This window comes from Netta rufina, assembly GCF_964035555.1.
Source record: "Netta rufina genome assembly, chromosome: 23".
Taxonomy (NCBI): Eukaryota; Metazoa; Chordata; class Aves; order Anseriformes; family Anatidae; genus Netta; species Netta rufina.
Genome location: NC_140147.1, coordinates 6,021,775 through 6,165,953, shown reverse-complemented (window position 1 = coordinate 6,165,953; position 144,179 = coordinate 6,021,775). Strand labels below are relative to the sequence as shown.

Below are 144,179 nucleotides of genomic sequence, written 5' to 3'. Positions count from 1 at the left end.
AGAGGTACATAGTGTGGAATGATCTAAAGAAGTCACCTTCCTGATGCTGGCCTCATGTAGCTCCCTCCAGGCCAGGAGAGCAGAGGACACCAGGACCAATAGGGTCTATCTTGCACCCTTTTCTTAGTAGAGGTTACCTTGGGGTAGGTTCAAAGCGCATATCAGAGTACATGAGATGATGTTTTGTGCTACCACCATTATCAAGCAGTTCTGCCAAAAGAAGAACTACAGAATTATCAATGCTGTTATTTAAGTACTACAAGCAGGACATCAGGGAGTACAGGACACCTCTGTTGGTAGCAAACACCTACCCTGCATTGCCAGGTCTCTGGGCCCTGCTGTTTGTTCTCCTTTCTGAGGTTGTTCCCAGCCTGCAGGCAAGCTGCAAACATTGAAACGTGCGCTCTACATGAACAACAGAAACAATTTTTAGATCACATTCAAGTGCCTAATTGGCTAAAATTCAAAGGTGTCAGAGAGAGAGCAGCCCTTGAATAAAGCATCAGACGTAGAGCTGTTGTTCCAACTTGCCCATGCTCTCCCACTCTCTGCAACCCCTAATCCTGTGATGGCAGAGCTGACACAGCTCAGACAGCAGGGCAATGAGCTTCCAGCACATGAAGACACACATTCAAGGTTGAAGGTCCTCCCAAGGAAGTGTCTTTCTGTTTCCAAGGTGTATACAAATTGCTGCCCAATTGGACTAAGGCCCCAGGTTCCTAACGGCAAAGTGGAAGCCCTTCCCACCACCAGGATGTAGCAATCAGTGTTACAACTTGTATTTGACATCTTCCTTAAATCCCCAGCTCCTAGAGTCATGGTGTGATGTGAGACTCAGTTATTTTCACAAAGATTAAAGTATTCTCCTAGCTCCTCTGCTTGAAAGCACACTTCAGACATGACATTTGCTGGCTCAACATCAAAAAAGCAATTAAAAAAGACCCACACTGACATTCTTCTATACAGCCAGATGTTTAAGTCAGTGTTATGCTGAAGTCATTTTCATACAGATTTGTGATCTTTTACTTTTCTGAGCTTAGTGAAAACTACTCTACCAACCCCTCTAGGGATATGACCAATAAAAGAGTAGCCAAACTGTGTGCTTCTTAGTACCTGAAACTTTCTCAGTGTCCTTTATTCAAGCACTGCATTGCTTATTTTTTTTTTTTCCAATTTCCATGCCTTCCTCAAACTTTATGTCTGTGTGCATTGTAGTCACAGTCCCCAAAGCTCACAAGTTACCGCCACTGCAGCCCTCCAGCTCATGTCTCAGAAGCCAAAATGATAAAAGTTTGTAACAATGTAAGGTGCAATTGAGGAGAAAGGAGAAAAGATGATGATGCAAAGGAATGACAGCTCTGGCTGACTCTTTAGTTCCTCTTTTCACATGGAAACAGCATGGTCAGAGCACAGTGCTGTACTCACGAAGTTCTCCAAGTAAAGCAAGGTGCCTAAGAAGCAGCACACATTTCACGTTTCTGGCAGTGCCTGTCCCCACTTGTCCTGCCATGTGTGGCCTAAGAGTTGACACATATACCCGCTTCAACGAAGTGAAATTTCCTCTCTGCATTTAGGAGATTGATGAGTGGACAGTGTTTGTTTCATGCCTTTTACTTCAGGCTTTTACACGTGCTGGGAAGAAACAAGCCTTGAAGGGAAGGAATCTGAGTGTGCAGCCATTTACTTACAAAGCATGCCCCTCTATCCAAGGGATTTCAGAAGTGCCTGTCACACCCATCTCTGAGCATGCACCATCACATACTGGATATTATTCCAGCATTCATCATTTGACTGTGATCCTGCAAGATGAGCAGCTGTGACATCTCTGTTTACAGGCCTAGCAACAGCATCCAACCACACAGAAGCAACAGCAATGCAATCCTGAGGTTATTTAGGTAGAAAGAATGAAAGACAGACTAACTGTAGCGGCAGCATGCTGAACAAGGCCAGCTCCCTAACATCTCTGAGGTCTGGTGAGAGCCTTCCCCAGATTCATGTCTTGCAGCGATCCAGGGGGACTTCTGCTTCCCCTAAAGGCAATGTAAGTTGCTCAGCCCCATCTCTGAGACTCACCTTCAAGGTGCTTTTAAACTGCAGCCTCAGATGCCTCAGCTCCTTTGTACAAGGGACTTTGCACAGCTCCATGCAGTGAAGGGCAGATAAATGCCAAACTGGTTTGTTCCTTATGCTGCTTTTTGGCAAATGTCTGCAGCCTTGTTACTAGCTAGGGGTAACAAAACACGTGAAGGAGATCTCTGAGTGAACCTGAAGGCCCATTCTTGCATCTTTCTGAGTATTAGGAACTGGAAAACAGCTGCAGAAAATGATTTTCTCTATTAGGAGTGAGAATGCTACAATTCAAGTTTGGTGTGTCTGTGTTTGGAGTGCATTGGTGGAGGGAATGAGTTGTATTTGGAGTTTGGACCTGTGAGTTTTTGCATCTCTGTGTCCAACCCCTTGACCAGGTGTGTGCAAATATTCCTGTGTCCTACACATGACACATACACATGACAAACAGAAAAATGTCCCCAGTCTCTTGCAAGGCAGTGAGAACAGATGTGAAGGCAGTGGGCCTCATCCTTTTCTGAAAACTGGGCCTGGCAACAGCTCCAGGTGTGAGCTGAAAGCCCTGCTTGCAACTGTTTTCACACAAGGCCCAACTTCTCTAGTCATTGCTCCAGCAGCTAGGAAAAATTAAAACCTCTTCTCAAAATAAATCTTTCAGGCAGTGTGAAGCATCAGCTGTTCCCCCTGTAAGGCAGCAGCTTCCCCTTGAAAGTGTCTATGCGGGAAATATGTCAGCTTCATGCCTGCAGCTCCCTGTCCTCCAACACCATGAGGAAGATGATGACAGTTTTGAGGATGCAGTGATAAATCCATGCCTGTCCTCAGGCTCTACAGGATGTCAAGTGCTTTGTTGTGGTCACTTTTCCCAAGGAACCAGGATAAAACTGCATGATGACAGTCCAGGCTCTGCAGCTGCTCCTTCAATTTGCCCCCGAGCTCCTGCAGTTGCAGTGTGGTCTTCTCACTCATGCCTCTCTGTCAAGAGCAAAGAGGGTGGTTGCTTGCCAGTTCACTCTCATCTCCAAATTTCTCCTCAGTACTCAGCTGCCTTTCTGGTGATACAGGAGAGATTTCCATGGGGAAGGACTCCTCTGACCCATCTGGTTTGACATCTGGTCTGGTCTAGGTTTCTTCCATGTCACAGCTCCCTTCAGTGCCCTGTGCTGGACCCACGGCTCTCGCAGATCTTTCCCTGAAGAACACTTTGCTCCAGTCTCCTGCAGACATTTAACAAGAAATCCATGTCTACAGGGCTCCTGCCCACAGCCCAGACAGGCAGTAGCTGCGGGGTGAGGTTTCCACCACTCAGGTCCCCATGCACAGCACCACCTGTGCACCGTGCTTGGCTCCGCTCGGTGTCATCTTCCTCTGACTGCCACGACACTCCTCATCCCTCTGCTGCCATGTTCAGCTGGTTTATACCAGCCACGTCTGTGCTGTCAGATGCATCACATCACCCTCGCTGAAGCAAAACAGATGTGGTGCTGGGGACAGCTTGCTCCAGGGACGGCTCCCCGCAGGCAGCACGGATGAGGCTGTGCTCTGTCCAAATCTATCCCAGCAGACTGGGTGCCTACAAGCCCTCCCCATGCCCTCCCGCTGGGTTTCAAAACACACAGCACATGCCCTCAGCATTGTGCTACAGAAACATCATGCTGTGACAAAACCATCACTGTGACCTGAGAAACCACTACAAAAATAATAATATTTCAGAAAAACTGTGAGGAGAGCCATACTGAGAGCAGTTTGGATCCAGGCATTGTGCCCTGAAGGACTCCTACGAGCAGTGGGACGTGAGCTGCTCATCACCACTGAGCCAGGGGATGAGAATCTGCCTGTGGGGTGGGTGTCCTTAGCGATATGGACCTAGCCACTGTGACAAATCCATTTAATTGTGTACCCCATATGCATGGGCTGCCATAGAGCTGCCCTTTCATACTGCTTCTCTTTATTTTATTGCTGTTTCCTTTCTTCACATCTTTCATCCATCCCTTTTTGAGCACTGATGTTCTCTCTTTGACTTAAATCTAAAAATTATCTACAACAAAAAGCAAAGTAGAAGAGCAAAAATGGCAGGGAAATGGTGAAAGAAAATAATGGAAATAAGAAACAGAAAGCTGAAAAGACACAGAAAGGAGAAGGGGAAGCAGAGCAGAAGCACAGTTGTGGGATGAAGAGACAGGAAGATGTGCAGAGCTGGGTGGGCACAGTAGCACAGTGAGGTCTGAAAGTTTCCTACAGGTGAAACCAGCTTGGAGAGCATGTTAGCAGCCTGCCAGCCCCGGGACAGGAGTTTTTAGCAGAACATTTTCACTGTTAACTCAGACTCCTTCAGCCCCATTGACCCAGACTGGCTCGTTCCTTCTTTGTTCACAATTTCCATTTGCTTTATCAGCCACTGATTTTGCTGGTCTCCTTCACATCCTGTCCCCTCCAAGCAACTTGGCTGGGCTTCCCCTCTACTGACAAGTCAGAAGAGAGGTGCAAGGTCTCAGCCATTTCTGGTCTATCAGTCATTTCAACACCGTCTCCCAGCACACTTCCCCAGAGACACAGCGACAACATAGGCAGTGCTGAACTGCTCGGGCACAGGCAAGAGAGATGCTCAGGAACACTTCAGAGGCCAAGCACCATGTGTCCTTGCTAGATCTTGGTGGCAAGCTCATAGAAAACAGGCCCTGCAGACCCTGGCTTCTTCCCTGTGCTAGGACTGAGGCAGTGTGGCTCCCTGACCTAAACTCTGCTCAAGTTTATCATAGTATAGAGGCTGGACTGCAAACCTGGTGGTAGAGCCATTCCCACTTGACGTTATGCCACAGTGGGCAGAGAGCCCACCAATGACCGAAGAAACATTTTTTAAATTAAGCATCCAGCCCTTCGCTTAACCTATGACGCACGTGCACATCATCACACTGTCCCCTGTGGACTTGGAGCCGAAACCACTCAGGCAGCGTCACCTGGGAGCAGGGTTAACTAATTAGCCTGGTATGCACGCGGCGGCATCGCGGGAATGTTTGGAGCTGGGGTTGATCCTGGCACCAGGGTGCCGTTGGGAAGACGGGTCCCACCCTTCGGACTGGGATAATATTTTTCTAATGCCCTGCAGTGGTTGGCTTTTGTTTTGCTGAGTTGTTGCTATGCACCTGAGGCTCCGTGAGGGAAATCGGCTCTCCAGAGGAAACAACATTGGCAAAAAGTCACCAAATCATTGTTCTGGCTGCTTTCTGTGTCATGAACAAACACATGAATCTGCACTTGTTTATCGGGAGGCACAAGGGCAGGATTTTGCCGGTTATCCGCAGAGGTGATTTGTCTATTGGACCTGCTAGTCTCGGTGGCAGCAGTTAGCCCCAAAAACAAAACCAGGAAGAGACTAAGTGTTCCCATGCAACTTCCAGCACAATCAGCAGCCCTCCTCGAAAGCGCCTTTTAAACAAGAAATGAGAGAGGGAAAAAACAATTAGAACCAGAGACTTTATTAAAAAAAAGACAATTCTTCCATTAATCAGACCCTTATCAGCAGCAAGGTGATATAAAGCCAGGGTTTAATTGGAACAGAGAAAATGTGTTTTTGCTGGTGTGGAGAGCCTTGTCTATGCGAGCAGGAATGTGGCCTGCATCCTGTTTTCTTTACCGATGGGGGAGGAATCCGCTCTGTGATTCCTTGAAAGGCTGCGGCATGTTTTCCACCAGCTCCATGCTGGTTTTGTGAATTACATCCCTGCTTCTCAGCATCCTGGACAGCAGCTTTGTGCTCAAAGGCATCCCAAAACACCAGCTATGTTTTGTAGGAAAAGAGCAACCGCTCCTTCCGTTGACAGCAACAGGTGCTCCTGGCCCTCGCTGGACCTTCACATTCCACCCGATTCCACCAGTGTCTGTGGACCACTGGCTAATTCCCAAAGCAGAGAACTTTTCATACCTCAAATTTGGTTTGCTCACTCACACTGACCCCCTTATTCACCTGGGCCTTTGCAGAAGGCAGGAGAAGTGAAGTCTGGTTTGTTGTGCTCCATCCTACTGGAGACAGAGAGCTTCCCTGGGGAGCTGAGTGGCCTCAGCTCTCAGGGAGATCAAAAGCAAGCAGTAGGACCTCAGCACCATGCAGGGCAGGACCCTCCAGTCCCTGTGCTCTTATTATCCCATGAAGTACCTTTGAAGGGCACTTGCTCATTGCCTTCTTCATGGTAAAGGTTTTAAACTGAAACTGGTAAGTTGTTTTAAACTAAAAGAAGGTAGATTTAGATTAAATATTCAGAAGAAATACTTTACTATAAGGGCAATGAGGCACTGAACAGGCTGCCCAGAGGAGCTGTGGTTGCCCCATCTCTGGCAGTGCCCAAGGCCAGGCTGGACGGGGCTTTAGACAACCTGGTCTGGAGGGAGGTGTCCCTGCTCACAGCAGGGTTTTTGAAACTAGATGGGCTTTAAAGCCCTTTCCGACTCAAACCTTTCTGTGATTCTATGTTTCTAAATCCTCGAGGACAGCATTCAACCTCTGTCAGCTCCTCAGCTCCATCCGCCGTGCTAAGAAGGATCTCTGTGCCTCTCCACCTGAGATGCCTTCTGCTTCTTTACATCTGTGCCTTTTTAGCATAGGGCTCAATTGTCTTGTCCCATGGTGTTGTGTTGGGTGCTCAGTGAACCTTCACCCTGCTTCAATACCATGACTCAAAATAATAGGCTATCTTTAATATGGGGATACATAAAATCTATAAACACCTTTTCTCTGCCCAGCCCCAACCTCTCAAAAATGGAATTTCAGTCATGCTTCCATCCTGCTTTTTGTCAGTGCAGTTACTGCTGGAAAAAAACATCCTCAGCCCAAATTCAACAGCCTTTTCTGCACCAAAACTCTGGTTGGCTTGAATGGAGATATCACCTGCCCAGTCCTCCTACAACTGTCCTTGGAGCACTGGCCACACAGCTATGAAGGGTGGCTTTTATAGGCAGGAGTGGGAATGTCACCCAAAAGCAAGTTTGAAGAAGTGTGACGAATTCACCCAGAATCACAGCCCAGCATAATTAAGCAGCATTCTTATTCACGTCATCTCCTGGCTCTGGCATAGGTTTTATTATAGTCATTATGAAGACAGATATTACTTTTGGATTGACTCACTTGATGGGTTGATCAGCACTTTATTGTAGCCTCCAGTTATAGCACTTTTTATGGCATCCAGAAGAACTTAACCATTAGCACACTATTAGGAAGCACACTGGCAGCTGATTAAGTTGCTGAAGGTCAAAGACATTTTTCTTAATTGCTCCATGTGTGCTCTCTCTTCCTCCCCCTCCAACAGAGCTGGAGGGAGATCATTCTGTTTTAATAATAAAGTCACAGAGGCATACCTCGTATTTGCCATCAAATCTCCAGGGAAAGGGTTATTCACCATTTAGGATCTTGTCTAAACTGTTATGGTCTTCCTCCTGAAATGAAGTCTTGGAGATTTTCATATCACGTATTGTAAACTACCATCCACCCTCCCTCCCTTTCTCCCCCCACCAAAAAAAAAAATAAAAAAAAAAAAAATAAAAAAAAAATCAGGGTGACTTATTGAATTGGTTAACACATATTGAAAATAATGTTGTATTAGGGTCATAAAAAAAAAAAAAAATGAATGCATGGATATGCTGAAGGGAGCTAATCTTTGGGAGGGAAGGGAATATGATTTTCTAGTCTCTGGTCAACTCTCACAGCTCCCAGGTATATTGCCAGGAAATCTTGTCAAAGACAAGAGATCCTGGAGTTTGTAAAAGACTATTAGATCAGCCTTCTCATTCTTGCCTTTGGAATGCAGCACTTTGGGTGTTTTCCCACTGATTCAAAAAGGCAGGCTGCTCAGCAAGGCATTCGTATCCTGTCCTCCAGGCTGCACCAACTACACACTAAGCTGTACTTTCAGTGTGTTCCAGATGCTCTACAGGAATGACTATTTCCAGCAGAGACACTTCAAGAGAGCCAGTGGGATCCTTCTCACCCCTTCACAAACACAACTGGAGAAATGATTTGTTTTAATCAGAAAACAAGCAATTTTCTCTTCTGTGTTCATTGTCTCAGCAGTGTGTACCTGCTGGGATCTCAGCACGAGGAGAAGGAGAGGACATCCCTTCACTGTACTGCTTCCAAACCCGTTGGAGTCAGAGCAGAGCCATGAGTCCAGAAAGCAGCTGCTGGCCTCATGCTCCTGGGGAGGCTGTACCTGAAGCCTTCAGCTCCTGTCTCACACAGCCTGTTGCTGAGGTTGCTCACACCTCCCATGTTTCACCAAGCTCCTTGTGGGATTAAGGATATACTTACCTGGAGCTTATTGGCAGGGTGAGGCATGAGCTGGTATTCATTACCCGCTACAGCTAACGACTACTGTTTTAAACTATGTGATTACTTAATCTGACTGTGCCCATTTAAATTTTCTGCTTCAGCTTCTACTCTCTCCCAGGACTCCAGGTCTCACCTAAGATGAGAAACTAAAATCACCAGAAGTTATTTCTTTGCTAAACTCCACCTGCAAAACCTCAATGGACCTGGCAATCTCCCAGATTTCAGGCTCAGCCAGACATTTAGCTGCTCATGGAGCCTCATCTTTCAGCTCTGGACTTGTCTGACCTAGCTGAGGTCACTAAACCGGCAGAAACCTCTTTCCTGGCTTCTTCTGAGTTGGATTTCTCCCAGCCCAATTTGCTCTCCAAGGCTTAGTCTAGCATCAGAGCCAGTCTAGCCGAGGTGCCAACGCAGGGTGAGGTTGGAGGGGTGCTGGGTTGCCCTGCTGCAGGTTGTTAGGTTGACCTAGCAGCTTCAGGAAGACCCTCCTTCAAGGAGGGTCCGTGAAACCATCTCTCCTGTGCAGGACAGCCTGATGGAGCAGCGCTGAGCAGAGGAACACGGCTTTCTTTTGACATGGGAGTGGCTGTAAGGTTGCTTCAAAGGTCTTGAGGAAGTCGGATGGGGAGAGGCACTCAGTTACTCATCCGTGAGCGGGTGTGAGGTGGAGAAAAGGATTTCATACAGGCTCAGAGGCAGCAAAATGTACCTGCTGAGTGTCAGAGGAACGTGTGACAGATAGGAGTGTGCTTAACTCAACGGTTTCATGCTGGCACTGCCTGCCTCAGCCTCTCTGCCTCCTGCTTGCCTACCAACATCCTAGAGGATGTGATGAAGGCTTAAATTTGGGACCTAATGGGAGGGATTTCAGTGTTTTGTACTTCACTGTTGCCTGGATCAGACAAGACAGGGCAATGGAAATTTCAGCCACAGAGAGCTGGAGGTGTCAGGGGAAAAGACTTAAATATGAAAAGACAAAGGCTTGAAACCCCACCAGAGGGATCCCTTTCAGCCTTGAGCCTGAGTTAAGGTTGAACCAGAGCAAATCTGTGCTTGTGGAATCCATTAATTAACCCCTTCACCTGTAGCTTTGTACCATCTTGGAAGCTCTGACTCTTCCTGCTGCTGTTTCTGTGGTGGGAAGTCTTCATCTGGGGGCACAGAGCTAAGGTCAGTTACTATGACATCTACACCTAGGCAACACGTTCAAAAGATCACATGGCTTTCCTCATCCCATAGTGCTGGGAGACCCCCAAAGAAGCTGCAGGATATAGCTGACCACAGAGAATTCAGCAGCCTGTGGCAGAAGGCATGAATTACAGAACTGACAACCACTGTGAATCTGCTTTTTCCTCCCCCAGCCTGCTCAAGATGACCAGTAAAGTCAATAACCTTCACAACCAAGGATACTGGGGCAAGAGACAAGATCTGGAATCTTTAAACACAGAAGCATAATCAAGCCCTGCATTTGCTGGGCCACAACTGCCCAGTGCCATGTGCCATGTTTTGTCTTAGTCTGAAAGGTGCAAGCCAGATGACAGGGATGTACCATGGCCTATCCAGCTGGAGATCCTGAACACCAGTTTTGGTGGAGGAGGACGCTGAGGAGCCTGTTTCATTTAACTACCTTATTCTAAGTTCGGCATTACAGCACATTTGCTCACTGGAGGTGTTTCACAGAGAGAAGAACCTTAGCAGAATACCTGCCTCAGTGCATCTTAGCTTTGGCTTTACTCACATACAGAATTGCCTGATTAATAGAGTAAATCACTTAGATAGTGACCCGGCTGCTGGGAAGTCTATACTGCTGGGCCATACTGCAGTATCCATAGAGCCACTGGCCTTGTAGCTCAGGACAGAGATGCTGAAAACAAAGACATGGGAACCAGCCTTTGGCCCATAGGAAAGCATTACCCATCACCAATTATCATCTCTTTTGACCTCCTGTTCTACCCTGCGTCATATTTCATAAGACCAGCTCTTCTACAGGGAGATCCAAACTAAAACAGGGAAAAGTTTAAAAATGCTGGGTAGGAAAATCTTCTAGTAGAGTAGATACCTGCTACGGACAGACTCTGCTTTCCATGTATGCATCAAAGACTGGCAGAGACCTTGGACAGGCATGTATCCAAACACATTTCACCCAAAGCATCTTTTTGTTTTTATGTCAACCCATCTCCCAAACAAAACTTACCAGTTCAACAAATGTGAGATACAAATAAAAGTAAAAAAAAAAAAAAAAAGCCTAACCTGATGAGGTTCTGTGGTTCTGTTCCACAGAGCAAAAGAAAAGACAGCTGTCTGTAGGATGCTATAAAGGACTTTTCTTCAGGAACTCGTACTGCAGAAAAAAAATGCCAGTCACATGTAGGGCACAAGGATTCCTCTTTTATGGGAATTATCAAATAGATGATGAACTGATGAATTGAAAGGCTGTGTCTTAAGAAAGTTACCCAATTAATTATATTTAAAACTGGCTTTGGAAGTTGCTTGCTTTCCTGGATTTTTCTATTTGATAAAGTTTTGTGTTTTTGTTGTTGTTGTTGTTTGTGTTTTGGTTTTTTTTTTTTTAATTCTATTCTCTCCTGTATGAGAATTTATAAAATATGTCTCCTGCAACACACTTCAACTAATCTTTATCACTGAATTCAGTAACGTCAGAATAAACAGTCCTCTCTTCTCTTTTCACCCTAATTAAGATACTTTTAAATGTCTTCCCTCACTTCTGCCTTTGGGTGAAATTTAATTAGCTCTTGTAATTAAAACCATACCTGGAGGATGGGGCTCTGCACAGATGTTGGGGTTGGTACAGGCAATGCTGTGGGGTTCCTGCCAGGCTCCAATGATCCCTCGACTCTCAGTGGCACACTTGAGGGGCCTGATATAAGATCCTAGCCAGGAGCTCTTCTGAGTTTTGTGATCAGGGCCTTGGGGGACTCTTCTGGATGCTTGGCCCATGGTACTTCTGTTCTGCATTTTCAGAAATGTTGACACCCCGTATTTCCTTCTGGAAAACTCACCAGGGAGTTCAAAGCTTCCCCAGGTGAATGTGGACAGCCTGCCCTGACAGACTTTCCATCATTCAGCCCTGTGTGAATTTTTTTCTCTGTTCATTGACCTTAGGCAGGAAAACAACAATATCAAAAGCATTAAATGGATTAGTCCAAATTTTCTCACTCTTTTTTCAGATGTCTTGCTTCTAGCCCAGATGCAAGAAGGGCTGGAGAGCATCCCATGGTCACAGCTCCAGCAAATGCAACACTCCTCTGACACTGTTTCCCTGGCGGCTGTCAGGGCTCAGGCAGGGGTGGCTTTGTCCTCCACCAGCAGGGGAAGGCCAATGCTTCCAGGCCAACTAAGGTCACCAAAATAAGTGACTTAAACCTGTCTTAAGAAAGACAAACAAAAGGCTAGGCCCAAGACTGGTTCAGTAGACATTCCAGATGGTGTGGAAATATTTCCTGGGAAATGAATGAATGTCCAGCAGCCCTCACCTTCCTCATTCATATCACCTGGAATCAGCCCAAGCAGGTCACTCTGGAAATCATCCCGAACACACACCTCAGATATTATACACAGGAAATTTAGGCCTGTTGCTGTGTTTCAGGGTACCTTTTTTCCCCTTTTTGTCCCATATGTCATGGCACTTGAAGTCATCTGAAAGAATCAGATTTTTGCATGCCCTGACACCAAGTCACAGGGTGGAGACTTGGCCATGGGATGTGCAGTCCTACCAAAGAAGGTGGCCAGGAGGAAAGGACAGGAGCTGCAGCTCTCTAAACTACTATTTCCAGAAAACCATGGAAACTCCCAACAAAGTGTGTAAGTGGTAGGTATGCAGCAAGCACAGTGTTAGCTATTATGCTAATGTGTTTTGTTGCTGTTGTTGTAGGTTTTGTTGTGGTTGTTGTTGTTGTTGTTTGTTTTTTTGTTTCCTTCTCACAGCTGCACCATGAAATTCACTGAGTTAACTACACCAGAATAATCTATGATGTGGTCTTCATGCACAACTTTAACGGGATGATGGTCTTTTAACTATACTTTAAAAAAACAAACAAACACACTAAAAAGACAAGATTAAAAAAAAAAAAAAGGAAAGAAATAAAAAGAAAAAAAAATACACGCACAATTCAATTCTAAAAGTTGGTGAGACAGAGAGGCTGTGTGATCACTCTGTCCCTCTGATGCTGACAGCCACAGCCAGACCTGCTAAAGTGATTTGAGGCAAAGGATTCTACCACAAGAAAACATTTAACTAGATATTTTAGCATAAGGATTCAAGCTGCTCCCAGCACCCACAGCCCTAAGCACACCAGGCTCAGGATCATTTCACATCTATATTCCCATCTGGAAAGGAACAAGGCATTTCTTTTAAGTAAAGGAATTTTTAAGTTAGATGAAAGGACTTGCAGAGAGCAAAATTTCAGGACCATTCACAAGAATGCACAGCATCCCCTTTCTCCCCCAGCTCTGCTGTCCCATTCTCTGTAATGATGCTTTTGTCCATCTGTGATTTTTTTGTTATTGTTTATCATTCACCACCACCCAACCATCAGATAAGGAAGAAAAATCATATTGAGTTTTGTCATTATTTATTACAAATTAAACTTTGCAAATTACCATCTAAAAATCAATAGATTTAAATAAATATACAGATGTCAGGATGCTACATACGGCATGTGTGCAATCAGTCACTTAAAGATGAGACATTATGCACATAAGGAGATATACATAGTACTTTACAGCAGTAGTTTTATTTTAAATTACTAGGCTCACATTAAACCATGTGCAAAGTTTCCTTTGGAACAAACCCTTTCAGGATTTTTTAAAAGTTTTTTTTTTCCAAATGACTCAAACCTTCAGAAGGTCAAATAGAAAAAAGTTTCACTGCAGCTTTGGGGACCAAATGATTAGCTTGTTGTTTCATTTACAATACAATCAGTTGGTCTCATTTTGCCCCCCTCTCTAGGGCTTAAAGCAAAATCAAGGAAGTATTTTGTATGTCCAATGGGACTACACTTGCAACAACCACAGATTTTGGTCCATCACCAACTTCAAGCAGTCTTTTTAAATGCTCTTCTGTAATACTGGACTGGGCAGCAAGGGGGACCAAACAGTGGATCCAGGACAGCAATTATTTATCTGCACTAACCAGATGACAGTTGCAGCCACAATTTATAATAGAAGTTAATCTGCCCAGGCAAGCAAAAGTGCATTCGCAATACAGAGCATTGAGACTGTTTGCCTAGAAGATGGGTTTCTAGGTTCTGGGCTCAGTGTTAATTCCAAATTACTCCTTCCCTCCTCCGAGCCAGCATCACAGTGCTGCTCTGGGGAAGCATCCATAATTTTGGCATGGGTTTAAGTCCAACCCTTTCTTCTAAAGCTGTGCAGACATTTCTCTTCCTACTGATCCTTTTTTCCTTGTTAATCCCACCTGGCTGCCCCTTGCCTATTCTGGTTACACTTCTCATAGTGACATGCTATCCATATACTGGTTATTTGTTATATAGGGTCTAACTCAGAAACCTGATCTAAGCAAAGCAGCAAGCAAGCCTTTGCGTGCCATTTTCCCGCCACCCATCTTCTCTGCCCCTAGCCCTTCCTTTCAGGCAGAGCTGAAAGCGAGCTGGGATATGGGGTGAAGAGCTGGAGGAGCTCTGCCCCACAAAGAGTACATCCCAGTGAATGAGCCAGGTTCACAGCACTGACCCCACCCAGACCAGCAGCTCATCTCTGCCTCAGACCCTCCCTCCCCAGGGCTCCAGGGGGCTCCATGCACAGGGTTCCTTCATGGCAGGGCCAGAAGCTGCAGATGAAATTCAGCTCTGTATGAGCCTCCCCCCCAGATGCTGCTCTGCCAGTGGCAGGGGCCGTGCTTGGGTTTGGTGCAAGCTCCAGTGGAAGCAAGCTATCATTCACCTGAAGAGCCACTATAGGATGGCCCTTCAGGGAACTTCTCAGCCAAAGAATGCCACTGACCACTCAGTTGGCTTTCAGGCTTCAAGGTGATATAACTTTTTATATAAACTGGGAGCTGTTTTACCATGGGAGTCTCATTCATTTGCACATTGCACTGTCTGACAAGAGAAAAAAGTGCAAAGGTGGGCCCAGAGGCAGGCCACACTGGAGGCAGCTTACGCCCATCTACCAGACTATGTCTGAAGGGGGCCAAGCTTGAACCATGCTCAAATTTGGTCCAAAGGCAGGGCAGACCAGGCCAGTGATATGAGTGTTCAGTGCTGCCAGGTCCAGATTGCCCAGAGCTGTTTGGTTTGGAAGTGATTTGACCTCCCAGAGTGGGCTGACCACCTGCCTAGGACTCCAGTGCAGAGTTAAGCAAGTACTCTACCAGTAAGACCCTTGCCTGATCCAAAAAGGCACAATTCAGCTCCACAACACATCTAGGACTGTATAGAGAGACACTGGATTTCCCTTTATGACAGTCTCTGGAGTGCATGCAGTACTCGTTCACGCAACAGCAGCATGGAGACTTCCACTTCTTCCCCCCTCTGCTCATGGCCTTTCCTTCAGCTCTAACTACCGACAGCGGAGTTAGCGGCACCCACAGGACTCCAGATTCTTCTGGCGAACTTGGTTTGCACCTGTTCCTTATCTCTTCTTCTTCCAGATGCTTTTCTTCCAAGGCAAAACTGTTGGCTGAGCATTCCTCTGAGAATAGTGCTGCTGCTTGCTGAACTGCAGGCTGGAATCAGCAAGATCCCTGTGAACAGAAGAGACAAGAGGTTCATTCTCCAGTCCATTTTCCCAATTCTCAGCAACAGACTATATTATGCTTTTTGCCAACCAGTCAGTGTATTTTTTGTTGTTTTTTTTTTTTTTTTTTTTTTTTTTGTTGTTGTTGTTGTTTTTTGGTTTTGTGAGTCAGAAGAAGGGGGAAAGAAGAGTGGACATTTCTAGCTGCAGCTGTATTAAGCCGCAGCCCAATACCCCTTTTTCAGCTGGGATGGCCCAGCTGGTGCTTTCCCAGATCTGCCTTTCAAATATTGTTCCCATTGCATCTGATTTAACTGCCACCAATGGAACAATCCACCTTGAATTTACCAGCATCCTTTAATTCCTTTACACTTCTGGAATCCATGATCTCTTCCAGCACAGAGTTCCACAGTTCAGTGATGGGATGTAAGAAGAGCTTTGGTCTGAAGCTGCTACTCAATTAACCATTTTCCTATGGGATGACATCCCTCTCTCTCTTCTTATACATCACCCACCCCTTATCAGAGGAACTTCCCACTCCAATCAAGAATTATATTATGGAGTATTCCTCTAGTGTGGGAGGAGGCAAAAAAAATAATAATAAAAAAGGTTCCCTCAGCTGTTAGCTGTCAGTTCTACACAGCAGAAATGGTCAAGTCCACTAATTTAAAGGGAGGGGGGAAGCCAGATCTAATCCAAGTAGCAACTACTGGGGTCATAATCCCAGATTTTCAAGCACTTGTGAGATAAATTCAGAGTGGGTTTAAATGGCACACTTACCTGAGAGCTCTCAGCAGGCCATGAGGGGAAGGCTTCCTATCATCACTCTGTGGAGCCTTCATCGATGTTCCAGAGCTTGCTGGGAGCTTCAAACTCTGGCGGTACCTAAGGAGCAAGAAGAGATGCATGAGCCACGGGCATACAGCCATGCTACAGCAGGGACCAGGGGAATGCTGCTCTAATGTCACCAGTGACAGCCTAAGACAGCTCAATGCTGATTTTTGAAGGGTTAATTGCAGCTCTTTGAGTTATCTATAGCTCACTTTTACTGCTATCCTCTTTTGTCAGACCTTGCTCAATTCATCGTCATATTTAATGACTGAGGGTTTCAACTATTGCTTTAGTAAGAAATTAATGACATCTCTTCAATAACTTCGCTCCTCCCCCCCCACTCCCATAGAGGATGCACTCCTCTATACTGCTGGCTGCAATGAGACCAGTGAGAGTGTGCATGATACACAGCATGCTACAGAAGGTACTTGACTTCAAGTCCCAGCTCAGAGGAGACAGTGGCATCCCAAAGCAGCTTCACACCCCCCACTCACCCCTCTCCCAGCGTGCTGCCAGCAGCTCCCTTCGCACCAGCACACCCAGCACTTCCTCAGCTTGCTGGCACCAGGAGGGATGGAGTAACATTGCTTCATATCAGCTAGTAAAGAGACTATTGTACAACAAAAACACCCTGGTGACACTTTGCCAGGGCTTCTTGGGAGAGGAATGAAAGCCACTAGACAAGTTCCAGATGTTTGCAAAGAGCTGCAGGGAGGCAGGAGAGCTACTGTAGCTCCAAGCTTCAGCCACCTATTTGCACCCTCACCAAGCAGCCCCCAGGATCCCCTCAACTCACCCAGGTTTCGGCTGGCAGAAGTTGGTACAGATGCTGTCCCTCGAGTGCGAGCACTCGCACCTGCTGAGCGACCTCTTGCGCCGCCTTGGCGGGCTTCCCAAGCCATAGGGAGCGGTGTGTCTGTTGAAAACAAGAGAAATCAGCTATGCAACTAACTTTTTATTAACCAACAGGTTTATAACACAGTCTTGGGTGGCAGCCAAGCCAACACCATGATAATAAAAGACTCATCTATAGACATAAGGTGAAAAGGCCACTGATAATTTAAAGCCTTTAAACTCCAGCTCCTCTCCCACCTACTGTTTACCTTACCCCTCCCAAGGAGATTGCTGTGCCAGCATGTGCTGGGCTGCAAGTGGCATTTTCTCTCCTTGCTGCAGCACCCGAGTGCCTGCACAAAGGCTGCTGCACGGGCTGGGCTGGGCGAGCTGACAGATGATTAAGGTGATGAGGAGCACGAGGAGCACGGCTGCCTCAGCTCACCAGCCACTCCGGCAGCGAGTAGCCAATTTCTCAATGGAGATGTCAAGGCTATCCCTCTCCCAGAAGTTTTGTACATGCAGGACATAGTACAAATCAAGATGTCTTGAGGACATAACAGGTTCTTCTGCTCACAGCATGCTTTTGGAGCTGTTAGCATGTGTGCATTCCCACTCCATCTCTGATCGCAATCTACCCTCCCAGAGGGTTTAGGATTGGCAGTGATTGAAACTATTCACCGAGCAAGCAGTGAGTTGTAATTGCACGTTAGCAAGCATGATTATAACCACACCTGAGTACATGTGTTTTGCTACAAAGCATTGGCCATTGGTCTGAAACTGCATAGAAAGCTGCTTTAACATTCTTGAGGGCAGGACTTGGCAGCCACGGGACTTTAGTGCCAACCCACCACTGTCTCATTAACAATGCTGGCAGGCAGCAGGCAGGGTTACAGTTTGCGAGAGGGTAAAGTAACTTATCTGTCTTGCAGTTATAACATCTTGGTATTGCTTTTGCCTTGCAGAGGTACAAATCTCAAATAAAGATAAAGCCATGGGGAGGCAGCGCCCTGTGCTTTCAACCCCCTCGCCTGTGGATTATGCTGAAACTCCTGAGCAGAAGCACAGTTTTTCCCTTTCCACAAGTTGGGAAGGGCTGAACTCTCAATGCTCTGTGGTGCAGGTGCTGCAAGAACCTCACGGGGCTGGGACCCTTTCTTACCCTCCTCTAACCAAAGCCCACCCTGGATCAGAAAGCCCCGTCACTCATCCACAGAGCCACCCCCCAAAAAAAAACTATTTGCACACTTACCCAGGTGTGTTGACCCAGATAATATCCAGGTGACAGAAGTAAATGCACTCTTTATCCAGCCAGCTGTTGCAAGAACATCGCTTGGTCCTCAGGTGCGCTGTGCCAGCCGCAGCGAGGTGGGACTCCAGAGGAGGCTGGCCCGTACCTGCAGCAGAAGGAGGAAGGGATGAGTTGCAGGCTCGGTGCGGAGTGCCGGAGCACCCGTTGCAATTACACCTCTGCAATTACAACCCCAGCAAGCATTAGGGCGATTTCAATATGGAAGCAAGAAGTGCAGCCTGGCTGCTCGGGCTCACCAAGGACTTGCATAACCCAGCTGGGGCACAGCGGAGCTGCCACGTAAAGCCCCCCATGGGGCACCCTCCTGCCCCCATTCCCCAGCCCAGACTCACCATCTTCCAGGAGGATGCAGAGGGCGAGCGCCAGCAGCACGGCACCGGCGGGGTGGCTGGGCATGGCCGCGGGACTCGCAGGAATGGGCTGAGCTGGCAGGAGAGAGGCTTGGAGGATTTCTAATTTATTTTTTTCCTCCAATTTTTTTTTTTTCCCTTTCTGTTTTTCCCTCTCCTCCTGCCCTACGGTGCTTCACCCGGAGCCGCCGCGATGCGTCTGGAGGCAGCGGGCTCCCGGCAGGTGCTTTATAGCCCCGCCGCCACCGCGTCACGGCCGCGCTCCGCCCCGCCGCGTGAAACGGCCGCGGGGGAACGCAGCGGGACCCGGGCACGCGTGGGGGGCGGTGGCGGCCCCCGGGGCCGCCCTCGTCCACCTCCCACCCCGCTCCAGCCCTCTCGGCACGCCGCCAGCCCCGCCGCTCCCCCCAGCTGCCAGAAACACGCGTGGGCTCCTCCAACCCGAGGGGCAGCGTGGGGATGGGGACAGTGCGGGGCACATTCCCACGCGGGGAGACGGCGGGGGCTTCTTGATGCGTGGGTATGGTGTGTATAGGCGTCTGTGCGCAGGTTTTTCCCTCCGTGGGGGGCGCCCCGAGTGGGGTTTGCTGCTGCCCACGCTGCCGGCAGCAGTACGGGCAGGCCGTAGTGTGCAGCCGCGGCCGGCAGATGGAGCGGGAGGGGTGCAGGCAGCGCTGTGGGAGCCCGCTGCTCCCTGCCCCACGCGTGGGGCTGCCCCCGGCCATGTCCCCGCAGAGGGAGGGTCACCCTTGTTCCTGCAGCTCCGCATTGCTCCTCTGGGCATGGCAAAAAAAATGCCCCAAACTCCAAAATCTAAGTGCGAAGGCAGAAATTAGCAGGCTAAACTGCTCCACACAGGAAGGCTGATTGAACCCGGGTACAGCAAGCATAATTCAAACCAAGTAAACTTCAGGTTAAATTGTTACTCCTTTTAGCAAGGTATATCTCTTAAATGAAATTTACCGTCTCTACTTTCCTTCTCACTATTTTTTTTTTCATCAAATCAGTTTAAAGTCTTTTGCCATGTTAAGCAATTAGGATTGTCTGCAGTAAAACTGCCTGACTGCTGCCTGATTTTGCTTCAACATCAGTAACAGCATACTCAACACTACCTGCACATTTTTAGAATTCAAAGAATGTAAAATATACCGGGTAACTCCTGGAGTGCATGAGGAGCCAGGTAAAGCCGCTTTGTCTTGCCCATCAGGTGCTTCATGCGGGGGTAGGGAACTGTCCTCCAGAAGAGCGCTGGGTGCTGGCCACAGCAGGGATGGGAGCAGCTCCCAGGCACTGCACGTCCCACCACTCCAGCTCAGAGAGACAGCTCCTGGCCTCACAGATCCTGAGCACATCTTGGGAGTGGAACCATGCATAAGAGCACAAGTTGGTTAGAAAAGCCAAAAACAAAACAAAACAACAAAAAAACCTTACTACTATGCTTGACTTTCTCAAGGCTTCTTAGGAAAGGGAGTGTATTTTTATCTGTTTACTATGAACTATTTAGGTTTTTATTACACTGTTGTCATGAAAAGATACAAGCTGATGTGAATTACAGTGATTCAGTGTGAGGTCTAATGCACAGTGGAGGAGTGGAAAGAAAAATGCAGTGAGGCAGGATGTGGAAACCTGATTTCACCTGAGCAATAGCTCCTGCTCACTGTATCTCATGGCAGTAAAATGGGTTACGATTGCATTCCTGCTAGCAATGACGAGAGGTTTTAACATTCACCCTGACCAAGCAGCAGGGTGAATCCCTCTCTGTATTCATGGAAATGAACACAAAAGTTGTGTGCAGGGGAGAGTCCATAGTGGAATCAGAATAATATGCTCAGGGGAAATTATTGCTCTGTTCACCAAACAGCTCTGATCCTGATGTCACATGAGAGCATAGATACAGCAGAGAGCTCCATTTATTGAGTGGGGATGGAGTGAGGGGGCACAGGAGGCCAAGAAAGATGAAAAACATACAGCCGGAGATGCAGCTATAATAACAAGGTATAAGAAACATTAGGCAGAGAAAATCAGGAATAATGAAAACTTACAAAAAAAAAAAAAAAAAAAAAAAAACAAAACAACGTTGTAACTGATAAAATAACACTTTTGTGTGAGCAGCAAACAAGCAGAAGCAAAAGGAGGGAAGATTTTGACCTCTGTACCAATGCAACAATAATTCTAAAGACAATAGGGAAGTACAATAGCAGTGTTACCTGTTACAGCCCATATTCCAGCTGTGCCAAGTTTCAGACTTATGTCTGAGTTTAGATACTAGATGACATTCCAGATGCCAATCCAGTGATTTAATAAATCTGCCCTGGCTCCAGTTTCTGTGATCCACACTCTGGTCACTGCAGAATGAAAGAAGATATTCTCGACGTGGGGAAGGTAACGCAGCAGTAGTTACCCACACAGAGGTAACACAGAGGCTGGGTAATGAATTATATCATTTTGCTTGATGAAGGGGCACTTTCTTAGAAAGGGAGCTACCAGTCATTTGCACAAAGCATGAGGCAGAGCCACGGTTATATGCCTTTCCAGGATTCATTTACTGAAAGGATAGCAGAGGACTTCTTTGCATGAAAACTTCTCGTTCCTCTGGGAGTCCTAAATTAATCTGAGGTTTTGGAGATCTGGGTTCAAAGTATTTCTTTTATCAGACTCCTTTTGTGTCCATAGCTTTGTCAATTAGCCTACATTTCCGAGAAGCACCTGAAGGTACTTGTATCTGTAAAGCTCTTATACTGTGTTACTAGAAGAAGACAAGTGCTGGGTTATCTGCTGGGTATCTGCCTTTAATGCCAGGTACAAAAATAACTTTACAAACCAGGCCTTTCATCCAAGATCTCTCCCTTGTTTTGTTCATCTCTCATAAATCCCAAGAGTGATTTACACTGCTTCAGAAAATGGAGCAAATGTTACACCCTCTTGTTCATATATGCTTACTGACTGGAGTTTGAACTCATTTTTTTCTCCAGGAAATACCCTACTGTGTTGAGCAGGCACAAACCTGACCAGCATATGTATAGATGTTTGGCACTAGTGCTTCAAAGATCTTAAAGGATGTGAAGCTATGGACAAAGATCTCTGCTTGTGAGAGGCATGTAGGAGTCTTACAGAGGTGGGATTGGGATTGCATTGACCAGGAGAGTTTTGAACTGACTGTGCTCTGACAGCTTTGTACAGGACTAGAGAATTTCCACATGATAAACGATGACTTTTACAAAGCAATTTGCCTGTAGGCTTGCAGAGAACTCCTTCTAGGCATAAGGCAAAACAGCTGTTTCAGCATCAACCATCCCCTCAGATTATTACCCTGGTATGTAACTATCATTGTTTCAAGAGCAGCTCCTCATTTTAGGCCAAGCATTCAATTCCTCTTTGTACCATGGGCTGGGAGGTTCAGCCTGGACTGAGAGTGGTGGTTCTCCCTGGCCACAGAGAAGCTGCTCCTGTGACTGTCCCTGTTCCCCTGACAAAGAGCAGGGGACATGGTTTCCCAGGGCCAACACTCCTGGCATTAGCACCACACTAAAATTGCTAAGAAAAACAGCAGGCTGGAGCAGAGGGACGGGTCTGGGCTACACAAACAAGGCTTCCAAAGAAGGAACAAAGCTGTACACAGGGTCCTAAATGCCAAAGATGGGCTTTGCCTCCTGCAGTTATTTTTTCCCTTTTGTTTCTGACTGTAGGAATACATTGTTCACTTCATTGTGAAGAGTTCCAGGCAGACATGACGAAAGGGACAAAAACGCTTAAGAAAAGAGACGTCCCGTGCAGCATTCATGAAATGCGCTGTTTGGAAACCAGGAACGAGCAAACAGGAAAGCGCTTTAACCATTGAGAAGACGGGATCCCAGCGTGTTTTTGGCACCAGCAGGAACAATAGGGTGATGTCACAAGCCAGAATTCCCCATGGTGGGTGAAAGCCCAGCAAATAATCATAATTCGTGTCCTGGGACATTAGTAAAATTTTTTCACAATTGGTCATCCCCCACTGAGTCTTTGCTAGGAAGTATAGGAAGGCGACATTGTCAAGTGAGGTTTCCTCTGGGAGAGTCATGTCCCCTCCTCCCCCCATCAACACATGAATTCTTATAAATCGCAGCTTTCTGGTGACTACGAGGAATTTCATTAGAGCAACACTGGTGTTTGGAGGCTGAGGACTGAGCTGTCTGAACAATGCATTTCACCCTGTGAAGAAGGATGCACGTGAGGGTCTGGATACTTATAAGGGCAAAGGGGCAGAAGCACCATTTGCTACCCAGGGCTTTGACCCTACAAAGCATTGCTACAGAGCTTTGTCCTTTTAGTTTGAAAAGTGCTGACAAGGAACTTAGGTGACCCCATCCTCTCCAAACATTGGGTTTTGGAGAATTTCAGCCTAGTTTAAGGCTATCAAATGGCATGACCAATACTAGGACATCCTCCATATCCTAACCTCACTTTTTTATTTTGGCTTCAAATCCATGGAGAGTGACCTGAAATGTGCTTCAAGCACCCAGGCATTTTCTGAAGCAGCTCTTGAACTCCCCCTGGCTCCTTTCTTTGGACAGGGACTAGTCCCATGCTGAGACTGGGGTAGCCAAGCAATCCTTGCATGCACTGACAAATTTCAGTCATTGTTTGGCTATTACCGAAAATCCAGGCAGCTCCCACATGTCCAAAATCTGTTCTGCAAGAGCTTGGTCAGCTTCTGTGTGGATCACACCAACTTTAGGGTGTCACTTTTTTTTTTTTTTTTTTTTGAACTTTGGTGTGAGTACAAGGGAGAGGAAGGACTGCCTGGCTGAGCTGGAGATGGGATTACTTTTTCAACAGCAAAAAGGACTTGAATGAGTTTAAATCAGTCATGAAATGGCAACCTTAAAGAAAAGAAGCTTTAAGACTGGAGTGCCTGCATGGTTTACTAACAGATTTGTCCCTGTTCTATGTCAGTGGTTTACATTATCAACGGCTGAATAGAACATGAGGGGATGTTTACCACAGTCCCATTTTCTAGATATTTGTGTGTTTTCCCCATCCTTGGACTTTCCAGAGAAATCCTTTGTCCCTCACAAACATGGAGAGGGGCAGCCTGTTTTTGAAAGGTCTGTTTTGAGAGGGTCTGTTTTTGAAAACCACGAGATCTTTCCTGCTGCCCCCAACTCTGCACACCACAAGGTAGGCAGAAATCCCCCCAGGAAGGTGAAGGGCGGAGGAGAGGTCAGCCAGGAGGATGGAAGATGCTGCCTCCATCCTTCCCAGTGGGGTGCGAAGCGGGCAAGGAGCAGCAGCTGGACAGGGTTTGCATGGACTAGGAGAAGAGTAGCATCACCCAGAAAGTCTGTCCCTGTGGCAGTACTGATCCCCAGGCATGAAGAAACTATCGCAGGCATGTCATGCATGTAGAGGAGACAAAGCCACTAGCTTTGCTCTGCAGGGAGCACTTTCCTGATACTTTTTTTTTTTTTTTTTTCTGCCACTTTTCCTACCACTTTTCCAGCTGAGTTTAAATTTACAGCTGTTATGACTACTTATGAGATAGCAAAGGGAGGGGGCAGGCATCAAATTAAAACATGCTGCCTTTCCTCAGTACTTCTCCACTCTAACTAGAGGTCTCAGGAGTCATTTGAAGAGGGCAAATCTGATATCACTGGGGTTATGGCCATGATGGGTCTGCCTTGGCAAGTCTGTTGGGCAAGAGGAGGCCCCTGAGGCACTGCAATTCAGGAAGCTGCTAATGAAAATGTAACGGCAAGATTGCCTCTAGGACCTGTCTGAATCAGTTCCTGGAATGGACTATCTAAATTGGCAATATTGTGAATATCGCAACATGAGATTAGCTTTGGAAAGCACATTCAACCTCATATGTTGAGACTCTCCTAGTACATCAGGCTTGGATGAGACCTACAGCAGGAGCTGAAGATGCCCTCTTCCTTGCAGCAGGAATTGTCCACCCTCCCCTTCAGCATCTTCTTCTGATTCTGCCACAGACCACAGATCTGATCTAGTCTGGTTTTACCACTGTTATTTTAAAGTTGTAATAAATGTGCTGCTGCTGACACCCTTTTCTATGTGTGCTCTTGCAGAGAGATACGCTAGTAAAAACTTGCAGTTCTCCCACACCAAGAAATTTTCTGTACTTTTCAGCAGTTTACTCCTTCTTTCAAAAACATAGGGTCCCATCATATTCCTTCCTCACTGCCTGGGAAGCAAAAGCATCTTCACCCTTTTTCTGTGGAGTGAAAAGTTGTGCCAAAGGGGAATATTTGCAGGTAAGAAAAATTTTTATGGAGTTAAATCGAATGACAATTGCAAATCTGTCCTGTGTGCCTTACTGATTACATACTTTCTCTGCCCAAAGGGCAAGAAAAAAAAAGTGCAGTGTATGTTTAGACAGCCCATGGAGACATTCCTTGTACGTTGGGTGTTCATTGGAACACTTTAATATGGATGTCTGCATTTACTCCACCCTGATGGTTGAACTCCTTCAGATTTCCAGAATGATGAGTGACCTGGAATTTATAATTACAATAGGTGTAATGCAATTAATCACCACCTCAGAGCTGTCTTCTATTGCTAACTGCTTTATGATATCAATCCTTTGCAGCAAGTGCAAGAGAACAGCTTGTGTAACATAGCTACTTCCAGCTGAGACAAGTTCAGTGGGGTTCCTACCACCCGGAGAGGTGCAAAGATCCCTTTCTGCTCCTCTGCAACAGCTGCTTTCTGCAAATGCCAAGGAGTTCCAGGTTGCAGATAGCAATACATGTGGTGAGCCATACCAGCAGATGATACATATGCTTGAAGTCCTCCTTAAGCACCTAGTTTCTATTTAGCCAGCACCTTATAGCCATTCCACGTCTCTCTTTCTAGGTCATTTTTTGGGAAGATAAAAGGGGTAAGCATTTCTGCTCCTGATGCTGCAAAACTCAATCACAGACAAAAGCTAATATAAGAGAGTAAGGCATAAGTTAAATATAGGTTGAAGAAAAATGAAGAAAACAGAGAAGATGTAAGTATATGCCCTTTAAACCTCAGCACAGGTACATGTGGTTAATTATTAATTATTGATATGGTTTATTGATGTATTGATGTATCAATTTGTGCCACCTGGAGGACAAATCCCATTGTTCTGAACAATGTATAAACCTTTGTCTGTACCTGAAGAGTTTGCAGAGATTTTCCAAGGAGAAGAGCACATGCTGGAACACTGACAAATTTGAATGCTGAGAGTATCTGAGTTTTCCCTCCACACTATGAGCAGAATTAAAAAAAATAAATAAATCAAGCTTTTGGATAGGACAATTTGTTACATTTAGTGAAATCATTTCAGCTCTCTGTCTTGCAATTTGTTTCAAAATGATTGAAATAATTTCATTTTATTTACTCAAAAGGGTTCAATATTGTAACAGAAACATTTTGTCCTGTGAAAATGCAAAATTTCTATCAGACTTGCAACTTTTTAAGACACCTTGTTTTTAAAAGAAATAAGAAATGCTTGGATTGAAAAAATACTAACATTTCCAGCAAACTAAGAAGGTCATAATTTCCATCCAGCTCCATTTGCAATTTTGGTAGGAGATGAGAGACTCTAGTCTGCAGAAGCAGATCATTTAGGGAAGGAAACAACGAAAGTTTTACAAGAAATTTTAATTAAAGTAGAAATAATTAGGTGCTGAGGAATCACAACACAAACTTGGCAAGGGATCAGTCTATGCTAGCAGTGTCTTTTTGCTGTATGTCTCTGCCCTTGGACAGATGTAACCATAATTTCAGTTACTGGTTAACCAGCTTGCCATGAAACTTCAATTCTTAGAGGCTGGTTTATATTATAACTATTGGTATCTGACTGTAAGTCCAGAGGGATCAGAGCTAAGGGTTGCAACTTGATTTTCTACTTCACTAGGAATTCTGCAATTTTCTATTCCAGTACAAAAAGGTGTTAAAACTATGAGGAATTTCATATAAAGCAGAATTTTGAAAAGTTATGTTAGGTCAGGTCTCAAAAGGTATTATTATGAGCAAATACTTACAATTGTTTTGTCTGAAAAATAATTCTAGTATACTGAAAAAAAAAAGTCAGTCTGAAAAGTAAATTTAAACAGAACAGAAAAATAATTCATTTCAAAACTGTAGAAATGAGATACTGCAAATTCATAATGATGATTAATTTTTGTCAGTTTTGTTGTTAATTTGGTGGTTTCAGTACAACCAATATATTTGTAAAGGATGTTTAACAATGTGTTGGTCACTGTTTGTGTTTGTTATTCATCCAAAATAACTGTATTTCTAAATCTCACTTTGTTTCTATGTCCCAACAGAAAAAATGGTGGAGAAGTGAAGAAAGAAGGAAATCTCCTTTTTTCCTGCCACTCATTGTTTTGTCTATTTATTCTAAAAACTCCTTAGCTGTTTGTGACGGGACCAAGCTCCCTGACCCCAGCTCACAGACCAGGTCTCCAACGGGTGCTGCTGAGCAGGGAGCAGTGTTGCCGTTGAGCGGTTTTGCTATGAAGGCCATGCGTTAGTTATGTCTGATGTGTTGGCTCTTGGATGCCACAAGGCATATCCTTTGTCACTGGAGATAATGGAAGGTCCAGAGGAAAACAAGGCAGATGAGCAGCAAAGGAGGTGAAAGGATTCAGCTCCCCCGGAGAAGTTTCTATTTTTATCTCAGATTCCTTAAAATAGCCTCTGCAGTGTTTACAGGGTGGTTTTCTCTGGTGTGAATCATGCGGAGCTGCGTGCTGCTCCTGCTCAGCATTGCCAGAGGCCATGGGGTCTCTCCAGATGATGGAGGAGCTCGGCATAGGAAGGGCTGGGGGATGAGAGGGTTTTACGGTGCTGAGAGGAAGGATGCCCAAAACCTTCGTAGGAACTTCCAGGCAACCTCCTATGAAAATCCCTCTCTTCAGCCACTGAGTCTCCATTGTGCTGCCAGTGAGCAAGACCAAACCCGTCTCCCACCCTGGGCACAGCCTGCACCCCCCCACCACCTTCACAGAGGGACGTAGCCTGAGGAGGTAGCAAGAAATTTGCTGGTCCCTGGGGTGGTCACTGCCTCACTTTTGGGGGCTTTTAATAAAGTATGGTCTGATCACTTTCACTGGAAACCATTGAACAAGGCAGCAAAGTGTCCTGAGCCTTGTCTCCAAACAGGTTGTCCACAAACCCCAGTAACCTCCTCTGAACTCCCCTCCACCTGGCCAGGCTGTGCTCCCACACACCAGAGCCTCAGTAAGCCCCATCCTTCCACCACTGCTTTCCCTTCCCCTTTCACAGGAGCAGCTCTGCCTCCTGTATGGTCAATCACTCTCGCTGTTTTCTTCAGAGGGCTCTTTTTCAGTTTGGCTCAGCCATAAAGCAGATGCAGTTCTCACTGCCCTCCTGCAGACCTACATTTCCAAGTTCCTTCATTTTCCTCTCTGCAATAATCCTTATCTGTCAGACACTGAAGCTGTTAAGCTCAATAAATTGATGACTATAAAGAACTCTACATTGGAAAACTGTGTTGAGTACCATTTTTCTTCTGCAAGCTTCCTCCAGGGCCCTGGGAAATGTGAAAACATAGTTTTGAAAATTTTAGACATTTTTCTGTCAGCATGGCGAGACCAAAAACATTTAGAAGCATAAACTGAATGTTCAGAAGTGCTTTTGTCTCAGACTGCAAATCTGCAAAGTGCTGCTCTCACAATTGTTAATTGTGAATGGTCTACAAAAGTTCAGTAGAAGAACTGACTAGGCTTTTCTCATGATAGATGAGATCCTTCAAGAGGTTCCCTCCCTTCTCACCATATCCAGTAGTTCAATGTTCAGACACTTGCTTTCAAGCCTCTACTTTAAACACTATCAAGTTAGTTGTACAAAATAGAAGGAAAGATATGAAAAAGCCCATCCCAAGTAGCTTCATTGTCTCCTACCAAGAGGGGTCTGTGCTCAATAGCCACAGCATAAAATAGGTAAAGTGGTTATTCACACTTGGCCTCTCCCACAGCCCAGGGAAGTGCTGTAACCACTGGGCTTGGAGTCTACTAGTACACACACATGTCTGAGGGCTCGTCTCTGCTGTCTTTTGTGTGGGTTTGGCAGGCTCTGCAAATGCCTAATGGATCAGGTCTTGCCAACAAAACAGAAAGTGGGGAACGCCTAGTTTAAGAGTCTCTCTAGGGCTTGTGCACAAGCAGCTCACCATGTCCAAAGAGCTAAATCCAGAGGGGATTAAGTGCTCAAGCCTAGCATGTAAGCATCCTTGAGAAACCTAAAACCTCAGCTGCCACCTAACACTGTAGGTGCTTTAGGTGCCTAGGTGCTGACGTTCCTCCAAAGGAGTGCACACAAAACTGTCTACACCCCAGGCCTTTAAACACTCAAATTTCTGCTGCTGCACAGCAGACATCCTACACGAGGTACGTGCACATCCCCATGGCATAAACATTCTCCACCGTACTCAGACTGTTCTCCTCTTTCCTAAAACAACAGAGTTGTCCCCGTTGTTTTATGACATTTTGGAAAGGAATTCAGCAATACACTGAAGGACACATAACAGAACAGGGACAAACACTGATAACACTGGCAGAGTGGCAAATAGGGTGGGTGTTTGATAGCTCCCCAAATGCAGACTTCCACCCTCTGCTTAATGATAGGAAAAGTGTAGACAGGATATCCCTGCAGGGTGTCTCTTCAGGAGAGTTGTTGGCAAAATGTGTGTTTCTCTATATGCGGTGAGCAAAGGTGCTTTGAGCCAGAAGGATTTTTTATTGTGTAAGAGAACAAAACAAGAAAGAACAAAAGTAGTTTTCATTAGAGAAGCGTGTGTGTGCGCGTGCATGCGCTCCCTCTGTAATAATCTGTAACGAAGTGAACATAAATTGGCTGCCTGTGTCTCTAAATAGCAGTCATTTGAAATCTAACATCGCTGTAGACATTAACAGTCATAACACATACAGAGCTCCATACATGACAGCACTCATTTGTTTCCAAATGCCTCCAGCTGAAACAGAAGAGGACTGGTGTTTGCAGGTGTACTGTGAGGTTGGGTGATTGTGGGGACAAACTGGTCCCCACAGAGTCAGACACTAAGGAGAAGTCAGGCTTGTGAGGGAAGCATGAGAAACACAGAAAAGTACGTAGGAAGAAGTTGGTGTTCGTGGGAGGCCATGCATGGTTGGACAACAAACTGAAGGTGACGGGATGTTATCACGCCTTAGAGCTGATTTCTGGAGGAGAGATGGGAACACCTTCCCCTTTATAGTCCCACCAGAGGGTGAGAGTATTGAAATTCAAAGCCAAGGACCTCCACTGGAATGGCATGTGCAGGACACCTTGTCCCTGGAGTCAGCTAGAGCTTTATGCCCTATGAAAACATGGGGAAAAGTTGAGCACAGAGAGGAGTAATGCGTGTTATTACTGTGCTTCAGAATCCAAGATGTTTCCTAAGTCAAGAAGGGCGTAAGAATCTGAACAATCTGACTCTACCCAAAAGACTATCCACAGCATCAAAATGACCGAAGAGTTTGGTTAACGCTGGGTTCAGAGTCAAGAGTCAGGGAGCCAGAGTGCCTGGCCATCAGAGGGGGTCTGCCATTGCACTCCAAACCCACGTCCTTCTCAAGTACTGGCCATGCAAGAATCAAAACATTTGAAGTTGTCTGTTGCCTTCAAAGATCTGTCCATTGTGCAAAGTTAAATCGTTTGAGAAAAGCTTTTCCAACTCAGCTTTGATCTGACTTGGTAAGATAAGCACAGAAGGTCAACTTTGCCTTTCACTGGTAGCAATGCAACTTTGAGCACAGCTCTGGGTGCTCTCACCACACTCTCAGCAGAACCCAATTCTGTTGCCTGTGCAAAGGAAGCAGGAAAGGAGCCCATCAAGAACAGTTTTTGGTCCTGCTGCTAATGTTTACCCTGATAAGTTATGAGCCAAAAGAGGGGCTGTTAAGTGCCTTGGAGACACAGCTCTGTCTCAGTCATCCTCTGCCCTGCTTTTGTAGTTGTTCAATTCACAAAGTTTTTAGGCTCAAACCTTTGTAATTCAGTGCCAGTGAGACAGGCTGCTGTGCACAGCTAATTGCACGCAGCAGCAGATGCCTCATTGTGCTATGGTTGTCTGGACATGATATAGCAAAGCCTTGGTCTAGCTATGTCAGAGGGATGAACAGGCCCAGAAATACTAAGAGGATGATCTGCCCTAGGTTAACGACATAATGAGAGAGGTGTGAAAATTATGAGTAGTGGCAGCCCTGGGAGGCATCTTATTTATCTATGTGGTGACAGATGCCACCTAGGGAAGGGGTACATGTGCTACAGACAGCTATGATGTAACACAAATCTTAGCTAACATTAGGCACTTTTAACAATAACTATTCAGATGACATTTCATGGAGAGCACACATTCCTGCAGGCAGAGAAACTGCAACCGGGAGCGTACTCCACCCAGCTCCACAAAGCAACCCTAAGGCACAAACCTACACAGGCACAAGGGCTTGCCTGCGAAGGGCATGTTGCACCCAGCCCTTCAATGTTTCACGGTGCTTTGTGTCCTGGGCTGTTCCAAAGGTGATTGCACCCAGAAGCTGCAAGCACAATGTCACTTTTGAAGGTACTTCCTCCATGGCCATGTCATGACAAGATAAAACTAGATAGAAAAGAAGGCAAGAAGTTCTAAGGGGGCATAAAGGTGCCTCCCGTGGCCCTTCAAACCAAGGGTTATGAGTGACTGTCCCTGAGCTCATGACTTCTGTGGCCATGGAGATGTTATGTTGTTAATGTCCTACATCACCATGGTTTTAGACCAACATCTTCTGGATCTAGTCATCATCAAATGTAACCAGGAGTATTTCAGATCCTCAAAAGAGCTACCCTGTGCAAGCAGAAAAGGGCTCGGGCTGAGGTACAGTGCTGTTTTGTGGGATACTGGCTTGCTTCAGAAATGCATCAGTATGATAGCAAATCTTATGAAAGTCCTTAAAACCCCGGGGTCAGGATCCTTGTGATACTGTGAGAATCTCAGCTCACATGGTCTGAAAGGAGGTTTCTTTGTGTAGCTGTAAAGTAAAACTGGAAAACAAATCCTGACTCAAGAAAAACAAAATAAAACAAAACAAAACAAACAAACAAAAAACACTAACTATGTGTATAGTCTTCTTCCATGATTCTGGAGAAGGGGCAGGAAACACAGCCTGTATAAGCTGATGACCTGACTATCGTCCAGAGGAGCACCTGAGATTGCTGCAGTGATGCTACTTAGGAATCACCTCTGCAGAAAAATCCACTCTATTCATTATGAAACAGGAGTAAATTATGCAGACATTATGGGGACATTCATGTCCAGCCTGCAACTCCACTGCTGGGCTGCTGTCATGATTGCTGCCTGTCTTCACCTGGGCTGGAATCAGGCAGTCATGCGATAGATCTGGAGGAGCTCCCTGCACAGTAGCACCATTCCAACATGATGCTTTGCAGCACGTAGGGTGAAAAGGGACGTGGGATGCTTTCACGGCACCACATTCCTCAACTGCCAAGGAGCAAATACCTCCATGTGGTCAGCCTAAAAAATAATTGATTTTAATCCACTGAGATGCCAGCTTAGTTTGGCCTTGACATAAGTGCTGAGAGAGGATAAAAGCTCCTGGGAGGACAGGCCAGATGGGAGGATTATCTCCATTGTTTTGGGAAAGGCTCTGACTTTACAAACATTCACTCACAGAAATGAACAAAAACATCTTTTGCGGTGAGTGCTGCCTGCACTGAGCCTTCTCCCCAGCTCGCTGATATGCAAATCTCACCACACGCAGCTGGGCTGGAGCTTTGCGGTTGGCAACCTTTCTGTACCAATTTTGGTAATAGCTTTCTACGTGACTGGGGTATGACTAAGCAGAAAGGAATTAGTGGGGACTCTTTGTTCTTGAAGCTCAGTCGAAATATGAACGTGCTGGCCTGACAAAAGCCGGCTCTTTGCATAAAGAAAATAAAGAGATCTGGAAGGTTAATGAGTGACATAATCAGCTCTCTGGGAAATGCACATAGGCAAGGAATGAAAACAATGTGCAGTGGAGATAATTGATTACCCACAGTGTTGCACTCACCTATGGCAGCATGGATTCCCCTGCATGCTGACTAAAGACAGCGCACAGGGGCCGGTGATGAGGCAAGGACTGCAAAGGGCATCTGGGATCCTCAGAACCTCTGTCATGTTTGGAGGAGGAGGAAGGCTGGCTCTGAAGGTGGGCTTCTGCAAAAGGGCTGCTGAGGTGCGAAGTCTGACAGAAGGGAAGTGTGCAGGAGGAGTGGGGAACTTTGTATCCTTCTTCCACCCTAGGTTATTCTCTGCTGTTAAGGTTGAAATAGATGTAAATTCCCCTTCTGCTTACCAAGTGTTTAACTGAGTCTTCAAAGCTCTCGGTTACTTCCTAAAGCTGGAAAATAGCTCTTCACAAAGGCCTGTCCAAAACAAGTCCTTGCTGTATATTTGAAATAAATGGTGCATGTACTTACTTTCAAGGCCGAGCTGTGCCTCTGGGAGGGGGACTTTCCTTACAGCATCCCTGTGCATCCCTTCCTGCATCCTGTGGTCATGAGCAGGAGGACTTGAGGCACACTTTCCTCTTTCCTAGTTGGCTGTGTCTGAGCAGTTCTCAGCCCATCAGCTCCATGGCAGGAGCCAACCACCTAAATGTGTGCCGTTACAATGCCCAGAGGTCACAAAGACTAAGTCACACCATTTACCTGCCTTAGGCAGGATCCCAAAATACCCCTGTGTGGTGACAAGGAAGTAGAAGGAATATGACCTGGCAACAATATGGGAAGCCAGGTTAAACCACTGAGCTGTCAAACAAGCGATAGAAAAGACCTTATGACTCACTTTGGTTTAACTAATTATAGACAAGTGTTTCTGTGTCATCTGCCTGACATAATGCTGATAGTAATGACCAGATGAATGACTGCTATGTGAGCATATCTTCTACCAAGATGCTGAGCAAGGATATGAAATCCTGCGCATCACTCCCTAGATGCCTGCTGAGTGTAGGAAAATCGTCTGGTCTGGGCATGACCTTCCAGGGCAGTTTTCGATAACAACAAACCAAATCCTCTGTGGGCTTCAGCCAGGCAACCCCATTGCACATGGAACCTCCCATCCTGGGCTGTGGAGACTGTCAAAGATCAAGAAGCCTGTGGAAGCTATTTTAACCTAAACACTTCAAAGAGAAAGTGAATACACTGTCAGGAACAATACCTATGCAAGGGCCAGGGCATTCTCAGTGAATCACGGAAGACACAGGCCTGTGACTGTGAGAAGGATTTTCCTCCATTGCTGTACGATGGGCAACACACATGGACATGAAGAGTCATGTCCCTGCAGCAGTGAATGCCAAGGCGGCTGGAAGGAAGGACACCATTGTTATCAGCCTTACTTAAAAATTGTGTTTGCTGTTCTCACAAAGAATGAGTAACAGATCAGTTTGTTTCCTAAAAGGGTATTAATCACTTATGCCTGTTGCCCCACAGTCTGTTTTCTGCAATCGCTGTAAAACAAGCTTCTAGGTCTGGGAACGTACCCATCTGGGATTTATGTATAGTTATCTCTACCGACATCGGCAAAGATTGCCCAGGAAGTGTTAGCACTGAGTTTCACCTCTCTGGCCTGCCACGGTGCTGCTGGAGGAGTGGAACCTCCCCAGCTTCAAGAAGGAGATCATAGTGCTGTCCTTTCCCACAGGGCAAAGGGAGAGTGGTGACGATGTGAAAATGGAATATAACCAACACAGGGATGGTCATGGGGCTACATGGGGCTTGTATCTTTTGTTTACACTGAGCTTTGATAATATTTGTAACCAGCCTCAAAGTCAACAGGGACGTTATGATGCTCACCTCTCAGCTCATGCCCCAGCTATCCATGAAACCTCTCCCATTCATACAGCCTGGAATTGCCAAAACCACCCTCCTGTCAGTGCATGCTCCTGTGCATAGTGGCAAGGAACAATTTCTGAAGGTTTCACCTCCTTGGCAGATGGCTCATTTTTGTGCAAATGAGTACAAGAGTCTTACTCTGGGTCCTTGGTGATGAGGACCTTGAGCACAAAAGTAAAGCAACCAGCAATATACTTTTCATGTTGATGCACAGCAAAAGCCTAGTGGAGGGAGGAAGGGAAAGGTGATCTTCATTCCTAGTTATTAATGTTGGAAGGGACCTTTTTAATCATCATTGTCCAGCTTTAGCCTAGCATGGAGCAGCAAATCTCAACTTCATTCTTACTCTCAGTGGCTTTCCCTTATCTTTAATGTTGAAGATGCCATGTGCAGGGAACATCTTTGCTGTTTGCCTTGCCATACCTACTCTTCCTGAGAGAGCAGCTTTCCAGGTACTCAGTCCAACAGCAGTCACCATCAGTAATGCACCAAAGAGAGATCAGTGATTGGGCCTCATCCCCACCAGATAGCTACATTTGGTCAATCCCTGTAAAGGACTTTAAGGGCCTCTGAAAGGCTTTCCTCAGATCTGCCTTCACCCTTTGAAGATGTCTCCTGCATGCCACTCAAGCAAAGGATGATTTGCTTGCACATAGACACCTGAGCTTTCAAAAATAGGTGAGCAGGCAGATAAACTCCATACCTATTAACTATCCAGGATGGGGAGGAGAGCATTTCTGGGTTTGTGCTCCTGCCGTGACGCTGCCAAACTTTGTTGGCATGGCAGATCTCCTCTTCCCAGCAGTCACCCCAAGATGAAAGCAGTTCTCCTGCAGGTAGTCATGTGTCCTGTGGGCACTGCAGGAGGGTTCCCTGGCCCCTGGAATGCAAACTATGGGGTATGAACCAGCCATGCTGTCTTGTTACACCACTTTTCTTCAGCTCATTGAATTAGAGTAGGGGGGAATTCTTTGGAGGCTGATAAATGGGAGCTGCTTGAGTCCAAGCCTCATTAATGCCTGAGGTCACAAGATGCTAAGAACAGCAGCTATAGATGAAGGAATCTCAGCAAGATAAATATCAGTCCCCAGGGGATGCCTAAGGAGACAGAAGCATACTGGGATCCTCATAAATGCATATCCGAAGTTTTTTTTGCTCCTGTTTGCAGTCTGCTGTTGGGACAGTCACCGTGCCCTGGAATGTGGTCACACTTTGTTCTTAAAGCAAGCTGCCTTGCCAAGATACCGATCGGCACACTGCACTCCTTGGTCAGTCAGGTGTGGAAGTGTGAGGGACCAGGCAGGAGGGAAAAAACTGCATGTTGCGACTAAAAACCCAAATCATGTGCCACGATCTGGGAAATGTATTGGCAAAGGGTCAGAGAAAACAACATTCAACTCAGTCGCCTCTCCCATCGCTCCTTGGAGTGGCTCCCACCTCACATCTTTGTTAGGCTCTGGACGGATTTCAGCTTCGTCTCTGTCAACACTTACTTCTCTCCAGCATGTCCTCATCACCTCAATCAATTACTGTCAGCTTCTCCTCTCACCTGTGCATGGGCTGGTACTGTGGCCATCCCCTAAATTAGCACCTCAGAGAAGTTAGGACCGTGTCTGTGAACCAGGTACAAGCTTTTAGAGGGAGTTCAATTCATCCCTGGAACCGTTTTGCAGGGAAGGGTTAACTTTCCATCATCTGGCATCTGCAAATGAAGCCAGAGTGGCTTCTTGGGGATGAAATGTTGTACTCCAGCCATGGACTACCAGGGAAAAAAAATAGGGTGAAATAGTCTTCTACCTCCTACACACATAGCACACTGCACCCATCTAATTCAGCTTCAGCTAGCATGGGCAACTGCCTTTCAGGAGGCTAAACCATGACTTGTCTTGCCATTGGACTGCATCATCTTGTCTTGTCTTTCCATGTAGGAGTTGGAAAACAAGCTCTACTTGGAGCAGATTAACCACCACAGATTCAAGGAGATCTTAATGACATCTGCCATATGCCCAGCCTTCCAAGCACAGCTCTCCCTCACATGTGGTGTTTATGCACAAAATGAAAGCCACACCACAGATACTAGTGAGATTTAACATAGTGAAGGTCATAGCCAACCTGTCTAGATTACTCCTGAAGCATCTGTGTATCTGAGAAGCAATGCTGGATTTATCTTCATATACCCATGACAAAGGTCAGGCCCAATAACCTCATTTCATAGAAGAGGAGCAAAGGTATGATGAAGAACGGTCCAGACCAACTCAATTAGGCTTCAAACTCCTGCCAAAGGACCTACTTCCCCACTGAAAACAACAGGCAGGTTGGGACAGGAACCATGACACCCTGTGTCCTGCGTTTGTGTTCCCCACATCCAAGTCGTAATTAGTTCATAGAATCACAGAATCACAGTCCTTAAGGTTGGAAAAGACCTCCAAGATCACCTGGTCCAACCACCCCTGTACCACCAATGTCACCCACTAAACCACGTCCCTAAGCACCATGTCCAACCTTTCCTTGAACACCCCCAGGGATGGTAACTCCACTACTTCCCTGGGCAACCCGTCCCAATGCCTGACTGCTCTTTCTGAGAATAAATTTCTCCTAATTTCCATTCTGAACCTCCCCTGGCGCCACTTCAGGCCATTCCTTCTAGTCCTATCACTGGTTACCTGCAAGAAGAGGCTGACCCCCAGCTCCCCACACCTTCCTTTCAAGTAGTTGTAGAGAGCAATAAGGTCTTCCCTGAGCCTCTACCAGACTAAACAACCACAGTTTCCTCAGCTGCTCCTCACAGGATTTGTGTTCCAGACCCTTCACCAGCTTTGCAGCCCTTCTCTGGACATGCTCCAGGGCCTCATGTCCTTCTTGTAGTGAGGGGCCCAAGACTGAACACAGCACCCAAGGTGTGGCCTCACCAGAGCTGAGTACAGCAGGACAATCACCTCCCTGGTCCTGCTGGCTGCACAATTTCTGACATAAGCCAGGATGCTGTTGGCCTTCTTGGCCACCTGGGCACACTGCCGGCTCATGTTAAGGTGAGCATCAGCACCCCCAGATCCTTTTCCTCTGCACAGTTTTCCAGCCACTCTGCCCCAAGCCTGTAGAATTGCATGGGGTTGTTGTGGCCAAAGTGCAGGACCCAGCACTTAGCCATATTGAACCTCATCCCTTGGCCTCTGCCCATCGATCCAACCTGTCCAAGTCCCTCTGTGGGGCCAGAGTCCAGAAAGGACTGGGAATGCAAGGGAAAGAGGTGGGGTAGGTGGAGAGGGCTCTGGATGCCCTGCAGTTGCAGCACTCCTCTGTATGAGGGCAGAGCTGGATAAAGTCTAGCTTTGGATAATTTATTTATTTAATGGAAAAAAAAAAAAAAAAAAAAAAAAGCAAGCAGACAGAGGGGCTGTAAAAGCAGGTTTGTAAGTGTGTGATTGGAGAGATGATGACATACCAAGTGGCCAGCACCCACCCTCATGCACACCGTCTTCAGACAGGAACCAGGCTGGCTCCCAGCTGATGAAGAAAACTGCCATTTCCAGTAGCATCCTAGTATTCTCTCTGGGGAGGTGGACATTTCTGGAATTACTTAGGCAATATGCTGTCCAAAGAGAGAGGAATACCTAATTGAGGCTGCTTAGCTCATTTTCTGCAGATTCTCCAAGACAACAGCATCTCCTGTGACTGACATGGTTACTCTAGGCCAGATGCCTTTTCTGACCCTCCCTGAGGCGAGGCTTGTAAAATTTCTGGAAGATAATGCTCAAATTACATGCCTGAAGTCGGCAGGGTAGATATGACCCCAAGCACCCAAATGCCTATGCAGTTCAGGTCCTGTGTGACTTATCCAGAAACACCAGGGCATGTGTGGCGAGCACAGATCACATCTCCAATATTAATTGTCATCCTATTAAGCACAAGACCATGAAAAATCTCACTTTTGCCTCCTTTGCACCTTGCAAGGCAGGGCAGCCACTTTGCTATCAGGATAGACTTGATGGTTTTATGCCTCCATGTTTAAACCCAGCCATGTTTTTAAAGATGAAGAAAGTATTAATATTTGACTGCTGCTCTGTAATTAGTGCATCTCAACTTGGTTTACCTGCCACTGCTGCAGTGCACGTTGTGACTGTCACAAGCTGGCTGTACATCTTCAGCTGAGCTCTCCTGTCCCAGTCAAAAACACGACAAAGAGCCTGGGAAAGATGCCAAACCTCTGCCATACCTCACAAAATACTCAGCCTGAGCCTTACACCAACATTGCCAGAGGTCCCATGGAGGACAGAGCATGGGTATAACTCAGGTTCAGTTACTCATTCTTATGTCTCAAACATACATTTAATACCAATCAGCTGCAGAAAACTGTTATAACACAAAACATTTACCTTGAGAAAACAATTAAAATATTTCTATGCAAAAGATGTCCAGATGCTTAAAACATTACCTTCCTTGACATTAGGAATTTTTTTCAGCATTTAAATAACAAACAGTGAGTGCTGGGGTTAGCGCACTGTCGATCATCTTTACCAAGGAGCCTGTGATGTCTGGTCAGGAAAAGGAGGTGTAAAATCAAAGGCAAATGATTTTCTCCAATACATGCCCGCTTCTTGCTGAGGCTGAGGATTTGGGGGAGGGGAGGGGGGAGTGTCAATAACTGGTACAGGGACAGAGAGGCCTGATGCTGATTTTAGCAATGCTGGCATGACCTTGGCACAGAAGTTCACCTGGAGGCAACAGAGTTGTGAATCCGGTCCTCGACGTGCATGACATCGGGTAGCAGAGGCTGCACTAGAGCCCGTGGCTGAGTGACTGACTCAGATGGCAGCAGGTTGGCAGCCCTTCAAAGAAGCTGTCTTTGTCTTCTTTGTGGGAGGTGTAAATGAACTGAATGGAGACGCTGAAGGCTTTCCCGTGCCAATTATTAGCAATCTCACTTCTATATATAGCTTCTGCCTAACTTACTCTGGGTGAGCAAGCAGAGAGGCATGTGAGTTATCGCTCTTGTCACGTTCGCCTCTCTTGATTACATGCGTTTTGTTTGCTTGCTCTAGTGCGGTGATGTAAGGCGGGCAAAAAGAAGCTGCAATGTTTCATGGCTTCACTGTGCTGGAAGTCTAGGCTCCAGGCTCTGGTTAGGAGCTACCAAAAGTTTCAGCAATCCAGGGTCATGCGGCCTCAGGACAAGGAGCAGAACTCCAGGTGAGGCCTTCATGGAAAGCTGGCCAATTTCTGAGCTGAGCCCACCCACAGCCCCATCCATCTGTCCTTGCAGTAGTGCACATGCAGGAAAAGAAGTAGTGGGACACTGGCAAAATTGCACTGGAGGAAAGCAGTGAAACTTTTGCCTATGCCCCCACATCAAGCACAAAGTGATCAGTTAGAGGTTTTTTTAGAAGTTTGTTTGATTTTTCAGTCTTTTTCCATTTCTCTGCATTCTGGCTTGCCACCAGAATCAACATGACAAAGACTGTTCAAATTGGACCGTCAAGCTCGCTGGATCCCAGCTTTCAGAGGGGAGACTGAAGAAAAATAGCCTGCTTTTACTAACCCAGTATAAACATCCCTGCTTCATTCAGATTAGGAATAGCTATTTCCTGTCCAACCTGCTTCATTCCCTCAACCAAGCTGACCCGTGATCAAGGTGCTTTCCATCACTTCTTCCTGTGCTGTCTGAGAGGCATCAAGTGCAGCAGCATCCATTCCGTGTGTGGTGAGTAGGGATGAGTCAAGAAAGCTAACGAGAGACAGCTAATCTGGACCCAGTGTCCCAGTCCCCCATCCTTGCCTAATTAGGAGAGAATATCAGGCAGTCTGGTGGGTCATCCTTCCCTGGGAAACCAATGCCAATGTAAAAAGGCTGCTAAGTGCTTCCAAGGTGAGTTTAGAACACCACGCCCCTGTTGTACACACATTAGAGCACCACATCCCTGTTGCACACTGAGTAGCATGCGTAGAACACCAGAGAAGTAATATGGTCCTATGGATGCTTGTGTAAAAGGGCCATGGCTGTTAATTAGCCACCTCTGGTGATTTTGTTCTCTGTCCCAAGCACGTTTGATAGCAGCATTCCCCGACCAGTTGTCCTGATGGTGAGGGAAGGTTGCATGTCTCTGCTCACATGGTAGCAAACCCATGCTGTCCTTGCTGTGATTGCTCTCTGCAGATCCTGTCTGGATGCTCTGCTTTTTCATCTATGGTCTCCCCATGGGAGCTCGTTGGCAGCTGGTGCCAAGTGGGGCCTGAACACCATGGTCCCGTCCAAGCCCTGGTGCCAGGTGGTGAGCGTGCCAGCAGTGTGCAATGTCAGCAGGCCCCTGGGGCAACATTTTACACATGCAGGCCAACGCTAAGCCCCTCTGAGTGCTGAGGGTGTGTGTGTTGGCAGAATCAATTAAAATTCTTGGATCGCCACCAACAGCTTTGACTCTGTTTGGGCCAAATTCCCAAAGGGGCCTCCTTGCTGCTTCCATGTTGGCTGTGGCCACAGTCTCTTGAGAGCAGAGTAGTCCAAATTGGAATATGCTTTAGATAAACAGTGTGTCAGGCTATGGCATGTGCCCAGCAGCCCGAGCCAGCCTTAAATGCATACCCCACCCGCGAGTCCAGCTCTTCTGGAGAAACAATGGTAGGACACAACAATGGCTGTGCACCCACCAAGGATGGAGCACACCACAAAGTCCTTAATTCCAAAAGAAATCTCAGCAGCCAGGATATTTTCCCTTTGATCGTGACATTGCAATATCCAACGGATCTTGGGTGCAGTTGTAAGAACAGGAAGAACAATTTCAGGTGATGACCTTTTAACACACTGCTGGCAAGTCCCAGAGCACTGGCGGTAATAGGCTGGTGGTGACTCACACCTACAGTATGTGGTTGTGCTCCCCTATCTGCATCGGTCCATGGTATCGCTATCATCAACCTCATTGAGAAGGTGAACTCACTTGGAATAAGTTAAATAACTGCTCTTTTCTTCCTCTATAAGTGAAACATGAGCAAGAATTGCCTGAGTGGAGTGGCAGGCTGCTCGAGTGAATAAACACGGAACCTTTTCACAGTGAGGCTCCTCCAGGCACCAGGACTATCTGAGGATGAATTACAGCAAATAATGATAGCAGCCAAAAGTACGGAGACAAAAGCCAGAGCCAAGTGAAATGTTTCCAGGCCCAATGATGCTAACTGGGTACCCAAACCTCCACCTGGGTTTGAGATTCAATGAAATCCTTTTTTTCTCTTTCTTGCACAGGGGCATACTGGGTAGGAGGTAGAACAATAAAAAGCCACAAAGGAGAACACTCCTATTAACCTGGATCAACCCTCCAAAGCACTACCACACCTTGGGGCTAATGCTTGCAGGCAGGCTTTCCTGCCTGTAGTGATGATGCAGATGTAGACTTTTTTTTTTTTTTATTATTATTATTATCTCCTGTTGATGAGTGTGCATATAAAGCCAAGGAGATACCTAAGTATCTATCATTTTGCTTTGTCATCTCCTCTGGACTTTACTCAGCTCTTTCTTGAACAAGTCATTTGCAGGTGGAGATTTTGAGTAAGGAGTGAGGAAAATATGATGAATGCTGTCCGTGACTGAGACCCTGACAGAAACTTAATGGTCCCACAAAAGGTAGCAGACCTAGCACCATTCTGACAGTCCTATCTTTATAGCTGTCTCATTTTATTTTAAAAGATATATGAATTTGGGATCAATTATTGTCAATGGCTTTTGATAGACTGAATAGTTTTCTGCTTCTTAAGACTTCAGACAGACCATGAGCACAAGGGAAGCGTGAAGAGGCAAATATCTTTCTGACAAGTCTTAATTCTCTCAACAGCCAGAATGTATCAGACATCCACCATACTTCTTGAATAGGCAGAATAATTCAGTGTAGCAGTTATTCTGCTACATATTTTTAAAATCTCAGTAACTATATATGTGTGTGTGTTTTGTATATGTGTGTGTGGTATACATTATGTGTGTATATACCACTTACATTTGTATATGTATAAATGTATAAATATATATATATATATTACTTAGACCACAAAGTCCTACTTTTCATTTAATATATAAATACACCATAGCTGCAATGGCATCCCCTCCTTACTCTATCTCAAAAAGAAAAACTTTTCAAATCTAAGATTTTTTCAACAAATGAGGCCACCTCCCACTATTATATTGCATTTTGCTTCAAGAAAACGTCGTATCTTCCTAATACAGGCTGAAGTGATTAGCTCTTGTGTCTGATTCAGGGACCATCACTGACCACTGGTCTGGGGCCGATCCCTGTAAGCTGCATCCCCCACATCACTTCTCCAGTGTTTCTGCGAGGGAATATCTCCCTGGTCCACAGCAGCCAGCAGAGATGAGCAGCCTCCAGCTGACAGGTTCAAGAGCTGGTGACAGATCAGCTGCTGGGTGAGGAGGGCTGGGAGCACGGTAAGGGGCAAGACGGAATCCAGTGAGATCCTAATCATAGCTAATATGGCCACTCAATGGCCAAGTCTCCTGAAGCTTTAAAACTTTCCCTCAGCACAGCAACGGTCCTTCTCACCTCCAGATCCTGTTGTTGCTCTCCCCTTATCTCTGGTGTTGATCTCTATTGCTGACCCTCCCCTGTCCCAGCTCTACACCATTCCCTCAGGTCCTGTCGCTGTCCCCAGAGAGCAGAGCTCAGTGCCTGCCCCTCTGCTCCCCTCGTGAGGGAGCTGCAGGCCACCATGAGGCCTCCCCTCAGCCTGCTCTGCTCTGGGCTGAACAAACCAAGAGACCTCAGCCACGACTCACACGCTTTGCCCTCTAGACCCTTCACCATCTTCATAGCCCTCCTTTGGACACTCGCTAACAGTTTTTTATCTTTCTTATACTGTGGTGCCTGAAACTGCGTACAGTAAGCGACGTACATGTCTAGGCTTAGGAACAATACAGTCATTTCTGTAGGAGGTCTTTCACAAAGGTGTCTTGATCATACAATGTTCATTCACCCTCTATACCACTGACTTATGCGGCCCCTTAAATACAAGTGAAAACATGAAATAGTTTCTTTGTGGACTTTCCACTCTAAATCGAGATCGATAACATGCCAGAAAATGCAGACGTTATGCAAGGAAGGGAGATGCACAAAAGCAATTGGAAAGGAGCTGCTGGGAGAGTGCGCGATACAGAAAATTTGCATTAATTAGTTTGTTCTCTCATTCTCAGACACACTCACACATTCATGCATTGAACTCATGCACAATGCTGTGTGGTTGGACCGGGAAAGAAAAAAATTAGGTTTCCTTTTTAAGGGAATATGGATGTTAAAATAAAATCCCACTAGATGGCACTCGGTGGACATGCATAATTCACACCCCAACCAGGCAGGTCCTGCTGCGAGTGTGCACTGGTGGCAGGCTTGCCGCAGAGCTGATGCAATGGCTGAGAGCTGGTGCACCACCAACCCCGAGCATCCCTGCTTGACACCAAGGGTTTGTGCATGCCTCCCGCCTGGCATCACAACATGCTTGTCCCCATCCGTATCAGTCATTTAAGGATATGCTTCCCCTTATGTAGCTGATGGTGCTGAATCCCCAGGCAAGGAAGCAATTTTCTGATATGAAGGGTGGAAGCCCTGAAACCTCAACTCCTGCCCCAGTGCTTTAATAAAAAGGTTTAAGCCAGTCTAGAAGGATGGCATTGCAGTTGTACCCCCAGTAGTGTAATCAACGTCAGTCATGTATTAGGGCAGAAGAAACTTTGTTTAAACCCCTTCAATTGATAGTTCACACCATAGATGTGACCTGTCACAGTGGTGAGATGTGGCTGTAGGGCAGAAAGAAGGGAAAGAGGCACCTTCTCCAGGAGCCCTTGTTCCAGCCAACCTCTCCCAATTTGCCAGGGTCCCCATCTTCCTCTTCCTGCTCCCTTTTCCAACATCCTGCCCTCAGAAGAGACAACCCACATGGGGCACTTGGTTGGAGGAAGACCAGGTGGGGCACATACTGTGGTCAATTCTGGAATAAAGGGAGGTGGAAAGGATCCATTTTAGTTCTTGGGCAACATAAGCATCAGTGAAGAGAGGGTCTGTGGGCTGCTCAACACCAATTCAGTGGCATGGTGTCAGGGCTGAGGATGAAGGCAGACAGAACCAGACCCTGCTGGGGAAGCCTGCTGCTTGGGTTAGAGGAAAACCCATTCCTTTCTTCCATCTGGCCTCAAACCAGATATGCAAGCCAGGCTCAGGGATACCTATAGAAGAAGCTTGGGCTCAGGAGAGTCTTTTTGTCTCCAGGGTGATGCATGGGGACACCTCCAGGCAGTCCTGCTCCCATGGGTGATAGCAGGGATTCTGACTCCTTCGTGAGCATCACGAGCACAAAATGCTCATTTGACCGAATGGCTGTTTGGCAGCAGGGCTGTAACTTCCACTGCTTGACTGACAGCTTCCTCAGGCAATTTAATTAAAGAGACAAGAGTGCTTGAGAAAAATCATTAATTTCTCTTAAAGCAAAATCTTTGCCGATAACACCTGCCTGATGTGAGACTGTGAGGAGCGGGGCTGCGCTCCAGAAGTCATTGGCATGGGCACCCACAGCCATGCTAATCCAATCTTTTCATGTTTCATTCCTGAAAGCTCATTTTAATACCATCTGTCAGCAATCTGATCCCCTCTTATCACCACTGTACGACCATCCGTCCGTCAGACAGGCAGTGATGATGGGGCCGGAGGATACATGCAGCCACCTCCATGTGGGCTGCAAACCCAGCCAAGCCATCAAGAAATGGTTGTGACCAGGATCTGGCCCCATGAAATGAGATGACAATGGCTCCATCACCTTGCTGTAGAAACAAGGGCATATATGTCCAGTACTGCAAAGGGTGGATGGGACACTGGTGGCACTGGAAGTAGCCAAGCTTGGTTTGATTTTAGATCTGCATGCAAGACTGATGCAGAAGTGGGGCTTAGTGCTAAGGTGGTGCTGCTCAGGGGTTGACTGAGGGGCTGCTGGTGGGCCGGGTACCTCAAAAGTGTTTGGGACTTAGGGGGCATGTGGCCACAGTGACTGGGGATGGTTATGACCATCTTCAGTCAAGCAAGTAGGAGAAGGAAGAAAATTAAGGAAGCCTGTGATGGACACCCAGTTTGGGTGCTCCTGAGGTGGGTCCCAGCATGGGTACCCTAGCTGCAGGTTCTGAGTGCCAGAGCAGTTTGGGGACATGGCACATCATGCCAGGAAGCCACCCACCATGTTTGTTGTGACTCAAAGCCAGCTGACAAAGGACAGGCTGCGTTGGTTTGTGGGGAATCAGTGGAAACTGGAGCCTGTGCCACCAATGCCACCAGCACAGCTCCTACAGCCTGGCAGGCCTGAGGCCAGCACAGCCATGGCCAAGGACCAGGTGAAAGAGCAGGGACTAGCTTTGGGAGCAGCAGCCCAGACTGATAAGGTCCCGCAAGTGAGGTCCCCACAACCATGGATGGACTCCCAAGCAGCACAAAGGTGTTCTCCCCTAGAAAGGCTGATCAGGCTTAACTAAACAGTCAGCAATATCTCAGTTATTGTCATTTGCTGCATTTACAGGTTGATCCCTGAGCGCTGCCCTGGCCCATTACCTCAGGGCTGTGTCCCACCTGCCAAAGATACATCACCCTTGCTCATCTCCCTGCCCAATGCTCGCAGATGCAGCTGGATGTCTCCAGTGCAAACTGTTGGTGTGAACATTCATCACAGGCCAGGAGATTTGTCAGACATTGCCAGTCTCTTGGGCAAGGCAGGGTGCTGGTACCATGGGGTTTGCAGTGATACAGATGACAAACCTGTGCACACCATGACGATGATAACCAGAGGCAGATTTATCTGTGTATGCATACAGAGCTGCCACACGTAGCTCCTTGTAGCCACACATCTGGGTCTCTGCAGTCAAATGTAACACCCCATGCTGGGCACACACCCTGACGTGGCTACACACGCAGGTACTATGCTATCAGCACTACTCTGCACCCCACTACAAGGTGACAGAGAGTGCAGTTAGCTACTTTCCATCTCCTTTAGCCTCAGCCCAGCCTCTGGGACATTCCTTCTCTGCCAGCCCTTTTGGGAGGCAAAGAGAGATGGAGTTCTTTGGCTGTGGGATTTTACACTTTGCTCCATGGTTTAGCAGCACACAAATGAAATGCAGGGGGTGAAAAGAAGAACCAACCTTGTGTCTGTTCTAACTGTGGGCCAGACTCGGGAGAGCTTTTAGGATGTCCTGGGTTTACAAATCACCACTTGTGGTCCCTGATCTCATCGCAGTGCCTACAATTCATCACTCACCACTGTGCTCAGGGCTTTCAAAATGCATGCATTAGTTTCAGGTTTCTCTAGCTAAAGCACAGCTCAAGACTGGTGTAGCAAGACCACGGCCAGACCTGCAGCACATGCTGCATACCCAAGCATAGGCTGCTGAGTCTTCTCTGGGTGGTGCTGTTTTTCCCCATGCAGATGTAACTCCAGCAGCTCAGCCCTGCACACCCATCTGTACTGATACAGATGTCCCTGCAGGATGACAGACAGGGATGATTCTCCCTTTCATCTCTGTGCAGGGAGGCCTGTGATTGAAGCTGCCATTTGCTTCTGGGGCCCCTTCCTGCTCCCCAGGACCAGTGATGCTTGCCTTGCTGCCTTGCTTTAGCCCAGTCCCATGGCCTGGAGCCCAGCTAGGTCTCTGCCTGCCCACCTCTAAAATCAGGTCTGGCTGTGATTTTTGCTGGCTTCAATTATCGGCAGTCCAAAATGGGAAACACAGACCCTTTCCATTGTGCTCTGCAGTTAGGAAAACTGAGCAGGTTTTTTTTTTTTTTTTTTTTTTTTTTTTTTGCCTTGGATGCTCTCAGAGCAGCCTTTTGGGAATAGCTCATGGGCCAGGAATGTGGCTCTTCAGAGCACAAGCTATGTTTGAGTCTATTTTCCCACTTAAAAACAGAGGAAAATAGATCACATGTTAATTAGCAGCAGGGGAACAAGCTGCAGGTATATAAGGATTTTTCCCTTCTATGGGGCTGTCTGATTAGCAGACAGGCTACACAACACCATAACACTTTCAACACTGCATTTTTGCAAAAAGCACAGCCAGTGCCCAAAGGATGAATAAGGTGAGGGGAGGCGGGTGGGCACAAAAAGGAGGACGTGGGTTTGCTGAAAGAGATGATGAATCCCAAGCAGCATCCCTTGTTCTGCCAGTGGCTAGCAGTAAGATCTCTGGCTGAGTCCTTTATCTGTAAAATGACCTAACCTCTGAGCTACTTTAGGCTGTAATAAAAAGGCTAGCGGCTGGTGTGAGCTCTCACTGGTATCACAGCAACAGCGGGAACATTTCAGAGCAAGCTCAGTTTAGCCGCAGCCTCTGGGGTTCTGGGGAACAGCTCTTTAATGTCTGCAAAAGTGCTTTGAAACCCAGCAATGAGAAATGTGGAAGGGGAAGGACGGTGGTTATTGTGAATATGTCGGATTGTGCTCCAAGCGTATCTCAGTGCAACAGCTTGGAGTAATCATTCCTGCGACCTGAAGGGTATCTCAGTGAGATGGCTGTGCTCAGATTTCTCCTGACTGAGAAATATCCAAGGAGACCCAGTTAGCTGCATGACCTAAAGGATGCTTCAGGTGGGATGAAGCCAGCAAAAAGATCAAGCAGGCAATTCTGGATGATGCAACAGTGTGGAAGCTGTCAGTGTGATGCAAGGGCACAAAGATCTCTTATTTATCCTCCTCGTTGGGCAGACAGAGGTTCAGAACCATAGTGAGCTTTGGGCTCTCTCCTTTATGCCCAGAGCTGTTCGCAAGTCCCTAGAAGGATCCTGGAAACTTCTGCCCTTGATTATCCACCACCGAAAAGTCCTCTACACCTCTTAGAGTCATCCTGAGGAATATACCCCTCAGCCTTGCTGGAAAACAGTGGGTTTTGTGGACATAAATTTAACCCACAAAGAAACAATTCAGACAAGGTTGTTGCACTCTCTCACACATCCCTGGAAAGGGAAGCAGAGAGAGGAGGTCCCAAAACTGAGCCATGCTGCTTAAAGAACATAATTTTGGGGTGTCCCTGGGGTTCAGGAGAGCAGCATCTCTCCACTGCCCAGCCAGACACACTCAACACTGCTGATGCAAATCCACAGGAGAAGAGCCAGTGCTGCCATCCTCCCATTTCAGAAGCTCGATGACACATTTTGGAAATGAAGGCTGTCTGGTGATGCACAGCACTCAAAGTCTCTTCCTTGCCAACAGCACAAAAGACCTAAAGTGTTATAATAGGACTTCTGGTGTCCACCAAAGCAGTTCGTAGGAGAGACTGCAGGATTTCTGTTTCTCCTCCTTCCTGAAGCTGTACCCCTGGGTTATTGCACTTATTAAATTAGGAGCTGTAAAACAACTGAGTAAATAATAAATTGCCAGAAGGAAATAAAAAAAAATGCCACCCATTTCGGTTATTAGTCCAGATGAGTGAATTAGGTGTTGAAACAGCAGCTTTGAAGTTTGACTCATTAAATCACACACCAATTCAGTGCTTATTAGGTCTCCAGACAGATATATAAAAGCACCAGGCAGATAGGTTTGCTGTTAGCAATAGCCATTACTTTTTCTGCTGTGAGCAGCCTGTGGGTCTCATGCTGTTTGCTCGGTTGTGAGAGAAGAATTTAAAGCACCAGCTCCTGGTGACACATGAGAATTTGGGGATTGTGGGGTTTGTTTCTGAGGAAGGAGTTCAGAGTCTTTATTTAGGCGAAGAATTGTATTAAAATTTGCCATTTGATGTTTGAAAAGAAGACAAAGTGCCAACGATATATTCCCTCTTTTTAAAGCAGTGTGACAATCCTTCAAACATAACCACAGACTGGGATGAGCCGGGGTGTAATGGTGTGCTGCAACATGCTTCAGGCATGGGACAAGATGGTGTCTTTAAAATTACAGTGGAAGGCCAGCACTGAGAGTTGTCTGTCAACCATACATGTCTATCAAGACAGAGAGGTTATCTTGTTTTTCATCATCTAATAAATACCTGTTTAAGGAAAGAACAAAATCACCTGTGATACTTCAATGTTGTAACCTGAACCCCTGAACCCCAACACATCCATTCTGTAAGGGTATCATGTCATAAAAAAATGTGATAGAAAGCAGGTGATAACTGTACAAACACAAATAGTCAGGCAGGAGTAGAAAATGAGCTATGAGGAGACTTTCTGGTCCATCTGTCCCTGAGGAGGATCAGTCAATACTTAAAACACTACCAGGATGCTCAGATGCCATCATTGCTCAGCCATGAGCTGGGTCATATGTGCCCTAGACCAAAAGACACTAATAGAATCACAGAATCACAGAATTTCTAGGTTGGAAGAGACCTCAAGGTCATCGAGTCCAACCTCCAACCTAACGCTAACAGTCCCCACTAAACCATATCCCTAAGCTCTACATCTAAACGTCTTTTGAATACTTCCAGGGATGGTGACTCCACCACTTCCCTGGGCAGCCTGTTCCAGTGCCTCACAACCCTTTCAGTGAAGAAGTTCTTCCTAACATCTAACCTAAAACTCCCCTGGCTCAACTTAAGCCCATTCCCCCTCGTCCTGTCACCAGGCACGTGGGAGAACAGACCAACCCCCACCTCGCTACAGCCTCCCTTGAGGTACCTGTAGAGAGCAATAAGGTCACCCCTGAGCCTCCTCTTCTCCAGGCTGAACAAGCCCAGCTCCCTCAGCCGCTCCTCGTAGGACTTGTTCTCCAGGCCCCTCACCAGCTTCGTCGCCCTTCTCTGCACCCGCTGAAGCACCTCCATGTCCTTCTTGTAGCGAGGGGCCCAAAAATGAACACAGTACTCGAGGTGCGGCCTCACCAGAGCTGAGTACAGGGGGAAGAGAGCTTATCAAAAAATATAAGACCTGCCTTTAGCATAATCCTTACCTTAAAACATAGCCTGATTTTCACCTAGTCTGACTTCTCTAAGAATTTTGTATTCTAATGGGTTACAGATATTTTAAAACTAGACATATCCACTGAAGCTCAGTGTTCAGACATGGCACTGTTGGCACAGACTATTGAAAAGTCCTAAGTGAAGTCTTCAAAGTTATGAGGTTAAAAGAATAATGCATTTTACATTCTTCATATTTACCTTATACTAAGAACAGTAAGATCATGATTTCCTGCTTTTTTTTTTTTTTTTCACAACCATGATTTTTAGAAATCTATTGTTTAAATTAAAAAGTAATATTTTCAGTTAGTAACTCATTTCCAGGAACTGAAGCTGTAAGTCAAATGCATTGCAAGACTGAAAAAAGTGCTAGCAGTGGCAGACATGCCTGGGAATTCCCAGTGCTCACGCAATTTATAGGACCAAAGGTTTAACCAAATGTTCTGACCATGAACCCAACCCAGATCTCTCTGGGAGTTTAGTATTTCACCTCCTAACCCAGATATTTCAGCTGGAACCTCTCATTTCTTTAGGAATGAAACAACTGGGCATGTCTGTGGCCTAAGCTGCCTTTCAACTACCAGCTGAAGCTCAGGAAGACCTTCTGAGATAAATAATACATAGAATAAATTCTCCTCCACAACTGACTGTTACTGAGACCATGTTGTTTTTGTAGCTGATCTGTAAGGCAAGGAAGGATAAAGCTGACTCATCTCACAGGCGTTTTGTGAGGTTTAAATTGGCTGCTGGTTACCTGAGTAAAGATGGGACCTAAGGGCAAGTTACCCATGTCCTTTCAACACCACAGCTAGGAGCAGGTAGCAGCAGTAGGATGCAGTTGACTCCCAGAGCCCCAGTGCAAAGTCAGGCTGGTGTTGCCCTTGCTGTAGCTTCTGAGTACCTCCAACTCCTTCATCCTTCTTACACATTCATGTTCACACTTAGAAGGGTGGAATAATTCAGGTTGGAAAGGTGCAGATGTCAAGGTTAGCTGCAAGATCAGACCAGGTCATTCTGGACTTAACCCAGTCTGGTCTTGAAGACTTTAGGAGTGTTAAAATGTAGAGATGTCAGAGTAACACTGAGGGATGTGACCAGGGCTCACAGGAAGACAGTGGCAGAGTTACAAATGTCACGGGTTAATCCCTCTTAGCAAGAACAGAGGCCATAACTCCAATTTTCCTCCATAACCCAGAGGATATGGTTGTTTGCATCTTGTCGAAGACGAAAGCCGAAGTTTTCACTTAATCATCTGGGTTCAGGAGCTGCAGCTTCACAAAGAAACACACATTCTGAGACACCTGATTAAAATTAAAAGCACAAGCTGAAACTCTGGACTTACCCCTGCAGCTTCCTCCATCCCTTGATTTTATGCTACCCCATTTTTAGGCTGGAGAGGCTCTGAGGGGGTACTGATGACTTCAGCTGGACACGAACTTTGTTATTAGGTGATTTTTTTTTTATTTGTCTTGCTAACATTCCAAGAAATATCTGCAAGGAGAATGAAGTCATGCTTCAGCTGCCAGCACTCCCCATGAGGGATCTGTTGCAATAATTAGCAGAGGCTGTTGCACTGGGCATGATTTTCCCAGGCTGTGCCCACCACATGGGTCCCAGCAGCCGCGTGTGTGATGCCAGCAAGGTTTCAGCTGCTGGCATGCAGCATCGCAGGCATGCCCAGACCCTTCCTGTGCACAGCAGTGTCATGAGACAAAAGGTGCAAAACCTCCTGGTGCCCCGTGATGTCCACATCCCCAAGGGTGTCCTCCATCCCTGCACTACGCCTGCTGCCCCCACGCCTGACCTCTTGCTGGCTAAGCCCTTCTCCTCCACCATCCGTTTCCCTTCCCTTCCTCCCCTGCTCCACTCGCACACAGCAGCCTCCTCCTGTTGTCATAACAACGAGCATCAGCCCGTGGCGGCTGTGCCAGCCCTTCCAGCAAAAACACCTCCTCGGGGGACAAAGCACCAGCTCCATCCCTGAGCCATCTGGCTGCGGTGGAGAGGAGACCAAGTCTCTCCCCCAGGCAGAGGGACAGGGGCTGCCTCCCCCCCGCCACGTGTTTTGCCATGTTCCCAGCTCTCAGTTGGACACACACACACACCTCGTGCATTGGTGTGCTGCCTCCACCCCTCCCTCTGCCCCTACCACATCCTTCCTTCTGTCTGTCTGAGCCCCAGCAAGGGGAAGTGGGATGTGGGGAGCCCCAATATCCCTGGGGAAGGGTCCCCTGTCCCCTTGTAGCCCCTGGGTACCTCTTCACTCTATAAAGCACAACCCCACTCTGTGGCACCCCCAGGCATGGGCAGGATCCCACAAGGGTCCCAGCACACAGCAGGGAGCAGGGATAGCTAACGTAGCTGCAGGGATTCACAGAAGCCATGAAGCCACTTCTGATGTGAGGACATCTTGTTCCCAAGCATGAGCCCTTCTCACGCTGCCCAAAGAAACAAGCTACAGTTCCTTCCTCTAAGGGGCTGGCTAAGGGGACAGCTCCAGTCCCAGAGGCTCCCACGGGTAACATGCTGCTCTGAGAGGGACCAGGAGCACAGATGGAGCCAGAGCTGCCCCTCAAGGCACCTGGGGAAGTGGGCACCCATCCTGTGCTTGGGAAAACCCTCCAAGTCCTCAAAGGCATTTCTTCTGACACCCTGCAACCAGCAGCTCATGGAAGACATTCAAGCCCAGCAAGGTGATGCTGCTACACCCAGAGGCACATAGGATACAGAGCACCAAGACAAATCAAAGAAAAAGGAAAAAAAAAGAAAAAAAGAAAAAAAAAAGAGGTTTATGTGCTCTTTCTTCATCCCTCATAAACTTTGTGTGAGCTGCATTCAGCCCAGACTTTCAATGTCAGGATCAGAGACCAACACTCTTCTCAGTGGCTGTCAACTTCTCTTTCTCAGCTCTTTTCCAGAAAGCTCTGCCAGCTCCACCCTCGGGGAACATTCACAACCTTTGCACTGATGCTAGTGCACAAAAACAAAACTAGAACCCAACCAAAAACTCACTGGCTTGGCTGCTTCTTCCTGTGCACATTTGTCCATGCCCACCTCCAGCCCATCTTGGCCTCTGTCCTGCTGCATCTCCCTGGAGGCATCGCTTCACCCCTGTCCCCAGGTCTTTCCTCTGTGTTATTCCTTGGGTTATCCCTCCCACACTGGCAGCTCCCTGCGGTGTAGCTCTGTGCAAGAATGCAGAACAACTGTGGGTAAACAGATCGTTTTCTTCAAGCCAGCCACTCTGCATGAACTCATCAGCTCTTCCCAGCAGTGGTGCTGACCCACATCTTCCAACTCAGCCCCTCAGCACAGTATTCTGCCTCCTTCAGCCAAGAGCCCCTACAAGAAGTTAAGGAGTGAAGGGATCAGGCTTCTGAAGGTACTTTTATGTCTGCAATGCTCATAAAGACCTGGTTATAACAAAAATTAATCTTTTTTAGGTTCCAAGTTGAGCTCCTAAGCTGCTGGAAGTCTGAATCTGGGGAGAAGGGAAGGCCACTTCACTGCAGCTCTCAGGTATTTCCAAACCAAGGAATTTTTAGACTCCCAGAGAGAAGTGCTGATTTCCTGCAGTACTGTCACAACCTTCTGAATGTGATGGGCGACTGCATCGCAGTGGGAACTGACCTGTAACATCAGCCAAAGGACTCTTAATATTTTGATGCAACACTTGGCTTCACAAGGGAGGAAATGTCTGGTCTCTGTGTCTAGAAAACAAAGAGTTTTCAGGGGGAAGGAATTTCTTGGGACACCTGATGAACTGGAGCCACTCTGGAGATTTGTGTAAACCAAATTTGTTCCAGGCTTGAGAGATTAGCAGGGTTTAGCTGCAGCGTTCTCCAGACAGCTCTGGCTGCCTTTAAAGCCTCTCTGGTTTTAAGAATTGGAGAAACTCTTCTCTTTAAAGGAAAAATGATTCCTCCATTCAGTGGCTGAAGCACACACTGGAGGGGCTGGCAGCATATCTGGAACAAACATCACCATCGCGCAGCTGCCAGCTAATGCTCATTGCCTTCAACTGCCATAAAGGAAAATATAAGGTGTTATTGGGGTAATAAAGGTCCTGATCTTCCCCAAGCCCTGACTTTCACACGTTTCCCCAAGCCTACAGAGTCTGTTTGGATGCATGGACCAAGAATGTTGGAGCCATACCTCATGCACCTTGCACAGCCCCAGTTTTTGGAGCAGGGAGAGCTGTGCCCAAGGGTGCAGAGCACAGCACCCACCACCCAAAGCCTCCTCAGCCTTTACAGCATGAGAAAACCCCTGGGGAGATGTCACCCAATTTGTGCAGCTTTAGCCCTTGCTGCTGCATACAGTTTGACCACTGGAGTTTTCATAGCTGTATGACTGTTGCTATCTGCAAGTGGGGAAACTGAGGCACAGAGCAGTCGTCTGCTTCCCAAGCTGAGTGTAGGGGACAGGTACATTCTGCCTTGCTGGCAATTAAATGAAAGAGCAGTGATTCTTACAAAGCTGGAGAGGAGGAGGGCAGAGGTTGGAGATGCCCCTGCCACCACCTCTCCTTCCCAGTCACGCAGAAGTGTGGCATTTGTGAGACGTAATGGGGACTAGATGAGCTTCCCCACCCCTTCCCTCATCTTGCTCATCCAGCACAGCCACCGTGCTCAGAAAACAGGGCCAGCAGAGCCAAATATTCGGGCTGCAGGCTCTGATGTTTGGACACAGAGCAGCTGGTTCTGCTGGCTGGTGCAGCCCCAGCTGCCTGGTCACTGCTAGAAATCAGATAGAGATTGCCTTCCTTGACCTATTTTGCAAAGCCTCCCCCCACTGTTCCTCTGCTTTTGTCTCTGAACTCATCTGCAGATGTCCATCAAAGGCCAGTCAGACCACAAGAGGTGACGGGGTGAGGATGCACGGTGGGAAGCTGCCTGTAAGGGTTTACTGGAGCAGAAAGGAGTGGATGGGCTGAAGGCTGCCTGCTTTGTCAGAAGGACGAGTAGCAGTGGGAAATCACAGGCTTTTCTTTCTTTTTTTTTTTTCTTTTTTTTTTTTTTTTTTTAATGGACATGCTCATTTCAGGAGCAGTGCTGGAGGTGACCTGGCCTCAGGCATACATGGAGCCTTGCATCAGCTGGAGAGCAGGAGCAGAAAGGCTGGGGTTTGTGGGGGTGCTGGGGTTCACATGGGTGCTGGGGTACTGCCAGCCCCCAAGCTGCTCCCTGCAGCTGAGGGAGGAAGAAGAAAGGAGCAGGTTCCCTCCCTGCTCCAAAACACCCTGGTTTTTATTTTGTACATACCCCAACAGCCTGGTGGGACAGAGTCCGGAGCATCACTGGGGTTTGCAAAGCCTCCCCACGTCTCCCTGGCTGGGAGCTGGGGCTGGGGCGCAGCCTTGCTGGGCCAGGACAGTTGGATCAGGCCCTCCATGGGTTTGACACGGGCAGGACACAGCGAGGCGAATCGCCTCCAGAAGGACAGACACACCTGGGGAGAGGGGATGGTGTAGGGAGATGAGGAGGCACAGATGCTGTGCAGCATCCCAGGTTTGGGGGACACTGCTTAAAAAAAATCCAACCCAGTGCTGCTGCCGCCCATCTATGCACTGAGTTGGGACCAGCCTCTGCAGAGCATCCTCTGCATCACTCTGCTTCACTGCCCTGCACCACAAGGAGGGAATACTAAAAATCACATTTATGGCATTTCTGATGGGGCAGCTGGGGTGCTTCAGGGAGAGGGCTGGGGTGCGGGACCTGGAGCTTAGCAGGGGGTTATCCGAATTTGCCTCTGTTGTTTTACAGCCTGGGTCTCTGTCTGGGTTAAATAAAATGGAAATTAAAGACTGCCAGTCATGCAAGTAGTAATATGTTGGGATTTTAAAATTTATTCCAACATGCTATTTTTTTAAAAATATGCTCAGACTGAGCAGACAATCTGAGCTGTAGTAAAGGCAATATTATACTTGTAAAAACTTCTCATTCACAGTACAGATGTCATTTACAATAAGGGTCACAAACATCAAATACTGAGTATTTTTCTTCTTTTTTTGTTTGTTTTTTTTGTGTTTTTAAATTTTTTTGACTTTTTTTTTTTTTTACATCAGACTGTGCTTTTACCTGTTTTTTTTCTTTTTTTTTCTTTTTTTTTTCTTTTTTCTTTTTTTTTTTTTTTTTTCACTGATATAACCATACAGACATTGCAAGATGCAATTGTAGAAACTGGAGTTAAAATAAAATTACAGGCAAAACTACCAAATTACATTGTACGCTGTACATATTTACAGTACCTTTTTTTGGAATGTATTGCCATTTTAAGAACATATAGAAACTTTCTACAGACTATTCCACTTACAGAATACATACACCTTTTAGAAAAAAAGGCAAATATTTATCTTACATGAAACCATGTATATTAAATTTGCGTACACATTATTATTATTATTATTTTTTACATTACATTTACTAAAGTGATCGTAAGTGCCATCATATCTCAGTAATGAAAACAGATTGGTTTTATGCCATCAGGACTGATTTTTTTTTTTTTTTACTTTTTTTTTGTGTAAATAATTTACAATATGGTTTTATTTGTAAATACTGTGCAATAGATGGAAATACTAGGAAGAAAAAAAAAAAAGAAAGAAAAAAAGAAAAACACATGATGAAACCAAGTAAGCAAATTAAAAACTGTTGCAAAAACACCAGAAAAGGGCTAGATCAAATTGTCTACGATTTTGCATGGAAAATGGAATAATTTTAATGATTTCAGTGTGACCAAGTATATTGCTTGTTCAGATGCTATTTTTGTGGATTTGAAACAAAAAACAGGCAAAAGTGAAAGCTGGCTTAAGGGAAACCCAACCGATTTGCAGATCTTTTTGGTGGAGGTTAAGGAGATGTGATGGGAGGTGGCCAGGTGGGCCTAAAGTTGCTCCGATGGAGCTGATAGGCAACAATTCAAAGGATGCTTGGAGGAAGGATGCTTTACTCTGGTCGACTGCAAGGAGGGGTCAGGCACCCAAAATTTGTCCTCCTCCATGGCCTCGATGGGGTTAAGTGAGAGCACTGGTGGGGACGGGAGGGTGGGTTTATCAGCCAGCCCCACTGAGGAGTGAGACCGTATAGACACCCGGGTGGGAAATGTCCCCCATTAGGAGCAGGTGACGGAATACATTTCCCAGTCGTAAGCCATAAAGTCAGAGCTACTTCATCATGACTTTTAAGAGTTTCCTGCTGCAGTTCCGGGGTATCCAGCCAACAACCTGTGACTAATTAGAGGTGACACAGACCTACTTCAAGGTACGGGGGCATTCGGGGAACCAGCTGCCCTCCTCTCCTCCCATGGTCTGCTCTGTCCTGCAAATCACTCTTTAATCTTGATAAAAGAAGCTAAATTTATGTTTAACTCTAAGAAAAAATACATTATTGAAACTCCAGAAACACATAGGCTCACATACAAGTGCACAGGCCAAGTTCTCCTTGCAAAATGATTTTTTGGATGCCAGAGTATCCATTTGCCATTGAGTACTTGCATTCATGGGCACTTCACAAGCAGCTTGCCAGGGATGGGAATATTGGAGCAGGGCTTTGGCTGACCCACCGGGCACAGAGGAGCAGCCAGTGGCCATGTGCCTTCACTGACTATAAATTAAGAAGCTCGGCCAGAAGAAAAGCAGGAGATGTTATTTCCACCTGCTGATGAAAGGCAAAGGTTGGCCTTTGGTTTCTAATTTGCCTATTTGCATGATTAATAGATTCTTTTAAAAACAATACTGCTGCCTGCCTCTGCAAAGTGCCTGCACAGATATAAACTTATCCATCCCTGCAGCCCTTGTGGAAGGGAAACCCAAATTTGTCGTCCCTATTTTGCAGACAGACCGGACACACAGAATTATATTAAAAGCTGTGACTTGCAGAAAGGTTTCACCAAGTGAGAAGCCGGCGGGTGCTTCAGGTAGGAAATGCAGCCATCAGGGATAGCTGGGTCTTCAGCCCCACCACAAATAAGGTGCAACTCGATGAAAGTAAGCGGAGCCACACCGCCGCTCTCCTTGGCTGAGTACGAGGCTGAGGGGATCCCCAAATTGCTCAAGGTCACACTGTGATGGCACGGCAGGGATGGAGCAGCCCCCAGGGATGCCCGCCCTGCCCGCAGACGGAGATGCTGGTGCCGGCGCAGAGGAGGACGCCCTTTCTGTGGAGCTCTGAGCTGTCAGCGGGATAATTAGCCCTTAAATATCAATATATATATATATATATAATGATTCTTTTTGCCTATAATAGGCCATATTGCGCCTGTTAGGTATCGCATGAAGCACCATTTCACCCCAGCCAGAGCCTCCCCGCCGTGCCTGCAGCTGCTGCACTGGGAAGCTGAACCAGGTTGAGACTCAGCGTGGCTTTTTTTCGCCTTGCTCCTGAGTTTTCAGCTGTCCCCACATGCACCCGCTCCATGGCTGCCATCGGTGGGTGCAGGATCTGAGTGGGGCATGATCCAGGGAGCATCTCACAGCTGCACGGTGTCGTCCCTCCTCTCCCCACTTTTCAGCTGCACGCAAAGGCAGCCAGGCAATTGTGCCCTGTGCAGTGCCAGCTGTGACGCTCTGCAGCTGAGATGCAGAACGCTTCCACTCATCTTAAGCGTCTGGAAAAGCTTTAAAAAAAATCATAAAAAAAAAAATAACAATAAAAACACAAAAAGAACGCAATGGACTGAGTGGTTTCTGGATTTTGGTAGACTTTTTTTTTTCCCCCCTCTGTTCAGAAATGACGGAGGGGGAAAAAAAATAAAAAAGAAAAGAAAAACACAAAAAAACCCTACCTGTGCCAAGGATCAACAGGTCAAGGATTACAATACAGTTACAGAAAGAAACTGAGCAAATTTGATCTAGCCCAAAGCTCGTATCAAATACACCTAATGAAAACAGGATGCTGAGTGCACAATTGCTGCATTGTTTTTCTTTATGTACAGTCTCTCTCTCTATATATATATGTATATATATTTTTAAAAGATTAAATACAAAAAGCTACCTTGGAATAATGTTAAGAGTGTGACAAGGGCAAAGGGGGAAAAAAGTGGCAGAAGCCAGGAAATTCAAACCTGGCGCTGGACTTGGAGGGATAGATGGTAACCAGGGCTGCTCACCACAACCAGGGCTGAGCAGCCTGCTCCAAGGCATCTCAGTACTAAGCACACACTCAAACGCTATTAAAACAAGGAGGATTTAAGCTGGTGCTTAGGAGTTTCTCAGAGCAGAGATGCTGGGCTGAATTGAACTCATAGCCCTGGGATCTGGCTGGCTTTGAAAGCAGGACCAGCTTCCAGGCTGGGGGCCAGAGAGGGGTAGATGGGAAAAAGGGAAACTTAATAAAAGTGCTAATTAAGGTAGAAATGGGTTCTGGACATTGTTTTGGTCGGTGTCACAGCCTTAATGTTATTTCCATGATATCTTCTTTTGTACTTAATTCCCTTTACAAGAAAAGCAAAAAAAAATAAAAATTAAAATCACAGATTATTAAAAAAACTATAGTATTTGCCCATGAAACGGGAACAGTTCGTAGCTCATCAAGTCTGTCAAGGAAATATGTTCTCATTCAGGGTTTTCTTTGATTTATTTATTTTTTTTAATTTTATTTTTTTAATTTTTTTAAAAAAGTGTATTACGTACCCGATAACCTGGAACAGCTCTGAAAGAAGAAAGAACTGGTCCACTGGTTAAATATTTTTATCATCTTCTTTTTTTTTTTTTTTCTTTTGTTAAAATAAAATAAAATAAAAGGTTTGTACAGATTCCATTACATAGACCAGAAAACCCTCTGAAGTAGTAAAGAGCCTGCTATCTGCTAGGGCAAACATGTATCGAAGATTTGTATTTTAAAAAGCATGTTGACGTGACGGAGAGGATTGGCTCCATCGGGTCTCTCTGTATTTGGTATCGCATCTATTGGCAGTAGAGGCCATTGCTCTGCCACAGATGGTCAGAGTGAAAAATTTGCTCTGGAAAAAGTTACCGTGCATGCTGGACAAGCCAACTGCAAACATTAACCGCTCAGTGTTGTAACTTTTTCTTCCAAAACACCAAAAAAGGGCTCATCTGCACAATAAGGGCTACATCTGTGATATTCTGTTTAAATAAATAAATACAAATAAAATCGGGCACAGTAAGTCAGGAGTTACAGAGCAGAGCACAAACACCTCCGGCAACCCTAAAGCTCAGCAAAGCAAAACCAGCCCGGGCTGAGCAGGGATGGGATGGAGGGAGTTCGTCCATGACTTAAAAACTATGGAGGAAAAACAGTCACAAGGCTGAGCGTTTACTGCCACCCTTAAAGCAAGGCTGGGCATTTACAGAGGGCTTCCAGAGCCCAGAACAGAGCTCTCAGGCACACACAGGACTATGCCGGGCGATGCCAGGTGTGGGATGGCAGGATTAAAGCAAGCAGGAGGCCAGTCCTGGCACCGGGGTTACATTCGATACATTCCTACGTTCTTGCAGTAAAATCTTTGAAGAAGAACTTCTTTTTTTTTCTTTTTTCCTTTTTTTTCCTTTTTTTTTTTTTTTTTTTTTTTTTTTATGTGTGTGTCCCTTTTTTAAAAAGTGCTTTGATGGGTTCTGCAGGAGGGAGAGATGCTCACGATTATTTTTTATTTTTGAGTGAAAAATTCTCTCACGGGGAACAAACCTCCCCCTCCTCGAGGAAGTGCTAGTTTCATTTACAAGTTCAGGGTAAACACATTTTTCAAATGTAAAGCAGTCTCAAGTGTTTAAAGCACAACCATAGGCAATCAGAGGGATGCAAGAAAAAAAAAAACAAGCACTTTGCGAGAATTAAATAAAGCATATAATAAATACGAATCATAAACTTCTGTACACAGGAGCAAGGGTTTGGTTTTCTTTTTAATCATTTAATCAATATAAAAAAAGTTTTTTTTGTTTTTGTTTTTGTTTTCAGTGCATCTTCTTCCTCTTAAAATGCTTAACCCTTTCCTTTCTGCATCTCTCAGGCCCATAATAACGCACACCTAAATGGCAAAAAAGACAAGGTCTAACAAACCCCCTTCCAAAAAACTCTAAAAAAATATTCACAGCCTCAAACATTTTTGTACATTTCAAGCAACAAAAGGTATAGAAAAAGGCACAAGTAACTGCATACATGTGGAGATAATACCAGACTGGGACAAAGAAAACCAGGAATCTTCCATGGGTTTGGTCATTCACTAGAGTGCTTCTTATAGCGATGATTATACTAAAGGAAATAGTGTTGAAAATGTCTGTTGATTTTACATAGGAAGCCTAAAGGTGGAACAGACGGTGGAGGCTTAAGTACTTCCCGTGTTTTCATCCACCTTTTTTTGAGTTTGACCTAAATCTGCGTGCTCTAGGTGTGGACTGCTCTTCCTGGAGGTTCCCCCTGGGCGGCTGGGCTCTCCGGAGAGGTTTCTCCTCCGGACGGACAACGGGTGGGCGTGCGGGTGGCTGGCAGAGGGCTCTGAGAGGCAGCCAGTGCTGCTGCTCCGGTCCAATGGCTGGGCAGGGAGATCTGAGATGAAAGTGCAGGATGATTCCAAAGAAGTGCTTGAGCTGCCACATTGCTTCTCGCCCGGTTTTTTCAAGGGGTCGGCCCCACTCGTCGAAGGCTTTGGAGAGTGCTCGTCGTTTGTGCTGGGGCTGGCTGGGGATGCCGAGCAGCCCGCCTGCTCGGTGTGGCTGGACTCGGCGAATGCTTTTACCCTGTATTCCTCCTGGTCTGTCTTTTGCTGAAGTTCACTAGTCCTCATTTTCTCTTCCAAGTAACTGCTGCTTGTGGGCTCTGGGGACAGCGTGTATTTAGAAACTTTTGCAACCGGGGAGACAGATGCCGATGACGGCTCCTGTGGGACCTGCGGTTCCTCGTCCCTCTCGGGAGCCTGGCTGAATTCCGCGAAGCCACTGCCACCAGATGCAAAGTATCCCCCTTGCAAGGACACGACTGAGCTGGGCACCAAGCTGGGATGGGTGCTTGGCCTTGCCTGGACCATCTGGATGCCCCCAATGGGAATCATGGGGTACGGGGTCCTCGCGAGCTGCTGTGAATGCAATGGGAGGTGGCTGAAGACATTCTCTTCCCCTCGGCTGGGAGCGTGGACGTGTATTTCATGAGGTGCCTGCAAGGGTCTGGAGCAGACGGGCTGCGTGACGCCAGGTGAGCATGTCGGGCTTCTCGGTTCTATCTTCTGCACCAGACAGGGAAGAAGAAACAGCCAAATCAGTGCAATGAACACGTTACAGCACTAGCATCATTAATGGTCATTATAAGGATCGATTCGGTTAACATTTAATTTTAATTTGGAGGGAGATCGATCAACTGAGGGAGGCTCAGGACTCCAAACCCTTAAGGAGCAAGAGAGCCCGTGGCATTTGCCTTCTGGGTACACGAATGCACAGTCTGTTAGGGCACAGACTGAGGGCTTTGGTTCAGGCTTGGCTCTTTATCAGAGTGGCCTCTGAAACCCCAGCAGAGGATGCCAGCATTCCCAGCATCCTCGGATCCCTTTTGGTACATGGATTTTCTCAGCATCCAGAACAATATTAACAGTTTTTATTGCATTTTACTAAAGCAACATTACATCCTTACAGCTGCTAATTGCAAGGACGCTTTGGACTGAGGGAGAGAGCATGAACAAAAAGCACACCCAACAGTGTGGTCCCCACCACCACCCTCATGGTGTGGTCTGTAGAAATCAAGGGTTAAGACCCTACCAATTTACCTTTTCCTCTTTCTCTCCCGGTGCTTCACATAGTTTCCTAATGTACATCATGGAGAGATATGTGGCTAAACAGAAATGGATTAATTAGTGATGAGCTTATAACTAAACCCCTAAACAGGACTCCCAAGAAGAAGAAGCAACAGAAACTGAAATAAACTGTCCATTAAGATGGGGTTATATGATTTGAGGATTCACCAGAGGGCAAATCTATGGAACTGTGGAGAATTGACAGACCCTTAGAGCTGGATCTCTATGAAGAGGTGGCAGAGGAAGGCAGCAAAAGAGAGATGGAGAGAGAAAGCAAGAGCCACAGAAGATAGAGATTACTTGGCCAGCAGTTACAAAACCAAATGCTTCCTAAACGTCACTTATCCACACGGTCTTGGCAGAATCACTGTAAGGGTGCTGGGAAACCCAAACCAAACCCTCTCACTGGTGAAACAGCCATCAGGAGGTGAGGCTACCTGCAGTAGGAGCCAGTGGGAAAAGACATGGCCATGGTGAGACCTGATGCGCAGACCTGGACAAAAGCCTTACACTCAAGCTAAGCTCAGTTCATCTTTAAGTTTCCAAGTGATGGACACCATTACCATAAAGGACACTGAGCTCCTTGTGGGTATCCAACAAATCCAGCTCTGATCTTTCCACCTCTTGTGGCCTTAACAGGAATGTAATTTTGCAATGAAAGCCTAGCTGTCCATATCAGCAATGAGAAGAAAGTTTCCCATTTGTGTCTTTATAATTGCTATGGAAAGAAGCAACAAAGGTGTGTTTGGGTGTGTAAGAGGAGCAGGACAATGGAGGAATAGGTATGTGGGTGAGAGCATAAGTAACAAGATGGGAAGGGGCAGATAAGCAGGGGTAGGTACTGCATTCTCCCAGTGTGGACTAGAGAGGTTAGAGGATTTGCTACAACCAGTAGCGGTGGGCAGTTTTCCTGACAGAGATGGTTTATAGCTGAAGGACTGGGGTTTCCACAGCCCTGAGATTCACCAGACAGTTAATCAAAAGGGAAGGGAAACAGCATTAAAGTAGGCAAAAGCTTTAGCCTAAAACATCTGATGGCCTCTAGGAAGGTAAGGCAAGCACTCATAGTGGAAAGCACAAGGAAGGCAGCACCAAAAGAGGGAACGTTGTCAAAGACACAGGAGAAACGCACACTGGGCAGCGTGGCTTTTCTGGGGAAGACCTGGGTCAGCATCTGCCATGACCGGTCCTCCGAGGGCTGGATAAAGGCCTCTCTCTTCCCAGGGCAGGCCCTAAGGGCTCGAGTGTCTCCTCACACCAGTTTCACAGCAGAGCAACTCCAGCAACTGGATCTCATGTTCATCAGCATAAAATACAGGAGAGCCAGGCACATCAGCAGAAATGGGAGATCTCTTAACGTTCCACCAAACCCGACGTCTAATTTGCCTGTAGCAGTGGGAGGAACATGTAATTTTCCTTTACCCATAGGATTTGATATGTCCAGCAGAGAGATTAAATGATTTTCTGGACCCAGTGGGAAGCACCTCTCTGTGCTGAAGAGAGAAGTGAGATGAAATCAGAGATGTCCAAACAAACATTTATCAGCAGTTAATCTAACAGAGGTGGCTAGACATCCACATAGCCCAGGAGTCTGCAACAGGGCGTAAGACCCTTGGCTAGCCCAAATCTGGTTCAGGTCACTGACCACGGAAAAGTGGGTAGAGCTTCACCCAAACTGGTGAAATCTAAGAAATAGGTCTGAAATTCCCAGGGAAAAAGTCTCTTTGTGACGATTTCAGACATTTTTAAGTGGACATCCTTACTGCTTGCTTTGGGAGGAAAAGCAAGAACAGCTTGGTTCAGGGAGAGTAGAAAACCCCTTGGAAAAGGGAAAACTTTATTTGTCCCTTCTAAGGGGACCAGAGCAGCATGTGCAGAACATGTTGTGGTCCACTGCCACTCTTTCCTGGGTTATCTGCGACATCACAGTTACAGACACTATGCACTTCTGCATTGCAAGGTTCAGTAAAAAACATACCAGAGAACGTATTAGAGGGCAAGAGGGGCTTGAACTTACCAGCTTGGACTCATAGAGCTGTACATTTTTGCCAAAGAACCTGTGAGGTAGAGGCATTGAAGATAATATTCCATGCTGGGCTTGATATGAGCTTTGAACTTTGTCATCTGCTGCTAATTTGCTCGTACCAGGCAAGTCCTCTTTCCCAGGGGATGGATACCTAGGTGACTCTGAACAGCCTGGGGGCATGCTTTTCTTCAGCGATAAATATCTGACTGATGACATCTCTCTGCTCGGAGACGAGTGCCTCACAGGGGAGACATCCCCTTCTGGTGGAAGGTATGTTCTTGGGGACAACTCTCTTCTGGGGGAAAGATGCCTGCTGGGTGACAGCTCAAGTCTTGGTGACACACATCTCAGGGGAGATGCATCCCTCCTGGGAGAGACGCGCTGGCAAGGAGACAACCCTCTCCCTGGAGACAGGCACCTTAGAGAAGACAGTTCTCCTGTTGGTGAGAACCGTTTCGGTGAAGTTTCATTTTTGGTTAACAGGTGCTTTCTGGCTAGCATTGGTCTGCTGCTGCCACCACCTCTGCCAGAGTCCTGGCTTGGAGACCACCTTTTTCTCGGGGAGGTGTCTTTTGAGGTTGACAGGTCCATAGCTAAGGACATCTGCGGCCTTGTGACAGACTCCCTTTCAGCAGAAGCCAATTGTTCAGTGGAAGTCAAAGCTGGTCTGTGGAGACTCAAGAAGCTGTGGCACACAGCAATGTCACTGCTGTCTGCTGACCACTTGGTTTCCAGCCCAGAGGAGGAGGCCTGCTGGCCTTCACCTACTTTTTGGCTGCTGGAAACAGTTTCTTGGGCTAAGGACAATGCTGTTTCAGTGCCTTCCTCTTGAGAAGATGGAGAGCCACCTAAAGAGTGCATTGGTGGGCCAGTATGTTTGCCTTCTGGCAACTTTAAAGGTGGCTCATCTTGGCTCTCCTCTTCCTCCTCATCTTCGTCATCTTCATTGTCATCATCATCGTCAGATTCCTCTAGGTCTGAAAACTGATGTTCCTCGATAGGCTCAGATCCCTCCCGCCCCTCAGAGTCCTGGAATAGGTCTTCACTGGTTCCTGCAGAGATGGGCAGACACAAAACACAGAATATAAGACACACAAACAGACACAGGCTGGTTTTGTGCTGAATCCGCTCAAAAGTTCTAATGGGACAAGAGCAGGCAGGACCCAGTTATTTCCTAGATCTAGTTATCTCATACTTTAGAGCCTGCAGCCTTGCCCTCTCTTCCAGTTCTGCTCCTGATAGTCCCAGCACCTTCACTGCTTTGAGCTCAGTGAATCTCACCACTGGGACCATCTCCTCTGCCCAAATTTTGGCTTCAGCCGTTGCTCTGCCATAGGCCCCTGCTTCTGCCATACACCATCACACAGCCTGGCTACCTTTCTCCAGGAACAAAAAACAAGTTCTGGCTAGATTAGGAGAACAGCAGCACTATCATCCTTTGATATTCTTTTTACAGCTATTTGTTGTAATGGTGCCCACAAAATGTCTACAGCTGCTAAAGCACAGGAAGGCTGCTGGGATGACAGCTCCCATCTTCCATGTGTTGGGCCTTGTCCTATCTAGATAACATGACATTTAAAGATTAGCAAGACAGGTTTTTATTAAAAATGCAAACAACAGTGCTGAAAGAACCTCTGTGGTTTTTCCCAATTGTGATGCAGACATGTCTATGGAAAGCCTCACATCGTGATGCTTTGATAATAAGAGTCTGTAAACAGAGTGGAGTATATAGAAAGCAAATTCCAAAGAATTTGAAACTTATCTGCCTGTATGTATAAAATACAGTATCTCTCTTCTACTTGAAGAACCAGCAGAAGCTTTCTGAGATGAGCACCAAGCTTGCAAGCAGATTGCTGCTGGCTCACCCTCTGCTCTGCGCAGAGAAAACCTGCATTTTCCCATGCCAGATGTGCAGTGGATGCTAGAAAAATGAAAGCTCAGCCTGAAGAGGTCCATCGGGAACAGCCACTGGATGTCACTGTAGCTCAACAAAATTGTGCTGTCAGGAGGCTTTTCTCAAGTTTCCACTGCTCTGGAGGGGCTAAGAAAATACCAATTTCTCGAACTCTGCATGAGCCGAGCACCAAGGCGATGGGTGCCGTGCTGATGGGACATGATTGCTCCCTGCTTTGCAAGGGGAGAGCCTAGCTGCTGCTTTGACACCTGCACGGAGCCAGGCAGCTAACTGCAGCACTGCTGGCTTCTCCTCCCCATCAGTTCATCCTAGGACGCTGCTCCTCCTCCAATGGACACTGACACAGTTTTCCATGTAGGGCTGCCATCAGCAAGACGAGCCAGAAGGGAAACTCAGCAGAGTTAATGCAGAGGCTGGACCACACCTGCTTGCAGCAGGCAGGGTGGCTTTCAGAAGGCAACATGGCCACACAGGGAGAAGTCCCTGTGATCTGTGGATAAATGCCTAATTCAGTTTACTTTGAATAACGGGGCCTTACCTGTAAATGTTCACGAACTATTTGGCTACCCTCTGACCCTAGTGGAACAAGGCATGTATTTAGCAGCTCTCCACCAAGAGGCTGGCTTGCATTGTGCAATGCTTGTATAATGATGGTGTTTGCTGGACCCAGGATCCAGCAGCGGGTTATTTGTAAACTCCCAAAGGAACTGACTTCAGAACAAATATTATTCCAAAAGACTCATTCTCCCGGCTCTGGGGTGAACTGTGCACATTTCTTGCCTGGAAAGGGAATGTATCTCACCACCAGAGCTACGAGCTAGTCCCTGCCTCTGGCTTGGGGGGCTGATATCTGTGGGCGTACGGATGGACAGACAGCTCCAGCCTCAGCCCCTGCTGCATGGTGTCAGGCCTGGAGAGCTTTCTCCTGTGTGGTCTCCTTTTTTTTGGCCCCAGTCACAGTACAGACAGGCGCTGGCCAGGACAGACAGCAAGGTCAGAAGGACAGAGTGAGGGAAACGTGAAGCCGGTTGCGCATTGGGACACTGTTTGCATTTCCCACAGAGGGAAAGGGCTTGGTGAGTCCCGAGACATCCCAAAGGGACTTTGCTTTGGCCTCCTAACATGCTCCATTTGGGCAGAGAGCTCAGGCCTGAACCAGCAGCCCTGGCTACTTGCAGCACAGGAGCATTTTGCTGAGCTGATGGGGAGAGGAAGGACATGGCAGGAGAAGACAGGGGTTGGTGGTGGGGAGAGGGACAGAGGAAAAACATGCCCCAATAATGCCTTTGAGGGCTTCTGCACACCATCTCATTAAGTTTGTGTTATCCTTGTGGTATTCCACCAAACTGGTACAGTCACACCAAGCAAAACCAGTGCAACAGTGAAGAATTATGCTCCAATCTCCTTTTATAGTAACACCCCTTTCTTTCCCCTGCCCCTTAAATAGAAATCAAAACAATCAAGTGAAATACAGCTTGAGTTTAAAATAATCCAGGGAGCTTTAGGAACTGCTGCTCCCTCCCTGCCTGCCCCCGAAGGAGAGTGCAGCAGTATTCCCGCACATGTAAATAGCCTCTTTTTTTTTTTTTTTCTTTGCTTTTTTAATTAAACTACTCATTGCTAGGCTCTGTTCTGAGCCTCTTCAGGAAGAAGAGAGACGATAGTGTGTGTTTACACAGGGGAGGCTATTTCCAACCCACTACACTGAGAGCAGGGGATGCGCAACACAGCTGCGAACTCTGATTTCTCATGCACCATTTCTGCATTCTTTTCTCATCCATCTACATACCCCCAACTATTACAGTACCAAATACAATCTTCTGACCTTCCCGTTGGCTGTTTTATTTAGTATTTACTTGACATTTATGAGCAACAGGCCTCCTGACTCATGAGGCAGAATATATGAAATTTCAGCAGAAGTCCAGTGTTAGCTTTAACCAGGTGAAAAAGAAAATGGAAGAGAAAGGAAATGCTCCTCTGACACTGTGCCTTCCCAATTTCACCTTTCTGCATTCCTTCCTGGCAGACTGTCCCCTTTACACAAACACAAATGGTCTTCATCAATGGGAGGAAATGGGGACTGTATATTTTTCGTAATTCTAAAATTACATGGGTTGCTTGCATAATGCAATACAGTCCAGACAGCGCAACGCATTCCAGCAAGCTGCCGCACAGCCAACAGCAACACGGCGAGAGAAGTCCTCTCTGAAAGCTCGTGGGCTCCCATCCCTCTGCAGCCTCCGCAGGACCTTCCCTCAGTGGGCTTAGCAGGTGTCCAACAACCACATGCTCAGCCACAATTAGCGAGCAGTGATTTAACAATGGCCAAACAGAAGTCCCCCAGCTGACAGTCCCAACATTTCTGCTGAGCACCCTCCCAGCTGACCCGCAGCCACACAGCTGACCGTACCTGGGCTGTACCTTTAGTCCTCCCCTCGCAGCGAGGCCAAAGGCTGGGACCAGCTCATCGTCCTCACCTGCCAGCCCTCTGTTTTCACAAGCTCCTGTTGGCTCACAGCCTGGTCTGGCTTTCACACTGCTCCATGCACTGCTATTAACCATGTGTGAGCCTGGGACGCACGACTGAACGAAACGATGAATGCAAGCATTCCCCCCGACCCGCTAAGTGGGCCCTTGTGGTTCTGTCCTCAGAAGCCTGCAATCATGTGTAACGTAAATAGGGCTCCTGATCTGCAGCTTTTCAAAAGTGACACTCAATTAATTGATTCATTAGTTCTAATTGACTATAATGGACAGGTTCAAAATAATACTTGTTTTTTCAGAGTCACATAACCAACATTTCAGGAGCCACTTTCCTCTTTCCCTATCTACCTTTAACCTGCAGAAGCATCACCTGTAGGTGGTATAACAGCAGGGATTGATTTTTGGAGGCTGTGATCTAGTCAATTATTTAAGTCTGTTCCTGGACTGAAGGAGTCCTCCAGCAATCCCACATGGAGCAGCCTTTCTCTGCTGCTGCCATGCCAGCACTTCTCCCTTGGGGCAGCAACTGCAAAATCCCTGACCAGGTTCTTTCAGCCGTGCCCTCCTGTGGAATGGTCCCAGCCAAGTACAGCATGTCTATACCTGGCCAAAAGGTTGCTCTGAAGAGCTAGAAAAAAGCCAGGAGGTCCAATACATTTAAAAGGAAAAGAACAATCCCTTGTGGCAGAGAGGCACCTCAGCCTTGGAGTATTTGCACTCTTTGTCCATCCTTCTTCGCCTCCGCTGTGGAGCTCAGTGCATTTTGCAACTTGCAAAAGTTTTCCTAACATAACAACTTGAGCACACCACTGGGTACACAGAAAAGGCTCATTGAAATGAGAAGGTTTTAAGAGATTAACTCAGCAGCAAAGTAGATGTGTGTGTCCCTGTGAAAACAGGCACAGGTGTCTAGTAACAGCAGTGGAAGTGTGGCAGGGCTCTTTATTTCTCCCATGTCCTTGTCCCCTGTGTGCCCAGGTGACTACACCTGGCCTGAGCCTGAGCCCAGGCCTGACAGGGCTTGGTGCTGCTGCACCGCAAGGTCATGAAGGGTTGGGCTGGCTAACCTCCTCAGGTGGCTCCTCCAGCCCCACCACTAGCAAGCTGAGCCATGGTCTGCTCAGGCCAAGGACCGTCACATCTGCCTTCAGACCACGTCTGTTCCAGGATGGTGGCAGGAGCTCCACAGCCAGCTGGCACCGATCACCTCCAGCACAGGATGGCCACATCCAACCTCCCGCTCAGGAGTGGTCCTGGGCCCATGATAAATCCTAAACTGTGCTCAATAGTTTTTTGGAAGTGTGGTAGATGGCCTGGACCAGACATGACCAGGGGACCGCTCCTGCAGTTTAAGTCAGGACAGCGGCATGCCAATGCCTGCAGATGTCCGCACGAGTGTTTAACTAGCCAGTGTGGCTATACCCTGAGGACACAGCACACAGGCAAACTCCATTCCCACTATGGGCTTGTATGGAAACTCACTTAATGATTTTCAATTACCTATAAAGCAGGAAGCATGTGACAGTGCCCATGGCCCGGGAACCAGCCCCTATCCCAATAAAGCCTCTGATGGACTTGACCTCAGCAGGGGACCAGGGTGATAAGCGCTGTTTGTTGTTCCTGCCGAGTTAACATTCCCTGGCTCACAGCACCGTCTCCAGAACTTGCTCAGCTGATGTTCACTTTATAAAAATAACCGTGGCGCCATGTGTTTTATGAAGCTCGCGTTAACCCATTGTCAACAAACCCTTGCGGGCTGCGGCAGAATGAATCCCAGGGACCGGGGAATCGAAATGGTTTGGGGTGAGACAGGGGAGTGAAATAGGAAATGGGAAAGAACAATGCTAAATGCAGCCATAAGAGCTGCTTTCTTACTGGGATTTCTGGGGCAGCAGCCAGGAATGGTCAACGGTGTCATGCCTAGCCTGCAACACAATGCAAACAGAAAACACCACCCTGCTCTGCAGCACTAAATGCTTCCAGGAGTAAACACAATGACAGAGATGGACCTGTGCCCCCAGCACCTCTCCACCTACTATCTCTGGTATGCGCTGTGCTTCCTATAAACACAAACACCCTGCCGAATGCAAATGCAGGTAAGATAAATTTCATGAGGACCTGAGGTCCACTACCTCTAAGGCTTCTTCTCAGTCATCCCGCATTGCGGCTCCAACCCCAAATACCCGGGGTCTTGCTAAAGGAAACAGAATAACAATCATAAAAACATCTAACTGGTCCCTGGAGACTCATAACCTAACCCTTCCCAGCTGTCAGACCACAGCCTCCCAACAATTTGGGTAAAATATCTTTTCCTAGCTCAGACAGCTAAGTATACAAGAGACTTCCACATGCTCCTTTGGAGATCTTCCTCACCCTTCGCTCAACATTTCTGATGGAGACAGGCGGCCAAAATTCTCATGGTCACCACAGTCCTGCCTGATGCTGCCCAACCTCCCCAGGAGTAGGTCTGCTTTTTGGGATGACTTCAGGGAAATTCAGCTGCAGATACTACTATAAATCAGGGCAGAAATTAATAAATGAGAGTCATGTGTACTTCTCATAGCACAGACAGACTCCTGAATTTACAGACCCTTGAACAGACTTTGTGTTTGCTCATAAGCAGATGAAAGAAATGAGCAGGTGAGTGAGGGCAAATGTATCTTCTTGTAAAGCACTCAGAATAATGCCATTAAATGTTAAAGCACCATGTTATTTTGGTTTTGATGGCTCTTTCCCTGCTGAGAAACATTCCAGGTCACTACAGACCTGAGTGGTTCACCTTCATCCTACAGACAGAACAGACCTGGGAGGGTGAGGGATGAAGAAAGCAGCTGCCCCCGTCCTGCTTTGCTGAGGCTCCCAGCAGTGGGGCAGGGTGAAGGCTGGATCTTTCTGCTCATGTCTGCACCAGTCCCTCCAGACATAGCCCATGGTTGCTCCAGTAATTTAGAGTCTTCCTAGGTTGGCATTTGTAATTCAGAGTCTTCCATGATCAGCCTAGACATTCAGGGCAGGTCCCTAGAACATGATTTTCATGGAAATGTCCTTCCCTGGTGCTCCTTCCATGTCACAGGAGTGCATCTCCTTTGCAAGAACATCAGGGCAGCAGCGTGAGCATCTGCTAATGCTCAGCACTTCAGCTGCAGACCCTTAGCACTTCAGCTGCAGACCCCATGGGTGCCAGGAGTGACCTTTTGTCCGTCACCCACATGACTGTGCTTGCAGCAGCAAAGAGGGCGAGGTTACAGCCTCATGCAAGGCTTCTTGTGGGTCTCACTTTGCTGCTTTGGGACTCCCTCTACAACCACGAGACACACAGGCTCTGCTGGAGCATAGCCATCAGGCTCCTGCACTGAAATTCTCTCTAGACATAGCCCAAATACCAAAGAGCACCTTCTCACGCCACAGATCCCTTATTTATTATTATGTATATAGCCCACATGCGGAGCACAAACGCAGGATGCTCCCTATCTGTCTGCTTACTCTTCTGTCTGCAGCCAGCCAAAATATTTCAGACAAACAGGCACAAAGCCCCAGCAGGAAGGCACGGGCTCATACATAGACCATCCCATCGATGAAGTCCCCCAGGATGGTTCTGCAACTCACCCAGTGCAAGGAGAAATTCACTCTTGGGTGCTGGAAGGAGCCTTGGGTGATCAAAACCACCCCACGTCTTTTGCTTGAATACATACTGACTTTTTTTCAGAAGCAATAGCAAGTTTATAAAGTTGAAGAATTTTACCTTCTTCGGCTTCCAGATCCACCAGTGAAGATACCAACACGCCCATCTCCTGACATTTTTTGCTGTGGGCTTTTGACTTCATATGTTTAGTCAGATTCCCTGAAAGGAAGCAGAAAACATATTTTGGTCAATATGGCTTATTATTATTATTTTATTTTGCAAGCTTAGCAGTAGAAAATTAATAATTTGGTTCTGAACCGGATGAAGGAGGCCTCTGACTCTCCCCAGATCACTATCCATTGCAGATACCCCATGGTGCAAGGCTACATCTTCCCTTCGTTCCTTTGCTGCTGCACTGGGGTGGAGAAATGGAGGTTCAGGCAGGGTACAAGACTGTTGTGCAACCTGAAAATCCATCTTGGATATGCACTGGGGCTCATGCAGGGAAAAAAATCCTGGATCGCCTTCAGCTGTGATGGTGCAGCTGGGAGAGATGGTAGGAAAGAGAAAGATGCTTCCCAGTTCAACACAGTCTGGCAACACCTCCCACCTCATCCCAGCACATGAGGCCACCTGCCTCCAGGTATGAGTACTCCAGATGCCAGCAGTGGGGGGAAAAAAAGAAAAAGGAAAAAAAAAATAATGAAGTGGGCCTTGGCTGCCTCTTCCTGAACAGCTGGGTACAACTGTAGATAAAAGTATTTAGAGGAGCTGGCTGGGAAATGTAATTTCCACCCTGAGCAGCACTTTGTTGGGCTGGGGACCGGGCACCCCGGGAGGCTGGTGGGCAGCTGGGGCAGCCCTGGGAACTGGCAAGGGACTGGGCAGCCCAGTCTGCATCCCACCTGGCTTCACTGGTGCCTTTGAGAGACTTGGGACACTCTTGAAGAACCAGCATTTCTTTCACTGGAAAACGCTCATGTTTTAACCCACACTAGTACTTACTCAGGACTGTGTGCACATGAAGCTGCCTGGAGTGGAGCAATGCAGATGTGCACCTACACCCGCCCCCACCCCCAGCAGCATGGCTCCAATGAGCTGGCCATGCAATGAAGCACCAGGGAGAAGGAGGAGCCACAGGTACCCCTGGAGTACTGCACACCAGGTTTTAGCATCATGATAAAGCCTGCAGAAAGCTAATGAGGCTTCCTCAGGCTAGGGTGGGAAGAGCAGCCCCTGCAAGGTGGGGTCTGGGACGCAGGGATGTTCACTGCTGCTCTGAGACCCTGCAGTGGGATAACCTGTGGGTACAACAGCCTCACAGGGCCTGGCTGGCTCTCATCTCACTAATTCTAACTCCCACGTTGCAGGCCAGTTAATTAGACAGTTATTAACCCTACTTATCCATGAGGGAAACAGTGGGAAAAGGGGAAATTTTGTTGAGGGGAAAACACAGACAGGTGGAAAAGAGAGAAAAAATAGAGGTTTGGAGAAATAAAGGAAAAATGTCCTGTTTTTCCCTTCCCTTTCTTGTGCCTCTTCATGGGCTGAGCTGATGATGAGAAGAAATCCAGGCCCTGGCTGAAGCTCACTCAAGGGCTGCTTGGTTTCCCAGAACAGCCCAGGAGCTAGCGGAGGGCTCCAAATTCACTGCAGCAATGCCATGTGGCACCAGCCCTCCTGTTAGCTAAATCGTGTTGAACACGAGGCTTGTTTTGTTCTCAAAAAAAAAAAAGGAAAATAAAAAAAAACTATATAATAGACTTTTCACATTTTATTATAGCCCTCAGCTGAGGACTGAGGTCCCTCAGCTGTCTCCTGCAATCCAGAGTCCCCGGATCCCTGAGCTGGGTGGAAGCAGAGAGAGCTTCTATCACCCCCTTCTGCTGCTGGTCTGGTGAGTATAAATAAATAGGCAATTATTCACCAGAGTAGAGAATTACCCGTGATGCCCTCACAGCTCAGAAAAGTGCCATAACCATCTAGCTACCAAGTCCATCTCTCTTTAGTCCATGAATTATTTATTTAGCCCATTTTGTACAAAATGGAATAGCTCCAACAGGAAAGACCAAGAAAGAGAGACAAAAGCTGACTATATATCCCTGGCACCCGTCTAGGATGTGGATACGAGTTTTCTCTCCAAAGGATATTTAATAATTTAGATCCAGCATAACAGCTCCAGTAAGAGAGATTTATTATTTTTTAACTCCATGCCAACATACCCTTAGCTCTGTGGTTAGGACACTCAGGTATGAGGATGAGGCCACCTTGGCTCAGGTCCTTGCTCCAAATCAGACCTCTCTTTCTCCAACTTGGACCAGAAGTTTTGTTGTAGACCCAGAGAAACCCAGTTGGACAAAAGCATGTTCTCATGGACACCTCTGGTTCCAGTGAATCACCATTTTTTGTAAATGAAAAGCTGTTATGCCAGAAAGCATCCAATGAGTTCAGATTTTGACTTCATGGAAGTGGAATTTAATTTTGGACCTAACTTACCAAAAAGGCAAACTGACTCAGTCTTCTGAAATCAAACCCTACTGCTGCCGTCTGCCCATCACAATGCTCCACAAGTAAGCTGCCAAAAATGACCCATTTTTGTTCAGTTACCACAGAAAAATCCCTAACTGGATATCCTCTGCTGATGGTACCCACAGCAAATAAACTCAAGCAAACGCTAGATGTGAGCTGCAGGAACCATTTAAACTCTGCTCTGTGGCACCCCAAGAATCCCGCTGTGATCCCCATGTTGGGAAGCATGGGAGGAGAGGTCCACCAAGCATCTTGGTGCTACCATGTCCCCCAAAGGAGCTCATAAATCCACTGTGCTTTTCACCTGGCTTTGGCTTACCCAGGACGGCATAGCATGAATTATTGGGGGCTGGTGAATGCAACGTTTTAAGTAAAACTGTGACAAGGGAAGGACTCCAGTCCTCAGAGGCACAAAGAAGCCACTCCAGCTGTCCGAAGGCTGGTGATACACACAGGTCCCTGATGCTGCCCTAGCATCAGTGCTGTCCACAGCAAACACTCCTCTCTTGCTGCAGTGGGATCTTTGCAGACACGGGGGCCCCAGCCAGCTGCTTTAGCAGCCTGAAGCTCTCATCCCATCACTTCCTTTCACCTCTGCCTTTGATTCAGTTCCACTCCAAGCAAAGGTTCGGGTTGACAAGCTCTGCCAGAAGCTATCAGTGTCGCTTCCTTTTTTATTTTCTTGCACTCGAGGTAACTGCTCCTGTGCAAGGGAAGGCCGTAACTTCTCCTCTTCCTTCCCCATCCATGCTACCTGCACAGACATGAGCTGGCAGGCATCATTCAGACAATGCTAAAAATCCTTGTGCAAATGAATTTATGACAAATACCAAAGACCAATTCATAGCAAGTGTTGATGTCTTTCCTCTTCTACTTTTTTTTTTTTTTTCTATTCTGCTTCCCATCCGTTTTCATCCTTGGTGGGTTAAATGAGGCAATACCCACATGCCGATGAATGAGGTGAGGCTGCAACAGTATCTGTGAGATCCCTCTGGTACAAGGTATATCCACACAGAGCATCCTGCATGCACACAAAGTCAGACAAAATTGGGAATAACACTAGCTTTTCTGGGAATGGAGGCTCAAGGGGCCAGATTCTCATCAGAGCTAAGTTTGCATCATTTCAAGGAAGATAAAAGTCAACTGAGAAGTTGAATTATCATCTTGGGAGCAACTTGGAGGAGGATAATATTTATCTTATCAGGGTTCTTTTTACAGTTTGTGTTTTAAGACCCCTTAATTAATGCAGGCAGGATTAAATGCTGAAGTTCTTCAGCAAATTTCCAGTAAAATCAAAATTATTTTACCTAACTGGTAAGGAATCCTATAAGGATGGACTCACAGCTACTTGTTGCCTTGCTGAGTTCTGGTTCCTAACCTAAATAATAATAATAACAATAATATATAACAACAACATTGCTTCCTTGGAAACAGTAAAAATCATATTTGAAGGAGCAATAGCAGCAGGTGGGAAGGCAGAATTAAATAGAACAGTCACACTGAATCCTAGGCAGGTAAGCGGTCCTTCCCAAGGTTCAGTAAGAAGTTCCCAGATTGAAAAATCAACAGATTATATCTAAACTGTTGGAAATGGTGACCCCCCCCTCACTCCACCCTCTGCTGCTCTGGAGCAGCACACGCAGCGCCAGCACAGAGATGGGTTCTCTCTTACGCCTGCTTATAACTGTGTATTGCTGGCTGCTTGAACTCTGCTGCGAGGTCTTATTCTGGACTTAAAGCAGCTTAAATACTTGTGTTGTTTTGAGAAAGCTGAAACTCCCATGTTCCAAAAGCAGTTTAAGCGGGACTAGAAGTGATTTGCCATTTAAATTCAAAGAGGCAAATTAAATTTTCAGAACATTCACTATAATATTTTAAATGTGGTGGAGTTAAAATGAAAAGTAGGGGATAAAAACATTAAGATTCCTGGAAAAATTATCTTGCCTATATTGGGCATACACTATACTTTCTATTTGTCCTATGAAATGTGAATAATTTAGCAACAACAATAAAATCCAAAAAAAAACAACTGCAGGATCTCAACATCCAAGGCGACATTGTGATACAAATATTCTTTACTTTCCAGGACTTTAGCTTTTCTCATATCCTTCTTTTCAGGTAGCATGCAAGGAGAGCAACAGCTACTCTATCACCAGCAGACTCCTATTTTGCTGTGAGATGCATTCACACATGGAGAATAAGCAATAGGTCAATACTCTTCGTCCCAGATAAACCCTTGAATTAGGTGTTACGTGTGACTTAAATAATGCACAGGCCTTGATTTAGGTCTCTGCCTGGAGATAATGTCCCCTATTGAGACTCCTGAAGAAGGAAAGCTTTAATTTAGATAATTTATTGGGCAAAATAATTCATTTTTTCAAAATTTTGTTATTATCTTTTATATGTATTGACTTACTGATTAAAGGAGAGAGTTTGAACATCTAGCCCGCCTGTCTGCATTGATACAGGCTATAAAATACAACCATCTTCTGGATCAAGCCCATCAGCTTGTGTTAGCTGAAAACTAATCTTCCACAAAGGTACCCGGGCTGGATTTGCAGATTTCAAAATAGAGAGAATTAGCACATTTCCCATTGAGGCTTCTGCTAAGGCTTAATAGCTGCATTAAAAAACAAAAAACAAAAAACAAAAAAAACTAATATTTCACTTGAATTTGACAGTCTCTGACTTTCAGCCCTCTTTTTTTTTTTTTTTTTTTTCCTCATTTCCATAGTAAGTTAAAGAGCCCTTTTGCTCACTGTGTTTCTCCTCCTGTCTGGACCACATGTCTCACGCCACATTGCGTAAGGCAGCAAATTCCTGCAGCTAATCCTCCCTCATCCCCTCCTCGGAGCTGGGTGGCATCCCTAGGAGCAGAGGGGACTCCCAGCACGGGATACTTGCACCCTTTCCCTCTCCCTAGCTGGTCAAGAAGGGTCCCAGCACGCACAGGGTGCAGGGACATTTTTGCAATCTATATATCAATCTGCTCTGCTCTAACAGCAGTTAATTCTTGCAGAGCTTTCCGCCAGTTGGACCTGCTCTGTAGTTTCCAGAGGAGGCTTAGCAGAGCGCTGAGTCTGCTAGAGCAGTAATAATAATAAACTGTGCAGCCATAACCTTGCCTTTAAGGGCTGAGGGGGTAACGCATTTAATATATTAACATGTTCAATAACCTCAGTGCCTGCCATGTGCTGATTTAAGGAACTGCAAACTAATTTATTAAAGGAAGACTATGGCTGAGGACATGGAGAAGTCTGGTGTCTGGAAACTGTGAGTGGACTAGACTATCAAATGGATATCTTCAGCCAACAGGCACCGATGTCCTTCACACAAGCACCTCTTAAATTAATATGAAGCTCCCTGTCCCTCTGACCTCTGAGCAAGGCAGCAGCATGGACACAGCGTGCTGCTCTGTGTGGTTTTTCCAGAAATTTTAAGAAATCTCAAGCAATCCAGACGTGATGTGAGTCTGAATGAGAGTAGAAAATAGCTCTTTGGGAGGATAATGCCTGCAGGGAGGGATTCAAGGGCCAGCACTGTCCCCATCCCTGGGTCACCCAGGGGAGGAGCACAAAAAAGGGTCTGGAGGCAAGGCACAAGGAGGGATGGATCTTAGCTCCTGAGTCCCCCGTGGGAAGCAGGTCAAGGAAAAAGCTCTCCCTGACCTTCCTGAGGGGGAAAACTGTTAGACTGCAACTTTTCCATTTCCTTCCTGGTAAGAAAACAATGAAAAAGCTGAACTTCTTTAAAAACCTCTTTCAGGCTGTAGTAACAAACCTTCGGGGAGTGTGCTGCTACAGTGGAGGTAGAGAACACAGTAAAAAGCACGTTTATATCTGGTCCAGAAATGTAAAATCAAATAAATCTTTACCAACAAAATTTCCAAAGCTGCTATTTCCATCAACTAAGTGATCACACACAAATAAATAAATAAATAAAATCATCTCATAGATTGGCTTCAATATAATAACGAAAAAAAAACGCACAAAATGCCTATAAATAGTATAATTAGTGAAAAGGGGAAAATACTTAAATCTCTTTCTCTTGCAAAAGTTTCCCCTGCTTTTGGAACACAGATACAGAGGGGAGAGGGGTAACCAGATAAAGATCCTCATTAAAAATAATAAGAAAAAAACATTAAACTGCTTCCAGCCTACTTGAGAGTTTACAGCATTAGATCATGCTGGAGAGATCTACCACAGCCAAAATGAAGACAGCTCCATAGATATCCCCCTCGAGTTTATGCTGAAGGCTAAAATTAACCTTGGAAAGCTGATTTCTAAAAGAGCTTCAGCTCAGCTAATACTTTCGCAAGTGCAGTCCAGTAGCAAGAGCTCCAGCTTCTCCATTCTGCAGTTAACTGTGGTTGCAAAACAGCTCACCAGGAAGGGGGACCCGAATGAATCAGGGCCCAAACAAACTTCTCCCAGACGTCTGCAAAATAAGCTGTGAAACCTCTAGTTCTGCAAACCTCCTGGACCTCCACTTCGGACTCCATCACTGACTGTAACTGTGCTGCAGCTGGGCTTTAACTGACAATGTTATCAGCACACAAGGCTGATTTTTTTTCTTGCTTTCCAGCAACAGTTTCAAAGGTGCTTCCATCAGCAAAGCAAACAGATTTTATCCACGTGCTGCAAAGTTATGTGGGGTATAAGCATGCCTGCAGGACACAGCCAGGGCTCTGACTGTGATCCCCCTTTCCCCCCCTCCAGCAGAGAGCCTTTTTCATGCAATTCCAAGTTACCATCATGCAACTATTTGTCTTAAAATTGCTAATCCAGGGAAGTCCAGGGAAGTTCTGCCCCCTCGTGCATCCATATGCAAACAGTTTTGCATTAAAATCCCAGAGTGATTTTTTTTTTTTTTTTTTTTTTGGAAGGAAGCATTTCCATGCTACCTTCCTCACAAGTTTCCTGCAAAGCTGAAGAAGGGAAGTCCTTTGGAGGCAAGCATCTATTTGCAGCGTGCAATCAGCACAGTCGGTGCTGACAGTTTGTGTGCTTCAAGGGAGCAGAGATGGAGAGCAAAGCAGCCGGAGAGATGGTGAGAAGGATGGTTTGATCTCAGCATCCTGAACAAAAGGCTAAGAGAAGCATGATGGAGAGCAAAGTGAGGTGACGGAAAAGGCTGAATGGATTCACCTCTAAAAGGAAAACCTCGGAACAAACAGAAGCAAGAGGGAAAGAGAAAGTAATCGATCAGGTCCAGCTCCAGGCCGGGAGGGAGAAGAAGAACTGTCACTTGGATCTGCTGCGTGTGTCTGATGAGAATTTGACCTCAAATACAGTATCACTTCCCCATGCTCCCAAACGCTTGCTGATTACCAACACACTGTTACCCAGAAATGACCCGCCAGCTTAACCAACAAGCTGTCAGCTCTGGGTGCTGCCCACCCTGATTCATCCAGCCTCAGGGGCACTTTTCTAGCACCGAGGTGCAGATGCAGGCGTGCTATGGTCCATGTAGCACCTCATGCTTCCTCCCACGTCCATGCTGTGCCTCTTTCTTGGGTAAGAGTGGTTTTGGGGGAATGACAGTATTCTTGAGAAATTAACTCTCCCAGCTATGTTATTTTCTGAGATTTGCAATGATGGAGCTATAGATGATGGACTTTTTATATGTATGTCAAACTATAATTAAGACACCAAACTCAGCATCTTTGTCGTGAGCCAAAATGCAGCCAAAGATGGAGAGGAGAACTGTGAAACCCACAGTGCCAGACTCATGAGAAATCAAAGGACCTGGGCACTTCTGGCACTCTTGACAACTTTATCCACTGTATATATATATATTTATATTTTTGGCCTTTTTTTTTCCATCTTCTTGATAGAGTCTACTCGCACAAGTTCACTTTTGGGTTGAAGCAATGATAGAGGGTGCTTGTGAAGAACAGCTGGCAGTGGTGAGATTGTGGATCATTAATGACTAGATGTCCTGAGATGGAGGCCTTTAGAGAAAAAGTCTACTGATATGAAATAGAAAATGTTGAAGCTACATGCAACTGCGAAGGATGAAAATGTGCAGCGCAAATACTGATCTTGAGAGCATGAGCATAAAAAGCCACCCAAAGACTGTCTGCAGGTGTTTGGTCAGGGATGTTTGCCTGCACCCAGGAGATCTCTGCTTTCATTCTGGGGTGGTTTTGCTCACAAACCCCTACCAGTGAAGCTTTATTTCAGGATTTTTCCCTTTAAGAAACACCAAGAGGATGGAGCAGACACGTTGCAGGCTGGCAGGGGCAGCCAGTGCTCTGTGCCATGGCTCAGTAGGACACACATCAGCTTATGGCAGGGCTGCTCCTCTTCGGAAAATTTCAGCCCATTTAAGACTCCCTTGTCCCCCTCCCTCTGGCTCTGGGGGTTTTCCAGACCCTGGGAAGGCCTTCCCTTCCCCTTTGCAAGCGCCCCCAGGAAGGCCTGTAAGTCAATATACTGAGCAGAGGAGCTAGGAGCTGACTGTCTCTTACCTTTGGTTTTAAAAGCAAAGTTACAGTACTTGCAGACATATGGCCTGACGTCTGTGTGCGTGCGAATGTGTTTCTTCAGCATGCTGGGTTTCTTGCAGCGAATTCCACACTCCTCACAAACATACTTCCCTCTTCCACGGCCTCGCACATACACATACTCTTCGTTTGATTTGTACCTATGAGCAACAGGTGTCATGATAAAAAAAAAAAAAAAAAAAAAAAGAAGATTCCCACCTCAAAAGTAGACACAATTTTCCTGGATTCATTCAGCATGTTATTGACACCACCAGTCTCATTTAGCATTTACTATCTGTGGGTAATTAGGCTAAATTCAATATATCTTGAAAAGCTTTTGCCCAGAGGCCTTCTTCCTCTTCTATTTTATTTATTTATTTATTTTTAATGTCTTACATCTGCCTCTCTGTACAGACAAATAGCCCAAAGTCTGAGGTCAAGTCACAGGGTCACCCAAATGTCCTCATTTTCCCCATCCTCAAACACGAACTGAGACACTCATAACAGTCTGAGTAATATATGTCACAGTCCAGCCCGGTGGCCTGAATCATCTCACAGCCTGTGCTGCGTTTTAAAATATGCACAGTCTGTCACTGTACTGTGTGAAGTACTGAGAAAATACATCCCAGATAAATCTCTTGTGACATGACCTTCTGCACCCACTGGGGCAACAGAAAAGCCATCTGAAAGGACCACGATGCTGCGCTGCGAGCTGGGGTCCCTGCGCAGACTCCTGCCAGAGCAAGAAACACCCAGAATGGACACAAAACAAGAAAACATCCTTTTTTAAAAATATTTTTCTAGCACTAAATGCAATGACCATAAACTCAAGGCTCTTTCATCTTTGGCACAATATCATAACAGGTTCACCCGAGAGAATAAGATCGGTCATCCTTCCTTCACATTATATATTCATTTGTTTTCTGTCCATGCATTAGCACATAGGGAAGGCTCTATGGTGCAGGTTTGAAAAATATTTTTAGGTGAGACAAATCATTTAGCCTCCTGCAGCTTAGCAAATGGAGTCTGTAATTTCCTGTACTTGCAGCAAAAGAATAAGGTAACACAAAATCGCCCCCCTCAGATTTTTAAAGAGGCCAAATTGTTGAAGTGTGGTACTGCTTGTAACTTATTTTTCTATCCATTATGAAATCTGTCTGGTCTTCCAAAAGCTCTGAACATCCACACTTGAAAGTAAGGCTTTCTAGAGCATCTTAATAGTGAACCCGAAGACACACAGCATCATCAGTCACCCTCTAGTATCTGCCCAATAAATCCTATTCCAAACCAGAATGGGGAAAAACAGCAGCCAGTCTGAAGATAAACTGAATAGGAACAGCAGTATAAACTAAGAAGTGTAGCTTGAGTGCTTAAATATGTGAAGGTATAGTAAATGCTTTAAAAATAAAAAATGTACTTATAATGTAAAATAATAATAATAATAAAACTGAGTAAACTATACATAAAGATCACGAATCTGGCCCTGAACTGAGATGACGATAGTGACACAGTCTGCACAGGACACATCCAAGAAAAATCACATCCCAGTTACTCAAAGTGGGGATTTAAAAGCGGAGAAAACAAACTGCATGAACCCTTTCATCTCCTACCCATGCAGAAAGCACATGGCCTTGGCTCCATTTCATTTCATTCATTTAGGAAGCGTACAAGTAATTTAAATTCCATGTGGGTGTTCAGGGCACCTACTTCACGTGAAATTCACAATTTTCCTGGGTGCCACCTGGTAAACATAAGGTCTGGACTAAACCTTTTCTCTCCAGCCAGATCCTAGTCTCTCTGACTCAGACTCCCATCTGTAAAGAGGGGTCATGGCCACATCTCTGCTTCAGAGAGATGTGAACAGATGCTTACAAGATGATGAGTTGCTCACACATGAAGGTGATTAAGTTGCAGATTTTCTAAGCAGGTTCAGATACAAGCTAGAGAACAGGGGAAAAATGGGTGTATAGATAGCCCCATTCAAACCTGGAATGCTGGCTGCATCACCAGCATAACCAGGTCTTGGTGCCAACAGCTGCATGTGGGGGAACAGCTTGTGTTTCTGTCCTTTTGCGTCACAAGTTCTCCAGACCATAGCCAGGGTCATCTGGCAGCCCAGATACTCCCATGCACTCTATCTCCTGTAACTGATGCCACAGCAATGCCATCTACATACACACACACAAAATAAATAAATAAATAAATAAAAATAAAAATGACAAGGCTCTCATTATTTGGCCAGAGGGGACTGACCTGGTGTGTGAAGAGCACACACTGACTGCCAGCCTCCATCCCAGGATGTCCAATGACCTCCATTTAACCTTACAGATACCAGTTCCAGGGTACCCATAATTAATGGTTAGACTGGCCAGTGTCCCTTCTTTGGTCAGTCCTATTAAATCAAATAGGAAAGCAACAAAAGGAACTCAGGAATCCTGATCCCCCTTCTCCTGTTCCAATTCATATTTCAGGCTTCCTTCTGCCCCTCCTTTCTTTCTGTCGTTATGCTGGTAATCACCTTGCCATTTAAAAAATGAAATTGCTACTTTATCAGTCTTGTACTTGCACTACCCTTAATTACACTCTCACATGGAAACCTCTAAGTAAGTCCTTTGTGTCCCACGGTCCCTCTGTCGGCCTCATTAAAGCTATCAGGGCCGGCTTTTTCTGGATAAAAAGTGACACGTGATTTAATCTGAAATTAGGCATTGCAGTTTATCTGACGCTCTGTGAGACTAAGCCATCCTTCAATACAGATATTTTTCTACATCTCACAAAGCATGCAGGGAGAGCAGGGAAACAGAAAAGGAGAGGTGACCTAAAGAAATATGAACCCAAACAAGGAGAATGCAAGGTAGGTGATATTGCCACAACACAGGAGAAGGCTGCTGCAAATGGCATCTGTCTACATGGAAGGCTGTAATATGTTTGTGGAGATAATTACCTCAATATGAAGCGGGTTTCTCTGTGAATCTAATATGCTCATATGATTTGCATCAGAAAGACAAATCAATGACAGCTCATTTCACGTGAAGATTTACCCTGGATGAGGAACCTTCCTGCTCCGTAGTGGTTGCTGTAACCAGATTCCTCTAATAGCCACAGTTGGAGTTTGTGTCAGCAAGTCTGCACCTCTCTTCCAGAGCATTGTGGAATTCATAATCCTGTAGTTAGCAACTTAAACCTCCTATGGTGTCACGGCTCCAATCTAATACTGAGATGATTTGAAACCCGGGAGGCTAACTGGCCATTACGAGCTCAGAGACTAATTTGGAAAATTGTTCTTTCAAACAGACACATAAAAAAGGATAAAAATTCTGTTATCTGATGCATTTTCTTAAGGTTTATTTGCTCTGTTCCACTAGCAAATGCACATTTGTTGAACGTCCTGCAACCACTACAAATACCTTTCAGAGCAAGAGGAGCTGGCAGAGCCCTGGCAGTATTTGCTGGCTGCCAGGAACAGTACCAGCTTCAGAGACCTGATGGCCACAGAGCAGGCTGCCGCTGTCAGGAGGCAGAATAACATGAACCTGGGGAAAGCTTTGTCTTAACTCTTTCCCTTTAACATTGTTGAAACCTAAAACCATGAAGCATTTACTCTTTTGCAGGTTTTAGGAGGTTTAGTTTTTACTATTTGCTGTGGCAAATATCTGACTATCCTTTTCAGCCATATACACTTTTTTTTTTTTCCTTTCTCAGTGCTGTGAGCAACATCCAAAAATCTTCCTGTGGCTGAAAACCACACGATAAAAGCTTGGAAAGCAGAGGGAGAAGGAAGCTTTGGTGGTTCACAGGCAGGAATGGAGAGCAGGTTTCTGGGGGACTCAGTGCTGGCTATGAGACACAGCTGGGCTGCAGCACCCCTTCTCTCCTTCTTCCTACAGCTGCCAGGAAATTACCTTGTCCAGTGAGGTCTTTGCCAATGTGCCCTTGCAGGTCACAGCCTCAGCACAGCAGCTGCACTTACATTATTTGCCAGTTACACATAGGTACCCCAACTTTGCCAGTTTCCAAAATCTGTAAGCTCAGTGGAGCATTATGGTACAGAATGCCCCTGGTTAATTTTGCAGTGAGTGAACAAGTATTTCCTCAACTGGTTTTGAAATTTGTTAAATGTACTTGTTTGCTATGTGGATTTCTGGTACACAGTAACAGGAATCAGATATCTGATCCCTTTCCTGAGCTACTGCAATTAGTTCACAGTCAAGTGACCTGAGCAGCCCCGGTTGTTGCCTTTGGTGCAAGTCTTCTGGTTTTATTGATGGCACATTTTATCTGTCATCAGGCTGCACACTCATCTGGCTTGGCTAAATCTTTCGGAAGTCCCTGACAGTTCGTTATGGTATTAGCTAATCTAATTTATGTCCTACGCCACCTGAAAAATTTGACAGATTGCTGATAAATGCATAGCTATTATAATATCACTAATTACTAGTGAGTTTATTGCCTTTATCATAGCTCCCCACTAGACAATTAGAGCTCTTCTTCCCCAGTGATGCTAGCAATACCCTCTTTGAAACTGCATGTGCAGCAGAAGTGCTTATCCTACCCTGTGTGCCCTAGAGAAACACAGGGTGGGAGACCCTACAAGACCGCAGTCTTTGCAAGCATCACCACACACACAGGTGCATCCTTAAGGCCAGACAGTTACTAGGAAATCTCCCTTAAATCAAGCCAAGATACAGCAGAACAAACAGAAGTATTTCTTTACAAAATCCAGACTAGACAATGTCATTTCCAGGTTTCTAAAAGCATCATATAAACCTTCTAGTATCCTGATTTACCAGACAGGAACATTGCACCAAGACAAACAAAGGAACTTCTGAAGAGCGATACAGCAGGTCAGCGAGAGAGCTGGGTATGGATGTGGGAGGCCCTGGCACAGAAATCCCTCTTCCCTTTCTGAAGCAGCAGAGCTTTGGCAAGCAGCACTCCCCAATCCCCAGCAAACCCGATGAAGACAAGTGAGAGCTGAATGAGACCCCAGCACCCAGGCTTACACAAAAAGCATGGCATGAAGGTGTAATTGCAAAGATCATCTTGCTCTTGAATTACGTATCCACAGCTCAGACAAGGTCCAACACCAGAAGAGTTACACTAAGTTAAACTACCCAAGGTGAGCACCTCACAGGCAGCAAACCTTCAGGGTCCCTTCTGCTCCGCGAAACCCTGGGACGGGGATTATCTCTTTTCACATATACACCACAGTGCCTGAAGCAACGGGATGCTCATTTTTAGTGGAATCTAATTCAGATAACAAATCAGCAGCAATTCAAAGACAAATAGCTGGCTTGGACCCATGGGAATCCCACAGGGGCTTAAGGGTATTAAATCTTCTCTTAATCTGCATCATTCACTCTGATGGAGCTGAGGGCTTTAGAGACAGCAGAGCTGGCCCATGCCCACAGCACCATGTGCTGCTGGCATGGGAAAGGTGGCTGGGACAGCCAGGTGCTCCCAGACTGCTCCTGTCCCCAAAGATCATGATGTCTCCAGTGCACAGGGCTCTTTGCACATGCAGAGGAGGTGGACGGATAGGCCCTATCAAGAGGTCTCCATCTTTGAGCTCGGAGTGGGCAGAGGATTAAAAGATGCCAAATGCAGCTCCCTCTCAGGAGTGCTGCTCGCATCAGTTTCCTTGCACACCTCAGGTCAGCAACTGCATGACAGAGGGGCAAAACCAAGAGACACCACGACAGGCTCACAGGCTGCAAACACTCCGTGTCGGAGTTGAAAACCTGCAGCTTTGCTTATGTCTCTTCCAAAAAAGCAGAGACTAGAAACACATGGAAAAAGCAACACATCTCACCCCTGAGTTTCCATGTCCCCAAGTTTGTTCATATGTATGGAGGAAAGATGTAAAGTATAAACAACCACATGCTCCTTTGAGAAATGGTGTCATCTGATGGCTTCTAGAGTTTGTGTTTATACCCTTCAAATAAAGATGTGAGTAATGTGATTAGTTTATGAAAAGCAAGGAATTGCAAGAAACAGTATGGACTGGCAGGTAAAGCAACGGACCAGGAAGGAGGAGACAGGAACAACGTGAGGTGCCTTTGGATGCAGATCAGGGAAGCTGGACTAGTTAAGAGTCATCTGCATCACCAGCTACTTCAAGCCTAAAATGGGAAGCACAGCTGGTGCTCAGCTAGTCATTTGCCATATTTTGGGATGAACTTCCATTCCATCCCAGCAGACATGGGGTAAATTCACAATGTTACTGGTTATTGACACCAAAGAAGGAAAACTTACAGATTTACCCACAGTATCTACCAACCATCTACTTTAACTAAACAAATGCAATTAAAAGTGTTCCTCAGGTGCAATTCATCTCTTTGCAGAGGAAGTACACAGCAGCTTAAGCAAACCAAAGCCAGGATTTACTGTTTTCCCTCCTTGGACTGCTTTCAGTTTGGACTATCAATTGCAGAACTGTCCCAAGAAACTCTGCAAGTCACCTTGGTGGGCTTACAAGACCATGAGACCATCTGTGTGGAAAGGGATGTGGTGTAAATAAAGGTTGTGGCCTTCTGCCATGGTGGTCACTGCAGGATGCCTCCGACCACCTTGTAAGGCACTGAGAAAACCTCCCTTTAGACTCTGCATCCTCCAGGCAGGAGGTGTGAAGAGCAGGGGACACCCAGAGAAGGCAAAAAGCTGAATCAGTCTGGGCTAAAGCCAGTGATCTCACATCTGCTCTAAGGCAACATGCCCAGCTGTCACTTGCCCCTGGCTGGTGCCATCCTGTCCATCCTCGCCAGCCCTGCCACACTGCAAGGCCATCAGTAGGGTCTGGGGAAACGGATGAAAAGTGCAGGACATGGCGGGGGACAGCAGCAAGGCAACATTGCTCACTTTTTGCAAGTGGTGCAGTACATTAAAACTACCTTGACAAGGCCCCCCCCACAAAAAAAAAGGAACTTTTGTTCCAAGCTGCTTTTCAGGCCCCAGGCTCTGTAAAATATCTTATGACCAAGCAATGAATATTGATAGACAAAAATAGGACATTAATTCATTTTTGGAGATTTAATTTCACTACAAAAAGTGTGAATGTCTTCATGGACACCCGTTTGTGATCTCCTTTGCTGTGTTATTTTTTATTTATATCCCATCCATGACGGGGGGAACTACATTCAGAACTGCACACCAACTGTGCGTCACTTATCAGGAAACATTTTTATGAAATAGTCATAAAGCACTGAAGAATACATTATTAGGAGATTGAATCCCCATTTGTGTACATCAGGGGGTGTACTAGTCATGGAAATTATTTTGTTGTTTCTGAAATCTACCAACATTGACTAATCTTACTTAGATAACTGATCAGGTGTAGCTATATGACCACCAAATATTATTATTTGGATATCAAGTCACATCAAAAGAAGGCCATACTTTTTCAGAGCAGCCCTTTGAAGTATTTTGCACTTAGCATCTTTAGTCCCACCAAAGTGCAGTGCCTTCAAAGGGGAAGGTGTTGCTTATGGCCATCTAACCTGCTTAGGAAAAAAGAGGTGACCATCAGATTTCTGGCATGTAAACCCTCTGTGTTTTATGCCATGAGGTCAGCCGCTGACTGAAGGACTGGGACACAATTTGCATGGTTGTGGCACACATGAAGCACAGGGAGAGGATCTGCTCACAGGGAAACCAGCACTCTTTGGCAGTGCTGGTGTCCCTCAGAGCCAAATGCCCATCTAGCTTCCCAGCAATGCTGATCACCATGACTGCAAAGTACACATTGATTCAACAAGAAACTCTAACGACAACTTCAGAAATAAATGTATGCCATTTGCTTCTTCTCTGCACAAATTTGAACATAGATAGGTTGAGCAGGAATTTTATGTCACTGCAAATAATAATAAAAAAATAATAATCACACAGGACAGCTCAAGCTAAAGTTACCCTGTCTGTTTTTTGGAACTTCCCTGGTGGGTCCTCACAGCTCAGATTTTACCTAAGGCAATTTTCCACATTTCTTTTCTTTGAGTGGGAAACAATAAAGTGGGCGTATCCTCACACTGTACTCCTTGTGATCACAGTTCTGTCAGCACGACCTCGGTGGCACTGGGGCTGTGTGGGACATGTCAGCTGCTTCAGAAATGATGCTAGCACCATGGGTGGTCGAGGCACTGTCCGAAAGCAGATCAATGATTCTCCAGCTTGCCTACAAAAATTAACACTGGCAGAGAACATATATCATGGAAAAAAGCCACAGGAGTTGCTTCCTATAGCTCTGCACTGTGACGAGGCAACCAGACCACCAGGATGTGGGGAGGTCAGTGTAGAAACACGAAGTCAAAAGAAATCTCTCTTAATCTGACCACATCTGGAACACTACGTCCAGGTTTTTGTGTTTCAGAATTTGAATGACACCAGCAAGCCAGAAAAAAAAAAGGAAAGAAGCAATTTCTCTGCTGAAGGGGATGGATGCAAGGATGAATTGGGAGAAAGCCATACAAAAACTGAATGGTTCAAACATCATACCAAAACAGAGACGATTAAAGGTCCAGGGACAGGCTAGTCATCTGGGAAGATGTGCAGAATGGGCATGATGGGAAGATATTTCTTTAGTATTGATGGTTATCCTAGGAACTACAAATTAAAAGTAAGGAATAGAAAATTAAGGCTAAACATTAAAAAGTATGGGCAGTGTCCTCAAGTAGGTTTACCCTGCACAAAAGTGTGGCATAGATTTAAGCTGTATAACACCTCCTGTGTATTCAGGCTTTAAAGTACCTTTCACTTCTCTCTGTAAATTCACTGGAAGAGCTGACACAAATTTTGACACCTCTGTAACACACACAGCGGTCTCCAAGATTAGACAAACAGCCAGAGTGAAAGCAATACAGAAACTATGCATAAACAACCCAAATCCACAAAAGAAGCTTTTACGAGCGTAAAAACACCGGGCAGAGAACGACTGTTAAATGCATTTTTCCATCAGCGAAAGCAATTCCTTTTGCCAGTAGAGCCTATTTTGATGGAAGAAGGGACAAGAGGATTTGTGATGGTGTCAGCTGGTCTGCACCAGGGGAAAGCTCCACCATCAGCTGTATTATCTGACCTTCCCTAACCTGGAGAGCAGGCACTCAAGCAGGGTGGTATGTCCTGCACAAACCACAGGACCTCCTTCAATTAAATTAATCCAACACAAAGAAAGCACAACACCAGCAAACATTGTATATGGATGTAAACTGCAGAAACAGTGCAGATTGTTATTACTCCTCTGAATGTTATGCTTGAGTGAAAGCTTGATTTAATTTTGGGTTGTGGCATCAGACCTTTTCTAGTCTATTAGAAGTAAAATTACAGTTTTACTCATTATGGCTCTCTCTGCTGTTATACAACTTCACCCTCTCTACGCTCTAATCACTTAATTGTCATTCTAAGCTGCTCTAAAAACACATCTATTTCAGAAAAAAAAATCAATGTAAATAATACTACACTGTTTTATATAAGGTGACAACCCAGCCTTTGATTACTAAAATGCATTTAGAGATGAAAGCAGACCAAAAAAATGAAAGTGCGTTTACTGCAAGGTGAAAACATTTCACTGCACGGTGTGTGCATCATCATTGCAAAGGTGGTCAGCTTTAGCCACCAAAGCATGAAGAAATGTGGAATTACAATGATTTTGTGCACAGGCTAATCAATTCCTTCTGGGCTTCCTTTCCATTAAGCCCAATTGCAAGAGCAGAGAGGGAATGCAAAAACTTCCATACGCTCTCACATTTTGTGTAATGACTGGGCCATGTGTCCATATCCTCAGAAGATGCCACACAAAGTCAGTTATTGCAGAGTGCATGGCATCTGAACACCTCATCCCACCACCACTGTGACATAAACGGAAGAAGAGAGAAAGAGAGAAAGAGAGAAAGAGAGAAAGAGAGAAAGAGAAAGAGAAAGAGAAAGAGAGAGAGAGAGAGAGAGAGAGAGAGAGAAAGAAAGAAAGAAAGAAAGAAAGAAAGAAAGAAAGAAAGAAAGAAAGAAAGAAAGAAAGAAAGAAAGAAAGAAAGAAAGAAAGAAAGAAAGAAAGAAAGAAAGAAAGAAAGAAAGAAAGAAAGAAAGAAAGAAAGAAAGAAAGAAAGAAAGAAAGAAAGAAAGAAAGAAAGAAAGAAAGAAAGAAAGAAAGAAAGAAAGAAAGAAGGAAAGAAAAAGAAAGAAGGAAGGATTAGCTGCTGAGGTGCTGGGTAATGACAAGGACATGAGGCAGCATCAAAACACACACCTGCGTTCCACTTCTACATGTCCATTCTGGAAGATTTCCTTAAACAAATCTTGTTTCTTAATTAAGAATTTTTTCTTAATTTGTTGTTAGGACAAATTAATGCTGCACAATAGCAAGACTGGACTTTTTTTCCCCAGCACCAGCAAGACAGGGTGGGTCACAATGCGAGAGACCGCAGGGGTAAGCACACACACTGTTCCTGGGGCACTCCTCCAACACCATCTTTCCCTTTTGAAGATCAAATACAAATAGAATAAAATAAGAAATTATGAAGAAAAAAATAAAAATTAAAATAAAAATAAAACTGCCAGACTCACACAGCTGATTCATAAAATATTCACAGAGAAAGTCTAGCATGGAAATCCCTGTAAATGACCTCTCAATCTCATTTCTGTCTCCTCTGTCCCCATCAGAATTGATTAAACAATTTCCAGAGAATCTGACATTAACCAATCTTACCCTAAGTGACTCTCGACTGACACAGATACTCACTGTTCCCAAAACAGTTCTTTATGCAACTATTTTCTTAAGTGCTATGAGTGATTCTGGATGCCATTGCTGTTTTAATTATAGGCTGCCTTCTTGTCCTTCTGTCGCTTTTCATGTCAAGAAGGAAGGAGTGTGTTAAATGGCCTTACTCCAGTATTTTATTTCTCAGAACTAACTCTACTCATTGCGGTGTCTGTATTTTCAGAAGTATGTGAGGCTCTCTAACACTTGTTAGTGCTAAACAGATCATTAAGTTCTAGAAGAAACTGTTTTAGATTGAGGCCAATTAAAACTTATTGATTATTTAAAACTGCACAGAGTATGTTTAACTGACACATAAGTAAGTGCCTATATTAATGCATTCTATCCACGACTCTTGAATAGTCAATAGCTTCAGGACCTATCCTGAGAGAGGGTCTCTGTTTTGAAGCTGTTATCACACACTAGAGTTTATCTTAACACAATTACCAGCGTTCAAGGAAATACAATTCTTTGTGAGAGTTTGACTTCTGAGATGTACAAACGTGGAAGCATTTGGATGGTGTGTTTCTGTGCGCTTCCACAAAGAACCACCCACTTTTGACAAACATGTGCTCTTAGGGTACACAACACCTCACTGTTCACTGGATACCATCACGTTGCAGCTACCTCCACATTTATTTCAAGCAGATTTTTTTCTGTGCCATTTACTGAAAATTTGATGCCATTAATTAGCCTTTTTTTTTTTTTCTTTAAACATTGCTGACTTTTCCACTTGAGAAACAGAATTTGTAGTAGCCTGGCAGAAATTCTGTCCTTTTCAAAGTCAAGTCCATTCCTTACAGTAATCTTGTTTTCAGATGGTTATTTCTTACACGGGTAAGTAATACCAGTACCAGTAGATCTGTGATGCAACAATCAGAGGAGTCTCTCAATGGCCTTTTTCTGGCCCCCCAAAAATCTGCTTTTCCTGAGTGGCACTTTCATATGATTCAATGTTGTTTCCATTTGTGGGTGAATTTCCTTTGGCTTTCAATCCCCTGCTGATCTAACTGGGATATGCAGAGGATGCTCAACACCTCTGGGCCTGATGCATGGGCTGGTCTGGAAGATTTCAGTTTTTGAGGTCTTGTTAAGCTGCCTGTCTCCCAGACATGGTTGTTTCCTCCTCAAGCTCTCTGTGCAGCGCCTGTCCATTCTGAGGGGTTCATGGTGCTTTGTTTGCTCCATTTTTGACCCAGGCTTAGATTTTTCTGGACACCATACCATTAAGATGCAGCACAGGGGAGTGCTGTTATCAGATAGGCCCCGGTTACCTAACATGAGTCAAGGTGATAAACTCTTAATATTCCTGCCATGGGACATGGTAAGTAAAAATTTACTCCAGTGACTACATTAGAGAAATGCACCTTCTCTTCTGACAGCACATCTGACACATGCCTTTTTGTTCTCCAGCCTATTAGGAATAAATAAATATCCCATGTACAACTTACACCTCAATGGAACACACCTAGGGGCCTTTGGGACAGGTGCACAGACAAAAAAATCACATCCGTCCCTCTATGCAGTCCATTGCTACATCATTTACTTTTAAACTGTGGAGTGGAATTTCATCATATCCCTTGAGAAACAAATTCAACTGACACTTAAAAGAAGGTTGGATTGGGAATTCTTTCCTAGCATTTTGTTCAAAATTGTATTTATGTTTTCTTACATTAATTTCATCTAATAATTGCTTAAACCTCTGAAGTTCCTCTGATTTTTGACATCATTGTCACTCACCTGAAGGTGTCCCATCTACGGTCACCAGAAGTACAGGCAGGCAGGAAAAGAAAATGCCATCTACTTGCTTTTACAATAAAGCTATAATGTAGCAGCCAACTCCATAAGGTCTTCAACAAATCAAACTTTATCCTTAGCCTGAATACTAATTGCTTTTGTGTTAAGACTTATAAAGATGATACTTAATGAGGTTGGTTGGTTTTTCATTAAAAAAAAAAAGAAGAAAAAAAAAAGGAAAAAAGACACACTGCACGTTTTTAGACTAAATCACTGTTGTGTTAAAAAAAAAAAAAAAAAGCCAAATTTCTGGACATAACAAAAAACAGTAATTAAGACAAACACCACACAAGGGAAATTTAGCTGCATTGTTCTGCTACTGCTATGGAGCAAGGCACTTGGATCCCAGGTCCCCTGTGTCCCATTCCTTATTTACGCCTCCGCAGTGGGAGTACGAAAGGTTGGACAGTGCTGCAGATCTGAATGGGGTATTTGAAAACCACTTTACGCTTCACTAAGTGGGACAAGAAACAGCAAGAAAACTGAGACCAAGATCAACATCCACTGTTAATTCATGGCTCCTCAGCTTATTTCATGTACTAGAAATAACCTGCTTGCCAACATTACTGGAGAGCTGCAAGCTGCAACTTGAACAGACAAAAGAAATGGCAAAGATCATCTCAGTAACAAGAAACACTCACTTAGAAGTTAAAGAACTGAACAAGAACTGAACAGACCAAACTCAATAGCTTTTCAGCCCCGAGTTCAAACATTTCACCCAAACTATGCAAGTGATCCTTTCATCCCAATCTGCGAGATGAATGCAGCCTGATGCTGAGCATTTCCGCACCACTGCGAGGGACTGGCCAGGGCTGTTCAACCACACTACCAGTGCTGTGCACAAGTAATCCACCAGCCCTGTCCTGCCCTGAATGGATTTCATCACTCAGGACTTCAGGCATCTCTGTGCTGGGCTTCATTTCATGGCTTAGACAGATCTTAGAGATAACTGCAGTTATCATGCCCACACACCAATCTGGCATGAGGACTACAGCATCTTGAATCCGTGCCTTAATCACTCTTTGCAATTCATCTCTATATTTCAAATGGAAAATATCTTGCAGCAAAAATTTTAAGTCACAAATTCAAACAATCTGAAATTAGGAAACAATACATACATGTTTGCCCACTTAAACAGTCTTTGCCCACTTAAAAAGTCTTACGCATCTGGGTACAACTTAGGTGATGATTTGATTTTTTAAGTCTTGTTCTTAATGTGGACAAGCTTTGGAAGAGATGTGATATTATATTTCAAAACCTTTATTATTATTATTTAACAGTCATAACTGCACTTTATCATGAACTTTTCTAATCACTCAAATGAACAATAAAGAGCCTTTTGGCATGTATTAGGGTGGATGAGAAATGAACTGCAGTCAGAGCTACAGAACCTGGTATTTCAATAGTACTAGCAACTTAAAGACACTTTCACTGGCCAAGAACCCTGTTCATTCCTAATGTCCTTGGTGCTGACGGCAATGGATGTCCTGTCCTACAGGATTCTCGTGTTTACTTATTGCTTGGCCAGGTCACCTACTAAAATTCCCCGAGTACTCCAAGTGAGAGAAAGGAAATTTTCAGCCATTTTTATTCCAGTAAAATTTGTCATGTATTTCATGAGACAAAGAAAAGGTATGGTGTGATGCAACTGATTCATTCAGGCAAACTTCAAAAGCACCCTGCAAGCAGCAGAGTTACCCCTTTCTCTCAGGAAGGTTGCTATGTAATAGAGGAATCACTGGTTACTTCCAGCTTCCTTTTAATATCAGCCAGCTTTGGTAATGCTGATCATGTTATAATTAAGATATGTGTAGACAAAAATAAGGATCAACTTCTCCATACAAATGAGCAAGAAAAATGGCTCAGAATAAACCCATTCATTGACGGATGTCTGCTCTGTCACATCTGTTTTCCTCTTCTTGTCTCATGGGACTTCAGTCCATCTTCCTTACAAGTAAGCTTGTTTTCTGAAAGATTTTTGAAGCAAGGATACCATTACAGTGACTTCCTACATCTTCATTCCCACTGCTCAGTCAGTGACAGACTTTGGGAGCATCACAGGAGGAGTCTATAAAAACAACAGGAACGGTGAAAGAAAATAAAACTTCCTCTCCAGTTCCTCCGCCTCCACCCTGCGATCATTTCACACTGGATAAATTCTCCCTGGGGAACTCAGTCTCCCCCTCTAGTTTGTATAGTGTGGTTACGGAGCTCAGCCCTCCATGTAGGTGCATGGAGCCTTGGGGGGAGGATGCTGCTCAGGAGCTGTTTTGATCCTTGTCCTTTTGTTACTTAGCAATAGAAACCCAAACACTGCTCCTCCAAGTGTAGAAGGCTTCCAGCAGCTCCAGCAAGGGCCCTGCAGGGAGTACTGAATTTCATTCGCTTCACCAGTGACATGAATACCCATCCATAAACTGCTGGCACAATAAAAGCCAAATCCTAAGACTGCCTGCCATTACCAATAATGCAAACTCCATCCAAGCAGCGGCCTGGTTATGCTTTGAAATAACAGGAAGTGCCTTGATTTCAAAGAATCTTGGAAGTGAACCTGATACGCTGCACATTATGGAATAACTTCTTCAAGACAAATGCTTGATTTCCAAATGCCTTCACAAGAAAGCCCAGACAACCCCACTGCCAATCCCACGTGAAGCTCTAGCAGAAGCCAGGGAGATGGTTGGAAACATCAGGGTGTTTTTTCCAGGAGAAATGGTCCCCCTTTGCAGTATCAAGTCCTTCAGAAAGACACAAGCGAGAAAGAGCTATGGATGGGTCAGGAGTCATCAGAGGAGTCCTTCAAGGTTTCTTACAGTTTGAAGTGGATCGATGCAGTGTGCGTTTCCCCAGGCTAGCCTGCTGCTGACCTCAGGATGTCAGAACACCTCTCCTCACTAGCAGGATCCTGAGGGTTTCCTGCCAGCTGACTGCTCTGAATTACGCGCCTTGGCTCCGCCGACCACCGGCTGCTGGAAGGGGGAGTGGAATATAGCGGTTCCACCAAGTCTGACATTTCCCTAAGTGAGGTCCAACTCCCCAGTGAAAGCTCTTAATAAGTAATAACAATAAATAATAATAATAGACTACATTTATTTCTACAGCATAGAAGCCAAAAAGCCTCTGGCTATATTGGAGCATAGTAAATAAAAGCAGGTCCAGCTGCCTGGTCCTTTCTTTCCCAAAGGCAACAAAACAGTACAAAAAGCCAGAGTGAAGACAATCTGAGAACCATAGTAACCCTGTAACAAAAGTACTCAATAAGTTTCATTTTCCAGTCTGTTCTTGCCCTTATCACCACTGAGTATTGATGGTTGATGAGTTTCCGCTCTCCTCCAGATATAAATATGACTGACAAAATACCCAAAGCCACTTAGGTTATTACGACATCTCAGCATCCCGGAGGATCTAATGGATTGGTCTTAGATTATCACCTACAAGTAGATCATCATGTCAGCCTTCATTCCGCTCTGTGAGACCTAGGGGTTGTAATTATTAATGAAATTCTGTACAGTGTTCCAGGAGATAGAGAAATGCTTCAAGGAAACATGAGCCTCAAACTTGTCCCAAGCCTTTACCCATCCTTCAAGCTGGATCCAAGACAAACCAATTTCTTAAAAATGATTTAATTATTTCTCATTTCCTGTGCTTCCTGTCTTCTGTCAAGGCCGAGCAAGGAAATGAGGACTAATCCCAGGGAGGCTTGAGATACCATCAGTCCAACTGGACAGCAGAAACACCAGGAACTGCAAAAGAAAGTTTCGTCCTTCAACATTTCAGAGCATTGCTAGAGCTGTAAGAGATTCCAGATGAATTCAAGTGAAGCAGCTCAACTCTTGGACACTCATCTGGATTTGCAGGATCAGATAATTTTAAGCCTCCTCGTCTCTAATAATGACAAGGAATTGCGGTCCACAGTGAGGATCTGTGTTGTTAAACAGTGGCTACAGGCGGTAAGCCATTGGTTCTGCTGAATCTAGGAACACCAGGATGGACCCTGTTGGGAAGATGCTCTCTTGGTGTTTTCACATCCAAAATATGGGCAGGAACCTAACCTGCCAGTGCAAGGGCCTGGGTGTGTGCTGATAGCAAGGTCAAGGGGAGGCTTCCTTCAGAGGTAGTAAACTGGGTCCAGTAACTTGTAAATTGTTGACCAAGGAACTGAATTCCTGCTAGCTTGGTGGCTCTCTTCTCCAGTGATTACTCTTCCCACATCTGTACAAAATCTGGCATCCCTGAGGGCCACTCTCCATCAGCCATGAGGTCTTCTGCAATGGCCCACAGCTTTCCAGGACCTCTCACTGCAAAGGATTCTGAAAATGCCCCTTCCCACCTCACTGCTCCTCCCCAGGGCATGATCTGAGTCACAATTTCTGACTTCAGCAACTTTAAAAATTTGAGATTTCCTTCTTCTCCTGCTATCCCCGCAAAAAACAAGAAAGCCTAGAGAGAGGGAGCTGGATCCTGTTCTCTCTTGCACATAATCAACGCAATGATTTAGGCAGCTTCGATCACCCTTGCAGAGCAATTGAAGAAAACAGGGCAGCACAAGGGTAACCAGGAGTAGAGCCTTCATTACCCATGATGATGTGTGAGGAGGTGAGCAGAGCCAAAGTTGTGCTTGCAGGACCTACAGTTCAAAACCCTCAGCTCTTAACTTGGAACCAAAACATATTAGTTACCACAATTACTGAGGAAAAAATCTGGAAAACCCATAATGCTATTTTCCTAGTCATTTTTCAGCAATTGAGCTGTAAAAAAAAAAAAAAACACTTTTCTCTAAGGCATCTGCTTTTAGCTGGTGCATTATATGACTACTGTACAGAAAGTTTCAGTGTATAATGATTATAATAATAATAAAAAAATACAATTATGCCGAGAGCACACTCTTCTGTAGCTTAAGGAGCATGTATGCATACCCTAGGTAATTTCTTTTAGAAGTCCCTAAATATTCTTCAGCCACAGACAGTCTCACTAACAACCTGCTAATTTTAGAAACCATTTCTACAGATGCAGCTTTATAACTGCAGATAACAGATCTACAACACGCAGATGCTTTTGCAAACCCCAGTGATGGAGGCGTTCTCACGGGACTGTCACTCAGCGAGCGCCAGCGGCCGATGCGGGTCTTGTGGCTCCAGGATGTAACGCGCCCCCCGTGAATTCCTGCAAGGACCGCGGGACCACGCTGGTCTCTCTGTTCCCAGCCGCTCTGCCACATTCATGGGTGAGATCAGAGACACAAGCAGCAAAGCAGCTGGGAAATGAGTAAGGCAGGGACGCGGTCCCTCCATCTCCGGCACGGAGACACACCGGCAGCACGGATTTCTCCCCAGGGAATGTGGAGTGGGAGGAAGGAGGAGACCGGTTCCCAGGTCACTGATGGAAAATGCTGCGGGCCCGGCCACCTCCCCTGTGGGTTGGAAGGGACTGTGAAACAGGCTCTCCTTGGAAAGTTTCCCATGGAAGACTCGCAGAGATAACACAGAGAGAAAACGTGCCAATGGTTGCGTGTGCAAAGAGCAGAAGATTGTAAGGTTTGGGGGCGGAGGAGAGCGTTTAACAAGGACAAAAAATAAATTTAAAAAAAGCCCCCTGAGAGAGCCTGATGGTGACATCAAAGGGCTTCCATTCTGAGACTCCCGTCCAACATTTAGCCTGAAGCAGGAGCAACTGAGAGCTGTCACCAGTAGCAGATTTACAGTAGCTCGTAAGACGAAGAAGCCAGTGAGCCCAGCTGAGCTCCTACGGATCGCGTCCCTGCACTGCAGAGTGGCTGCTTGTTAGCTTCCCTAATGAGCCTTCTTCAGCCCTGCCATCCCTTCTGCACACAGTGACTTCACTGCCCAGTGGTGCAGATCCAGTGCCTGGCACACATGGAAACTAGTAACATTTTCAAAGACAGAAACCCTAGTATTTGTCATAACGTGGTACTCACGAGTCCACTGTGCAGGCACTGAACACAGTGGAAAGCTAGTTTATACCCTAACGAGTTCCTGCCATATATAAAGGACATATGAAAAGACAGCAGATGGACACTGGTGGGTAGTATGGGAAATGACAGGACAGTACTGGACAGCGTGAGCTGTCATCGTTTCTGTAGACCTCTCAAAGTGGAGATAAGTTGATGGAGGAGAAAGAAGGTCGGTGATGTTTTCAGAGCACTTTCTCCAGCATGGAAGGAAGTTTTAAGAAGTAATACATTGGGAGCAGCAAGGGTTATCACCATTCAGAGGCAGCAGTGGACATTTCTGTAAACAAAAAGACAACAGGCAGAGTGGTGCTGGGCTGCTGAAAGCCTCACTAGTGACACCAGCTCATGTCTGACATAATAGGCAGCGAGCTTACAGTACAAAAAGATGCAAAGAGGGCTCTATGCAGACAAAGCACAAGGAAATTAGTTTTTCTTTCAATTTTTCCAAAAAGGGCAGGGGTAGACGCAGAGTGATACTGCTAGCATGCAGAACAGGACATTGCAGAAGAGTCGCAGGAGCATCTGACAAATTTTACTTCTGTATTCAGATGGGAAAGGTTGCACTTCAGAGTCATTGTGCATGAAGAGTTGGTAAAATTCAAATGCAGTCTGAATGCACAAGGAAAAAGCCCTGCCTAGACAGAGCTCCCGCAAATAACAGCAGGATGGTGCTGGTGTTGACTGCAATCATGCAAAGGAGGATGGAGAAATGGAGAACTTGCAGCACAGTGTGGGTTTTTTTCCAGCTTGAACTTGAACTGATTCTTGGGGCAGGATTCCCCTCATCTCATCTCAGTCATCTACACGCTGCTGAAGTAGTTGTGCAATGGAAACTCCATAGGCAGGAATACACTGCTGGTGACATCCTATTTATGGCTGCTGATTTTGCAGGTGTTCCTCACGGAGTAACAGAAATAGGCTTCACCCCCCTGTGCTGAAGTCCCACAGAGGGATCTGTCATGGGACAGCAAGGGCAGGCAGCTCGCAGCTCTCTGCCACTGCTGGGGAAGCTCTGGCCCAGCAGGCAGAAAGGTTGGGGTGTGTGGAGCTAGGATAGTGCCCACGGAGCAGGCAGAGATCTCCACTGTCTCCTTCAGGATGAGTTCCCACCTGGATGTGTATTGAGATGAGACCAGCAGCAATGGCTCATTGCAGACAAGGTCCAGACTACTCAGAAAGTGCTATATCCAATGGAATAAAGGCCTTTTTTCACATATTTCAGGAAACCCCTTTCTGCACTAACTCTTCAGGCTACTTCCCTTTATATATATATATACTGAAACATCACATAAATCCTTGCCTATAACTCTTTCTCTACATATTTTGCATGTCTGTGAGGGAGTCTGTCAAAAGTGCCAGTGTATCATGCTCAGTTCTGCTGAGACCAAAATACTTTCCCATTTCTCTCCAGAAAGTTACAGAAACAACTGTCCGTGTTTATTCTACGACTGTGGCACTTTTCCCAAGCCAGACGGGGGACACACACAGGCTTCTGGGGGTCTCTCATCCACACGCCTTCGTATGGGACACATGGGCTTGCTTCCAGCCGAGACTGCTGGAAGACGTGCTGCTGTCTGAAGATGAGCTGACACCAAACCCCACAAGAATCTGAGGCAACTCCTCCTCGAAACCACTCGTCTTCCCCTTTCTTGGATAAACATTGAGCAGCAGGAAGCTGCCAACAACCACCAGCACCCGTGGGATCACCATCCAGCTGGGACTTCCCTTGACAGGGCCATCTGTGGAGGAGCTTGCAGCAATCTGATTCCAGGCATGGTTCACGAACCCGCTGCTCCAGATGTGACCTTGGCTGCTGGAGGCTTCGGCGGTTCTGGTGACACGACTCACGCTTCTTAAGAGACGGCAGGAAGGCTGCGGAGACTGTGCAAAAATAACCAGCTGCCATTACTGCTGACACGTCCTCTGCTCTCCAGCCTTTCTGGGCTGTGCAGGAAAAGAAGGACCATGAAATCCCCTTCCAAAGGAGGGGGGGCGAGTTAGAAGCTATTTTAAATCACTGCTCTTCAGTGCAAGAAATTAAAACTCCCCACACTTCAGCAGAGAGACTCGAGAGCACTTTATGCTGAGCTGCCCTGGAGATTTTTAACGCTGCACAGCAGCAATGCACCCGGGACTGGCGGTGTAGTGGCAGAAATCGCTGTGACTTTCTCTGCTGGAGAAGTCAAGCTGCGAATTGTAAAGGTTCATGGGCCCTATGGCTAGAGCACAGTATAGGACATTTCCATAGGCTGCTGCCACCTGCAAGTTCCCTTTGCAATACATTAGCGCTTTCTTACTTTCAACATTGTGCCCATGCAATAGGGCCACAGTTTTCATTCCTGGATGCTGTGAGTGAGCTTATTAAGCCTATACAGCTACATAAAGGTCCTACCTGCAAAGGTACAAGTACCTGCAGTTCTTAGTGACCGCAGCGAGCCCTGCACATTACTCAGTGCCTCATAAGATTAAATCCTTTCCTAAGTGATGAGCTCAGCTTTCAGTTCAACAAATTTAACTCAAGATTCAACATGTGAAGAGATGAATTCATAATAAATTATTGTTATTAATGATACTTTACATTAAAAACAGCACGCTTCAGCTCAAATCTCAAGGCCATTGACAGCATGGGCAAATAGACTAATTATCCTTTATTTGCACTGTGATTCTATATTCCTACTTACACAGGAAAGCTGACTGCAGTTCACGGCATTACAGCCTTTGGGCAGAAAAAAAGGAAAATGTCCACAAACCAAGGATATACCAAGGTTATAAATTAAATAATAATAATTTTCCCCATTCTACAGCACCTGATTATGCCTATGACAAACATCCCTTGCCCTTTTTAAGCTGTGAAAAGCTGATCAATTTTTACCCTAAGCTCTCCAAACCTTTATTTTATGTGCCACACTTTTCTAGCAGCATTATGACCCATGACAGCTGACACAGGGACCTCGAGCCATACAGCATCCCTCCCCACTGACCAGCTCCATACTCCTACAGCCTTGGGGTCTCCGGTCCCACAGCAGCTCTCCTACCAAGCAGAGGGCTCTATTTTTAGTACTAAAGGTCTTTGCTCAGGTCACATTTGGGACAGGTTCTTGTTTTATCAAAACCAGCTTGCAGGCACAGGATGCTCTTCAGATTATTGCTTTGCAGGGAACTGAAATACATACAGTTGAATCTCAGAAGAGCAGCATAAGCACTCAGGCTCTCCAACCTTGAAAAGCACATAATTCTGCAATTAAATAGTTTGTTTAAATAAGAATGGCAAGATGTTCACAAACATTGAAAACCACTGGCTTAACTGCTGATCTAAAACATCTGCAAGAAATATTTGTTCTTTGAAAGTGCTGCTACTGTGCTGCTAGCCCAATCAAGAGTTACACAAACCCATTCAATAGTGTCTGGGGTCTACAAGAAGCCAAGGCACCCAATAAACATAAAGGTTTATGAAAACTTGGCTACACACATCTGATTATCCCACCCCGTGTTTGACATACCAAGTCCTGAGTAAAGTTTAGCGACAAGAGGACCCAGGCTTCCAGAAACACGTGGACTTGCAGGAAGTCAAACCACCATGCAAAGATCCCAGGTGAACATGATCAGAAGAATTAGCCAAGACCTTGCTTGTTATGACGCAGTGGAGTAATGCTGCTTCCAATTTATACAAACCTTTCTGTTCTTCAGTCTTATCTCTAAACTGGCATAAACAGCAAAACAGAGCAGCAAAGATATTTTATTAGGTCACGTTGCTTTTTGCCTTAGATTCTATTCACAAAGAAGCATGCAGTTATAGTCAGTCTGGACTTGTGTTTTACAATACATATGCTCTCACATGTTTTAAAGGGTGACACCCCATCCTACCCTCCTTTTTCGCTCAATTGATTTTGTGTAAATGCGTGAGCATCAGCAGGTCCTTCAGGACAGGAAAATGACTTTAAGCACTCACAATGAGTAATCACAGTTTTTTCTTACTCCTCCATCCTGAAGAACCTGAGCTAGGCTGACAGCTGCCTTATAGCACTTCATGATCCAGAGATCATTGGACTCAGATTAGCTGCAGGTTTGAGATCCATCTGCCGGCACCATATCCCCAGTGAGCTCCTCAAAAAAAAAGGCTACAACTGAAAAGCAAGTGGAGGCTATATCATAATGCAACAACAAAAAAATTAACATTTAAATAGAAAAAAAAAAGAGAAAGAGAGAGAGAGAGAGAGAGAGAGAAAATGTAGTATTAAAAAGAGAAAGAGAAAGAGAGAGAGAGAGAGAGAAGAAGAGGTTTATATGTAGCCCAGCCCACCACATCCCTGCAGCTGGATCCTTGCCTCCAGCAGCTCGCTGGCTCTCTGAGCAGCAGCAGGCTCTGCCCATTCCCTCTGGTCTTCTTTCCATCTGCTCCTGCCACGTCCCACAGCCTCTCAAACCTCTCCCACCTCGAGCAAGCCCAGCAGTGTCCCTTGGGGAGGGATGATCTCACCTTCCTTCCAAGGCATCGCACCTCCCTCAGTTGTGCAGATGAACGATGATATTCATAACCATCAAAAATTCAGTTACATCATGGGCTATATCAGGACAAAGCACACAGGCTAAGCTGCTCTCCTTCCAGCACCAAACCAGGAAGAATTGAAAAACATTTCTTAACTGTAGAGTCTGGTTTTCACAACATCGCTGCTTAAGGATGTAACAGGCTTTACTCAGTTCTTACTATCAGTACAACTGGTGTGCTCACTTCCAAATTAAACAAAAAAGTATTACTTTTCCAAAACCAAAATTTGGAATTTAAATTGGAAGGTGGTGGTCCTTAATCCCCAGTGTGAGGCACATGGCCCATCTCTAGGTGGAATAACTAGCCAGTGGGTGGATTTCATGGAATTCATGCTCTTGTGTGCATGTAATTTATTTGAAAATATGATTTAGACATGCTACTCTCAGACCTCTACCATTTCCATCATGCAGAATGTTCCCAAGAATTTCACATCCCATCTGTCATCACCAGGATTCTCTGGTTGTCTTTGATACTAAAGAGAATTGAAAATCAACTACTACATTGAAAAAAAAAAAAAAAAAAAAAAAGACAAACAGGAATCAGATTAAATTCTGCCTTGAGAAGAGATCTGTCTTCTCAAAAGTAACGTTTTCATCCTTAGAAAGGGCCAGAAAAGGACGTCCCAAAAAGCCAGTTCAGAATTATGTTCTCAGAGTCATCTTCCTGCTATTTACCTTGTGGAATATGGATTGAGTAACAGGCAGTCAGGTCCAGGTCTGTCTATTTGAACATCGGGTTTCTAATTGATTGCACAGTACTTGGAATCTATTAAAGGGCTTCTATAAATTACATTTCTGTATAGGCCAGGCTGCCTAGATGTGCAGATGTTAAGAACTGGCTAATCCTAAATAAACCTGGTAAAAAGTTTGCCTTCTCAAATTTTCCACTAAATTAATTGTAGAGATTGTGTCACTGAATCAATACAGTGCAAACCCTATAATGTTGATGTTTGTCACAAACCCATAAGCAGTCTGCTCACATGGAGACCTCATTATTCCAGACATTTGGCCCATATCAAACAGCAGCTCGGAATAAGACATTGTGTCATGTCTCTGAATCTGAGATACAAGACAGCCCAGGTGATCACTTCGGGACTTCACACGGATTCTTTTATGCTATCATTTTCAAGACTCCGAGTAAGGAAAGCATCCAGTTGCCTTTTATGAAAGTACAAAAAAAATGCTTACTCTTACAAAACTGAGAGTGTGTACAACCTTGGAAAAGCACACATGTGAGTAATGTTAACTTGGTACTTGTATACATCCATTTCTACATTATTTTCCAGATCCTGAGATCATCTCTGACCCTCATCCTTTTTTTTCTCTTCATTTCTTTGCTGGCACCAGCTTGTTCCCTTTTTCTCTTCACCTCACACCCTCCCTCTTTGTTGCAAGTGCTCAGCTCTTCCAGCGCGATCCTCTCCTGCTCAGATAACTGCAATCTCTTTTCTTTTAAATATTTTCTTCCTTTCTCCACCCCTGTTTAGCTGACAAAATTTACTGATCACCTCACATCCTTCCTTTCCACTGGCTGCCCTTACCTGCCAGCACCTGCTGGCACTTTCTGCCCTGAATTCTGTTTTTCCATTTTTCTTGGTAACTCTGCAATACCAAATGCAGCCAGTGCACAGGTTACAACCTCAGACCTCTCCATGTGGGTCCACAGGATCATATTCCCTGTGTTTATCTTCTGCCTCTCTCAAGGCCCATACATTTTGTGCCCTCACTACACAGAACGACTCCAGGACAGCATGTGCAGTGTTTCATGAGTGAATCCCACTCCCAAAACTTAGATGACATAGGATAGAGGCAACATTTCAACACATGTAATGGCCTAGCCAGACAGAATGGCTGAGGTTGGAAGGGACCTCCAGTGGTCATCTAGTCCAACCCTCCTGCTCAAGCAGGGTCACCTAGAGCATGCTACACAGACTCCAACATCAGGTCTAAAACGAACACACTCCCTACCACCATCCTCCCTTGTCTCCTTTTTTGCAAAAAGAGGACAGAGACAGGGAAAGGTGAGCTGATCTCCAAGGTCACCAGCCTCTGGCACAGCAAGGAAGAGATGCCCCAAGTGACACAAAGCTCCCTGCCTATCTTTTGCTTACAGTGAGCTGAACTTGTCTTTCCAATGAAGAAGGAAGGAAAATGGTGCTGTGTCCCACCTCAGGAACCCACTTACATGCTGGTCTCTGAGCCTGCAGAGCGGGGGCTGCTCCTCTTTCCTTAACTGGACTGAACCTTGGATCTACAAGGGGTTATAAGCCAAGTAATAGCTAGAATATATGTAATTATTAGTAGACTTTTAAGTCATTTAGTGCTGCAACAGGAGACTGACAAGCCCGGCAGCTGGAACATTCTTCATTCCCCGGATAAGATAGAGCACAATGCCAGCAAGGCAGGTTGGTCCCCACCAGGCACCTGCGCAAGGCACCAAAGACATTTTCTTGCTTGGTATCATTTAAGTCTGTGTTTTTCCTCATTTGAGATGAAAGCAAATAGGAAGTCTTGTCCTTGTGTAACATGAAGAAGGTTAAATGTCATGGTGACCAGAACAAGAAGCTGGGAAAAACTTGTTGGGAATGCTCAGGGAAGGGCCACACTCAGCCTCTGCCCTGCTGTAACTGCATTGCACTGGGGAAGCCCCTGGGCAGGCTGGATGGATGCTCTCAGGGATCTTTACTCCAGAGAGAAACCTGCAGAAAGGTGAGCCTCCCACACAAGGTCACACAGGAAACTGAAGGTAGTATTTTTTAATAATTGGCTGTGGGAAATTAGCAGCAAGCAGTATTATAAGCGCCTGCCAGAAAGACATGTCAAGAAAGCGGGCTGGCTGTACAGAAAATAATTTAGGAAAAATAATAAAGAAAACCAGACAACAACCCAGACTGAATCCTTCTGTGTTTGTCTAATTTCCTAGGAAAACAGACATAAGCTGCAGAATGAATCCAATTTGTCAAATGAAGTGACAAGATATTCAGGGCAGGAAATGGGGTAAAGCATTAACAATTCCTATTGAGGAATATTAAGATATTTTAAAGGCAGAATATAATCAAGCTCAGCACTAGGTGAGTTGGTGTGTCCCCACTCACAAACAAGGAAATGGAAGCGCAGAGAGGGGAGTATCTTATCCAAGAGCCCCGGTGAGTCACAAGCAGAGGACGGGTTTACAACCCACCACCCCCAAGTCACACTTATCTGCTCCAACCACCACATTCACCGTCTCCAGGATATGCTCAGGGAACAGCATGTTCAGGAACTGCTCAGCACAAACACAGCTGGTATTAGAGGAAAGCCTTCCTCAGTGCTCCAAGCTGTAGGCACTCAGGGACATCCTGCATTTTGGAGCCAAGGTGGAGGTGGAGATGGGACAGCCGGCCAGCATCGCACCCTGAGTGTGAGCCGCACGGGGGTCCACATGCTCACAAGTGTGTCTTCATCCAGCTGCGTCTGGGCTAGAATGGTAACTTGAGAGTGGGGCTGTGTTTAGTTGACCAAAACATAGAGAGGATTTAATGATTTTTGCACCCACATCCACAAGGGGAAAGCACAGGAGGTAGTAAAGAACAGACTGAATGTGAATGATGCTGATCCATGTTGCACAGACCCTCGAGGAGCATTTATGGTGGCTATCAACTCACAGGGTACAAACACTGTCATAAAAGCAAGGGAAATAGAAGGTACTTCGAGCTCTGGGCTCTGTCCCAAAAACACATTTGGGATCTTGCATGATGCTTCAGTATTGGTTATACAACCAGAAGCTGCTCCCGACAGAAATTAATAACCTGTTTTCAAGTTAATAACCCGAGGTTACTTCTGTAATATACAAGGTTACTTATACAAGAGCTCCTGGCATGCAGCACCATCTGCTGAGTGGCAGGTTCAGGAGCTGGCAATGTTACAGAGCCGTCCCACACTTTCCCTCCCAAAGGAAATGTGCTCGCACTCCCAGCCGCACCGCTTCTTATCTAACACATCTAGGCGGCGGCGAGCAGACAGACTGAGGTCTCCAGGGCTGGAGTCCAGCAAGTGACACTTTTGCTTTGCTGCTCCCGCACCACCTCTAGCAGCTCTCCCAAACTTTTCTCTTCTTCCACACTCTGTTTCCTGCCGTCTACCTTGCTGCTCCTAATCCAAGAAAGGATTTCCTGAGCAAACCTCTGAAAACAACCGATTTTTCAGTTTCTTGGCAACAAGCCGAGTTATCAGGCAACAGTGGTGTTTAAGTAAGCCCAGAGATAAAAAGAAAAAAAAAATCTAAATTTTCTTGAAGACTTATTATGGGGTGGGATGGGGAAATCATTTGTTTCAAGTTGAATGGAACCTTTTCTCCATACAGCTTTAAAGATACTTTAAAGTAAGAATGCAACAATTTTCAAAGCAGAAAGTATATATTCATTTCTTTTTGAAAATATTTTTCTCTGGTTGCTATTTTTCTCTGCTGCTATTCCTGAATGTATCTTTCAAGCAGCCTTTCTCACTGCCTGCAAACCTGTCTCTTCAAACAATCTCTCCTTTCATCTTGTCAGCATCGGTAAAATTCACAAACCCGTCCTTCCTTAAATTGCCACCCTGTGTCTTGTCTTCCTCGGATTGTTAGCTTTTTAAGCAGAAAATGTGCTTTGCTTGTGCTATGAAAAAAAAAAAAGAAAAAAAAGAGTGTAAACGTATGGTGCTCAAAAGAGACCTTATGTTCCTTTATCGGGCAGGAGAAATGAGGCTTGTCCTTCCCCCATGTGGGGCACACTGCCAGGCACATCGCCCAGCACCATGAGGCCAGACCCTGGAGAGCGTGAGCATCCTGACCCTTTGGGCTATACCTGACCCCATGGGAATGGATGCTTGTTCAAGGGAAATGGAGGCTCCCTTGGTGAGGATCCCTGGGGAGCTGCCAGCATTTCTCGTGATTTCTTTTATTTTTGTATAAGCAATTAGCAAAAACAGGGAATGCTCTTCCCTTTTCCCAGCATGTCCAACCCAAGCTGGTTAAGCATTTTCAGATCTGTCTAGGCAATGGGGCTGTACCTGCTAGTCTCAAACCCTGTGGCACAAAAGCTCTCCTCTCCATTAAAATATCTGAAAAACAAGACAAGTCACATATCAGAAACTTGTTTTTTGTAAAGGTCCTTTACAGAAGTAGAACAAATACCTGTGCACAAGCTGATGTTTGAAGCTTTACAATCATATTTCAGAGAGCAGCTTGACACAGATGGGACCATGTTTTCAGAAGGGCTGTGCAACCTCAGGGCTGCATAAATGGAGCTTGGCAATGCCTGCTCAGCACTTCTGAAGGCAGGGAAAATCCAGCAACCAAACCCCACAAGATGTTCAAATTAACAGTGAGTGGTCAGTCTAGCACCTCTGGCCCTAATGGGAAAGTTTTAATACCAATTCCTCCCCAAAGCGGTCAGTCTTAGGAAAACCCCTTTCACTTTCTATTTAAAATGAAAATGCCAGAAATTCCTTGCTTTCACCTTAGAACAGAATACAGAGTAAAATGTAGTATTACACCCATTTGAGGCACCACCCTGGGGCCACAAGGTGAGTTCACCTCTAAGACACAAGCAGGCTTGCAGGTGAATGAAGGAGCACACAGGCATTGCTCGTGCTGATGTACAGGACAGCTGGATGTGCTACGGACAGATTCCTCCTTCACTGCTAATGTCTGTGCTCAAATTAGTGTCTTTGGGATGAACAGCTCTTGCAAAATAAACACAGTGAATTCTTAGAACTCATCTAAGCAGCAAAGGAAATCCCCTGAACGAACTGGGTTCGGTGCAGGGGTTTGGAGTTACACGCTGAGAAACTTTGCTTGTTTAACAGAGAGGCTTTCTCGAGGGTAATAAAACTCTCGCATTGTTGTGCCAGGGATTTTCCATTAGGTGTGTGTCAGCGGGTGGTGGGAGCTGCAGTTTCTGTGGCCAGTCATAGAAATGGAATGAGATCACCCGGAGAAGCCGGCCACAGATCGCAGTGAGTCCACAGCGGCACGAACCGGGAGGACGGCTGGGGGAGGGATGTTTGCGTACTGCTAAGGGGTCCCCAAAAGGGATTTTTCTTTTTCCTCGTGCATCCACTAGCTAGCAGTCATGTTCACATCTGATAAAACAGTCCCAAGGTTTCTCTGTTTTCCTTCAACCCAGGGGAAAGTCTCTCACCAGACAGGCTAAGTGAGGCTGACGTATGGTTCTGCCTCCTTCCCAACTCCCTAAAATCCCATAAGCAACCCCACAGCATGGAGACAGAGGACTACAGCCTCTCCCTTTCCAACCCAAGGCTTCTCTAGGGAAGGCAGTGGTCAAACCTCATGCAATCCCCCACTGCCCTAGGGACAGGAATTCACCCAGACTCAAGGGAGCAGTGATCCCGTGGCAGACAAACCTACAACTCTCTGTTACTAATTGTTGAGAACAAGGAGTGAAGGACATGGCTTCGTGTCTGGGTCAGACCAAATTGATGCTTACAGCAGCCTGGGGCAGGACAGCACTATGTGCATCTCTGTCTATGTTAAAAGACACCTCATATTACATCACTAGGGGTTCTTCTCACTCATGTGTGACAGGGAGCTGTTTTTTAAGGTGTGAATTAATGGGTACTCAGGTATGCAACCAGAAGGTTGTAGCCATAACATTTTTGCTAACTGCAGGGGGAAAAAAAAAAGCACCTCTGCCTTCCCTTTGATCCCTTTGATGAAGTATTCATTTTGCACATCACTGCTCTGGGGATGCCAGTTAAGGTTAGTTGTTCTTAACCTCCCTGCTTCCTGGTATTGCTTTTCCTACTAGTTGCAATCAGCTAGTGCCATAAGCCCACTGATGGGCATCATAAGAGCACGGAGTGTTTGGCTGTGAAACAGAAGAACACATATTGACTGTAACTATCCCCACTCCTATCAGATTTCCTCATGGAAACACTAATGCACAGTAAACAGGCAACATTTCCCTGACAAGACCGTGATACCATCATAGGCCTCACTCCCAAATCAGGTCGATACCAATCTACAGTTTCATGATGTAAGATTTCAGAATGGGCCTGGTGCCTCCAAACCACCAGAGCAGGTTGATGAAGGTGACACAGAGCCACCGAGGAATCACGGCACTTCCCCTCAAGCTGTGCTGGCCAGCCTGACCTTCAAAGATCATTTCCACTGTTCAAAACCACAACAATATCCCTCAGGACAAGGCCAATGGGTATTTTTATTTGCTCCTTCAGGAGTATAAACTCTGAGCTGGCTGCCTAATGGCACGATTCTCCCAGACACATCCTAACGAGGCAGGGCAGCATCCAGTCTGCATGAGGGATGCTGAATGACTCCCACCTCCTTTGCAGTCAAGTGCAGGGCAGTGCTTGTGCTGGGGGCTGTGTGCTGGCTCCTGTGGAGGTATACTCAGTACTATGAAATTTAATGATTGTAGGCAGAAAGTCACCACTGAAATTACGTGTGGAATGGTCTTAAGACTTGCTCAAAGAGGAATTTGTTCTTTAAACTAGAGCCCAAATGAAACTCTGCAGATCCCATCTACATCTAATTGTGCGAAAGCCGAGGCAGAACCACACACGTTCCTCCCACAGTCCCCAAGAAACCTGAGCCATGACACAAAGGGCACAGCTCCTAGAGCCTCTGGCAAGATCATCCTTACAAATGGGCAGTAGCTGTGATGGAAGCATGAAATTTGGCTTTCCTGGTCTTCTCTGAAAGCCAAGGAATACAATTCTAGCCAGCAGGCTGGACAGCAGCAGGGGAAGTAGCAGGGCTGGTCCTGGCAGTGCTATAAGCATTGTTAGCAATGGGGGAAAGGCAGCAATAGGATTGGAAGAAGGACATGCAGAGGGAAAATGCAAATGTTGAAAATAGCATTGAGAAAGTGATGAGCTCTAAAGAAGCAAAAGCTGAGAGGAAGAGGGAGCTAAAAGAGCTGTAGCAAGTTCAACTTGTGTATGAACACTCAAATTTCTTTATAATCTCCCTCCTTGCTTGAGGCAACAGAGCATGGGTTGGCTCCAAATTTGAAACCAACTACATTGCACTGGAAGGATGGGTCTAGCCTGGAGCAGACCATGTGAAACTGATAAATAAAGAGAGGAATGAGACAAAGAGGGAATCTTGGAGGTGTGGGGAGGAAGTAGGTGAAATAACATCTTGAGAATGGATGTACTTTCTGTAAAACAGAAGAGATGGCAGGAAATAGATGTGATCCGTTTAGTATTGTGTGCAAATCCCTAGGCACCACACAGTTTCATCTGCAAGCTTGTTCCTTTACTGTAGTTTACTGTAGGAAAACTTTGGGACTTAGGCATGAACCACCAGGTCTGTACCAAGCATCTCGGGAGAACATCTTATCCTTCCTGACCTCTCAACACTGTGTATGCCATCTAATTTTGATATTAAATGTATTTCTACGAACTGGTGTGTTATGCTCATGCCTGTGCTTGGCATTAAACAGCTACTATATTCTATCTTGCATCCAGAAGGACGGCTGCCTTAAGCCAATGCTACAGGAACTTTAAAATAAAACATAGCATACGTTCAGGATGACTAATACATTCCCTGGTGCTGGCTTATATAGAACATATTGGAGAAGTTGCTTTATTTTGTGTCTGTCTTTTAGAAAATGTGACTCCCCATCCGTTTTGCTCAGCTGGGGACAGCAGACAGCCTTCCCACGGGAGCATAGGGCTGCAGAGATGTGGCTCTTCCGAAGCACCTCCGCGTCTCTCCTCAAAAAACCTCTGAGGAGCAGCTCTGCAAGGGGCAAGGTGATTTTCATTCATGTTAACTCAGCCTTTTTAATCACACCTAGGAAGGAGTCCAAGAGTCCCTCTGAAACATCCACGAGAACCCAGCCGAGGGAAACGTAGGCTCCTTGTGGGCTTTTAAGTCAATAAAACCCAGTGCTCAGTTGGTCCCGGGGGCCCTATCTGCAATGGGAGGGTGATGGCAATGTACTGAGCCCATCGTATTTCCCAGTCTGTTGCTTTCTTGCCATCCCCCAGCTCCCTCCCTAAATCACTTTAGGTGACAACCAGTCCAGATTGATGTGAATGTGACAGGGAAAGGCTCCTCCTTTCCTCCTTTAGCTCCTTGTGCTCACCACTCATACCGAGGTATCTAAACCCGAGCTGCAGGCATAGTGCCTGTGTCTGGGTGAGAGGTGAGCTGTCCTGAGCAAACAAGCAGGTTTCCTTTCACAAAGCACTACTTTACTCTCTTGGTTAGCTAGTTTGATCATCTGCTAATGAAACACTTTAAAATAAAAGCAAACTTCAACAGGTAACAGCAGAGAGAAAACCACAACCACTGACTAATTAAAGCCTTTTTCTAATGCACAAAAACCAAGACCACCCAATGGCAAGGGCAGAACTGATGAATCCTGCTAAGGATTTCTCAAGCCTTTTTCGCCCCTTCTGCAGCACACAGGAAGGATGATCTTGAAGTATGAAACATAATTGCATCCCACAGACACGCTACTCATTAACTGATTTTTCATTTTTGAAAAGATAAACTGTAATAATAGACCAGTGCTGAATTACTGAAGAGCACTCTGAATTACCTGGACCTATGAATTAAGATATACATCAGATTTTGACCTTGCATCCATTCTGGTTTGAGCTGCTTTAGCTGGGTGGGATTAAAATCACATCAATAACAATACTTCTTTTCTCCCCCACCTAAAACACAAGCATCACAAAAGATCTTCCCAGTTTCTCATCATAATGGTAGGAACCATTAGGAACTTCATTTTCAGGGGAAGGCTCTGGAAAGATGTAGAAGATGGGGAGTATACCCCTGTCACATCAGAGAGAGCTAAAGGATGCATTTGTGTTCTTCAGCTGTCTTCACTCAACCACCTGCTCAGAGAAGAGATCATGGGGTTTGTAACTTGAAGACAACTCAAAAAAGATTCTGAATGCAGTCCGAAGTACCTAGTAATCTGGAGGGCCAGGTTTCTGAGGTGGCTGCAGAAAGTAACCTGGAATCCAACTACATCTGGCCTTCTGCTCACCTCCACATGGCACCTTCACTGACTTGCCGTCATCAACATCAGTAACTCCTATACACTTGGCTGTGATATGAAAAGAGAAATAAAACGAGACACTTACCCTCCTTCAAAGATCTTGATCCTGACCGGCTCCCCTCTTTTGGTTACAAGAGCCTCTTCTTCTGATTTTCCTCTTTTATCCTCTTCCTTCTCAGCTCTAGTTATATCTTTTCGACCTTCATTAGAAAGGAGCGAAGGCAAATGAACCTATCTCCCCAAAAGAGCAAAACAATCATTGATTACATACAAAATCACTCTACAAGCTCCACAGACCAAACACTGCAGGCTGCCTCAGAAAGAACCAGCAACCTACCACACACGCTGCTCCTGACAGCTAAGTGCAGTAATTAGGAAAACATCTCAAGAAATGGGGCCTCTGTGTCTGGATTTGCAGCTCAGCTGGATATGTTACATTTACAGTGACCACTTACAAGCAGGGAACATGCTTAAACCACCCCCTGCAGCACAGTGCCAGCTGGAACACCGAGGCACAAAGAAGTGTGGTGGCTTGGGGTCACTCTGAGCATGTGGCAGGGCCGTGGGTCCCTGGTCCCAAACTGTCCTTGGATAATCCTCTCTAAAATACGTGTCCACAAAGATCTCGAGAGCAGACATCTCTAGAATTCGCACATCTAACCTCAGCCCTTGGATTTCCCCCTCCACACATGCACACACATTCACACAGTTTTGGACTCTAGCCATCTAAACTTGATATAAATCACATAACAGTCAAAGCTCTTGTGTGATTTCCTTTCACCAAAACCCCGCTGCCAAGGGTGCAGTATGTAGAAAGCCAAAAAACAATGGGAGAAAATAATCCTCAACCTCCCCACGTGTTCCCAGGATGATTTTGCGTTTTTCACTGTTAAACCTGCCACCCTTTGTTCAGACCCAGCTTTGGTCGTGCATGGACATCTCATCTCACATATTTAATATTATTTGTTAAAGTGTATGGGGCCTAAATATTACATTTGCCTCTGTACCTCCATGCAGTGCAAGGGGAGCTCCCCACCTGGAATGAAACCTTGGGACATTTCTCTGCTAAAACCTAACATTACAAATAATGGGTCTCTGAAGCTTTGAAAGAGGGAAGCAGACTGCCTTTTACCCAGGTTACTTTTTACATAAATGCAGTAATACCTTTGAACTATAACTGAATCGCCCACATTCTCACTTCATATATTATTTCTGGAAAAAGGCTGAAGGTGTTTGAGAGACCCAGGGTTGGTTGTGAGAGGGATTTTGGCCTGAAAGTAGCAAATGAACTGGTAGAAGTTTAAATCAGAGCTGGTCATCCCTGACTCTTTACAGTCACTGGAAACAGTGGCAGCTCTCAACAGTGATTCATCTGCCCTGCCTTAGACACACATCTTAAGGGGGGGATGAATCACCCAAGAGGTGCCTCTTTGTCTCCCATGGTTATAGAGGAAGCCACGAGTGACTAGCTCAAAGGGAGACATGCAAAATTTAGAGGGATGCAGCCCAGCCTCCCTGGCAGCACACTGCTGAAGCTACCACCAGATTTGCAGCGGCAAGAGGGATGGATTGACTAAAAAGTAGCTTTCCAACACTGAGGTCAAGCATTTCAAATTCGTGCAGTGATTTCTTGAGCTCAGCTCAGAGCATTAAATGCACCCGGGACTACCCCGTGTCTCATCAGCTCACACAGATGAGACCACATCCACACCATCTGACCCACATACACTTCCAAGACACCTCCTGGGAATGGCCCCCAGCCTGTCCTACCTCTCTAAATGTGCCTGTGAATTGCAAGGGAGAGGGCTGCCAGCCCAGGCCAGAACTGTGCCGGGGACCACTTTGACAATTTAACAGCAGAGGTGGGCTTATGAGGGTGTCTTTGGGCAGTGAGGGTTCTGTGCTTGGGGGAAAGCGGTGGCAAGAGATACCCAGAGCACCCTGAGCAGTGTGTGACCACCTCCTGATAGGAGCTGTGTGTTCGTAACACTGCTAGTGAATACCTTCCCAGTTCATTTCCTTATTTACTGAGGAATACAAAACAATTGACTTTCTAGATGCAGAATGAGGTTTATTTATTGCAACTTTTGAAAGCACAAAACATAGACAGATGAAAGGCACCATGGAGAGCCAAAATCATACAGTCACTACTACCTCCTTTTACAATCTTGTTTAATTTACAAACTGTGCAAGCCCAATACAGTGTAATTAACCATCCCTACATGCATGTTGCAGCCTACAGTCACTTCAGAATTGATCTGCTCAGTAAATCCCACTGGTAATTTAGAAATCAAGCCAAGTACGTAGACAGTATACACAGTACAACTGCTTGCTGGTAGCTTGCTGCATGCATAATTGTACAAAATGTAAGAGCCATTTTACATTTTCTGTTGTTTTGACTGACAGCTTATAGTTACATAAAGAAGAAAATATTTAAGGAAAATAGCTAGAGCAGAGTTAACTGAAGGCTGAACTTTCAACCTTCGATTGATGCTACTGCTACGCAGCTCCTGGTAATCGCATCTTCCTGAGTAACCAGCAATGCTACTTCCTAATCTGTGCCAGTCATACGTATTTTAGTGACTAAACTGAGGATTTCACTCCCACTGATCATCTAATTAAAAATATTTCTCTACTTGGCATGAGGTCAATTTGTCTCCATTGAAATTAACGTTATTTCTGCAAAACCCACTCCTTTCAGCAGCAGGTATTAGTATTAAAATCTGGCTACACCATTTTCTAGGTGAATTTTGCAGGACAAACTCTAACTTTTGCAAACTATCCTGAAAATTGTAACTTTTACCACCAGTCAGTTCATAGGGTTTTGTGTAACCCCTTTTTTTTTTTTGAGTCTTCTGAGTAAATGTATGCAGTGAAATAAGTATTTTGATGACTAAGGGCTGAACCACTCCTGTCTAGATCTGAACCTTTAACTTCATGGTATGAGGGTCTCTTGTATTTCTGAAATACACACTTCGTGTGCATTTTAGCACCATGTCAAAGAGCAAAGTTCAGAGGAGCACAGGCACTTCTATAGAGAATGAAATCAAGGATGGTACAACACCCTTCAGTTAAAATCCCTTGAAAAAGAGTGCATAAATATCAAGCATCAGTGTGGTTATTGCACTGCACAGGTAATTATCTGCCCCTAGGTCCCCAGAAATTCAGTCTTTTGGATTTCTGCAGGAGAATGATGGAAATGCTGAATAGAAATAAAGATTTATTGAATCATAGTGACTCTACTGTGTATTTTAAGACATATTTATAAGCAGCAGCTGCAGCAGTGATTATAATAAATTTAATATTCAGAGTTCATTTCATGATTCAGAAATAAAATGAATAATCCATCAATATAAATTGACTTGAGATGAATATCAAATTGCAAAATCTTTAGAGCAATTCTGTTTGCTAATCTACATGAACATGACCTGGATTAAAGGGATCTGTATGGTTCAGCATTAACCAAGAGAGAAAAAAAATTTGGCCTCAAAGTGAGATACAAAACACTAGGCAGTTACCAGAAGCATCTTAAAGACTTCTGTACCCATGTGGCCAATGACTCTGGTGAGCTCTGCCTGTGCAAAGCCGTTTACCTTGCTCCTCTTAATTCTAAAGACTAGGTATAAAATATCCGTAGATATCTAGAAAAGCAGGCAGACAGCTAAGGACATTAACTAAATGGACTAAACGACATGGCTGTTTTTACAAGACTCCATGTCTAACCTACTGAGGCACTTTTCTAAATGTCACTGCATGCTTATATGCTTCTTTGGGAGACTAAATACACTTGCAAATCTCCCTTTAATATTTTTAAATACTTTTAAGCACGCCTCTCCATGTTCATTAATGTGAGATCAGTAGATGCACAACCAGACAGAATCCCATTTCCCCAAGGTAATCCTTTTTCGTTTATAACATGCAAAATGTAGGGAATTATAACAGCATTTCTTAAAAAAAAAATAAAAAAAAAATGTTGTAAAGCTATTTGAAATATCAAGACACAAAATGCAAATCAAGTCTAATCCTTTGTGCTCGAGCAGTGGCGGTTCATGGTGCGGTGGTGATTCCTACATGCTCTTTTGATTACAAGGCAAGTAGAAACTGGAGAACAGAAATATGGCACATTGCCTTGGAGCAGGCTTGCCTTTTTTTTTTTTTTTTTTTTTTTGGATTATAGTGGGTTTTAGCTTCTTCACTCTAAAAGTTTCACTGAGAACAAGTGCTTACCAAACTGAGAAAGGGGATGAACAAATTCCTATTAAACTAACTGTAGCAATTCCCCATCCCTCGTCCCCCTCTTCCCATGTATCCAAACAGATGAGGAGAAATATATAGGATTGCATTACCTCTGTCATTTTTGGCTTCCTGGAGCTGGACGGGACAAGCCTGCCTGCCTCTGGACGTGGAGCTGTAGCCATGGTGTAGGTTTCCCTGCTCACCTTCTGCTTGGACCTCAGGAGGGACAGGGCTGCTTTAGTGGATATACCCGGAAGGTTAGGATTATACAAGCTAATACACCAGCTGGCATACACTGAAGACCGTCGATCGACTTGCTGCATGTGATTTGGCTTTATGTAGTTTAAATAGCACCAACTGACATTAGTGGTTGTGTGGAGACTGGGGAACTGAAGTACCTTCTTCATATCTGTACCTTCTCGAGACTTCATTGCACTGTGCGCAACCTCAGATAGAGGTGCAGGACTTGGAGGGGTTGGTGGAGACTGCTCCACCAGCTCTTTGGAGTCTTCTTTCTTCACGGTTTGTAAAGGTGCCTTGCTGAGGAACTGCTTGCCAGCTGGCTGCTTATACTCTTCCAGTGCCTCAAAACTCGGAGAACCTGAATGGGACACAGCTTGCTGCAAAGTACTTGGGATTTCCTTTGGCTCTGACTGCTCTAAGGACAAACTAGGTGGTGTTTCAACCTCAACCCTGCCTTGACTTTCTGTAAGAAAGTGAGATTTATCCTGCTTTTTCCCTTCCTCCACTGCACTGGGTGGCTTCACCACTTCCAACTTCTCTTCTGCTTCAGACACTTCCTCCTCTTTCACTCTTTTCTGCTGTTGTGTTTCCATTGTCAGCTCCAAACTACCAGCTGGAGAGAGCATCCTCTTGCTTCCACCGACTGTCGACGGGCCCCCTTCTAGTCCAAGGACACTGTCCGATGGGGAAGTGAGGGGCATATAGCCTTTTCGTTCTGGCAGGGGCAAGGGCACTCTCAGATACGGGCTCTGTAAAATGCTTCTTTGATCCTCTGTGATCATCTGTGCCAGATCAAAACCTAGCCCGTGAACATCAGCGCTACAGACCAGGGTACCCTTGGGTTGGCGATCATCAAATTTTGGGAGAACGATAGAAGAGGAACTGCACTGGGACTGAGTGACCAGGATCTGGGACAGCGTTGTGTACATTGCGCTCCCGTAGGATGGCATATTTGTCTGGATGCGAACGGGGACAACAAGCGACACCATTGGGTCTGAGCGTGCAGGAACAATGAGCTGAGACGTGGATACGGACACCGAAGGGCTTGTGGTGCGGGTCAGAGGATGCAACCTACTGTCTGAGCCATATTCTGTGCATGGGGAAAGGCTGGAGGTTCCTGCTGCCGGGAACAAACTGGATTTGATCTGTGGTAAATGTCCACCAGTTTCACCTGGCAACTGGAGAGCAAACTGAGACTGAAGAGGCAGAAAAAAGGCTGAAGGGATCGGTGAGGAGCTGGGGTAATGCACCGGCAGGAATGAAGGATGCTGCCTGAAGGGCACCTCGGCAGGGTGAGACATTAATGGAGGGGCGATATGAAGCTGGCCTGGGTGGATGAGCGTTTGCTGGAGAGGCAGTGGCGGGGTCTGAAAAATGGAAGGAGGAATCTGAGGCATGGAGAACTGAGCAGAGAGAATGTCAGACATTGTGTGTGCGGCGAAGAGCTCTGCAGACTGCCCCGGCTGTGGCAGGAGGTGCTGGTAGGGAAAGATGGACACTTGAGGGGACATGTACTGCTTTTCATGCAGCGTTAGCTGGGGTACGGGATGAAAGACCTGCAGAGCTTCTGTGTATGGCTGGGTATACGCTGGCTGGGGACTGTCTTTCGGCTGACTCTTATCACTTGGGTAGGTGCTGTGAGAGGGCAAAGGGGATGAAGATGCTGGCTGAGGGGGCAGACTTGTCACAGGAGATTTACTTGAGGAAGGAATTGGATCTTCTGTCTCCGGCCGGCCTGCTGGGGCCGAGTCGGGGTCATGCTCTGGGTGTCTAGTGAGGGAAGCTTGCCTGACCAGGAAGCATTTCCGTCTCTCCTGTGGAGCCGAGGAGGTCGAGGGGCCAGGGGTGGAGGCAGGGGTGGATGACAAGCTCCCGTAGTCAAATGATTTGCTGCGGGTCTCTGACATCTGGGAAGGATGGGACACATTAGGTGTCTGCTCAGAGGCAGATCTCCGCATCTCCCTGGAATGATGATGGTGGCTTGGTACCATCAACATATGTGAGCCAACGCCAGGAGGCTTCGGGTGGGATTCAGAGGGCTGGCTGGTGGATTCTGTCTTGCTGTGATCTTCACGATCAAATGATACAGAGTGGCTGGAGCCATGGGATATGCTGCTTTCCTGACTTGGACTTCTGGTGAGAGAGACTGATTCAAAACTGGACTCTCCAGAGGACTGAGCCATTTCTGCCAGCCGCAGCCGCTTCTTTTTTGGTGGGAGTTTCTCTGCAGGGAGCTGAGAAAGGGTTTGGCTTCTTTGTGGCCACTGAAATTCCTCTGTTTTTTCTGGCTCTTTTGGAGGAGGCTCTGGCTCTGTTTCTGGTCTGTCAGGCTCTTCCGTGACCAGAATCTCTGGGACCTGGATGTTGGGCTGCCGTACCAGCTTGGGCTGCAAAGAATGGGGTGGTCGGCTGTGCTGCGTGGCTGGCTGAGATGAATACTGTGACAAGGGCTTCTCTTCTCCCTCCAAGCTGCTCACCTGCTCAATGGAGTCAGACTTCTCAAAGGAACTCGTGTGCTGGATGACGGAGATCTCCTTTGAGGTTGTTCTTCTCTCTTTGCCCTCTGTACTTGAAGCCGGTTTGGTATTCCTGGAATGGAAGCTGGCACTGACATCAGAAGGTGCGGATTTACCCGGATCTGCTGGTGACTTAATGGATTCACGGGTTAAGTTTAAAGCAACGTCAGATGATGCTGGGTTTGCAAACTGAGTCCCTGGCCCAGTACTGGAGGAGGGAGTGTCAGACATCTCAAAAGCTGGAGGGTCCTCATCATCACCCAGACTCTTTTCTTTTCGTCTTTTTCGGAGTGGAGTAAGCTCCAAACTGCTCCCTAGCTTGTAATGCATCATCTGGGGCCATGTGTCAGGATCCACACTTTTCTCTGTCTCTGAAGAGGTATGGGAAGTGGAAGAACGAGGCTTTGAGAGCTGCAGTTCTGAACAGTAGTATTTCTTATGGGCTTCATAATTATCCCTTTTCTTATACCGAGCACCACATACGTTACACTCGTACATGAACCCTTTAACTTTCGGTCCCTTCCGTGACTTTTTGGTAAGATCGCTTTCCTTGGTTTCAGGCTCCTCGGGAAGTTTGGAAACAGTCTCTTTGTTTGCAGAGCTAACCTCCTCTGAGACATATTCTACTCCCAAAGGAAGCTCAATAGCTGGTTGTCGTTTTAGCATTCGAGGATGGGAAGAAAATGCTTGGCTGCGACTTAAGACTTCAGGCTCCATGATGTGATCATCAAATGAATAGCTACCTCTAAAGGTATGTGGGGAGCTTATAGTGCATGCAGCAGAAGGCATTGAGTGGCTTCTTAGGAGAGGCACTGTCTCTGTGGCACTGTGGGATTGCTGAAGTGACAACAATGATTGTTCGGGCTTAATTTTTTCACCGTGGGATGTCAACACTTTCGATGCATCCAACTGGCTACTGGAACCAGACTTGATATCAAACTGAAATGGTTCTCTATATACACCAGACTTTGGAGATTCGATGCTGCTACGTCTAGATAAAGAGCTTCTTCTAGGTTTAACGCTATCTATTTCACTGGTATCTACAACAGCTTCATTAATTGTAATTAGCTTAGTGATGTGTTCAATAACCTGTGTTCTAGGCACAGATAACGGTACCATACTAGGTTTCTCTTCGGTAGAGAGGTGCGGAAACCCCTGGGTTGTGTTTGTAGATAACATTGCAGTCCTTTGCCCAATTCTACCACATTTCCCAAAAATAATTTCTGCATAAGATTTTGCATTAGTATTTGGTGGGCTTATCTGCTGCTCTGCACTTTCTGATCTTGAGAAGTAGCCTGACTCGGTACTCCCTTTGCTCCCAGGGCTCAGGAAAGCTTGTTCATCTATGACCTTCTTCCGTTCGCTTAAGCGGAGTGCAAGCTTCTGTTTTATAGTATGGGTATCTTCAGATTTATGGCTCAGAGTGTGGTCTGATGATGGCTCCACAAACTGGCTGCTGTCCTCAAGCGACTGGGACATACTGGAATGAGACAAGGAACACCGGTCGTGGCTGGAGCCTTGGCTCCCTGTGCTCAGCAAACTACTGGACAACAGGGTGTGCTTCTGCCTGGGGGAGAGCTCTGCTGGATGGCCCGACATTGCACCCGTTTCCTCCTCCGAATCTGTGCTTTCTCCTTCCGTGGGCTCCTCAAAGTCCTCCCCACCGATCCTTTCCATTTCCAAGCTTGACGGATACATCTCTGCTCCGATCCCTGAGGCCAGCCCAGCTTTTATTCGATGAGCATGAGATTTCCTATGTTTATACAAATTGCTCTTAGTCTTAAAAGAAAAGCCACATGGAATGCAAGGGTATGGCCTCTCACCCGTGTGTGACCTGATATGTTTTTGGAGCACACTTGGCTTCGCACAAGGCCTGCTGCAGTATTGGCAAATGTATTTGCCTGGCTTCTGAGGTTTCTTTTCCTTCTTGTGCACTTCCTCAGCTTGTTTCAAGGAAACCTGCGAAGGGCGAGGGATATAGACCTTTTGAACGGACGGCATGTCCTCTCCAGGAATGATCGGTGAATGGGAAGGTAGGAGCTGGCCGTGATGCGAGTGAAGCCCGGGTGATGAAAAGGAGCCAGAGGGACCTGGTCTTACTGGATCAACTAGCTGCCATGTGGGCCCTTCAAGAACATGCTCAGGTTTCCCAGGAGACATAAATGCTGGTGACAGTGTGTGTTGCTGAAGCTGCGAGATGTGGGGAGGATGTTCAAAGGAGGAAGGCTTAGGTTGCTTCTGATGTCCAGTCTTCTCCTGAGATTCCTCTCTTGGAATCGGCAAAGAGCCAGAAAAGTGCTGCTGCGGTATGATATCTCGGAGGGGGGTTCCTTGCGAAGAAGCAGAGCTGCCCTGATACGTAGCTGCAGATGAAATACTGGCTTGGAAAGCCTCTCCTTTGGGAAGCCTCTTTCTTGGACTTTCCTCAGCCTTTTTTGTGCTCTTCTGGCTTTGTTCAGGATCCATGACCTTAAAAGGGTCTTTGAATGCTATTTCGGGAAGGTTTTGGCAGGCTTCATTTACAAATAATAAAGGGCTCTTCTGTAGATTCCCTGTTTTGCCTGCATTTGCTACAAAGCTGGAGCCGCCAGGAGATGGTTGTTGATTAAAGATTTTACTAAAGTGTCACTAGTTGCTATTTGATTCAAAAAAAAAAATGTTTCAAGGTCAATAAAGTTCACATTGGTAACACATGACAAACTACTTCAAAGAGAGAAAACTTTCCAAAACTTTTAGTCCAAATATTTTCCTTGTGAACTTGGTTAAGGCTTTAAACCTTGCCATTTTATTTCAGTTGACAGTGGCAAGTCTTCAAAGTCAAGATGCAACCCACAATGTGTCTCTTGTTTGTTATGCAAACCTTTGAAAACTTGAGACTTTGCTGCTCATCTCATAATGATCTTTTTTTCCTGTGCAAGGAAAATAACACTGAACGGTGTATGTCCCCCCGTGTCTTCCTTCTGTTCCACTTTTGAGTTCAAAAGCCTTGGAAAAGTATTTCCCACATTTCTGTAATTACATCCAAGAGAAAACAAACAGAAAAAGATTACTTCAGCATTTGTAGTTAAGTAATTAAACACTGCTACTTTTATAGAGAATAACAGTAAATATTTTGCAAAAAGAATAACTGACTGAATGTCTACAATTTACGAGACATTGCTTGTAATGGTAATCTAAACATAACTCGTATTAAGACAAACCTCAGGGACTTATGCTCAGTGTAATGCACACATAACCTGGCACTGCAGCAGTAACCAAATACAGTAACTTGAAACACAGTCAGTTCTGAAAAATGTATCTAAATGGTTTCAAACTTGAATTCCTCCTAATCTCCTGCAAACATGGTTTTACAATTTTTGTAATTATATTTCCCTTCCAAACAGACTACACAGTAAAACTGACTATACACAAAGCACTGCCTAACGCAGCACATACATTCGCTGACAAATAAAAAGCAAATCTTTTCTGAATAAAATCTGCTCTTAAGCTTGCAGTAATCTTCTGTGTCTTTTACAATAGCAGGTAAAGAGAAAGGATACACACTCTTTTACTGAAATTTTGCCTCTTTAATTTCCTGTCTTTTGCTACCAGACAATGATGTGAGTCCAACTTCTATAGCACGGACATTTCATTTGGGCAGAATGTTGAAATTGGCTGTCTATAAAGGCAAACCCTTCTTACAATGAATTTGAATGGGAGGCTCTATTAAACCTACCACACTTGTCAGCAAATACAGCTATTAACGAGACACTCGGGGAGGAAATACTCCTATTCCACTGAAATAAGACAGCATCACCAGCGGATAGAACAGAAAACGGGTGGAGTACTCCCAAAGAAATAGGGATGGTGCTTTTTAAGTGAAACAAATTGATACGTATAATTTACAATGAGACAGAAAAAAAACACCTTCCTTATGAAACTATTTTCTGCCAGAGGGCATAGTGCATTGCAATGACAGAATGGCATTGGTTTAATGGGAACTTGCTCAAAGCCCTGATGCTTTCATCCTGCCCCATGCAGGCGGAGGGTGCATGGATGGGGCTGAAGTATAAACCACAGAAAACAGGGAGGCATGGGGGATTTAACCCCACCTGCCTGAGATTTTAGCTGCACAATAGCCCAGCTTCATTCAAGGGAGCAATAGTGAAAAGCCAGCAGAAGAGGTCAGTTGTGTTCAATACAAAGTTCTCTGAGGACTACTCTTTATTCGGTCCTACAACCCTGGGGATGCTCCACATTCAAAGAGAATAAAGGGATGTGGAGTGTAAGGTAATTTAATTTAGCAGAGTCTAAAGATATGGTAGCACCATGCGATACATCATGACCAACTAGACTTTACAGGGGTGGATAAGAACTGTCTGTTCCTTGGATAGGATTGAGTTCGTCTAACCTTAGATGGCCAGAAGTCAGGGTTCAAGTCGTTGGACTCCCTATACTGTCACTGAGAGGTGCAGGTGCCAATGAGGAACCCCATGGAGAAAGCGCAACCCACATTAAGGTCTCAGCTCAGTGAGACTGACTGCCCTGAGATGTCATCTCTTATTGACTGGAGTAGTGGTTTACTTGAACTGCTGTAACACCCACGTCTTAGATGCATGCATGAAAAAATCAGTCCTATCTTAATGCTTTGTCTTCCTTTTTCTGATCCCCTCCAGCATGAACTTTGCACGTTCCCAAGTCCTGCACTTGCTCCGACTTGCTAAGAAAGGTGTCTCATGTTTATGGGCTCATTGCTATGAAGAGTAATTAATTACATTTTAAAACCCCGTTTTGAAGAGTGTTGGCTCCTCCATGCTGACCAACACCAACACTGGGCTAGACTTAGAGCACTGTATTTACAGCACAGGACTTACTCAAGATCAAAGACAGTTGTGAAGCTGATTTATCACATCAATTTTTGCCCAAGATGCTGTTCTTTACCCCACTTGTGACGCACAGAGCACATTAGCTTGGTAAAAGAGGATTTAAGATGAGACTTTTCCAGCAAGCGCAAATTGAACACTGCCTCCCACAAGCTCAAACACTCACACTTAAGAACTGCCAACTAAAGAACGCCTGAAAAACATGTTAATACCCTGTTTTCTCCTATAGACTACATATCCACTCCTAAATGTAAAATAATTGTTTATGAAAAAGCTTTCTGAGATGATTCAATACCATCCCAAATGTTCCATCGTCAGCCTCTTCTGATGAACACATGGGCTGCAGCTGATTTTGTCAGGAACTCTGCACAAAAGTTAACATTTAAACAATTGGTCAACAAACAAGCACACCTGCTGCCTACAGCAGCGAGCACAACCATTCTGGGGCAATTCAGGCTACTTTCTACATATTTTTTCCATTACTGGAAATGGCCTCTGGAATGATGATGGCAAAAGATGATTCTCCTAGCTGGACACCGTTTCTCCAGACAGATACCTCTCCAAGGAAAATTCAGCAGTACAAAGTAAAGAAGCAGAGAAACATCGAGTGCACCCAGCTGAAAACTGTAGGAGGGTTTCTCCCCAGTAAACCTGGAGGCATGCTGGAGCAAGAGAAATAGAGCTTCCAAAGGGCAGGTTGTAGATGCCTACCCCTGCTCTGCCCCCAGCTCAGATACAACCTGGAGAAGCTAAAGAGAGTCACTGCATAGACAAGAAAATATATTCTTCCTTTATTTTTCAGTTTCTTTTCAGTTTCTCTTCTCCTTCTCTCAGTCAAAATCTATCTTCAAACTTCAGCCTCTTTATTTTCATTATACTTTCCTAATTCTCCCATTTTTTTTCTCAGAAAAGGCACATCTTTTGCTTTTACTTTCATCTCCGCCTCCTCATGACCTGAGTAGTCTCTTCTCTCTGTCATGTGTTATGCCTCTACTATTTTTGCTTATCGGTGCTGACTTTCATTTAGCTTGTGTTCTGCACTGCCTTCTCTGTAGATCAGTACAACAGCAGCTAATGCACAGCATGGCAATGCATGGCATTGGCACAACATCAGCAAATCCTTAAGAAACGAGTCACATGGATTTTATGGCATATGGTTTCCAGCTGCTAACATTGCACATCTCTGGCCAAATCCAAAGTACAGGCACTAAAATGGGGGATTCCAGCTATTATTTCATTCGAACACCATTTCTTAGGGTTTTACTTTAAGTGCAATGGAGCAAACTTGAACAGAAATGCCTGTTTCGTTTGCAATCGACAGAAACAAACCCTGGCACCCTGATGAAGGAAATCAGTGACAAAATTCCCTCTGGTCTGAATTGGATCAGAGTTTCACCATGCAGCTTGAGATAAAATGCTAAGAAATGCTATTTTGGACAGTCTTGTTGGTATTTTGAGCTGCTTTGTTAAGGCTGAAATAAATTCCTGTGAAGATGCCCTGGCACACTGTCTCTCCAATTCCTAAACAGATCCTGAAGTCCTCGTAAGGAGTTTGAGGAAGAGTCAACCAGTGTCAAGCTGTACATGGACCCCATGTCCTGGGACCATCACCACATATACACAACAAGCTCTTTGCTGATGGATTTGGGGTTGGAACCCCCAGAAGTTGGAAGAGAAATGCTGCAGGCTGCACCTGATATCTGAGCTCCAGGTGGGAACGTCACTGACAAGACATTTGAAGGAATCCTTCATCTATATTGTGGTTGGCCTCCAGAATTCATTCCTTCTAAATGAGAAGTGGAAAACTGCAGTGCTTGGCTTTATGTTGCTTGCCTCTTGTTTCCAGCACACTGAAACGTTTCATTACAGTGGTTCCTTAAAACCCTATTGGTGGCAAAACTCTGCTGTTTGCAGTACTCAAGCAGATGGAAGGATTTTCTCTGTTGTTTGGTCCTGTCTCAGCCAGATCGAGATCCAATGAGCTTAGTGGGAGGCATTTCCAACAGAAACCCGGCCTTTCCATTATATTCCAACCATAACAGACGTTTTCTTCTATACACCGAATTTTAGCCTGTTTTTAAGGATGCCAGGCTTATGTCAGAACAGCTGCTGTACTACTGGAAAATCCGCCTGGTCATTCTCTCTGTGATAACTTTTAAGTCATTTGGCCCATTTCCAAATTTAAACAACAATTACCATATCTGACATACCTTAAGTATATTTAAAATGTTACCAGACTTGTGAAAATGAGTGGACTAAGCAAAACACAAGGTCCTATTTCTGCTCTGACAAGGGAACGGTACAGCTCCCTTCTTACCAGTAACCACTAAGCTGCCGTGTCTGTGGAAAAAAAAAAAAAAAAAGCTACATTTAGCATTTACCAATTTCTGTAGATGAATTACTCTGGAGAGACACAGCTGAGGGAAACCAAATCCCCTTTTTTCAGTAGCTCGTGGAGTTCCTCAGTTCTTACAGAACTGTGCAAGGTAATGCCTTATAAAAGCAGATAAGGTTATGGGCAAGCCAGAGGGCAGTAGGGCATTGTGCTACCTGGAGATCATGGTCTTCATGACGACATCTCTCAGCTGCAGCTTTGGATGATGGGGCAGGTGCTACCTTAGATTTTCAGTGATTTACGACAGAGAGAGATTCACAATACAAACAGTGGGCAGCACTAGCAGATCTCCTGTCATTACTTCTTGTAACTACTCTCAATACTATAAAATGCTGCTGCAGCATTGGCAGGACTTGCCAGGCAAAAGTTTCTCTTATATACCAAGGAAAGAGCAAAGGAAACCAGCCAAACAGCAAAACAACTCATGTTTCCAGGCTGAGTCCACTGCAAAGGGCAGTGCACACATCAGGATAATTCTTTAGGGAAAAAAACAAAACAAAACAAAACAAAACAGAGATTACTTACAGTGGACTTGATAGCCTGTAATTCTGACGATGTCTCTCTCTCGTTTGCCCACGATTTAATTCAGTCTGTAAAAGACACAGCACATTGGAATCACAATGTTCGTATATTAAAATGCCATCTCAGCAGTGAGCACACGGGACTTACATCAGGTGCCCTGATGGGGAGGATTGCTTGGTAACCGAAACAGTACACAAACTCAGCCCCAACAGCTGGAGAAGCCCTCGGTGACTGCGCTCACCTCCTTCAGCAAGTTCACTCCGAAGGCAGGTGAGGTGCACACCAGCAGAAAGCACATCACCACGGGGTACTCCTCCTGCAGACCATGTGCTCATGGTCTGAGTATAGACCATGCTCTGAGTATACTTGACATGCAAGGAAGAAGACTTTTCCTTCACAGACATGCATTTCAATTCCATGGAAGAATATATGGTTCCTCCAAGTCAATGTCACCAAATCCTGGGTTCAGCAGCACCACACAACCTGTTCTGCAGCACAAGGACTCTGACCTGCCACCATGACTCAGCTTGCAACGTAACAGCAGGGGGGCAGACAAAACTAAACCAAACTCTTCCTCATCTATATGGTTAAAGCAGTTCTGAAATGCTGAAGGAACAGTGGGTAGTAACAAATTTGGGTTACTAAAGCAATTCCAGAATGCAACTCTGATTGCACAGAAACCCTGGTTAAGATTTTCATAAGCAGTTTAAGATCTCTTAAGCTTAGCCACAAATTCATAAAAGCTTCAGGGGACTTTATGTTCAGAGACAGCATCTCTGTACAAAACTGGCTGCTGCAGCACACACTTTATGGTTTGTGTTCCCCTAGGTCAAACATTCCCAAAGTTTTAAATGAGCTTCACTCCTGGCACATCCTCCAATCTGCCTTCAGCCCCAGCTTGCTGCCTTCTTGCCTTTTTATGATGCTGTGTCCATCTCTGGATTGTGCCTTGCTTATACCTCCATCTTCCTACTACCACAGAGCTGACCATGCTATTCACATCTCTATGTGAGGCTGCTATTCACAGTCCCATCCTCTTCCTTGCCCTGAAAATGTGGCACTGGTGCTGCACTCCTACCCAGGCCCTGCTGTCCCCTCCTCACGCCAGCACCAGCTCTGTAATGTCACAGAGGGAAGCCTAAGGTCCCATCCTGGCTGCGACATGCCACCTCACCAGCCCTCTTCTCCACACTGCAGAACCCCTGGCCATCTGGAAGCAACCATACAATCCAGACAGATGGGGTCATGCAAACATCTAGATGAGAATAAGTTTGGAAGCAAAGCACCAAGGCAAGCTGCCTCCTTTCCCCTGAGGAGCGTGCCTGACCACAACCATGACAAAAGGTCATTTTTTCACCACTCAGTTTTGCGTTCCAGTTTTGCCATCCCGACTCCCAGAAGGTGTATGTTCAGGAAGAGTGAAGCAGCGGATGGATGGCACTGCAGTGCCCGAACACATCCCTGTCTTCTCCCAGATCCCAGGGCCAAAGTGGAAACCAGTTTGGTGTAGTGTCATAAACTCCACATGAACCCTGCAGCCACCACAAACCATGGCGCAATGAGCACTCACTTGGCTGGGAGAGGGCTGAAATTCCACCTCCCCGGGGCTTTGCATCCTCAAATCCAGCCATGTCTCAGACCACAACTCAAACCACTTAAATAGCATTGGTATCTGAAATCAGCTGGTGCTCCCATGATGTGTGATGAACACAGCATGTACCAGAGGAGAGGTGCCCCCTGCACCACCAAGAAGCACTTGGACATATGGTGACAACATATCACAGAATCACAGACTCATCTAGGTTGGAAGAGCCCTCCAAGATCACCCAGTCCAACCTCTGACCTAACACTAACCAGTCCTCCACTAAACCATATCCCTAAGCTCTACATCTAAACGTCTTTTAAAGACTTCCAGGGATGGTGACTCCACCACTTCCCTGGGCAGCCTGTTCCAATGCCTCACAACCCTTTCGGTAAAGAAGTTCTTCCTAATATCTAACCTAAAACACCCCTGGTGCAACCTTAGCCCATTCCCCCTCGTCCTGTCACCAGGCACGTGGGAGAACAGACCAACCCCCACCTCGCTACAGCCTCCTTTGAGGTACCTGTGGAGAGCAATAAGGTCACCCCTGAGCCTCCTCTTCTCCAGGCTGAACAAGCCCAGCTCCCTCAGCCGCTCCTCGTAGGACTTGTTCTCCAGGCCCCTCACCAGCTTCATCGCCCTTCTCTGGACTCTCTCGATCACCTCCTTTTCTTTCTTGTAGTGAGGGACCCAAAACTGAACACTGTACTCGAGGTGCGGCCTCACCAGAGCTGAGTACAGGGGAACGATCACCTCCCTAGCCCTGCTGGCCACACTGCTTCTTATACAAGCCAGGATGCCGTTGGCCTTCTTGGCCACCTGAGCACACTGCTGGCTCATATTCAGCTGACTATCAACCAATACTCCCAGGTCCTTCTCACAGAAGAGTCAATTCTCTTGCCCCTTTGGGATTTGGAGCCCACATCCCATATCCCCAGTCAGCCCCATCACCCACATGGCATATTTATTCTTTAAAGTACTGCAGTCATGAGTCAGAGACAGAGGAGAAACAAATGGGACCTTCACCCTACAGCTCTGTGTGACAGTGGAGAGAAGAACAAGCCCTGGGTCCTGCTCCTACCTTCAGAAAAGCACTCAGAGATGTGCTTTATGGTTGAAGAGCCACAAGCTGGACAGACTCAGTGCTGAACTCCATGCAGCAAGAGAGCAAAGTCACACAGATATTGCTCACTTATACCCAGGACAGATGAGCTGTTTGTATCCAGCAATCAGCTACATCCACAAGCCACAGTTCATCCAGCTGTGAGTCCCAACGGTGCACTTGGGGCCACAGATCACAGACAAGAAATGCTGCCATGAGCAGCTGACACTCTACAAGAAGAAAGAGGGGACACGCTCGCTCAGAAGCAAGCAAAGTAGGGCAGATGCACATAGGTGCTGCTGCAGAAAGACATGGAGAGTAGTTAATGGGTTAATGCTGGTGGGCCTTGCAGAAGCTCCTAACGTCCCCTGCCAGTCTCGTGGACATACAGTTTGTATATGTCCACTGTGCCTGCTGTGGACAGAGTCATCAGGACACCCCCTGATGTCTTAACAGGAAAGAAATTCCCCAAACCGCTGCCAGCAATGGCATCGTGCCAATGATGAGAGCAGTTTCCAGGCTGAAGGGGGTGAGAAGCTCTGGGGATCTTTCATCTGCCTCTCCTCTTCCTCAGAGGGCTGGAGCATGCGACGCGTCCCTCCCATTTCCAACATCTGCTTTTTCTGCGGAAAGGAGGACGCTGCTCTGAAAGCAGGTATGCAGCCCATACAGATAGTGACAGAAAGAAAAACACATCCTACATCCTCTGCTGCTCAGAGCAACACCGACCGCTCCCTTTGTGCTCCTTGGGGATAAAATGAGGGTGTCCACATGAAGTGGGAACGTTGCTCAGGGGGCTGGTCTCCATCCTCAGCCCCCTCCCCTTTAACCCTGCTGCTGGATGATTTCTGGGTTTCCCACCTCATACTTACCCAGCCTTGCCCCAGCAGCAGTTTATGTATTAAAGCTACAATCTCAATCAGCCACAGACAGGATTCTGGTAGTACCATGTGCCTGGTTTTTAAACTGGTTTCACAGGCACAGCATCTGCCAAGCTGCTTTGGACTTGCCGAGGGGAGAAGGCAATCCAGCGCTCAACTCATGTGATTCGGGTTCAATTCCCACTTCAGTTGCACGTTTCCTGTGTGAAACCAGGCAAGTCATATCATCAGAGGCCTGCATTAGTCCCCACTTCTAAAACAGGGATACTTCCCCATTTCACAGATGTGTTGTGAGTCACCCATTCATGTCCACGAGGCCCTCGGATACTATGGGAAGGGAGAGACCCACGGAGATAAACTATCCAGATAACTAGAAAGAGATGGGAAGACATCCAGGAGACTTTCCCTGCTCGTTAACAAAACACATGCTGTGTTGGTTCACTTTCGCTTATAATCCACATACTTTCAGCAATTCCCCTTCTCACCAAGCCAGGCAGACAAGGGCACCGGCACCTGCACCACAAATTACCTCATTTTGCCAGCAAGGCACATACAAATGGTTAATTTATTTTCATAACTTAAAACAGCTTCTTTTTTTTTTTTTTTTTCCAAGAAAAAAAATGTAATTATTGCAAAATCTGCATTTTTTTAGAGCTAAATTTAAATAATTTCCAAGAAACAGCACCACTGAAATTAGAAGAAATAAAAGCAGTAAGCCCCATGCAGCCTGGTGAGAACCACCACCAGGAGATGGCCATGGAGAGAGGCTTCCCACAAACCCAGGTATGGGAAACACCAGCTGAGAGCTCTCTTTCTCCCGGTCACACTCACAAAATGCAGAAGACAGGACAGTTTTTGCCCTACCTTAAAGGCCAGCACTCAGCTCTGCCACATCCAGCACCAGCCTTCGGTACAGTTTTAAGGCAGACCTAGCAGTTGCACATAGCCTCGTGTGCTATCTGGACCAGCTCAAGGCTGCTCCATTGCACCACAGACAAACACACGCTTGGGAGCAAGAGATTTCAGTAATGTCATTTCCAACATTAAGAACAACTGGGATTTGAAGTTGTGTTTCTGCAGACAGTAAAGTAATGCCAATACACCACTCCAGAAGGTGTTGTGTTTTTTTTGTTTGTTTGTTTTTGTTTTTTTAATTGGAAATGAAATTAATCCTGTTTTCTTGCATACAAAACTCAAGAAAAAACAGTTCTTTTGCAATTTTTAAGATGACCCTCAAGAACCATTCAACGCTGGTGACTGTGAAGTGGGATTATGTGCATCACCGTCACGTCTCCTCCCGAGGATTGTAAAAATCTCTCCTGCTTTCACTTCTCACTCAGTCATTGGTGCAAAAAAGTCATTAGCAAGCTAATATTTTGAAACTACTTCTGTGTAATGATTCTTTCAAAATTCATGTGAACTGAATGCTCCAGACCTGCCAAACCAAGAGTGGGAAGCCAGCTATTGGCAAGATGGTGATTCTTTCCAAGGTAATGTGTCTTGCATACAGCTAAAGCAGTAATTGCCTTTCTCCGATAATACGTTCCCCCTGCTGAGACTTATGGTTAAACTCATGTATTGAGAAACCTTCCAAAACGTTTCTACATAGTTTCAAACCACAGGAGTGGAAAAAAAAAGAAAAGGACAACTACAGTTCAGATGGAGTTTACGATTTCTGCTCAATCTCATAATTGCAGGGTGAATCACTGGGGAACAAGGTTTTAGTCAATACCGCAGCCCCTGGTCTCCTGGCCAGCAAGCTTTGTAGAGATCAGCTGAAAATGGTTTCCCTTGACCCTCCCCTGACTTATCGATGAACCTCACCTCAGACTGCCTTGCCTTTCTCCCATGGATGCACGTATCCACATTTGAACGGCCTTGTTGAGCACAAGAGTTGCTGCACACTGGCTGCTCACTTCTCCATTTGCTTTGTGCAAAAGCCAACTGACTGGTGGATAATGGAGAGAGAAAGCAAAACCCAGATACATTGCTTGTCCCAGATTATTTCAGCATGTGAGAAGCAAAATGTAGCTTCAAGATGGAGCTTGCACTTCTGCAGAGCGTGCACACAAAGCCTAGACACCCACATGCAGCAAGGTCCTCCCATGCCCCTGGGCCCTGAGGTCAGAATATCGACCCCCGCTTTGTCTATTTACTGGTGTGAGCAGTAGCCTCTGTTGGTCCAGAACTGGAGGGTGAAGTTTTTATCTGCAGCTGGTCATTGCCCAGCTCCCCCTGCCCCAAGGAACTGATTCCTCGCACTGCCTGGTGAGCTCAAGGGATGGGAAGGGGCAGAAGGAAGTGCACTAAGGGAAACTGAACAAAGATGAACACTAGTGGAAGTCAGGCTGCCAAAAGGTTAAGAAACTGAGAACGGGACCAGCCTCCAGCCACTGTACCCAATGGTGACCCATAGCATGGGGCTCCAGCCTGTAAGGAGCTGTGAGCAGCCCCCAGGACAGAGGGGGCCCAGCCAGACCCACTGCTCCCTTGCAGCCAGGTTGGTTTGCAGACCTGCAGCAATGCAGATGGAGCCCAATTACAGCCCAGGTCACTAAGTTGCCGTTTTGCATGCGTAGGAGACTGGGCTCACTGCACACATCTTGTAAAGTCCTATGCAAATGCACGCTGGAGACAGAGTGCATCATCTGCATTTGAGAACCAAAATTAATATTGCAGTAACGTAGCAGTGATTTTAGCAGTCAGCACAAAAAATAAAAAATGGACCCCACATCAACTACTAAAATGGAAACAAGCTCGTCCCAACAGTTTTTATATTTCATTTTACCCTGCAATGACACAAAGAGAGTCCCAGGTCCTGGCTCCTGCTCACACATCTGGGCAGTGCAGTGCATAAAGGACTGGAATCAGCACCTCTTCTCTCATTGATTTCGGGAGAACAATTAACGAAGTAATGGACTACCCAGCAGGCAAGCCTGCAGCTATGTAAATTAGCTGGTCAGTTAATCACTATGTAAAACAGAGGCTCACAGTACGGAGTGACACAAAAGAGGCAGCAGCAGCAAGGAAGTCATGACTGTGTGTAATAATAAGATTAATTCCCATTCCTTGCAGGATATTCTCCAGTGTTTTAAGCGCACGGATTTTTGCCACCCATGGTTTAAATGCCATGCCAGACTATGTAACTCATATACAGTTCTGCTTCATAAAAATACAGAGAAAGCTCTGCGAAAAGGTTGCAAATGTTCTCTTTTCAGATTGGAGCTAGTAATAAACTGTTTAGCCTTGCACAGCTCTCCACAGCAGGGGTAACACCAGCCAGAAGCCTGCATGTCCCAGCTTCTTGCATGATGCTCACCAGCTGAATTAATATAACTAATTTCCCTTCCAGTTTATTTTGCAGTTCATGGGCTTCCTGAGAGTAGCTTTCCCCTCAGGCTTCATTAAAGAAAAGGGGAAAAAAAAGAAAAAAAAAGAAAAAAAAAAAAAAAAAGGAAAAAAAAAGCAACAAGTGTCATGGGCTTGTTAGCTGTATTGTTTAACTCAGCCTTTGGTTTTCTGACAGTTGGTTACTGCAGAAGTTGAAGCCATTCCACAACAGGGAAAATGAGGAATTTTGGCAAAACTATGAGAGTGGGCTGCTTGTGGCTGATTGCAGAAGCAACCAGAAATGAAGGACTGCAGGGGTGATGGAGCAGCAAGACGCTGCTGTGACCAAGGGAGAGTGAGGCCACAGGCCATCCTGCAGCCATGGTCCAGAGTTTGCTCTAAGGACGTCCTTGCAGAACACAGATAGGTCAGTGGTGCTACCTTCAGGGCACAGCAGGTTTGCAGGACCAAACAAAACCAAACAAGGAGTTTAAACATGATGCAAATAATAAAAATAAACATTTAGCATTCAGATTTCATTTCTGCTCCTTGATAATTTTACTCTACAAGCTATTACACAAACTGTTTTTTTTGTCTCATTAACAATAAAACAGAAGCAATTAAGCAAAATGCAATAAAACTTCAGCAAAATAAAATTAAAACAGCCTTCAAGATTATTGTATAACCTCGCTGAAATGACAAAGTCATCTTTCAGGCTGACATCACAAAATGCTTCCAAGTTTGCTTTGAATACAGAAGCAAGGGAAAGAAATGTTACAAAAAAAATGTCTCTATGCAAATGGCATCTCTCACTGGGAGGGGAGCTTGCTGGTGGCTGTGAGTTGCATTATTGCTTATCCCTGTGCCGAATTACACTATGCCAAGCCCACAATAAGGCTCCCTCTCTTTGCACAGGCATAGCTGACTATGCAAAACCAGCCAACGAAACATCCGCTGCTGAATACATTTGCACCTCTGTGTGCATCTACATATACCTCAAACTAGGCAACAGCATGCAGCTCAAGCAAGGCATTGCTTTAATTGACAAAATCAGCAACAACTGCAGAGGTTTCACTGGTTTTGGTTCACTGTTCTTTCAGTGCTGCCACATACACACACCCAAACCGATGCCCTTTTTGCCACTGACCTATTTTGCATTTTTCCCTAGTGAATTCAGTTGTGCAAGATCAAACAGGAGTCTCAATTTATCGCCCCTTGGACACCTATCAGGTCTGCAAAACTGAGTATTCTCCTTCCAGCTGCATGTTCATGGAATAGCAACACTGGGCTGCAAAAAGCACCGTGTAGATGCTCTGTGCCCCAGCCTCCTGCCTGCAAGGCGAGCAGCTTGGGGGCTGCAAAAAATAAACCCAGATCTAACAACTGCAGACAACGGGGTGGTATGCCTGGGGATCCAGCCATCACCCATCCTCACCCTCACTGTGCATGCACTTCCAGGGCCCTGAGGGCAGATGGACATGATTGCATGGGTTGCTGTTTGCATTTGAAGGTGCTCTGACCACTTCTGGCCAAGGCATGGGCAGCAAAGCATCAAGGACTGAGCTGCAAGCAGGAGCAGCCCCTGCCCAAGCCAAGCTCTGCAGCTAGCAGATGCAGCAGCTCCCATCCTTTCTGGGTGGCACAGGGGGACCTCTGCTATAATTCACCCACGGGTGGCAGGTTCCTTTCTGCAACATAATGCTAACAGCCCAGCTGTGATGTTCAGACTTTGTTTTGGCTAGCTCATATACATTTGTTTGTTTTGTGGAGTTTTTTGTTTTGTTTCGTTTTGTTTTTTCCTTTTAGTGTTTTCTGGTTTACACATAAAATCATTAAATATCTCTAAGTTTTTGCCATTTCCCTCTCTGAGAAAACAAAGCAAATTTACAGCATTTAAGCAAACTCTCGGAACACGCAAAAGCCTGCATCCTTCCAGAGTTTAAGTGCCAGTCACTGGTAAAGGTGAGAGGCATTTGAAAGGCAGCCAGGAAAATCTGGAGTATCACATTCGACATGCACAACGTTGAAATAAGCCAAAAGCATGCAGGCCACAATCTCCAGAGCTCCTCAGAGCAGACGACCGACTGCTCTGCTCACCACAGCATTCCCCTACAGCTTCAGCAAAACTAACACATGCTCAGCAGAAAGTTTCCACACACAAAAAAAAAAAAAAAGTAAAAAAAATAAAAATAAAAATGAAAAGCGTCGCACTCTCAGCTTGATTTATTTTTTTTCCCCATGCAAAGAAGAGAGGGATAAGGCTGATCAAGTACCACTGCCATGAAGTTTGCCATTGCTTTGGCTTTAGGAACATTGTGCCGACCCAGGACCAATGCTGAGCAGCTCGTTGCTGGCTTGGTCCCGCAGCTATCCTCTGCTATCCTCAGCCCATGGGAGGGAGGGGAGCAGGACGTGGGTCTGGGGAGTGGAGGGAAAGTCCTGAAAATTTCATCATACACAAGGAGAGCAGAAAGCAGCCACTTCTGCCCAATTAACTGCAATATCAAGGCTTGTGGGAAGGGACCTCTCCGTCCTTAATTCCAACCCTCACTGCCAAAATAAAGAAACCACCCCAAACACAGTAAAACAGTGCAAAAGAGAACAAACCTATCTCATCCCCTACCCCCCGGGTACTCCAGCACAGCAGCCTGGCAGCTCTCTCTGCAAGGAAACTGACCTGTACCCTGCAGTCCCAAGGGAACTGGGTGTCCCCAGGCAGTGGCTTGGAGAGGTGGAAGCTGGCTTTGTGTGCTCTGGTGCTCTCAGGCCAGGTCCCCCCGGCTGCACCGAGCCTGTGCCACCAGGCAGCGATGCCACCCTGTGCCCCGGTGATGGGAAGTGGCCAGCAGTCGGCCAGTTCCCCTGGATGCTTGGCCCCAGCTAAGGTTGTGTGCTGCTGCCTCCAGCAAAAGGGTTGAGTTACAACCCCATGCACACAGAGTGCCAGGCAGAGCCAAAGGATTTCATTCGTGCGCTGCAGGGGCCTCTTATCACTTTCGTAACTCTGGTGGGAGCTCCATCTGAGCTGCCACGTTCCTCACACCATCCAGAAGGCTGCCTCCTTGCTACCCAGGACGAGCTACTCGGTCTGTGGTTTGCCAAGACTCAGACCAGACAGAAAGCAGAGCTCTCCTCCACCCAGCAGAAAGTGATCTCCTGTTTTCCCCTTGCTTCCCCAGAGCACAGCATGCCAGGCAGGCATTCCCCGCTGCTGTGAAACATTTGCATCACTTCAGACTTCACCAGATCTCACTGGCTTCAGCAGGGCTGGAAGAAGTTGGTACCCTTGCTAGGAAGCCTGCAGGGAAACCCAGGCAGAGCACGTTCAGGCTGCCCTGCCTGCCCGCAGCCCCAGGCTGGAGGTTGATGAAATCTCGTGATTGAAATCTAAGGACCGATCATTACAGATCCCATAAGCCCTTCTGAGCAACCACAGCCTGCAATTCCCACAGCCGGCTGGTTTGCCTTTCCTTGCTGCCCTGCAATGCTGTGCAAGGTTGCTGCATGCCCAGCTGCCTGCTCTCCATCCGCAATATTCCAGCACTGGAAGCGAGGCACTGAGCTACCCAACTTCCAAAGTGATTTCATATGCAGCAAGGATAGGAAATACTACAGAAATCCGAATGCACCATTAATTCTCTGAGTAAGGATGATGCAAAAGCAGCATGCAGATGGGAGAATTACTGCCTCTGTACATAGCCCCTGGGCAAGAAAATAAAATCAGAAGAGGGCCCTTCCAAAGTAGTGTGTTACTTTCTGGACACAGCATCAACACACAATGCTGTATTATGCCAGTCTGTACCTTATTTGACCAAGCACAAAGTAGAGATGCTGAAAGATTTCTGTTCAAGTGGCAGTGGAAAAAAAAAAACAAAACAAAACAAAACAAAAAAGCCTGGAATTTCATTGGAAATAATTGAACAAGGAAACTTCTCCCACTGATTCAGGACCAAAGACAATGGGGTTTTTCCTATCCCCAATGAAAAGAAGAAAATGGTCCTTTCATTCCCTACAGGCAAAAACAGAGCTTCAGATCCCATCACCAGGCTGGTAACCTCCTATTTACAGAAGCAGTGTTTACTCTTTAGGAACATACACTGAAATTTATTTATATTTTGTTGTAAAACAGAAATGGTGAAAAAAACTAAAAATCCCTGTAACATACACAGAGCAAGTGCCTGCCTGCCCCTAATGCCACCCTCATCTTGAAAACCTGCCTTGATAAAGACTTCACTGCTTTTGTTAAGTGGCAGGGGAATTGGTAGAAGAGTCAGTTTAATTAATCAGCTTTTTCTCGAGATAAACATTTTCTCAGACAGCATGGAGCTGCTGAGATGCCCTGGGTTGGCAGCTCGGAAGATGGAAGCAGATCTCCCAGTGCACGCAGAACGAGCAGCAATAGCTGGTGCTGCTCGTGCAACTCCTCCTCGCCAGCTACACACTCAAACCTCGCTTGGAAATAACAACATGTAGACTGCAGCTGCCCTGCACACACATCTATATGTGCCTTAGCCATTCCAAATTACTTGCCGTGAGCGTTGGGGTGCAAAGACACGTCACCGCTGGAAGACCCTGGTGTTCTTCACACCAGCGGCACTGAGGTTCAGGGGAAAATGTCACGTTTTGGAGCTCTCACACTGACAGCAAAGGCCAAGCCAAGTCACAAAAAGCAGAAATAATTTTGAATCAAGATACACATTTGTTTAACAGGAAAGAAAGAAAAAACATGACTGAGTTTGGAGGGAATGCTGTTAGCTTTGTCGGATGAAAAGAATCAAGTCTGGACAGTGTTTGCTTCCTTGTCATCACAAGCTCCGCAAAACTCCCTTGTATGCACATACAGAAATACACCTTATAGAAGTGAAACGAAGCAGCATTTAACGAGAACCAGAATGGGTTTGGGTTAATTTCCAGGTGATTGGCCTGCTATTAACAGATAGGTCTTGTAGATGGATGCAAACATCTACACAGGAACCCCAGTGGCACTGTATCCACCTATCCCTGTTTTTGCCTTGTAAACCTGTTCCTCAGGAACCTCCAGCACCAGCACTCACTGTGGGAATGAGAAAACATCCAGAGACAGATTTTCCCCATTTCCACCACCTCAGACATGACCTTCTCCATCCCACAGAGTCTCCATTCTTTCAGATCTCATCAGAATAAAATATCAACCAAAAAATTCCCCATCTGCCCTGCAACTCCAAGCCAGGGCTGCAGCTAGACCCAGTATCTGCCCTGCATCCTCCGCTCCCGAAGGACTGCTGGGCTTGACCAGAGGGCTGAGGTGGGTTTGGAAGAGAAGCTACTCTCCACTTTGGTGGGACAAATCGACTGAGCATACAGCAATGCCACAGGACAAACAATGATCCTTAAGCAAAATGAAGACCTGGAGACTTCTACTTGGGTCATATAATGGGCATTCCTAGCTTTAAAAACAAATTTTAACACAGAATTGCGTCAAGGGTTCAAGAGGATCAATTGCAGTGTTAGAAAAACTGACCAAAAAGCCTGGCTAACTCACTGTTTCCTTGCTCTGAGCCTTCAGGCTGCTTCAAACAACAGCACTTCCCTACACTTTCCTCAGTTCTGTCTCTGCAGAGGTTTATGACAACACTCCAGGAGCACAATGCAGGAGGCAGCCCCGGGGCACAGTGCTATACAAGCCCACCACAGCACCTCCTCCAGCCACTGTGCACGCTGTGTGGACCTGGAGGGAGCAGGAGAAGCCTCCCCAGCAGAATCTGCTCCAGCAGACATCCAGCCTTGCCCACTCCCAAGCAGCCAGGCAAAAAAATTTTTGCATTTCACATCACAGTGAATGAGTTTGGTGCTACTTGTTTTGGGCCACCTGAATGTGCTGAAGGAAGGGCTGATGCATGAGATTTGCGTTTGCTGCATCCACCTGCTTCTTTTTGTAAAGCAGTTAATTATCAATGCCTGTGTGTTTTCCTGAGTACACCTCAGTAATCAGGAGAAGAAACACAATTTTTGTGAATTTTATTAGTATTTAATTGGCCACTGAAATCTGTCTGATGAAGGCAGCTGCAGGTGGCACTGGTAGGTTGAGAGGTGACAGTGAGAGTCACCATTTTTTGTGGAAAGCAGCTGGAAAGTTTCATAACTTACCCCAAATCAAAGGGAAAGGGATGTTCTGCACAGTCTAGCTTTCCAGCACCATTTCTATAGAAACTGTATAACCTGCTATCATATCACCAGATAAATTATCCTAACATTCCAGAGCCATAAGCAAAATGACATCTTCATGCACATCAGAAGAATAAGACCCCTTCAGTGACACAAAGCTCCACTTTCTAATCCTGACAGACTTTACGGAATTTGCTTTCAATAGCTAATGAATTAAGAATCAGCCAATTAGGTGTACATTTTATTACTATGCTTCTGATGAAACAAAGTGTGGCTTCTGTTTAATTAGAAATGAGCTCACACTGGTGGCCGTAGACACCTTTAAAGTATCTTTTAGCACTTCTCAGCTGAGTTTATCAGGGCTTGGAGCTGGAATGGCATTAAGGAAATGAAACAAAGGTCAAATATTACAGTTTCAAGACAAATAAATATTTTAAAAGCTTGCTCAGACATCCCTAACAAAGAAGGTAGCTACTTCCATGTGCAGTCATCCAGGAAATCTGAAAATCTGAGATTACATTCCTCCTGCTTAGCACAGGGCTCAGCAGAAACTACTTAGGCCTCAAAATGTTTATTTGATGATACTTTTAAAGGAATTGAAATGTCTTTGGCAAACAAAAAATGTGCAAGGTATTTTATTAACAATTCCAACCTGTTTTGTTTGTTTTGTTTTTTCTCAGCAGGTTACCTTTTTATAAGAAATTAAGACAACTGGTCTTAAACCTGCAGAGATTCTAGATCCAGGAATTACCAGACTGCCTCAGCTATTAATCCAAAAAGCCTTCTGCAACGTCAAGCTTCAGGAGGAAGAAATCCTCAAAAAAAAAAAAAACTTACCTAAGATGAAATCTCTTATCAATTAAGCTGCTAAGAGATCACAAAAAGCCCTCATTATTTTAATGTAAGCAAGAAATTTGCTGGTCAAAGATCACAATGAACTACACATCTAAACTTTAGATAAAGTGGCTGCTTTAAAAAAAAAGAAAAAAAAAAAAAAAAAAGCTTAGAAGCAAAGGCCATGACTGCTGGAAAATGGATCTTCAGGCAATTTTTCCTCTGTCCTTCCTGCTGTGCCATGTCCGCATGAGAAATACCAAGAGAAGCTGGTGCTGGGACTAACACCCCAAATGCTGCAATCCTCACACCTGGGCTGCGATGGGCTCTCCTGGTATTGCCAAGAGCGGCAACGGTATCTTGCAAAATTTCACCTACAAAGCCCATCACCAAATCTCTGATCAGCAACTCCAGGTTTCAAGGGCCCCTGAAAGCTAGCCAC

The 144,179-nt window shown here is 45.8% G+C and overlaps 2 protein-coding genes across 2 annotated transcripts; both read right to left on the bottom strand.

Moving 5' to 3' along the window:
• Positions 1 to 14,998: 14,998 nt before the first annotated feature.
• EDN2 (endothelin 2) lies at positions 14,999 to 18,476 on the bottom strand (the record flags this gene model as incomplete). Its single annotated transcript, XM_084300459.1, has 5 exons — positions 14,999 to 15,110; positions 15,884 to 15,988; positions 16,731 to 16,850; positions 18,021 to 18,165; positions 18,413 to 18,476. The coding sequence occupies 5 exons, from the start codon at positions 18,474 to 18,476 to the stop codon at positions 14,999 to 15,001; spliced, it is 546 nt and encodes a 181-aa protein (XP_084156585.1).
• Positions 18,477 to 61,499: 43,023 nt separating this feature from the next.
• HIVEP3 (HIVEP zinc finger 3) lies at positions 61,500 to 124,551 on the bottom strand (the record flags this gene model as incomplete). The annotated part of the gene is made up of 6 exons (XM_084300521.1): positions 61,500 to 62,393; positions 64,972 to 66,032; positions 73,122 to 73,220; positions 82,003 to 82,178; positions 115,176 to 115,321; positions 119,437 to 124,551. 6 exons carry the CDS (start codon positions 124,549 to 124,551, stop codon positions 61,500 to 61,502), a joined length of 7,491 nt encoding a protein of 2,496 aa, XP_084156647.1.
• Positions 124,552 to 144,179: the final 19,628 nt, after the last annotated feature.